The sequence below is a fragment of the Phocoena sinus genome, chromosome 5 (genome assembly GCF_008692025.1).
Source record: "Phocoena sinus isolate mPhoSin1 chromosome 5, mPhoSin1.pri, whole genome shotgun sequence".
In the NCBI taxonomy this organism is placed as follows: Eukaryota; Metazoa; Chordata; class Mammalia; order Artiodactyla; family Phocoenidae; genus Phocoena; species Phocoena sinus.
In genome coordinates, this window is record NC_045767.1 from 116,421,537 (window position 1) to 116,565,715 (window position 144,179).

Here is a 144,179-nt window from a genome sequence, read left to right on the forward strand (position 1 = left end):
CGGCAGGTGGACTCTCAACCACTGCGCCACCAGGGAAGCCCTCTTTTGGTGGATTTTGATAAACTGACCATAAATTCTGTGGAAAGGTAAGGGACCCAGATTAGCCAATATAAATTGAGATACAGGATAAAGAAAAAAAAATTCACACAACATGTATTAATATATTTTGTTTCTTTGAAAAAAAAAAGACTGGGGAATAAAGAAATAGAGATAACATTTGTAGGCAACCCTTTTGAAAAGTTTGGCTGTGCAGAAGAGCAGGAATACAATTTGTCAGTACTTGTTTTGGTACACAGAAACGTTTCAGCTAATGGATCAGCTGCTTCCTGTGAAAATGAGACATAGTTTATGACACAGACAATCAAGCTCAGGGCTTCCCAAACTTGCCTAGTCATTAGAATTGCCTAGGATAGTTGTTAAAACTGCAGATTCCTTTGCCACGTTCTAGACCAACTGAATCAGACTCTCCAAAGGAGGGTCCTGGGAACCTGTATTTTCCCAGTAATAAACTACCCGGGTGATTCTTCTGATTTGTCAAGGTTGTGTAACACCGATCACTTCCTTAAAGAATAATTGTTGTTAGAAAGAAACATGATAAAACACATTTTGTGAAAGATAATACATAACTTTAAAATAATAGTAATCATCTAGAAAAATATATATTTTCCATAGATGAGAATTATTTCCACAGAAGTTTGGAATCTGCTTTAGTTACTAAGAATCTCTTTAGGAGAACACTCTCTAAATGTCTAACTTGCCAAATTAAAAAAAGAAATGTAAAAGTCTTAATTTATAGGAGCAGTTAATATTTAATTCCATTTACTTAGGCTCTCCAATTAGAAGATCATTGGTTTAGCTATGTTTTTCTTTTCTACATTTTTATCAAAGAAGGAGGTATAATACAAATTTTGGTTTGTGGTTCTGTCCGAAAAGGTTTGTGTAGAGAACAAACGTATAGACACCAAGGGGGGGAAAGAAGAAGTCTGTGTGTCTTGAGTTTCAAACTGTTTTTCTTCCTCTCAAGCTGAGCTTCTTTCTTCCTCAGTTGAAGGATAATCTGTCCTCTGGTTTCCAGCCTTCAGAATCAAAACTTTGTCTTTCTTTCTCCCTTTCTCCCTTTTTCCCTTCCTTCCTTCCTCCCTCCCTCTCTCTTTTTCCTTGCTGTTTTTCGTTTTGTTTTGGCCTGGGCTTTCCTTCAGTCACATTATTGCCTCTCAAAGCCCATGGTCTTCCTTGGGGAAAGCAGAGGCGTATCTAATTTGTCACTATCACTTGTGATTTAATGCTTGTGTTACAACTTCTCAGATGGTAAGCACGCGTCAAAGTTTTATTTCAAACTTGCCAGAGGGAGAAGGCTCCTAAGAAAGACAATTCAAAGATTTGCTCTTGGTAGAGACATCTTTTGGGGAAATAAGTGGTTAAGTGATCATTGTTAAATTAGCTTTCTTAAAAAAAAAAAAGCATGTCTACTTAAAGATCATCAGGCTTATTGCAAGATGACTGTAAGCTGAGTGATGTGACTCTAATTTCTCAAAAGGAGTTTGAATCTCATTATCATCTATCAGAAAATTGCTCCAGCATTTTATCACGAATACCAGCTATTTGCCAGAAGGTGCTGTTAACTACATCACACCCCAGAGTTCTGCCTCAGCTCAAGTATGGGGTATTTTTCTTTTTCAGGCCTTTTTTTCCCCCACTGAGAAATTCTTTTAAAAGCACTAGCTTGGTCAAGAAAAGATTCATCTCATTGTGTTTTTATCCTATGTGTATTAATCGAGTTTGTCACTTAGTTACTTATTACATTTTTTACAAATGGTAGAAATTAGACATAGGTTTAATTTGCACCATCAACATCAATATTTGCACTTCCATTGTTAATATTGCATTTAACCACCCCTCTAGGGAATATTTCTGAAATAAGGGTATGTCTTACAACTGAACACATACACACACCTTGTAAAGCCGTTGTTGAACTGATGGTGTGTCTTAAATAAATTTTAAAAATACATGTGACATTATACAACTTGGCACATGTGGCTTTACAGTGTTAGCTTCCTGACAGTAGGCCTTATTTTTGTTTCTTGGTCTGTTAAAAACCCTTTATTATGTGGCATACATGAGAAAGGTGGGGTAATACAGCCTGGTCCCATTCTGTGAGAGGCAGGAAGCTCTCACTGTTTGTTGACTCCAGTGGGAAAGTTGGGGGAAAGGCCTTTTTTTTTTTTTTTTTTTCCGGTACGCGGGCCTCTCACTGTTGTGGCCTCTCCCGTTGCGGAGCGCAGGCTCAGCGGCCATGGCTCACGGGCGCAGCCGCTCCGCGGCATGTGGGGTCTTCCCGGACCGGGGCAGGAACCCGTGTCCCCTGCATCGGCAGGCGGACTCTCAACCACTGCGCCATCAGGGAAGCCCAGAAAGGCTTTTTATCTCCCCTCCCCAGCAAGGGTGGGGAGAAACAGGAGGGGCTGTGTAGTCGCCTCCAGATAGTAGTCCTTTCCCCAAATTGGTGACTTCCATGCTTCCATGTTGCTTGGGAGGCTCTTCTCATTATGGAGTTTTCCTCATCCCTCTCTTAGGTCTTACGTAGTTAATAATTCTGTTCAGTTTTTTTTGGGTGAGGCTGCCTAGGTGTGCTTCTAATCCATGTATGTGCAGTGAGGGAAATTGCCCTCATCAGTCCAGCCTTGTGGTGAAAACATGTGTTATACAAATCAAGTTTGACTTTGCCAAAAGTGATTGCTTGTTGGTAGTGCTTCTAAGCGCTGTTATTCTGCTAACGGAGTCTCTCTTTTCTCCTGTTTGAATTATATTACAACACGTCCCCTTCTGTAATCCCGTTCAACACAGACCAGGCACTGGAGGAGAGCCGTGAAAGTTGATTGAAAACCCTGCAGAGCTACATATTGTACCCACCATAGAGTTTCATGTGGTGCTTGGCACTTACTTGGTACTGGTGCCATTTTGCTGGTGGTGGGTGCTTGTGGCAGTGCTGGCTGGTGAGAGACAGGGCTTCTCAGCATTTCACTACTGCCAGGGATGAATCTTTGACCTCACAATTCTAGGAATGGGAATTTTTCAGTATATTCAGCTGCTCCATTGCTGACTCGTGTTGCCTCAATTCCCCAGATGTAGGTAGATAAGCCAGAACGTGATCTTACTAATTTACGGTCGAGTGTATGCCTGTTGTAGTAACTGGGATGGTCACCATGGTCTCAGGGAGCCCTCCTTCCTAAGTACTGAGGAAAGTGAAAACCTGGACTGTAGCTTGTGTACGTGGAATCAGAACAAGAGCATAGTCAATATGTGGGGTGACGGGGGGGGGGATATTTTATCTAAGCTTCAGGAAATAAAGACAAAATATGACTAGCCTACAACAGAGAGAGTTTCTTTACTGACTGCAGTTGACCAAGGTAATTAGCGTCAATGAGAGAACTGGAAGTAGGAAGTGGATTTAAAGGGGTCTAAAAGGGAGCTTACTTTACAACTGTAAGAAAAATGGTGACATGACAAGTTTTGTTAATGACTGAAATCCAGACATCCAAGACTTTTCCAAGAGCCCAAAGGAGAAGAATGTCAGTTAGCAATAGACTTTAAAAATATCCTGCCTGGGCCTCAGATTTAAATTATGAACAATATTTATTCAAAGAAGTTAATAATGAATGTGACAAGAAACTACCTCCAAAGTGGTAGAAATGTAAGAATTTTTAAAAGTGTTATGACTGAAAAAAACACGACAAATAAAACTTTTTTTTTAAAACAAAAATAGAGACGATTGCAAGTGAAACTGTGCCAAATCTGTGTGAAATACCTACTTAAGCAGGTAGGAACATCAGAGGGCCTGTAATTACTGTCTCTGCATTTCCTGTGGAGTCTATTTTGCAATACTTTGTTTGGAAGTCTTTTACCCCAGTTTGTGGAGAGATGAGGGGAAAGAAGTAAATTGGTATTATAAAAAAAAAAAGGAAAAAAATTTAAATATAAGAATAAGAGACCCGAGTTGCGCAAACACCCAAGTTCATTAACATAAAGAGCTCTGTGCCACAAGAAGATAATGTCTGAGCAGATAAACAACACAGTTGTTTTCTTCTTCTGGCCTGAGTATGAAATCATCCCTGAGTTTAATGAAAGATAGATATTTGGATGAGCTGTATGAGTGCAAACGGAAGAAGGAAAAACAAACTAAGGCACTTAAGGGAAAACAAATCAAAATAGGCATCTCATCTTGGGAAAGAGGAATTATATAAATATACATCAAGAAATTTGGACCTGCTATTGCATTAGCTCTTTTGGATATTAGGGATATTGAGGGCAACTTCTAGTTATCTTTGGTCCCCTGTCTATAAAACAAACAAGAATAAGCATAGATCTTTTCAGTGGGTGCTGGAAAGTAAATGCAGGAGTTTTGGAGAAAGTTCTAAATACTTTAGACAGGAGCTTAGAAGAATATGATGCAATTACATTTATTGAAATAGAATGAGCACTATGGGCATGTTCATTCCGTTCATTACAGTAGTACGAACACTTTTATTTAGTGTTCACTGTAATTTAAAAAATAAATAGACTTTATTATGGTATAGTTTGCATATAATAAAATGTGGCCATTTAAAGTATTGTCCACTGTGTTTTGATAAATGTATGTACTCACCACTGCCACAGCCAAGACACAGAACATTTTCATCACCCCCGAAAGCTACTTCATAGTCTTTTGCAGTTATCAGCACTTAGTATTGTCAGGCTTTTAAATGTTAGTCATTTTAATAGAGATGTAGTGGTATTTCACTGTGGTGCTAATTTGCTTTTACTGATAATTAATAATATTGACCATCTTTTCAAGTGCTTCTTTGCCACTCATGTATTTTCTTTGGTGAATTGTTAGTTAACATATTTATGTTGGGTTGTTAGTTTTCCTCTTATTCAGTTAATGTGAGTTCCATATATATTCTGAGTATGAGTCCTTTATCAGATGAATGTTTTGCAAATAGTTTCCCCTGTATGTGGCTTGCCTTTCTACTTTTCTAAAAGCGTTTTTGAAAAAGCAAAAGTTTTAAATTGCATGAAGTCTAGTTTATCAATTATTTTCTTTTCTAATTTGTATTTTGGGGGACCTATCTAAGAAATCTCTGTCTACTGTAAAGTAACAATGATTTACTCCTATGTTTTCTTCTAGAAGTTTTATATTTTGTGCTATTACATTTAAAGCTATAAACTATTTTCAGTTAATTTCTGTGTGGTATGAGACAAGGGAGGAGGCTGATTTTTGTCCATATGAATATGGATATTTAATTGTTCCAGCACTATTTATGCAAAGGAGTATTTTATGCCCCTTGAATTAGATTTGGATTGCTGTAGAGAATTGCTTGACTATATGTATGTATGTTTCTGGACACTATCTTCTTCCAATGTTGTATATGTCTAGTCTTGCACCAGTACCACAATTTATTGCTTATGATAGCTTTACAGTTTCGCCTGAAATCAGAGAGTGTAGGCCCTCCAAATTTGTCCTTTTGTGGGGCTAGTTTAGGTCTTTGCCTTTTGGTATAAATTTTTAAGTTGGCTTGTCAAAAATGTGTCCTGGAATGATTTGACTGTTACTACACAGAAGCCATTGACAATTTTGTAGAAAATTGACATCTTAACAATATTGGGCCTTCTGATCCATGAATATGGAGTATCTATCCATCTATTTGAGACATTCTTTAATTTTTCTCAGCAGTGTTTTATAGTTTCCAGTATAAAGGTCTTGCATGTATTTTTCAAATTTATATTATTTTATGTTTTTGGATGATATTGTAAATTAAATTGTACTTTCTGATTGTTCTAGTATACTGAAATTAATTTTTCATATTGATTGTTTATTCTTCCATCTGACTAAATATATTTATTAGTTCTAACAGTTTTCTTTTCGATTCCTTAGAATTTTCGACGTAGACTAACTTGTCACCTATGAATAAAGACGGTTTTGCTTGTTTCTTTTAGTCATTATCCCTTCAGCTCATCTACTTTCATCTTATTGCCTGGCTAGGAACTCCAGTACAATGTTGAAAGAAGTGAAAGTGAACATCCTTGATTTACCTCCAAAATTAGAGGGAAAGCATTCAGTTTTTACCATTAAGTGAGATTTTAGCTATAAGTTTTTCATTGATGTCCTTTGTCAGGTTGATGAAGTTTCCTTTAATTCTTAATTTGTTGAAAACTCATCACAAATGCCTGGTGAATTTTTGTCAGATGCTTTCTCTGCATCTATTGAGATGAATCCTGTGGCTTTTCTCTTTTATTATGTTAATGTGGAGAATTACATTGATTGATCTATAAATATTAAATCAACCTTGTGTTTCTAAAATAAAACCCACATGCTCATGCTGTATTATCCTTTTTCTCTATTGCTGGGTTCTTTTTGTTAATATTCTAAAAGAAATTTTATATCTATATTCAAGAGAAACATAGGTCTATAATTTTCTTGTTATTCCTTTGCTTTTGCCATCAAAATAATACTGACCTCATAGTATTAAATGAGTTGGGAAGTGTCCTGGGGATCCCCAAGACCACCTTCAGGCTTGATGACTCACTAGAAGGCTCACAGGACTCAGAAAACTATTATACCCATGATTACAGTTTATTACAGTGAGAGGATACACATTAAATTCAGCAAAGGAAAAGGTACATGGGTTGAAGTTCAGGAGAAACCAAGCTTAAGCTTCCAGGTTCCTCTCTTAGTGGAGTCACGTGATGTCCTTTATTCTTCTCCTAATGATGTGTGACAACATGTATGTTACCAACTAGGGGTGTTCACCTGAGTATTGGTTTGAGACTGCAGAGCTTCAGAGCAAAAACAGGTGTTCATCATAAATCACATTCACATGAACTATCTGATCAAGCTGGTATCATGTGGTCCAAGACTTCAGGCATATAAACACGTTCTTATCAGTCAGAATATCCCAAGGGCTTAGAGATCATATCCCAGGAGGTGGCCAAGGGGCAGTACGAGAGGAAGGACACTCTTGAGAATGTGCAGGTTTTGAAGAACCCAGGCCTGCTGCATTAGCCCTTTCCTGCACAGGATGTGTGTCTGTAGTCTCTATTTTCTGAAAGAATTTGTGTAAGATTGGTCTTATTTCTGATTAGATGTTGACTGTAATTTATCAGTGAGGCCATTTGGACCTCAAATGTTCTTTGTGGAAAGATCTTTAATTAAAAACGCAATTTCCTTAGTTGATGTAAGGTTATTTATGTTGTCTATTTTTTCTTGTGTCTTATTCGTAATTTGTATCTTTCAAGAAATTTGTCCATTTTGTTTAGTTGTTAATTTTTTGACACCACTCTTTTAATGATAGTCCCTTAAGTATGGTAGATTGAAAACAGTTTCCCAAAGATATGTCCATATCCTAATCCCTAGAACACGTAAATGTTACTTTGGAAAAAGGTAAGATGTAACTAAATTAAGGATTTTAGATGAGATCATCTGGGATTATCCAGGTAGGTCCTAAATGCCATACAAGTGTCCTTATATGAGAGAGGCAGATTAGAGAGATACACAGAGGAGACACTGATGTGAGGATGGAGTCAGAATAGGAAGTAATGGAGCCACAGGACAAGGAACACCAAGGAATGCTGACAGCCACCAGAATCTGAAAGAAACAAAGAAGGGATTCTCTCCTAGAGCCTTTGGAGGGGATATGGCCTTGCTGACCCCTTGAGGGTTTGCTCAACCACTTTATACTATGGAAGCAATAAAGAAAGACCATTTATTAGAAATCCTATTCACTATATTTTAATTGCCTCTTTTCATGCCTGCTCCCCTTTATTTCACTATAAGCTCTTGGAATGTGGAAACTGTATCATATTCCATGTTGCACCCTCAGCACCTAGAGCAATACCAGGGGCCAAGCAGGCCCTCCATTAATATTTGTTAACTAAATTAATAAAATTCTAGCAATGAGTCTCACCTGACATCTTCAGAAGACTGGCAGGATCATTATGTTACATATGCCCAGAAGGATGCACGGTTATTAGAATTATGTGAAGAAATTTCAAATATGCAAATAATATGTAAATGAGGAGTCTGTTAGTGATGAAGCCATGGCTCAGTGGTAGGGGAGGTGGGATGCCAATGCAGATGAGGCTGAGCAGGTCAGGAAACAGGTATGATAAAACACCTAGGCAGAGAGATCACTGAGAGGCTCCTCATTAACACATTTAGGAAGCCTACATTTGTGTTCACAGTGAATATAGAAACACTAAAGTGATCTTTGTTTCTCTGGGAACAGAAACATAGGCTAGCAATTACTATTTAAAAAAGCAAATAGACAGCATTTCTGTATTCATGGTTGTCAAAGAGCAGCTTACATATATTAAAATATTTATGCTCTTTTCATTGCTATAACACTGTCAAACCTTATCACTTGTACTGGCTTTGAAAGAGCAATAAAGCAAGAGTGAAATGGCTTTATTTATTTTTGGATACATGCAAAAGATATTTTTATCTTAGTCAAGGACTAATTTAAAAGCATATTATGAAGTAATGAGAAGACTAAAAGTTTCTATTTTTTCAGTTAAATATTAAAAGTGTACTAAAGTTACAGCTTATGGAAATGTAAGAAGAAAATACTTATCTAGGGAAAAGAAAAGAAGAAACTCCACACAAGAAGGATTAGGAATGCTTGCAGCGGGACAAATTTCCATCTTGAATGGGGCTGTCAGATAACATTACTGGTGAATCGGGCAGGACAGAGACTAAATGGAGTCTGGATATATTTCTGTCTAGAGCGGCTGAAGCTACTCAGTACCAGTTCTTTGTTCCTATGGAACCAGAGCCTGTGTTACCAGTTCTTCAATTTGTTTTCCGTTCTGCTCATGGTTTTGGATGTTCTTCAAAAGTTCCACGTAATTCTCTTTTGATCTGTCTCATTTTCCAGTTTGTTCCTGGCCTGGCATCCTTCCTGAGTTTCCCTTCTCTCTTCAGCTGAACCACTTAAAAAAAATTTTCTTTTTATTTTATATTGGACCATAGTTGATTAACAATGTTGTGTTAGTTTCAGGTGTCCAGCAAATTCAGTTATACATACATATGTATCTATTCTTTTTCAAATTCTTTTCCCATTTACGTTATTACAGAATACTGAGCAGAGTTCCCTGTGCTATACAGTAGGTTCTTGTTGGTTATCTATTTTACACATGGTAATTTATATATGTCAATTCCAAACTCCCAATTTATCCCTCCCCTCACCTTTCCCCTTTGGTAACCGTAAGTTTGTTTTCTATGTATGTGAGTCTGTTTCTCTTTTGTAAATAATGAACCACTTTTCTAGTCTTTGAAAGATTCCTTTCTTTCCTCTTTCCTCTCTTTTTCTCTCTCCATTCTTCCTTCCTGCCTTACTTCTCTTCCTTCATTCTTTCTTTTAAAATAATTCTTTCTCAAATAGCTCTATTAAATGGAAAAATCTGCTTCCACAGTCCTTTAACCTTGCCTAGAGATGGACACACACACACACACACACACACACACACACACACACACATACACGAAGCTTGGCATTTTAAGATCTGACGTACATTTATCTTGGGTTTTCAATGAAGTGTTCACAAATGCTTTCCAGCTTTCTGTGGGTTGTTGAATTTTTAAATGCTATCATTCAATATCCGCCTAACTAATCTCTACAGATTTTTCAAGTTTTTTCCCTAAAATTGAATAACTGGGATGGATTTCTCTTTTGTTTTGCTTTCTCTCTTCCACTGGCATGCTCAACTTAATTGGCATCATCACAAACATTTACTGAGGGCTGCACCAAAAGGCACTGTGCAAAGGAATGGGGACCCAAAAAATATGGCATGCCTCTCTATTTGCTTATAATCATGATGGGGGAGATAAGATATCACATGAAAAGATAAATAATGATGGAAGGTCATATATGGTAGGTAACAGAAAAGTAATGTAAACAAGGGCTATAGGAATTCAGGGATAGGAACAATTATTATGGCCTGAGACAGAGAAAAAAGGGTAGAAACAAACACTCATTGAGTGTTTATTATGTCGAGGCATTTCACATGTGCCATTTTCCTTTATTTAATTATTTCAAGAAATGGGAGGTTTATAATGTTACCTCTTTTCAAAAGGATGAAACTAAGTATCAGAGTGGTCAAAATGACATTCCTGAGAACACAGAGATAGTAAATTGCAATCCAGGATTTGAGATGAATAGTCATGATGTGTTTCAGAAGTAAAGAGTCTAGGAGAAGTGGAAGGCTCTTACTAGGTATAGTAGAGAAAAAGGTCTTTAATGATAAAGATGAGATCGGGTAATTCTTTGATGTCAGCTCCTTAGAGTGTACTTAATGCGTTCTAGAAGACTGTTTTAATACAATCAAATATTATATTTTACTTTAGAAGGGTAGCGATAAAATATTCTTAAACAGAATTTTATTTTTAAAATTTTTATTAAATTTTTTTTATTGAAGTATAGTTGTTTTACAATGTTGTGTTAGCTTCTGGTGTACAACAAAGTTATTCAGTTATATATGTTTGATATATATCTATCTATATACATATAAATATTCTTTTTCATATTCTTTTCCATTATGGTTTATTACAAGAGATCGAATATAGTTCCCTCTGTTATACAGTAGCACCTTGTTGTTTATCTATTTTATATATTATAATTTGTATCTGCTAATCCCAAACTCCTAATTTATCCCTCCCCTCTTTTCCCCTTTGGTAACTATAAGTGTGTTTTCTATGTCTGTGAGTCTATTTCTGTTTTGAAAATAAGTTCATTTGTGTCATTTCCTTAGATTCCACATATAAGTGATGTTTTGTGATATTTGTCTTTCTCTGACTTACTTAACTTAGTATGATAATCTCTAGGTCCATCCATGTTGCTGCAAATGGCATTATTTCATTCTTTTTTATGGCTGAGTGATATTCCATTATATATATATGTATACATATATGTACATATATACATATATCTATATATCTATATATTATACCTTCTTTGTCCATTCATCTGTCGATGGATATTTAGGTTGCTTCCATGTGTTGGCTATTGTAAATAGTGCTGCTATGCACATTGGGGTGCGTGTATCCTTTCAAATTAGAATTTTCATCCTTTCCAGATATATGCCCAGGAGTGAGGTTGCTGGATCATATGGTAACTCTATTTTTAGTTTTTTAAGGAACCTCCATACTGTTTTCCATGGTGGCTGCACCAATTTTCATTCCCACCAATAGTGTGGGAAGGTTCCCTTTTCTCCACACCCTCTCCAGCATTTATTATTTGTAGACTTTTTATGATGGCCATGCTGACTGGTGTAAGGTGATACCTCATTGTAGTTTTGATTTGCATTACTCTAATAATTAACGATGTTGGGTGTCAGCCATCTGTATATCTTCTTTGGAGAAATGTCTATTTAGGTCTTTTGCCCGGTTTTTGATTGGGTTTTTTGTTTTTTGGTTATTGAGTCGTATGAACTGTTTGCATATTTTGGAAATTAAGCCCATGTGGTTCACATCGTTTGCAAATATTTTTTCCCAGTCTGTAGGTTGTCTTTTTGTTTGTTTATGGTTCCCTTGGCTGTGTAAAAACTTATGAGTTTGATTAGATCCCATTTGTTTACTTTTACTTTTTTTCCTATTGCCTTGGGAGACTGACCTAAGAAAACATTGCTATGATTTATGTCAGAGATTGTTTTGCCTATGTTCTCTTCTAGGAGTTTTATGGTGTCATCTCTTATATTAAGTCATTTTTAAAATAGAATTTTAGAAAATATCTTTTATGTATCTTCTTGCCTAGCAATTCCTGGTCTAGATATCTATCCTACAGAAATACTGACATAAGTGTGCAAAGATGTATGTAGAAGGTGTTTATTATAGCATTGTTTTTAATAGCAAAAAAAAATGAAATTAATCTATGTGGGAGAGACTGGCTAGATGCTTCTTCCACTTTCTGCTCACAAATTCAAACAAAGTTTCCAGCCTTCTTGGTGGACTACATGACTAGTTCTTGCCAGTAGAACATGAGTAGGAGAAATAAAGCACTTCTATCCATGGCTGTGAAGAGTGTTGTGCCTTCACACTTTCTCTTCCTCCTGTCTGCTGGGTGACCTTGAAGAAGAAAGGAACCTGATTCTTGCAGGACCATGTGAAAGAGAACATCCCTTACTGATCCATTGGACTGTGACCTGAGTTCAGCCATAACCTTTAGTAAGTTAAACTGTTGAAGTTTCAGTGTTGTTTGTTATAGCTCTTAGCCTATCTAATTAATAAAATCTGATATACATCTAGGGGAATGAATTAATAACTTATGGTACTTCCATATTATGGATTGCTATGTGGTCAGTTAAAAGAATTGGGAAGATTTTTGGTACTGTCATAAAAACACCTCCAGGCTATGCTGTTAAGTGTGAAAAGCATTTCACAAAATAGTATGTATAATATCCCACTTATGAATATCTGCCACCCCAAACTCTGTTTGCATGTGCCTGTGCACAAATGCATAGGGAAATGGTTGAAAGGATACTGGGCTTTATCAAGGGGGTCCATCACATTTTTCTCTATGTACTTTATTATTTGAACTTTTAACAATAAAAATGTATGTAGGATTTTTATAAAGAAAAAAGAAAAAGAAGGAATCTGTTCAGACTTTTTTACAGGCTTGGTGTAAGACTCAATTAATGTAATAGTTGTAAAAATTCTTAGGAGATAGTGCTAAATATATATGAGAAGTTTTATTATGACAAACCTCTTCAAATATATATTGTTAAGATGTCTATTTAGATTTCTGAGCAAGTTATAATTTTTTTGTACCATAGGAACGTTTTAGAGTTGCAGGTTGCTAGGCTATCTTAGCTGCTTAATAAGGAATCACTGTGACTACAATTTGAGATGCTTCCTGTCCTCTTATGCTTTTTTCCACATGCATCCTCCTCTTCTATCTAGTTCTTCTGAAGGTAAAATACTGGGAGGAGGGGGAGAGTTCTCTTTCCTTTTAAAGTAGCCTGGAAACATTTTACCAATTAGATAAAAAGATTCATAAATGGGGTGAGGAGCTGCCCACACGGCAGTAATTTTCCCCTCTCTGCTTTGGGAAGAGAGGTCGTAAATAGTGAGGATGTGATACTGTCAAAAGAAGCAGTAGATATAGAAATAAAGCTGATAAGGTTATCTGAAGGCAAGCTGAGGTTGTCTCTTTAATTCGCTTGAAGGGGAATTAATTCAAAGGCATCACTACGTAGACCAGTGCGTAGACAAGTCTTCATGATGAGAAAACAGAAGCAGCACGCTCTGCTTCGGGCTGAGCTGGGTTGGAATGTTGATTTAGCTAACTACATCATGTGCAATTTGGCAGAGTGAAAAGTTTCTCAGATATCTAGGGCGGTGTTTGATGCGTTCAAGGCACTCCATCAGTGTTTTTAAAAACAAGTTTTTAAGAAGTTATTTGAAGGAGCACAACTTTTATGTCATTGTTCTGCTGACCCACTTTCCAGTGACGAGAGTCATTCTACCGTGTAGCTCATTTTACTTGGTAGAAAACCTTTGGATCTGAGAAGAGGAGGAGTAAGGGAGATAGAGGAGAAGTAGAAGGAGGAGAAAATGGAAGAGGGGAACCGGAGGAGGGGGTAGAGGAAGAAGAGGATTGAGTGAAGAGGGACAAGGAGGAGGAAGAGAAATACGATGAGTCACTTTTAGTTACGTGTCTAGATCACAAAAATGTTCTTTTTTTTTCAGTCAATGAACTAATCAGATACAATCCTTCCTCTTTTTAACATAAAATTTTCATGACAGCTTTTACGTCTACAGTAATTTCCACTGACTGAGTAGTTGCTAACTTGTTACCAGAAGTAAACTACAAGTAGTATTATCTTTACTGCTACCTATTTTATTAAAATCTAAATCTTTTTTATTATAGTGGCATTTATATAATCACATAGAAATATCTATGTATCAACTGTTTTCTGCTAGAAAATTTAGAAAAGCTATGGTTTCAATGTATTAGTGTATTGATAAATAGAAATTAGTTAAATTATTAAAAGAGTAAGTTGAAATTTATATTGCTGGAATTGTTGGTGATAGAATATATGGATCATATAGATCACCATGGAACTCCATGGTGAGTGATTTGTAGGTTCCACTGATTAGTTCTCATTGTTTTCTCAATGTCCCAAAATAAACAAAGAACATTTTTGAACATATGTTAATAACAGTTGTGACATTTCTGATTGCTACTTTATGTACTTAGGTTTGTTGATTAAAACTTCAAGAAATTTCTTCATTCTGCTCAACTTGATCTTACAAATGAAGATTACCAGAAGGCGGTTAAAATATGACTGTATAACTTTTAAATTCTTCTTATAGAGAAGAATACACAATTATTCTTCATTAATAGAGTTAGAAATATTAATATTAATCATCCTCACATTTAAAGACAATATAAACAAGGACGATTTAAGGAAGTAAGTCTGTAAGTTCAGTTGGGGACCATTCTTAGCAACCTTTACTATTGGACACCATTTGGTGTGGAACTTAAACTTCTATCTTGGGGTCAAATAATTTCCTTGCTTACAATGCATCTGCTGGAATACAGCTCAATGTCTTTTGGGCAGCTAGTGTATAGTAGAATGAATAGAGAAAGGAAAATCCACTACTACTCTGCCTGTCAATTCTTCCCACTGTAAAATGAGGGTAATAATATCAGCACATAATGTTATTGTGAAGCTCAAATAAGAAAATGTGTGTGAGGACTTCCCTGGTGGTCCAACGGGTAAGACTCTGTGCTCCCAATGCAGGGGGCACAGGTTCGATCCCTGGTCAGGGAACTAGATCTGGCATGCATGCCACAACTAAGAATCTGCATGCCACAACTAAGAATCTGCATGTCGCAACCAAAAACGATCCAGCGTGCTGCAACTAAGACCTGGTGAGGCTGGAAGGAAAGAAGGAAGGAAGGAAGGAAGGAAGAAATAAAATGTGTGTGAAAATATTTTGAAAATAAAGGCATTATTATAAGAATTGCCCAACAGGTATGATGGGAGGTGTTTCTCATGGCCCACTGGCAACTCGGTTCCATTCTTTTTCTTCTAGGATATTCCCTATATTATGAAAATTGGAAGCCTGGAAACTAAATTTCACAGAATCCAAGCTGGAAAGGTTCTGAGTTAGATTCTGTCAAGGAGAAGCACCTGTATGTAATTTGCAAGATTGAGGAGAAGCTTCTGTCCTCTTGCTACTTCAGCAGTAGAAGGAAGATGCGTGCATGCATCATCATATTCTCTCAAGTTCTGCTTTGAATAACACTGCCTGCCAACACCCACGCTCTATCCCCAACCTGTGGCCTCCAACATCACCATATTAGTATAAAGCAGACGAATGAGGTTTATCTATAGTCAAGATTCATGAATATGATTTGATTCCTAGTTCTTCTTTTCTAAGGAAACCTGCCTCCTCCTTTTATACCTAGGGCAATTGACAGTGATGACATTAAATTACAACACTTGTTTTCACATCTGGAAAATTAGGAGATGAACTTCTTTTCTACTCTAAGATAGACAAAGTGACAAGCATTCAAAAATTCTTGTGATGTAGTGGGATTATCATAGATATTTTAAATTTCTTTCCTGTTAATTTCAATGTCTTTGTTATATCTGGGACCATTTCTACTGTTTTTTCCCTCCTGGTTAAAAGTCAAACTTTCCTTTTGCTTTATATATCTAGTAATTTTTTTACTGTATTCTGGACATTGTATTTTTTTTTCAGTATTTGTTTTGTTTTGTTTTTACATCTTTATTGGAGTATAATTGCTTTACAATGGTGTGTTAGTTTCTGCTTTATAACAAAGTGAATCAGTTATACATATACATATGTTCCCATATTTCTTCCCTCTGGCGTCTCCCACCCTCCCTATCCCACCCCTCCAGGCAGTCACAAAGCACCGAGCTGATCTCCCTGTGCTATGCGGCTGCTTCCCACTAGCTATCTACCTTACGTTTGGTAGTGTATATATGTCCATGCCTCTCTCTCGCTTTGTCACAACTTTCGCTTCCCCCTCCCCATATCCTCAAGTCCACTCTCTAGTAGGTCTGTGGCTTTATTCCTGGCTTACCCCTAGGTTCTTAATGACATTTTTTTTTCTTAAATTCCATATATATGTGTTAGCATACGGTACTTGTCTTTCTCTTTCTGACTTACTTCACTCTGTATGACAGACTCTAGGTCTATCCACCTCATTACAAATAGCTCAATTTCATTTCTTTTTATGGCTGACTAATATTCCATCGTATATATGTGCCATGTCTTCTTTATCCATTCATCCGATGATGGACACTTAGGTTGTTTCCATCTCCGGGCTATTGTAAATAGAGCTGCAATGAACATTTTGGTACATGACTCTTTTTGAATTATGGTTTTCTCAGGGTATATGCCCAGTAGTGGGATTGCTGGGTCATATGGTAGTTCTATTTGTAGTTTTTTAAAGAACCTCCATACTATTCTCCACAGTGGCTGTATCAATTTACATTCCCACCAACAGTGCAAGAGGGTTCCCTTTTCTCCACACCCTCTCCAGCATTTATTGTTTGTAGATTTTTTGATGATGGCCATTCTGACTGGTGTGAGATGATATCTCATTGTAGTTTTGATTTGCATTTCTCTAATGATTAATGATGTTGAGCATTCTTTCATGTGTTTGTTGGCAGTCTGTATATCTTCTTTGGAGAAATGTCTATTTAGGTCTTCTACCCATTTTTGAATTGGGTTCTTTGTGTTTTTGTTGCTGCATGAATTGCTTATAAATTTTGGAAATTAATCCTTTGTCAGTTGCTTCATTTGCAAATATTTTCTCCCATTCTGAGGGTTGTCTTTTCATCTTGTTTATGGTTTCCTTTGCTGTGGAAAAGCTTTGAAGTTTCATTAGGTCCCATTTGTTTATTTTTATTTCCATTTCTCTGGGAGGTGGGTCAAAAAGAATCTTGCTGTGATTTATGTCATAGAGTGTTCTGCCTGTGTTTTCCTCTAAGAGTTTGATAGTTTCTGGCCTTACATTTAGGTCTTTAATCCATTTTGAGCTTATTTTTGTGTATGGTGTTAGTGAGTGATCTAATCTCATACTTTTACATATACCTGTCCAGTTTTCCCAGCACCACTTATTGAAGAGGCTGTCCTTTCTCCACTGTACATTCCTGCCTCCTTTGTCAAAGATAAGGTGACCATATGTGCATGGGTTTATCTCTGGGCTTTGTATCCTGTTCCATTGATCTATCTTCCTGTTTTTGTGCCAGTACCATACTGTCTTGATTACTGTAGCTTTGTAGTATAGTCTGAAGTCAGGGAGCCTGATTCCTCCAGCTCCATTTTTCGTTCTCAAGATTGCTTTGGCTATTCGGGGTCTTTTGTGTTTCCATACAAATTGTGAATTTTTTTGTTCTACTTCTGTGAAAAATACCAGTGGTAGTTTGATAGGGATTGCATTGAATCTGTAGATTGCTTTGGGTAGTAGAGTCATTTTCACAATGTTGATTCTTCCCATCCAAGAACATGGTATATCTCTCCATCTATTTGTATCATCTTTAATTTCTTTCATCAGTGTCTTATAATTTTCTGCATACAGGTCTTTTGTCTCCTTAGGTAGGTTTATTCCTAGATATTTTATTCTTTTTGTTGCAATGGTAAATGGGAGTGTTTTCTTGATTTCACTTTCAGATTTTTCATCATTAGTGTATAGGAATGCCAGAGATTTCTGTGCATTAAGTTTGTATCCTGCTACTTTACCAAATTCATTGATTAGCTCTAGTAGTTTTGTGGTAGCATCTTTAGGATTCTCTATGTATAGTATCATGTCATCTGCAAACAGTGACAGCTTTAATTCTGCTTTTCCGATTTGGATTCCCTTTATTTCCTTTTCTTCTCTGATTGCTGTGGCTAAAACTTCCAAAACTATGTTGAATAAGAGTGGTGAGAGTGGGCAACCTTGTCTTGTTCCTGATCTTAGTGGAAATGCTTTCAGTTTTTCACCACTGAGGACGATGTTGGCTGTGGGTTTGTCATATATGGCCTTTATTATGTTGAGGAAAGTTCCCTCTATGCCTACTTTCTGCAGGGTTTTTATCATAAATCGGTGTTGAATTTTGTTGAAACCTTTCTCTGCATCTATTGAGATGACCATATGGTTTTTCTCCTTCAATTTGTTAATATGGTTTATCACATTGATTGTTTTGCGTATATTGAAGAATTCTTGCATTCCTGGAATAAACCCCACTTGATCATGGTGTATGATCCTTTTAATGTGCTGTTGGATTCTGTTTGCTAGTATTTTGTTGAGGATTTTTGCATCTATGTTCATCAGTGATATTGGCCTGTAGTTTTCTTTCTTTGTGACATCCTTGTCTGGTTTTGGTATCAAGGTGATGGTGGCCTCATAGAATGAGTTTGGGAGTGTTCCTCCCTCTGCTATATTTTGGAAGAGTTTGAGAAGGATAGGTGTTAGCTCTTCTCTAAACGTTTGATAGAACTCGCCTGTGAAGCCATCTGGGCCTAGGCTTTTGTTTGTTGGAAGATTTTTAATCACAGTTTCAATTTCAGTGCTTGTGATTGGTCTGTTCATATTTTCTATTTCTTCCTGATTCAGTCTTGGCAGCTTGTGCATTTCTAACAATTTTTCCATTTCTTCCAGGTTGTCCATTTTATTGGCATAGAGTTGCTTGTAGTAATCTCTCATGATCTTTTATATTTCTGCAGTGTCAGTTGTTACTTCTCCATTTTCATTTCTAATTCTAGTGATTTGAGTCTTCTCCCTTTTTTTCTTGATAAGTCTGGCTAATGGCTTATCAATTTTGTTTATTTTCTTAAAGAACCAGCTTTTAATTTTATTGATCTTTGCTATCGTTTCCTTCATTTCTTTTTCATTTATTTCTGATCTGAGTTTTATGATTTCTTTCCTTCTGTTAACTTTGGGTTTTTTTTGTTCTTTCTCTAATTGCTTTAGGTGCAAGGTTAGGTTGTTTATTCGAGAAGTTTCCTGTTTCTTAAGGTAGGATTGTATTGCTATAAACTTCCCTCCTAGAACTGCTTTTGCTGCATCCCATAGATTTTGGGTCGTCGTGTCTCCATTATCATTTGTTTCTAGGTATTTTTTGATTTCTTCAGTGATCACTTCATTATTAAGTAGAGTATTGTTTAGCCTCCACGTGTTTGTAATTTTTACAGATCTCTTCCTGTAATTGATATCTACTCTCATAGTGTTGTGGTCGGAAAAGATACTTGATACGATTTCAATTTTCTTAAATTTACCAAGGCTTGACTTGTGACCCAAGATATGATGTATCCTGGAGAATGTTCCATGAGCACTTGAGAGAAATGTGTATTCTGTTGTTTTTGGATGGAATGTCCTATAAATATCAATTAAGTCCTTCATGTTTAATGTATCATTTAAAGCATGTGTTTCCTTATTTATTTTCATTTTGGATGATCTGTTCATTGGTGAAAGTGGGGTGTTAAAATCCCCTACGATGAATGTGTAAATGTCGATTTCCCCTTGTATGGCTGTTAGTATTTGCCTTATGTATTGAGGTGCTCCTATGTTGGTTGCATAAATATTTACAATTGTTATATCTTCTTCTTGGATCGATCCCTTGATCATTATGTAGTGTCCTTCTTTTTCTCTTCTAATAGTCTTTATTTTAAAGTCTATTTTGTCTGATATGAGGATTGCTACTCCAGCTTACTTTCTTTTCTTTTTTTTTTTTTTTTTTTTGCGGTACGCGGGCCTCTCACTGCTGCAGCATCTCCTGTCATGGAGCACAGGCTGAGGATGCGCAGGCTCAGTTGCCATGGCTCATGGGCCCTACCACTCCACGGCACGTGGGATCCTCCCAGACCAGGGCATGAACCCGTGTTCCCTGCATTGGCAGGCGGACTCTCAACCACTGCGCCACCAGGGAAGCCCTCCAGCTTTCTTTTGGTTTCCAGTTGCATGAAATATCTTTTTCCATCCCTTTACTTTCAGTCTGTATGTTTCTCTAGGTCTGAAGTGGGTCTGTTGTAGACAGCAAATATATGGGTCTTGTTTTTGTATCCATTCAGCCAATCTGTGTCTTTTGGTGGGAGCATTTAGTCCATTTACATTTAAGGTAATTATCGATATGTATGTTCCTATTCCCATTTTCTATATTGTTTTGGGTTCGTTATTATAGGTCGTTTCCTTCTCTTGCATTTCTTATCTAGAGAAGTTCCTTTAGCATTTGTTGTAAAGCTGGTTTGGTGGTGCTGAACTCTCTCAGCTTTTGCTTGTCTGTAAAGGTTTTAATTTCTCCATCAAATCTGAATGAGATCCTTGCTGGGTAGAGTAGTCTTGGTTGCAGGTTTTTCTTCTTCATCACTTTCAGTATGTCCTGCCACTCCCTTCTGGCTTGTAGGGTTTCTGCTGAGAGATCAGCTGTTAACCTTATGGGGATTCCCTTGTGTGTTATTTGTTGTTTTTCCCTTGCTGCTTTTAATATGCTTTCTTTGTATTTAATTTTTGATAGTTTGATTAATATGTGTCTTGGCGTATTTCTCCTTGTATTTATCCTGTATGGGACTCTCTGTGCTTCCTGGATTTGATTAACTATTTCCTTTCCCATATTAGGGAAGTTTTCAACTATAATCTCTTCAAATATTTTCTCAGTCCCTTTCTTTTTTTCTTCTTCTTCTGGAACCCCTATAATTCGAATGTTGGTGCGTTTAATGTTGTCCCAGAGGTCTCTGAGAGTGTCCTCAGTTCTTTTCATTCTTTTTTCTTTATTCTGCTCTGCAGTAGTTATTTCCACTACTTTATCTTCCAGGTCACTTATCCGTTCTTCTGCCTCAGTTATTCTGCTATTGATCCTATCTAGAGTACTTTTAATTTCATTTATTGCGTTGTTCATCGTTGCTTGTTTCATCTTTAGTTCTTGTAGGTCCTTGTTAACTGTTTCTTGCATTTTGTCCATTCTACTTCCAAGATTTCGGATCATCCTTACTATCATTATTCTGAATTCTTTTTCAGGTAGATTGCCTATTTCCTCTTCATTTGTTAGGTCTGGTGGGTTTTTATCTTGCTCCTTCATCTGCTGTGTGTTTTTCTGTCTTCTTATTTTGCTTATCTTACTGTGTTTGGGGTCTCCTGTTTGCAGGCTGCAGGTTCATAGTTCCTGTTGTTTTTGGTGTCTGTCCCCAGTGGCTAAGGTTGTTTCAGTGGGTTGTGTAGGCTTCCTGGTGGAGGGGACTAGTGCCTGTGTTCTGGTGGATGAGGCTGGATCTCGTCTTTCTTATGGGCAGGTGCACATCTGGTGGTGTGTTTTGGGGTGTCTGTGGAGTTATTATGATTTTAGGCAGCCTCTCTGCTAATGTGTGGGGTTGTGTTCATGTCTTGCTAGTTGTTTGGCATAGGATGTCCAGCACTGTAGCTTGCTGGTCGTTGAGTGAAGCTGGGTGCTGGTGTTGAGATGGAGATCTTTGGGAGATTTTCACCGTTTGATATTATGTGGAGCTGGGAGGTCTCTTGTGGACCAGTGTCCTGAAGTTGGCTCTCCTACGTCAGAGGCACAGAACTGACTCCTGGGCTGGAGCACCAAGAGCCTTTCATCCACACGGCCCAGAATAAAAGGCAGAAAAAGTAGAAAGAAAGAATTAGTAGAAAGAAAGAAAGAAAGGAGGGAGGGAGGGAGGAAGGAAGGAAGGAGGGACGGAAAGAAAGAAAGAAAGAAGATAAAGTAAAATAAAGATAAAATATAATAAAGTTATTAAAATAAAAAAATAATTATTAAGAAAACAGAAGAAAAAAAAAACCGGATGGATAGAACCCTAGCACAAATGGTGGAAGCAAAGCTATACAGACAAAATCTCACACAGAAGCATACACATACACACTCACAAAAAGAGGAAAAGGGGAAAAAATCATAAATCTTGCTGTCAAAGTCCACCTCCTCAATTTGGGATGACTCATTGTCTATTCAGGTATTCCACAGATGCAGGGTACATCAAGTTGATTGTGGAACTTTAATCTGCTGCCCCTGAGGCTGCTGGGAGAGATTTCCCTTTCTCCTCTTTGTTCTCCCAGCTCCCAGGGACTCAGCTTTGGATTTGGCCCTGCCTCTGCGTGTAGGTCTGCGGAGGACGTCTGTTCTTTGCTCAGACAGGACAGGGTTAAAGGAGCCGCTGATTCGGCAGCTCTGGCTCACTCAGGCCGGCGGGAGCGAGGGGCACGGAGTGCGGGGCGGGCCTGCGGCGGCAGAGGCCACCATGACGTTGCACCAGCCTAAGGCGCTCCGTGCGTTCTCCCAGGGGAGTTGTCCCTGGCTCCCAGGACCCTGGCAGTGGCGGGCTGCACAGGCTCCCCGGAATGGGGGTATGGATAGTGACCTGTGCTCGCACACAGGCTTCTTGGTGGCGGCAGCAGCAGCCTTAGCGTCTCATGCCTGTCTCTGGTGTCCGAGCTTTTAGCCGCGGCTCACGCCCATCTCTGGAGCTCCTTTACGCAGCGCTCTTAATCCCCTCTCCTCGCGCACCAGGAAACAAAGAGGGAAGAAAAAGTCTCTTGCCTCTTTGGCAGGTCCAGCCTTTTCCCGGACTCCGTCCCGGCTAGACGTGGTGCACCAACCCCCTTCAGGCTGTGTTCACGCCGCCAACCCCAGTCCTCTCCCGGAGCTCCGACCGAAGCCCCAGCCTCAGCTCGCAGCCCCGCCCGCCCTGGCAGGTGAGCAGACAAGCCTCTCAGCCTGGTGAGTGCAGGTCGGCCCTGATCCTCTGTGCGGGAATCTCCCCGCTTTGCCCTCCGCACCCCTGTTGCTGTGCTCTCCTCCGCGGCTCCAAAGCTTCCCCTCTTCGCCATGCGTAGTCTCCGCCCACGAAGGGGCTTCTAGTGTGTGGAGATCTTTCCTCCTTCATGGCTCCTTCTCACTGGTGCAGGTACCGTCCCTATTCTTTTGTCTCTGTTTATTCTTTTGCCCTACCCAGGTACGTGTGGGGTTTCTTGCCTTTTGGGACGTCTGAGGTTTTCTGCCAGTGTTCAGTAGGTGTTCTATAGGAATTGTTCCACGTGTAGATGTATTCCTGGTGTATCTGTGGGGAGGAAGGTGATCTCCGCGTCTTACTCTTCCGCCATCTTCCCGGAAGCCTGTATGCTGGACATTGTTGATGTCATGTTGAGAGTCTAACTTATGTTATCTTTCTTTATAAAGTGTTGATTTTTGTTTCGGTAGGAAATTAATCTACATATGATTCAGTTCGTTTCTTTTGAGGTATTCGTTTTAGCATTCTTTGCAAGGTCCATAATAGCTACTACAGCATGGCTAGATATGCCTTACTCCTAAGTTGTGGCCTTTCTGAGGTCACACAGGGAAACCGTTGAAAGGATGTTGAATACTTAGAGAGTTGTGTAAGATATACAGGTCAGAGTCCCAGCATTGTGTGATCTCTGGATTTCCCACTCAGCTTACAGACTCCCAGCAATTGACTTCTGCCAGGCTTGCAGATACACAGCTAAGGATCTAGACAAAAAGTCAAGAGAACTTGTACATAGATTTATATATTTATTTCTCTACATAGCTCTCTCCTCTCTGGCACTCAGTTGAGCAACTACATACTGTCTCAGCAACCCCTAACTCTAATATTTATTTTCTATACCCAGTAAAGTGGATAATAAGCTCTACTTCCCTGTAAGTCAGTTTGAAAGTGTACCGACAACAAAAGCCAGGGTGAAAGTAGAACTTGCCTTATGTGTTTTCCTCGTGTCTAGGATCACAGATCCATGCTTTCTTTTGTTTAATGTTTGAAAACTTTTACTGCGTATATTTGTCCTGCTTTATTGTTATTGACTGCAGGAGGGTAAATCTGATACCTACTACCTCATTATGGCTGAACTTGCAGAGAATTTTTGGAAGTCAACCATTATTTTCCCTTGTGCCATTCTCAGATGTGAATGTGGTACAAGGAACCTCTGCATCTTGGACTGAGCATGGTGGACTGTGGTCTTCAAGGAAAAATCAAGATGCTATTATCAGAATTGGGGATGAGCTGGGGTGAAGGAAGCAGAGCACTGGTTGCTGGGCAGACAGACTCCAAGGCAGTGTCCAGCCTACACACCTGTGTCCATGTGGATCAGGTGACTTCTAATCTATGACCCTTCAACAGGAAATGGAATGCTTTGTATTCTTTTTTCTCTCTCTTTTTAAAAATCAATCAATCAATTAATTAATTAATTAATTTTTGGCTGCATTGTTGCTGCCTGCAGTCTTTCTCTAGTTGCAGCGAGCGGGCTTCTTATTGCAGTGGCTTCTCTGGTTTCAGAGCACGGGCTTTAGGGGCGTGGACTTCAGTAGTTGTATCATGCGGGCTCAGTAGTTGTGGCTCAAGGGCTTAGCTTCTCCGTGGCATGTGGGATCTTCCCGGACCAGGGGCCGAACCTATGTCCCCTGCATTGACAGGGGGATTCTTAACCACTGTGCCACCAGGGAAGTCCCTCTTTTTTCTCTTAAAGGTGAATTTGTCTACTAAAAGTAATAACATTTGTCACACACAAGTAAAAACATATTAAATTTGATTGGAAACTTTTTTTGTAGTTGGGAGAGTACACTATATAAAAGTTCGTTATATGACATTTTTAGAAGAAAGAAAATTTGTTTTATTAAATAAGTTCATAATTCTATTTTATGGTAGAGAAAAGGAGGAATTAGGAAATACATGAGGAGAGGGAGAAATACATAAAAGGAAACATTGATAGAGATTGGGAAGTTCCTCTCTTAGGGAGAGGGAGTGCAGATTGGTAGAGATAAACTATTCTTATCGCATTTTATATTTTACTTGAACTTCTGAGCTAGGTATTTCAACTATTTTTGCCCTGAAATCTATGGATCAGGATCAGAAAATATGGGATATTTAAGTTGCTATTTCCTCCTTTCTGAATCCATCATAAACATTGCTAATCTATCTTGGCATTGTTCCTCTAAGTGGCCTTAGAATGTTCTAAAGAAGTTACTCTAGGAAGCCATCAATCAGAGTTCACATGCAAATTTACACGTATTTACCATCCGGGTCTTAGAAGTTCATTATTACTGAGACATAGGACTATATATGGTCTGGGATTCCTTGGCAGTACCCAGCGCAGTATTATTACCTTGAAAACTGGATACGTTGGGCCTAAAGTTGGGTCCAGCCCATAACCTGGTACTTCTTCATTCATGAGTTCTAAAATTGTGACATGTATCCTGAGCTACCTTGGAGCAGCTAGACTATTCCTTTCCTCAGTTATGCCAGCAGGCCAATGGGATAGCCAGCATTTTTTGCCTTTTCCCATTCCAACTGAGTAGCATTCAACTGCCTGATTCTGGAAACTGCACAGTAGTCATTGGAATTTCCTGACTTTGAACTAAGTGCATGCTGTTAAAATTGATTAATTTGAAATCAGAAGGAAAAGGATATTACCCAAATTTCTATTTTTTTGGTAAAGATATTGATTAAATTTTGTAGAAGAAGGCTTCATTTGGAATTACAAAAGCAGCCACAGAAGTATGAGGCAGAATACTTTTTAATCAATATTTATTTAGTTGGAAAACAGAAAAAAGTGACGACCAAAGGAAGTCAGAGTTACTTAAATGATAAAAAGAATGAAACTGCAAAACTATTAGATGTACATAATGAGTCTTTGTCTTATTATCTTTCTATCCTTACTTAAATGCTAATTTCAGGCAAAAATTTTCTGCCTCAAGATTTGCACCTTGGGTCATGCATACTCCATTTCCTCTAAATTATACTAATTAGATAACATAACAAAGCTATTAATTTGATTCTTCACTTACATAAAATTCCATTTACTTTAGAAAAATTAATACAGAAAATAGAGCATGCCAGTGTTCTGTTAAAGGAATGTGACGAGCAACAGATTGTATAAGGAACTTCTATCAATATTTGCTGGTTATCTATAAGAACATATTTTTTAAAAAGCAAAAAATTATTTTCTCTAAAATGTTCAATGGATTTTCATTTCTCAGTTGAATTTGGAATTGGAAATTAAAACTATCAAGTAGCTTTCAGGAGTAGAGCCTCTGTCATTTTCAGCAGTGGAAATATTAATACTAGGTATGTAACAAACATAAAAATAGCTAAAGGTTTACACCAATGGTCAAAAAATAAGCTTACACTAATAATAAAGCTGAAAAGACAGATCATCTCCTCGCAGCCTCCTTTTTTTTTTCTCCAACACCTTTATTGGAGTATAATTGCTCTACAATGGTGCATTAGCTTCTGCTGTATAAAAAAGTGAATCAGCTATACGTATACATATATCCCCATATCCCCTCCCTCTTGAGCCTCCCTCCCACCCCTCTAGGTGGTCACAAAGCACCGAGCTGATCTTCCTGTGCTATGCAGCTGCTTTCTACCAGCCATCCATTCTATATTTGGCATATGTATATATGTGTATATATGTCCATACCACTCTCTCACCTTGTCCCAGCCCACCCCTCTCCCTCCCCATGTCCTCAAGTTCACTCTCCACATCTCTGGCAGCCTCCTTTTTTTTATTAAAGCAAGACCTTGACTGAAGTGTGTGTGTATAATAACTTCTATTCAGAAATCAAAGATAACCTATAATATTAGAAAACTGGACCTTGTAATTTTTCCTATGTTGTGTATGTTCTTTTTTTTTTTTTTTTTTTTTTTTTATTAACAGTTTATTTATTTTTGCGGTACGCGGGCCTCTCACCGCTGTGACCCCTCCCGCTGCGGAGCACAGGCCCCGGACGCACAGGCCCAGCGGCCACGGCCCACGGGCCCAGCCGCTCCGCGGCACGCGGGACCCTCCCGGACCGGGGCACGAACCCGCGCCCCCCGCATCGCCAGGCGGACCCCCAACCACTGCGCCACCAGGGAAGCCCTGTGTATGTTCTTGATTCTTTTTTTCTGTAGGTAGGTTCTTTGAGAATCATAACATTGTTTGTGTGATGTTCATAGAAACGTCGCCAATGTCTGGAGAAATGAACAATTATTCCCATGCTGCGCCTTTAGCTTGGGTGATGCATCCATACACCATGTACCCAATACACAGCACAAGTCTGAACTTTTGCTCCTTTTCTGCATCTTGCTCAGTTTTGCACTTATCTGATTCCCGAACTTTTGGCTTTATGCCCTGTTCCTTTTCTTGCACTTGACCTTGGACATGACATGTGATTTGCTTCTTTGTGTGACTCTCAGCAGTCTGCTTGGACATGTTTTATAAAAATTTGCTTCAGGGTCATTTAGCTTCCAATTATTTAATAGCCAAATCACAGAATATCCAACTGAATTACCAGTAAGCCTGACCTTTATCCCGATGGGCCTGAATAAACCCCAGTGAGGTGTAAGCAAAGAGATTGCAGTTTTAGGTTCTGGTGGTTCATTACCCTGGTTCCCGAGGCACAAACTTGATAAAGAAGATGAATGAGGCTCTCCCCTATACCTGTCAACATGAATTTGTGAATAACCATGAAGACATATGTTCTAGGGGCCATTGTCAGATACATACCTAATATGGTCATATGTATAAATCCCTTGGAATATGAGATTGTATAAATATTGTTATAATTTGAGAGGACCTTGTTTGGAAAGAACTGAGAAAATGGAGTGATCTGCAACATCTTATAAGGACTATATTAAAAGGGGCCATATTATAAGGGCAAACAGAGCTACAGGAAAACCTTACATTTTACTTAGTAGATTCGTTATGATGGTGGTACTGTAGTAGTTCCAAAATTATTGTTTATTATAAATTGAGTAAATGAATAAATGTTGATATTGTTAGGAATCAGAGTTCTCACTGTAGAAGAAGGGTGATAAAATTATGGATTAGAGGCTATAAAGGAAGATCCCTATGGTATTACTTTGGAATGGATATACCAGAAATACATATATTCATTCAGAAGAAGTGATTTCATTTAGAAGAAGCCCTGTTCAAAATGTGTATCTGGGGCTTCCCTGGTGGCGCAGTGGTTGGGGGTCCGCCTGCCGATGCAGGGGACGCGGGTTCGTGCCCCGGTCCGGGAAGATCCCACATGCCGTGGAGCGGCTGGGCCCGTGAGCCATGGCCGCTGGGCCTGCGCGCCCGGAGCCTGTGCTCCGCGGCGGAAGAGGCCACGGCAGTGAGAGGCCCGCGTACCGCAAAAAAAAAAAAAAAAAAAATGTATATCTGAACTTAATCTATATATGTTTGAAGTAGTAACTAAACACTCCTAGAGTGGTGAGAAGGATTAGATAAGAGGAGAAAGGCATTACTTGTTAGTGCTTTACTGTGAATAAATTGTATAAGCTTTTATTGATACCTAGTTAATAAACTCTACGTCAGTTGTTCGTAACAGGTGATAGTGAATTCTTTAATTTTTCCATCAATAGCAAAAAATTTTTTTTGTTAACAGTTACTGTGAATATTATATGTCAGATGTAAAATCGATTGAGTGGGTTTCTTGAGACCCTCTAGAACGGGTTAAAAGCTATTATGCAAATAAGAAGTTAAAAGCATATTTTAAGACCAAATACTACCTGATAAAGATAGTGAGTTTACTGTGATGTGTGAGAATTTTCCCTCTTGAGTATCTAAGCAAGTGTGGTCAGGGTACAAAATAGTCCCCTCAAATGACAACTGAATAGTGAGATAACTAATTGAAGATGGTTAAAGATCCATGTGACATTATATGACAGTTATAATTAGAAAGTAAATCTGTTGTGAGAGTAATAAACAAATAAAACATATTTATCCAAGAGGTTTGTTATTTATACTTGGAAATAATCAGCATATAATGGAAATACAATAGAACAGAAGGCATCTCATTAGTGGATTTAAGAGACCATGTCTTGGTCAATAAAGTATATAAAGATACAGGAGACAAAGGGAAGAACTCTAGAGTTGACATTCCTGTGATCATAGAATTTAGGTGAGTCAAAAAAACATTTGGGATTCTTCCAAGTGGAGCAAAGTAAACTGTCTAAAACTAAACTGTGCTGACATCACTGCCCTGCCACCTGGTGGTGGGAAGCCTCCATCTCCACCCCGTTTATCAACCCGTAATAAATAAAGCAACATGCAAGTACAGAAAAATGTAGCTAAAGGCAGAGCAACATATGGTCTTCAGAGCTTCACACGGAAGGAGAAGAGATCGCTGGGGAGCTTGGAAAGGTTTTAAACGGAGGATAAAGAGTGAGTACTTTGGGGAAGGAAAAGTTCAGGTAGTACATAAGAGGCTGACTGAGTCTGCCAAGAGTATCCTGGGTATGGTGTCTGTCATCTTTCTTGCTGGTGTGGTCGGCCAGAATGTTCACCTGCCTATTACCAGGAAGGAAATCCTAGGGAGTAGAGATGCCAGCTATAGGAGTGATTGTGTTATTGCTGAGATGTTAGAATTGAGTAGAGTCTTTTAATCTTTTTAAATCACTGAACTGCCAAAACTTCTGATTCTAAAGTGCTACAAACTAAAAATTTTGAGAACCATTGCTGAATGGGCTTCAAAGATTTGTGACCAATTTTCTTCCCAGTTGACTTGTGGATATATCTCATTTGGATTGTAACTCTGCATGGGGAATTTCATAAATTCAGTTATGGTGTGCTAGAGGCAGAGCAAGTGAAATTCTAAGGAGGAAGAGGTCTGAGACTTTAGTGGGGTCAGAGTCCTGGTTTTCCAATCCAAGGGAGATTTAGCTGAGAAGCAAAGGAGAAGTGAGTGGCACTCCTTGTCCAATGATTCCCACAGAGGTCTCCTAATCTGTGACTGTAGACCAAAGAATGTATTCTGGTATCAAACTTAGAGAAGTAGGCAATCATGGTGGGTGAAATATGAGGACTACAACAATGTGACTGAATTAGAGTTTGTTCCTGGAGTGTTTCCAGAGCTGAGTAGATACTTGTAGTCATTTCATATTAGGTTTCTGTAACTGCATGTGGTGGTATGTCCTTCATGGTAGAAATACCAATAGGAGGGAGAGTCATTTTTAAAACGTGTGAAATCCAGTGGCATCCAGGGTTGGAGGAGCTCTGAAGTCTGGCTTGTTGGGTAAGTTGGTGTCAAATAAAACAAAGAGAAAGCTGTGAAGTAGAAGGAGGCGTGGAAATGAATAGAGGATTAGGATTTAGAAAGGAAGATGCTTAAATAATCTTACCTAAATGTGCTGGGCAAAAAAAAAATGTCTGAGTAGGATCTTTTATGAATTGTATAGCTGTGAAAATCTTAATGAGAGTTATGATCACACTTACAGATTATTTGGGCAAAAATATTTTTTGCCTTAATTACCTAAATCATTGAGGAATTGTCTAATGATCCCAATTAGCTATTTAAGGTACCTCAGGCCACCAGATAATGTAATCCTCTATTATATTTTGTATCAGTGAGCTAAGGAGAGATCTTTAGTAGAAAGATTTTCCCATTTCCAGTCCTTAAATCTGTTGGTGAAATTGGTCCAGCCTGTATAATTTCTGATAATTGAAAATAAAGACATTGTAGCGCACATCCCTTATTCACTATTTGCTAAAGAATTGGCTTTTGTTTTCTTTTAAAACATTTTGGAATATATCCAAGTTCTCCTTCCTTTCTTCTTTTAACTAAAGGAACCTTAACCAGTTGTTCTAAACTTGCATAAATTTGAAAACTATTTTGCATTGAGTAGGAGAGTGCCTCTCTTTCTGTGTTTTCTAAGAACACAAAGTTTGATGGGAATAGAATTGAAATGTAATGACTATGAATTTCAAATATCATTACAATGTCAAACGATTGGTACTTGTAAAATATGGCTATTAGTCCTATGTTCCAGAAAACTGAATCACTCTATCAATATCTTGATTTCAGAGATGATAGCATTTCCGTCTTCCTTAAAGGGGGTCATTAAAATTAATAAATAATGCCAATGAAATCCTTGACAAAAGTCAGAAACTAGCATTACACAGAAATCAAGATATTATTTATTTAAAAATTGATTACTTATTGTTTATCTTCATATTTTAATTATGAGGTGATAGCAATATAATATTTTAAAATTTAAAATACATCACTTTGACATATCCCTCAATCATTGTCTATGTTTTTTTCCTTTTTTTTGAGAAATTTCTTACTTTCTGGAAGTACGAGGTACTACATGCTTATTTTGTATATTTCCTGTACCATCTCATTCCTCTAAGGAGCCCTGATTCCCTTTACTGGGGAATAGTATTAAAACTAAGAACTAAGAGCACTAGACATGCTCTTTGGTGTGGGGCTGATGTTATTTCTTGGCTCTCTCAGCTGGCCAAGCAAGGAAATATATGGGTGTGTATTAACCTGGGCATATAGGCATGTCTATAAATACCCACAAATTTATATACAAATATGGAATTATGGAAATGTCAAGAAATATAACTCTTTCTATATGTAGCCATCTGTGTCATGTTAAACTAACATCAGTTCATACTTATGTCTCCAACCCTGGTTCTTTACCGTTTGGATCCTTCTAGCCCCCTCCCCTTGCTTACGTGTAAGCTTCTACTTTAACAATGAGAAATCTGGCTTCCACCATCTGCTATCTCTTTCCTTAATTGCTTAATTTTAGTATTCATGTGTAGCAGTATCAGAATTGTTAATCTGTAACAGCATTATCGACTAGAGTACTGTGCTTATGTAGATTTATTCTGGCTTTTACTTTATAGCCTCCACTTGTTTCCAGAGTTACTTAGGTCAACACCTTTTCTTCCCCAACCTCTTAAGTGAGGTTGTTTCATGCATTTTTATTGCTGTTAGGTTGTTTTGTCACATTCTGCATTCCATTGTGGGATTCTTCCAACCTTCTAAATGATTTTTTTTAAATTTGCACTTAAATGTCCATTGACAGATCAATGGATAAAGAATGTGGCACATAGATACAGTGGAATATTACTCAGGCAAAAAACGAAATGAAATTGAGTTATTTGTAGTGAGGTGGATGGACCTAGAGTCTGTCATACAGAGTGAAGTAAGTCAGAAAGAGAAAAACAAATACCGTATGCTAACAGATGTATATGGAATCTAAAAATAAAAAATGGTTCTGAAGAACCTAGGGGCAGGACAGGAATAAAGACACAGACGTAGAGAATGGACTTGAGGACACGGGGAGGGGGAAGGGTAAGATGGGACGAAGTGAGAGAGTAGCATTGACATATATACACTACCAAATGTAAAATAGATAGCTAGTGCGAAGCAGCTGCATAGCACAGGGAGATGAGCTTGGTGCTTTGCGACCACCTGGAGGGGTGGGATAAGAAGGGTGGGAGGGAGACGCAAGAGGGAGGGGATATGGGGATATATGTATATGTATAGCTGATTCACTTTGTTATGCAGCAGAAACTAACACACCATTGTAAAGCAGTTATACACCAATAAAGTTGTTAAAGAAAACTTTGCACTTTTTAAGTTTCACTCTCTGTGCTGTAAGCTTCTATGGGTTTTGATAAATGTATAGTATCATGTATTCACCACTACAATATCATACAACATAGTTTCAATGCCCTAAAAAATCTCCTGTACTTCACCTATTTAACACATCTGTGTCCCCAAACACAAAGCAACCACTGATTTTTTTTTTATCATTTCTGTAGTTTTACCTTTTCCAGAACATCATACAATTTTTCATTGTTTATTTTTTTCAGATTGGCTTCTTTCACTTAGCAATATATATTTACAATTCATCCATTTCTTTTTATCACTGAGTAACATCCTATTATTTGTATGTACCACAGTTGTTTATCCACACCTGTTGAAGGAGAAGTTAGTTGTTTCTGGCTTTTGACAATTAAGAGTAAAGCTGCTATAAACATTTGCATGCAGGCTTTTTTTTCCCCCCCAAGATTTTTCTTTATCTTTGATTTTCTGTACTTTGAAATTGATATGCCTCCATATGGTCCTTTGGCGTTTATTCTGCTAGCTGATCACTGAGCTTCCTGGATCTGTGATTTGGTGTCTGACATCACTTTGGGGAAATTCTCAGTCATTATTTCAAATATTTCTTCTGTTCCCTTCTCTCCTCTCCTTCTGGTTTTCTCATATATGTATGTTATACATTTTATAGTTGTCCCACAGTCCTTGGATAATCTGTCCTTTTTTTGAAGTCTTTATAGGTTTTGCTTTTCAATTTTGAAGGTTTATATTGAGAATTCCTCAAACTCAGATTCTTTCCTCAGGGACTTCCCTGGTGGCACAGTGGTTAAGAATCCACCTGCCAGTGCAGGGGACATGGGTTTGAGCCCTGGTCCGGGAAGATCCCACATGCCGTGGAGCAACTAAGCCTGTGCACCACAACTACTGAGCCTGTACTCTATAGCCCACAAGCCACAATGACTGGGTCCACTCACTGCAACTACTGAAGTCCACACGCCTAGAGCCCGTGCTCTGCAACAAGAGAAGCCACCACAATGAGAAGCCCATGCACCACAATGAAGAGTAGCCCCCACTCGCCGCAACTAGAGTAAGCCCGCGTGCAGCAATGAAGACGCGTGCAGCAATGAAGACCCATCGCAGCCAAAAATAAATTAATTAATTAATTAAAAAAGCCAAAAAAATGTATTCTTTCCTCAGCCATGAACAGTCTACTAATAAGCTCATCAAAGGCATTAGTCATTTCTGCCACACTGTTTTGACCTCTGGCGTTTCTCTTTGGTTACGTCTCAGGATTTCCACCTCTCTGCTTACACTGTCCATCCGTTTTTCCTTGCTGTCTACCCTATCCATCAGAGTCCTTAGCATATTAATCATAGTTCTTTCAAAATGCTGACCTGATAATTCCTACATCCCTGCCGTGTCTGGTTCTGATGCTTCCTGTGTCTTCAAATTGTGTTTTTTTTGTTTTTGTTTTTGTTTTTGCAGTACGCAGGCCTCTCACTGTTGTGGCCTCTCCCGTTGCAGAGCACAGGCTCCGGACGTGCAGGCTCAGGGGCCATGGCTCACGGGCCTAGCCGCTCTGCGGCATGTGGGATCTTCCCGGACCGGGGCACTAACCCGTGTCCCCTGCATCGGCAGGCGGACTCTCAGCCACTGCGCCACCAGGGAAGCCCCCAAATTGTGTTTTTTGCCATTTAGTATGCCTTGTAATTTTTTTCTTTGATAGCCAGACATGAACAAGGAACTGCTGTACATAGGCCTTTAGTAATGTTGTGGGGGGAGGGGCAGGGAGAAGCGTTCCATAGCCCTGTGATTAAACCTGAGTGTCTTAGCTCTGGACTGTGGACTTCACAAATGTTTCTCGGTTTTTCTCTTACCTTGGGTGGATGAGGATGGCTCCAGTGGGCTAGAGTTGAGTATTTCCCTTCTCCCTCTTGGAAGGCTACAGCTGACTCAGCTGACTGGAGTTGAGTATTTCTCAGGTAACTCTCAGGTGCATTAGGTTCTGATAATAGCCCAGGCAATTAGGCTCAGGTTAATTCGTTTCCCTTGAGGGCAGGCCTTAAGAACGGAGTGCTCTGGTGTATTTCGAAGTGGTTCCCTTTCCCCTCCTGGTGCTGGAAGCAGGAGGGGATTTTTCTCTGATATTTACTGTGAGAATCTGATTGAACTGAAGGTAAAACTCACAAAAGTGTAGGACTTCCCCCTATGACTGGTTCCCCCCAGAGTTTTTAATTGTCAGAGTTTTCTACACTGAGCCTCCAGCAATTCACCAATTACGGTGTAGGTCTTCTAGTACAGCACTGGTGCTCTTGGCCGTTTCTGCTGTGAGTCTCTGCTCAGGTAAGCCATGACTCCTTGTATTCTCCTGCCTGACTCTCCAGTTTTGGGAACACAGAGGTGTACTCTGTGTTTTCCCCTCTCTTATGAATTCTAGAAGAGTTGTTGATTTTTCCTTCTGTTCAGATTTTTACTTGTTAGGATGGAGTGGTGACTTCCAAGCTCCTTACACAAAGAACCAGAAACCTGAAGTCTGCAGGTTTTTTGGTGAATATAAGTTTTCAGATAAGTTGGGTAAATACCTAGGAGCGTGACTGTTGGATTTTATGGTAAGAGTATATTTACCTTTGTAAGAAATTGCCAGACTCTTCCAAAGTGGCTGAACCATTTTGCAATCCCACCAGCAATGAATGAAATGAGAGTTGTTTTGCATCCATGTCAGCAATTCGTATTGTTTAATTTTTGGATTTTAGCTATTCTATGGTTTGTGTAATGGTATCTCTTTGTTGTTTTAATTTGCAATTTCTTAATGACAGATGATTTCGTGAACATTTTCGTTTGTTTATTTGCCATTTGTATGTTGTCTTTGGTGAGGTGTCCAAGCATTTTGCCCATTACATTTTTTTATTGCTGAGTTTTAAAATTTCTTTCTATATTTTGGATACAAGACCTTTATTAGACATGTGTTTTTCAAATAGTTTATCCTAGCCTGTAGCTTGACTTTCTATTCCCATTAAAGTTTCTTTCTCAGGATAGAAAACTTTACTTTTTTTTTTTTTTTTTTTTTTTTGCGGTACGCGGGCCTCTCACTGCTGTGGCCTCTCCCGCCGCGGAGCACAGACTCCGGACGCGCAGGCCCAGCGGCCATGGCCCACAGGCCCAGCCGCTCCACGGCATGTGGGATCCTCCCGGAGCGGGGCACGAACTTGCGTCCCCTGCACCGGCAGGCGGACCCCCAACCACTGCACCACCAGGGAAGCCCCGAAAACTTTACTTTTAATAAAATCCAACTTGTCAAGTTTTTCTTTCATGGAATGTGCTTTTGTTATTGTATCTTAAAAACTTATCACAAAATTCAAGGTCACATATTTTCCCTTACTTTAATTCATAGTGATACATTTCAGCATCTTCTTGTTTGCAAACTTTCTTTATAACCGTTGCAATTCAGTAAAAGCGCCAAAATCTGAAGATTTTTAGCCTGTTAATTATTTAATCTCTAATTATTGATTTCTAAGTCACTCTGAGCAAGATGCAATTTAAATGTAAAGGACTTTCTAACAAAAATTTTCATGTTTTTTCAAGACGCTAATTTGTTTTACAATTTTTTTTTCAAAGGCTTAAATATTTGAAGAGAGGTAGTAAAGAAAAATTTTATACTACCATTTGGAAGCTCTTTTTCCTTTTTTCTGTTATTGTAGTTTCACATTAGTTTTGTTGCAAAACTTTGTAGTCCGTTGTAGTCTATATATAAAATATTTGTAAATTTTTAAGACCTCTGTTTTTTTAACTGGTGGACTATCATGACATATTTGAATTTGGTTATGAATTATGTGTGCAGCACAATTAGTTCTAACTATATTTATCGTATTTTTTCAATTTAGTAAGAACATTGTTCTTACCATGATGATGTGCTCCATCAAAATGTATATATATCATTACTGGAAAAACAAATCCTTTTTTTTCACAATAACATTCATAATAATGTCAGATGTTTCACCTTAAATAGAATGAATTTTTTAAAGTTTCACTTTGATTCCATAAATTGTATGAAAAAAATCAAACATTATTAGAATTAACTTTTTCTATTTGAAGCATCTGATGACATAGATATGAAACTGGCATAATTAATAATTTGTTATTTGCTAATGCAGCCAACAAATTAACACCTATCACTTCACTTTTTATTTACATACAAGAAAATATGGAATAGAAAATTAGCTACATTAATATAAAAGCCGTGTCATTTGATCTAAATGAAAAGTCATGTTCACAGAATGATAAGTAATCGTACCTCTGTAGCTGCATTTTCTATTGTCATCTCTGGACACAGAGATGTTAAAATAAATACCTAAAGTAAGATAGATGCTGGAATTTCTTCAGATTTCTGACTACTGGTTTTTATTATAGCTACTGGTGTCTCTCCAATCCTCATGGCATGGTAGATAGTAAATATTTTAAATAAGGTATATATTTATCATCACCTTTTTGAGAGACAGAAATTTAGTACATGACTTTTCATTAAATAAATAAATACAGTTTTGAGGTCATAGCTGCTGAGAGCGTGTGTAAAATAAGTGTTGCCAAATAAGCTAAATAGTTGTATACTTACATCATATAATAAATGGCTAAGCCACTGTAGCAATAGTATTCAGGCTATTCTCTATATACTCTACAGAAGAAGTGCTCTGCTATTTCTTGCATATATTTCATGTGTACATAGCTGGTAAGTTCCCATGTTTCACACTGATCTATTCCTCTGACCCTGACTGGTGGTCTGATGGTCTCATGCATCTTACGGACCAGGACATGGACCATGCACGACTAGCAGTTATACCAAATGACACACAGGATAGCAGCACAGAATATTTTTTCTGATGCCTACCTGAGACTTGAAAGAGATGGTTGTCCTAATCATTTGCATCGAAAGACAGTCTATTTCATAAGCAAGAGCTGTCTGGAAGAGTGGTGTTTTCTGAGTCTGGGAATGCTCAGTGAAGAAAGGCAGGTTATCTCTGATTGTCCTTCGGATTTAACTACACATTAAGGTGAGAACTCCATTTAGTGCACATGAGTCTTGTAGTAGTATTAGTTAAAACCACGGCAGAAGTGGAAAGGTCAAAGTGGAGGTCTGGTAAATGCAGGCATCTTATTTTAATGCAACGGTTACAAATAAAACTTCGTTAAAAGTGAATAATCAAGAAAAAAATTGTTAAATTGGACAGGATGCTGTGGAAAAAAGCCCCATAAACTAGGACTATCATGGGCAAACCAGAATATATGGTCAGCTTACTTATAATCCCAGAATCTCCAAAACATCCTTGTATCATTTGCCCACGTCCTTCATTTTCCAATTTCCTATCCTTGGGGCAATTACTTTACATTTCTCAACTTCTTGGGCATTTATTTCTATATTTTTAAATATGTGCAAACTGTTCTCTTGATTCTTAACTTTTAAAACATTATCGCTTGACCTCCTGTTACAGTAGATGAGGATTTTTCTCTCTTTTTTATCCTTTTCCTACTCCCCAGTATAAAATCACAATATTTGGTTAAATCCATTTTTGCTGTTTTCATTGTGTGTGTTATGTGTGTGTGTGTGTGTGTGTGTGTGTGTATTCACTGCTGAAGTCAACTATTATAACATGAAAACAGTTCGTTGTTAGACTTCCATCTGAAGTTGATAATTGCCTTATTTTTTTCCCATTTACTTAGTTTTCTTTAAAGTAAAAGCTGTCTTTCTATACTCTAACAGTTCTGTAAAATATTTATGAATATAACATTCTAACTAGTCAAACTTCTAAAATCTGCCAGTAACTTCACCATCATCTTTTACTTACTTTTTGCTAAAAGCATCCTTTCTGGAACCTTCCATATTCTGTTCCATGGTGGTGTGTGGTGTAGGCTACCTGCATGGCTCTCATCTTGGGACTTCCTTTTGACAAGTTCATACAAATTCCTTTCATCTCTTTCCTCTGTTGGATCCTTGTACTGGAATCCATATCTTGTTTTTGCCTATTTACTTAATTTTATTGTAATATATCCTTCAGTAGCTTCTTATAGAAAGGTACCTGGGAAGTTAAATTTTTCAGAGACTTCATTTTTCCTGTTAATTGTGCTCCATTGCTCCATTTTATTAGCATCCCATTTTCTATTTGGAAATCCAGTGCCATTCATATTTCTGAGTTGGTGGAAATTAATAATAAGAAACATTTTAATTGCTATTGAACGTATACATGGTGATATGTGTGTACTCTAGGTATTGCCTTGTACTGTTATTAATGAAAAAAAGAACTATTTTTTGGTGTTCTTATATACAGTCGTATTCTTTTCAAGTGGCTCAATGGTTTGTAAAATGCTATCTTTACAAGTAGGTTTTTGATCAAAGTACCCTGGAATATACCCAATATACTACAATGATCAAATTAGATTTCATTTCATGATGATTGTACGTAACATTTTGTAGAAAGAATTAATGATTGCATTGCCTGTTTGTATCTTGAGTTTATTTAGAATCTTTTGCAAATAGAACATACACACCAGTAATGATCACCAAGGTATACAATGTGTCTTTTTATAATTATAAGATCTCTCAGTTCAAAACAAAAGTAAAATCATTAGAGATGACAAGATACTAATAAAATCTGACACAAAGAGTGAACTTTATTTAAATCATAAAACAATGAAAAACCAGTTGCACTGACATAAAGATTCATAGGTGAAATATAACAGAAAGAAATGAACACTTTTTTTCTTCACATCACATCAAGATGGCAGAGGTAGGGACTCCATGTGATTTCAAGTTACTAGTATTAGAGCCAGTATTGTTTCAATACTTTATTGTTTCAAATAAAGAAAGCTTGCAATGTGAAGCCCAGTTAGAGCACAGTTCCCCAAAACCTGACCTGGAAAATATTATGTCCCCAAAGAACTGCTTGTGGTAAATTTAACCTCAATGACATTACAAAAATATCTGAATACTGATTAATATCTTGTTTGTTAAGTTAACTTACTCTCAACAAAAATGGACATCGGTCTTAAATATTTAAAAAATAAAAATGTAGGTGTTCTGCTGAAAGTTTTGAAATGGTGTCATCATTTTAAGTGCAGTGATTGGTTTCATAGAGCAAGTGGCATAGAAATTTCTGTGTCTTAGTAAATATCTCATATAGACTCCTAGATAATGAAATACAAAATAATGGATAGAAAATAATGGCTTAACTACATGTACATTTATAGTGAGCAGATTAAGCATTCCTGTATGCATATTAATTTAACAGGAATTACGAGAAAATTACAGTTAACAATAATGACTCCTGCTTCTTGAAGTAGCAAAGGACTTAGAATCTGAAGCCTGAGAAAGATATTTGAATTATTTTTTTTAATTTAGCAAAGGCAAGTAATATTACATTATTAAGTATAGGGGAATAAAGTCATTTCATTCCATAAATGAATGTTTACACGACTATCTGAGTCTCACTGCCGACTGCTACTTCTAGGAAGTACTGGATAGGTTTTCAAAGAAATGGTTTTAGTCTGCCATGACAACCCCTAACTAATGTGGACACATAGGATATTTCTTTCCCACTTGCTCTTCCACAGTAATCCTTTCAATATATTATACTTTATAATATTGCTGGTTGCAACACTTACTTTTCTGATAGTTAATGAATTTTTGATGCTTTCTTGTTTATAAACATAATGCCACTGTTAAAACTCTAATTTTTTATTTGTTATAAGAAATATCAGGTGACCAAGAAATATTAAGTTCCTTTTATCCAAATTTGTCAAAGTGATTTCAGTACTTTTGTGCTTGGACTGGAAAGTATATAAACTTTATTGAGTCTATGGCTTTTTGCATTCTGGTGACCAGTTCTCCACTCATTTATCCAAATGGGAACAAACAGACAACTTATTGGAGAACATTCTGCCCCATTTTTGTTTTTGCATTTGTTTCTTCAGCTAAGAATATCCCAGTACCTCATTTTCTTTCCTTTATTGCTCTTTTGCATGGGCTGATTGTTTCAGTGGTTTCTGCCACAGTAACAGTCAGATCTTTTCCCGTTCACTGTGCTAGATGATTGTCCCATTTAGCACTTATTTGCTATCTTGATTTCTTGTTTCTGGACTAATTATTCTACTTTACAAGGGGCACTGGCAATAGAACAGACCGTTAATCTAAACATTTACTATGAGTTCTATTATCTTCTCTTTCTATTTCACGAACAACAAATACAACATTTACTTAACAGCAACAAAATCTCAAAGTTGTCAAATCACATGGTGTATTTTCATGCTTGGAACATTTTGAACTATCTCAATATTAAATAATTCGTGGGATTGCTTGCCTCACTGAGTGACCTTGGAGCATTCATACCCACCCCCGCCCCCGCTGCAACACACACACACACACACACACACACACACACACACACGCACGCTAATTCAACCTACACAGTTATAGAGAGAAAAGCCACGTTAATACAACAGGACTGGCCTCTTGGTCATACCTGTGCACCACGCTGGTCCAATCAGAACCTCTCTGAAATTAAGCTATTAAGTTTAGGTCTTACTCTGACTCGTCTTTTGAATTTTCAACACTAGATTTTTTTTTTTTTTGTGGCTGCGTTGAATCTTTGTTGCTGCGTGTGGGCTTCCTCTAGTTGTGAGCAGGGGCTACTCTTCGTTGCGGTGCGCAGGCTTCTCATTGCGGTGGCTTCTTTTGTTGCGGAGCACGGGCTCTAGGCGCATGGGATTCAGTAGTTGTGGCTTGTGGACTCTAGAGCGTAGGCTCAGTAGTTGTGGCTCGCGGGCTCTAGAGCGCAGGCTCAGTAGTTGTGGCACATGGGTTTAGTTGCTCCGCAGCATGTGAGATCTTCCAGGACCAGGGCTCGAACCCGTGTCCCCTGAATTGGTAGATTCTTAACCACTGTGTCACCAGGGAAATCCTTTTTTTTTTTTTTAATTGGCCATGTTTTCTGCCAAAAGGCAGAGAATGCTTGACTTGCCAAGATTAAAAAGAAGGCTGGAGCTGATTTTAACAAATAGCAGTGGTGAAAGAGGGAGAAAATCACGAAGGAATTTAAACTCTTGGTTGCCAGCTGCATCTGTCTTTGAGATACCCTTATGGTCTTATGATAAAGTCCCCTTTTAAAAATTTATGCTGCCCTGGTTTGGGTTTTTTTACTTGTTAACAAAAGCATTCTAAGAAATATATTTCTCAAGACCCAAGATATTTTACCTTTAGATTGTCTATACTTCTCTGTGTTATTGCAAAACAAAACACAATATAAAAACAAAACATAAAAACACGATCTCTCACTTCTATCAGGTAATAAAGGAAAGGTTTCTGGGCTATGGTCCTTCTTAGATGATATCAAACAGCCCCAAACCCTTGGGATTTCATAACTGAGTGTCATCTCGGTGATGATATATCAGTGTTTTCCTGCAATATCAAAGATAATTTTACTTTATTCTGTAACAAACACTTTACATATTTTATTTATGCCTCAAAGACCGTATTCATATATTGGATCGTATTTTCCTTTTGGTTTTCTTTATATTTTGGCTATCTTTTCTCAGGGGAAAAAAGTTAGCTTTATTGCTTTTGGATGTGTGTGTGTGTGCATGTGTGTGTGTGTGTCTGCACATATACACATATGTATGTATAGAAGTATATATAGGTGTATTATCTATAACACATATATACTCACATACATAAAGTTGTGTGTGTGTGTGTATATATATATAAAACTTGATCTTTGTTAAAGCATTTATTTAATTTGCCCCATTTACTCTCGTAAAGATTAGTCAAAGAAAGTTTTAACCCACATTAAAAAGTGCATATAAATGAAAGCAAAAACATTTCATTTTACTGTGAATCTTCATTTTCTTCATAGGTCACAGAAATTTAAGCAGCCATACTAACTACTTTCCTTCTTTCTTTAGAAAATTCTAATAGAAACAGTTATGTAAAAATACTTTTCAGAGGTTTCCAGGGACTGCAGCCTTCTTAATTTGTAGTTAAACGTAAGTTTCAGGGTGATATCAGCAAGATGGCAGAATAGGAAGACCCAGACCCTGTCAACAGAGACATCCACTCAACCATACATGGACCACTTCCCTTTTAAAGAAATTCAGAACCAGTTAAGAGGCATCTGCTCCCCAGGGGAGCAGTGAAACCAGCCAGCATCAAAATCAGTAGGAAAATTTATGGCACCCACTCTGCCTGGCTGGATCTGGAGAAAACTCCCAGCTCTTGGCTTCTCTCTGGGGAGGGAAAGAGGAAAATGAAATATATATCCAACTGTTCAGACTTTTTTTGGAGGCGGGGTCAGCCTGAAGGACTGGTTTCTGTCATACCTGAAGCTAAGTACTGACAGGAAATGGTGCCAGGTCCAGGGCAGCTGAGAATTAGGTGATGATTTGGACTAGTCCTTCCCTCTAGCTCAGTGCAGATTAGACCCCCTATGCCTGGCTTCTCCCTGGGGAGGGAAAGAGTTGGAGCATGTGTCCAATGTTCAGTGTTTTTTAAAATTAATTTTTATTGGAGTCTAGTTGCTTTAAAATGTTGTGTTCATTTCTACTGTACAGCAAAATGAATCAGCTGTACACATACATATATGCCCTCTTTCTTGGATTTCCTTCCCATTTAGGTCACCACAGTGCCTTAAGTAGAGTGCCCTGTGCTATACAGTAGGTTCTCATTAGTTGTCTATTTTTTTTTTTTTCTTTGCCGGTACGCGGGCCTCTCACTGTTGTGGCCTCTCCCGTTGTGGAGCAGAGGCTCCGGACGCACAGGCTCAGTGGCCATAGCTCACGGGCCCAGCCGCTCCACAGCATGTGGGATCTTCCTGGACCGGGGCGTGAACCCGTGTCCCCTGCATCGGCAGGCGGACTCTCAACCACTGCGCCACCAGGGAAGCCCTAGTTGTCTATTTTATACATAGTATCAATAGTGTATATGTGACAACAATGTTCAGTTTTGGGGGGGAGAAAGGAGTTCTCTCTTTCTTTACCTATAATTTTTCTTAGATTTTAAAATCATCTCTTTATTTTTCACTTCATGCTTTTTTTTTTTATTGTGGCAAAAGAACATTAGGAGCACAACATGAGATCTACCCTCTTAACAGACTTTCACATATACAGTAAGAGTAATGTTAACTATAAGCATAGTGTAGAGGACATCTCTAGAACTTATTCATCTTGCATAACTGAAATTTTACACCCATTGAACAGCAACTCCCCATAAGGCATGCTTGTCGAAGATCATTTGACTGTAAATGCCTCTATTCTTCTTTCTCAAGATTGTTTTGGAGACTTCCCTGGTTGTCCAGTGGTAAAGAATCTGCCTACCAATGCAGGGGACCACGGGTTCAATCTCTGGTTGGGGAACTAAGATCCCTACATGCCTTGGGGCAACTAAGCCTGTGCACCACAACTACAGAGCCCACACGCCCTGGAGCCCATATGCCACAACTAGATAGAGAAAAACCCACAGGCCACAACTAGAGAGAAGCTTGCGTGCTGCAACAAAGAGCCCATGCCACACAACAAAGACCACGCACTGCAATGGAAGATCCCACATGCCGCAACAAAGATCCCACGCACTGCAACTAAGATCTGATGCAGCCAAATAAGTAAATAAATAGAAAGAGAATACTTCAAAAAAAAATAAAAAGATTGTTTTGGCTATTCAGAGTTCTTTGTGGTTCCATATGAACTTTTTTTTTTTTCCTTTTCTATTTCTGCAGGAAATGCCATTGAGATTTTGATAAGGATTGTACTGACTCTGTAGATTGCTTTGGGTACTGTGGACATTTAAAAATATTAAATCTTACAATCCATGAACACAAGATGTCTTTCCATGTATTTTTGTTTTCTTCAATTTCTTTCAGCAATGTTTTGCAGTTTTCAGTGTGCAAATCTTTCATTTCCTTGGTTAACATTATAATTATTTTATTATTTTTCATACTATTGTAAATGGGATTATTTTATTAATTTCTTTTACAGACTGTTTGTTGTTAGTATATAGAAACATAGCTAGGTTTTGTATATTGACATTTGTGTCCTACAACTTTACTGAATTCGTTTATCATTTCTAACAGTCTTTTGGTGGAGTCTGAGGTTTTCTAAATATAAGATCATGTCATCTGCAGACAGAGACAGTTTTACTTCTTCCTTTCCTATTTGGATGCCTTTTATTTCTTTTTCTTGCCTTATTGCTCTGGCTAGAACTTCCAGTACTATATTGAATAGGAGTGGTGAGTGAGAATGAGCATCTTTACCTCGTTCCTTATCTTAGAGGAAAAGCTTTCAAGCTTTCACCACTGAGTATGATATTAACTGAGGGCTTGTCATGTATAGCCTTTATTATGTTGAGATATATTCCTTCTATAACCAAGCCTTTTACCTCTATTCTCTGCACCTTTCAACCATCTAGAATATGCTGGGTCCTGGCAGTACTCAGTGACAGGCAAGACAGAAGTCAGTCCCTTGGGCAGCCCCCAGAAAAGGGGGGATGTTGGCTGCACAGTCGAACTCTTTCCTTTTCCCGGGGAGAAGCTGGGATTTGGGGGTTTTCACCCATTTGCTCAAGGCTAAGTTACATGAGTGTGTGCATGCTATTCTAAACTGCTGCTGTTCTCAGGAGCTCCCAACCTGTGAACCTTTCAGTGCTCAGATTCAGGCAAGGCAGAAACAAGTTCCTCAGGCTGTCTCCAGAAATATCAGAACTTTGGGTGTATGGTCCAGTCCTTTCTTTCCTTCCCCAGGCTGGACTTGGAAGCTGCGGGTTTCCTCCTGATTGTGTGATGCTATGTCAGGGGGAGGGCTTATGGTGACAGGGCATCTCAAATTTTCCTACTGGCTTCAATAAGGCTATTTCACACTTGCTAGGAGCTTCTCATTTGGTTTTTGGATTTCTCATAGAGAATTGGGCCATGTGTTGTTGTTGAGAATCGTTGTGTCCCTGGCAGGAAGGAGAGTAGGGGCTTCTTATTCTGTCATCTTCTTGACATCATTCCTCTTTGCCTTAATTTTAAAAACATTGATTAATTTGTTCTGCATATTGGGAGTCTAAACTCTGGAGATTCTGAAGTTAAGTTTCATTATACAGACTGCCATGGGTGCTTTGTTCTTGTAATTCTGATTTTCTTTCTTTCTTTCTTTGTTTTCAGAATAATGATTTGTTTCTTCATCTTCAAGCAGTGACCAGTTAGTTCCTTTTCCTTTTGTTTTATAAAGCACTGAGGATTGGAAGATGTTTCAAACTGTTATAGTTAATATTCCTATTGATGCTCAATTTATTCCATGTGTGAACAGTGGTACCCTTTCAAGTTGGCCCTTGAATCCTTATGATACAACCCTAGTAGTAGTCTTTGATAATTTCTTGTCTTACGGATAAGATGTTTCAAACTCATCCTGTACATTTCTTCCCTAGCCGTGGGATCAGCCATTTCTTCAAAGATCTCTATTCTTTTTGGTGGGTAATTGTACTTAAAAATTAGTATGTTGGTGTTATTCCTTAGAATTTTAAATCTTTGATATAACATTCTCTCTTTTTCTTATTCTCATAGTTAAACTGTTCTGGTATCTATTGCTGTGAAACAACCCACCCTAAAGCTTAGTGGCTTAAAGCCACAATTTGTTGTTATCTCTCAAAATTTTGTGGGTTGACTCGACTCATCTGGGCACTTATTTCTTAGGGAGTCTCATGAGGTTGCAGTTAGATGGTGCTCCAGCTGGAATCATTGGAGGCTTGCATGGGAATAGATGTACAAGATGGCCTCTTCACTCATATATGTCTGGCACCTCAGCTGGGAAGGCTGGAGAAGCTTGGGACCGGCCTGCTATCTATCTCTTTCTTCATGTAGTCTCTCTACGATGCTAGATCGAGCTTCCTCATAGCATGTGGATCTCAGAATTGTCAAGCATTTTGCTGTGGTGGCTGGCTTGCACCAAAATAAGTGTTCTAAAGCCCAAGGGAGAAACGGCAGGTTTTTTTCTGATCTAACCGCAGAAATCACACAGAATCACTTCCACCACAGCCTACTGATTACAATAGCCACCTATATTCAATGTAGAAGGACATTAGACTTGTCTAAAATGGATTCGTATGGTACAGAATGGCCGTACTTGGACATTATCTTCTAGGTATACCATCTCCGTTAATAGCATCATTTAAAAGCGTGCAGTGGTATTATATCAAATGTTTATTTTATTTACCTAGCTATTCCTATTCTAGTATGCGCAAGGCACTATTCTAGGAGCTGAAGATACAGTTGCCAAAAAAGGTACACACACACACACACACACACACACACTCACAAACGTATTGACTGGTCTCAGTTTATATTTATGACCACCAACAATAAATTCAATATGGGGCAGAACTAGAGAAGGACATACGTACCGGGAGGCCTGGTTCATTGTGGGACTATATGTGTAGACTAGCTACCACATATACCAATAACATCACCCAGACACTGAGAATTATACAGTAGCGTTATATCAAATGGTCATTTTATTTACTCCTTTATTTTAGAATCAAACTTCCACATCGCCTCTCCTCACTATTATTTTAGCAAAAGCTGATTAATACAACTTTTACAAGGTCAGTCGAGTTTCTGTGTTGAGAATTGACTGGAGGAGGGCAAAGACAAAAGCAGGGAGACTGTTAAAAAAACTGATTGCAAAGATCCAGGAAGAAGATGATAGTGGTTTGGACATGGACTTCTATGAGATTCTGACAATCTCCATTCCTCCCCTTTGAAGACATCTCTGTCAGGTCCCATGGCTTCCTAGTCATTCACAGATACAAGAACAAGTTCATTTTTGAAATATACCATTCAGTCTAACTGTATCACAAAGTCAAAGCTCTTTCCCCTCTGACCACTGCCTTGAGCCCAATCCCAGGCATGGCCTGTGGCTGGAGACTAGTGGTGAGAGCCAAGGCAAGGTCTGATTTCATGCTGCCTCCTGTTTTCCCCTCTCCTTTTCCCCTTTCTGCTGCTCTTGGCTCCCACAGGGTTGGGATGGGATGTAGGGGGATTAGACGAGGTAGCAAAAGTCTTAATGATTTAACTGTTATTGTCATTGATGTCTTTGTGGACTCAAGGATGCAGGGATTAGTCCTTTGGGACACTGTAGGGACTTCTTTGCCACTCTACCAGCACACCCGAAGTCCTCAGGTTGCCCTCTTGCAGGACATTTTTAAGACCACAGTACCTACTGTAAATGGTGCAAGTGAAGGCTCTCCTTTGCTGTTCTCTCTCCTTGTCCCACTCTTACCATCTGCTCACGTTAGCTAAAGGGGATATGTGTCTGGATCCCCCAAGAGCTGCCTTTCTTTAACCCACCCAGCACTGGCTGTACCAGGGTCTGTATATTCCACAGAGGTGAGGATGCCAATTTCCTCTTCTTCCAGGCACTCCTGAGCTCTATGACTGGTTCTCTTGGAGACTCTCAACTAGATCGAATTGGGGGAATAGTGGGGGAAAACCACAATACTCTTCTCTCTAGGCTGACAGCTCACATCTCAAGATAATTCTCTAGTACAACAACTTTCTTTAGCATTGCTTTCCCTTTAAATCTGCTTGAGGTGGATATATGGGGGTGAAGGAATCACATCTGATTTTGATTTCTTTTAATAAGCCCCAGAGTGGATATTTGGCAGCTCCTTGGTGTTCTCTTTAAAGTGAAGTTTCTTTGAACATTTATCCAATATTCTCAGACCATAGAAAAGTCTAATTCAAAACCTTATTTAAGTTTTCTGTTTCTTGATTTAATTTTTAAAAACAATAATTTTCTTATAAAATCATATATCTTCTGGGGTTTTTTTTTTCATAGTCATGTTCCATAATTATTCAGTAAATTTAATATATTTTGGTTTCAGCTCTTCACAATTGGCCCCTAAGAGCCATGATATAAGAATCTTGAATTTTGCTGGAATAAGAATGAGGACTGAGCCAGGCTGGGTCTGAGTGCAGCACTGATATCTCTGTGTGGCTTTGTTGTTCTCTGCTTGTCAACAGTAACTCTGTAAGTGATGAAATGTGTGCTTCTTTGTGTAAAATGGCTATTAGGTGAGAGAAAACTTTAGCACAGGTGGAAAAGCCTGCTAAGTTGCTGGGTAAGTATGTGTTAGGAATCGCATGACTTTTTATTGAGGTGCAATGTAGAGGAAAGCCAAACAAATTTTAATTGATCACATATACACTCAACTAGAGATTTTAGTTCCTAATCTCCCTGTAGCTAAGTGAGGCCACGTCACTAAGTTTTGCTCAGTTGGATGTATGCAAATTTATGTGTGCAAATGCCAGATTAATTTTGTGTAAGGAAATGACTTGCTTTCCATATCTTCTGTTTCCCATTTTCCATTGCCTAGAACACGCACACAGTTGTCCTCGCCAGCTTTAACTATGTACGTGAGGACAACACTCTAGGAGATGGCAGAAGAAGATAGAAGGGATCTGGGTCTGCATATGACATAATAGACTGTTTTCCTGCCTACCAGGGGCTGCATTTCCCATCTGTACTCTTATAAGACAGAGAAGTAAACTGCAGTCTTATGTGAGCCACTGCATTTTGGAAGTCTTTTGTTCTAGTTTCTTAACCTCTTCCCTAACAAATACATCATATTTTCAGGTTTTTGTATTTTAAATTGCTTGACTTAGTCCTTTTATATTTCTAGTTTCTCATGCTTACTTTAAAATTTTTCTCTTAATACAATGAAGACACTTTTGTGTTTAATTTTTCAAGTAGATATAGATGGACAGTATATTCCTTAAACCATTTCATCATGTTATCTTGTCTGGGTATAAAATAATTGCCACATCATTTTTCTCCCCAAATTCTGAAGACAGTTCTAGTTTTCTGGGTTCAATGGGGAGACAGGCCTGACTGTTTTTGATTCTTCAAAAGTAATCTATTTCTGCCTGAGTTTTTAAAAAAATCTTATTTTGGAATTTAAAATTTTGTTTAGTTTATATTTAGCCTGTTTTAGATCAATTTTGCCTGGAATTTGACCTATCAATGTCAAACTTTTTGACTTTTTGACCTATCAGTGTCTATGCTTTTTTATGTTTCGACTTCAGGATATTACTATTTTTTCCTTCTAATAAATCTTGACAATTACTTCTGTTCCATTTCCCAGTGGTGGTGACTATTTAAATGTTGAATTTTCTTTCACTGTAGCTGTCATTTTCTTAGAGAATTTCTCTAGGTTGTTACTGCTTAGATTTTATGCAGTCTTAATTCTGTACTTTACATGTTCCAGTGCATATTTTAATTATTTCATATTGTGCTGTCTTGAGGGCTTCTTTGCATTTTAATTTTTCTCTGCCAGCTCCATATTCATTTGGTCATATCTCATTTCACTGAGTCCATGATTTCTTGTATTTCATTGAGATTAAATAAAGAAACAATATAAACTTTCCTTTTATTTCTTGGATGAATATTATTTAGAGGTAGACATCTGTATATACTTCTAAGGTAATAGCTAAAGTTCTTTCTTATAGATCACAGAGGGTTTTTATTTTAAAGCTCCCCTGTTTCCCATTTCTTTCTGATTTTTTTAAACTTGAATGAGGAATTACTTCTCTGGGCCTAGTATTTGTCAAGTAATGTGATAGTTTCATTCCCTTTGAGTTTATATATTATCCATACCTTTATTGCTAGAATTCCCCATCAGCTCTTAAGCTGACAACCAACGTCATGAACATAACCTCCAGCAAGTTTCTGGTGTAGAGCAGACGTTCACTTAGGATGGCTTTGTTTGAGAGACCGAGAAATTTCTTCTGCTCTTAGTTTTTGATTCTGAAATTGTGAGGAAGTAAATTTACTTTGGGAATTAAAAAATATTTTGAATTTGGTTAATTTGTTATAGATAATACATGATGGGTATAATCTCTGGAGGACATTCTTCACTCTGCTCTAACTGAAGCCTTCATTTATCACCAAAGAGAAAACACCACCCTCCATCTTTCACTAAGGGTTTGGCACGAGACATTGATGCTTCCTGAATGGATATAGAGAGAGGTAAAGAAAAGCATGCTGGGAGATCTGCAGTGTTAAGTAAACTGGTATGTGAGGACCTTTTCCAACCATTCCTGTAAAACTGAATAGCTGTTTCAGAGGTCTTGTCAATGATTATTTTACAATCTATGAAGCTATAATTAGGGGTAAACCATTAATCAATAATTGATTTTTTACATGTTTCTTTTGCTCTTACAACTCTCATCACTTCTTTTTCATTTATGGGAAGATAAGGAAATGTGTGTCAGTTTCCATTAGTCAGCATCATCATGACCTAAATGTAATATTTCACCTCAGTGTTGTTTGAAGCCTCTTTATGCTTTGGGGAGAAAAGTTCTTATTTTTGAGCTAAACAAAACATGAATAGATGTAAACTTCAAGCTCAAAATTGTGCAGAACTGTCGTTGGCCTTCCCAAAGGTGCATAATTGCCTGTGGGAAAGATTTGTTTTGTATGAAAATCTTCTGAATGTTCATGAACATTTATAGAAGTCAATTTTGCATCTCACTCTGGGCAGTGGGACTGTTTTTTAAGTCTCCCCAGAAGTAAGTAATGTGTGGAAATGGTCACTTAGAGAGTCTTTATAGAAATAGTCCTACAAAGGCAAAATTACACTAGAAGCTTATGACAAATACAAACATTTCTAGCAAGCGACTTAATCATAATGCATATCCACTCTCTTCCTCAAACTTTTAAATGCTTCTCTCACAAAAGCACTTATAGGCTTTGCAGAACCTCTTACAGGCTTTGAAGAAGATTCCCAGGAATTGAGAGGGTCTGTTCACCTGGCTTTGAATGCCTCCTAACCATATTCTTCATCTAATAAGATTAATCCATTTAACATTTTTCAAATGTGAATTACCTTCTGTTTTTTTTTTTTTTTTGCAATACGCGGGCCTCTCACTGCTGTGGCCTCTCCCATTGCGGAACACAGGCTCCTGACGCGCAGGCTCAGCGGCCATGGCTCATGGGCCCAGCCGCTCTGCGGCGTGTGGGATCCTCCCAGACCGGGGCACGAACCCGCGTCCCCTGCATCGGCAGGCGGACACTCAACCACTGTGCCACCAGGGAAGCCCTACCTTCTGTTTTTAGGCCCTGGACTGTCACATTGTGGCACTGGCTTTTATTCTAGCAGAACTTCCCTCATTGATCTGCTTCTAGTTCTCTCTTCCCTATCTTGATCTTTTGTACTCTCATAGGTCCTTGTTCTTGATGCAATGACTTGTTCTAATCTTTGGCACCTGTGTTCTCTCCAATCCTTATTTTGATCTCTAGTTCCAAGTTGGTTATCAATTTCTGGCCTTTTCGAGTACCTGACCTCTAAATTTTGTCCAAGCTGTACCTTTGGTTATCTGAATTTGGTTCCACTCTTAACTCTGTGGTCTCAACTGTGGAAAGTCTTGGAATAAAAAACCACTGGCAAATTCTTATTTAATATGTGTGTGTGTGTGATTATAACACAGTTTAACAAAATGTAGATATTACAAAACATCCTAAACCGTGTCCAAAAAATAACTATTCAAATTAAAAAAAAAAACCCAAATGCAGATGTACTTTTCCATCATGCCCTCCTTTTTCTGACTTCCCCAAACTCTAAATTCTTTAAAAACATCCGCATTGCAGAAATAGAAGACTCTGCATTTCCAGCTGCTTGGGTTGCCTCAGGATCTAAAGTTAGACCACATGGTCATGCATCTCCTTCCTCAAGTTAGGGGTTATTTAAGAATATTTCATCCTTGTTATATTACACACCCCACTGCCTGAGAAGTAATAAAACTACCAAATAAAAAATATCATCAGGTAGAGGAAAAGGGGCTAGGAAGGAAGAGGATTGGAAGGTATTATATTTATTATTGGGAAACTGATGTATTAAAGAAATTCAATTCTTACTTTGATAAACTTATTTCCCCCCTTTTTAAGATAAGGGCATTATCTCAGCTTAGATGGTCTCTGGTGACTTGAGGACAGGATTCTTTTTAGCTAACTTACTAGTAATTACTATCCTCATAACATTTTTTTACTCCCGTGAAAAATACATAAAAATCATTTTGTCCTTGCGTGTTTCTTTTTTGGAATGTTGATAATATATTCTAGGGAGAAAATGAGTCATGAAGGTGCAGGGGCATGACATTTAATAACTGATGACCTTCATCTTCAATAGTCAGCACTTATTATAAATATATAAGGGAAAAAGTGGAGTAGAAAACCTTAACCCAGGGAAGAGAAAGAGTGACTACTAGCTACTAGGTAACTATCACTGTGATTTTAATTTAAATAAATCTTAACATATTTATAGGAGAATTTCTAAGTATTTTGTGTTAAATAAAATTCAGAATCTTCCTTTCTTTGTGTGAATTTAAACACTTCTAATTTTGTTCTAAGTATTTTTCTGTATTTTGTTTTAAATAAAATTCAGAATCTTCCTTTCTTTGTGTGAATTTAAATACTTCTAATTTTGGCAGAAATTAGAAGTCTCATGGTCTCATGCTTGAAACTCCTTGGTGTTAATATGTTGATAAGTTAGCTACTTTCTGTTGGATCAGCTGTTAGCTATTTACATTACAATTTATCATTTTTTTGCCATAGGATGTTTTTCATTTGGCTTTTGCTTAGTTTGTCCTTTTACTTTTCAATACTCCCTGTTGTCTCAGTTATCATGATTTTACTCATTTTAGTTGATTTATCATTGATCTCACAACTTTTTTTTCTGTCATTCATTATTAATGTAGTGCCAGAGACGTACCATGTGCTATATAAGATTGTTGAATATGAATAAGATGGGTCACTGCTCGGGGTGGAGCTTTCTCAGTTAGGATACGATGTTTCCGCAGTACCTGTGATACCAAAATCGCTATGACGTTCCTAAGCGCGATTGTGATGAAGCCGCCATCCCCACCTCACGCCGCGGTGACAAGCACATTGAGGCTAGTATTAGCTTTTTATCATTTGTAGAGATGTGGATGGATCTAGAGACTGTCATACAGAGTGAAGTGAGTCAGAAAGAGAAAAACAAATATCGTATATTAACACATATATGTGGAACCTAGAAAAATGGTACAGATGAACCAGTTTGCAGTGCAGTAATTGAGACACAGATGTAGAGAACAAATGTATGGACACCAAGGGGGGAAAGTGGTGGGGGGGGGGGTGGGGGGATGGGATGAATCGGGAGATTGGGATTGACATGTATACACTGAGGTGTAAAAAATGGATGACTAATAAGAACCTGCTGTATAAAAAATAAATAAAATTCAAAAAAAAAAAAGAATAGGGCTTCCCTGGTGGTGCAGTGGTTAAGAAGCTGCCTGCCAATTCAGGGGACCCGGGTTCGAGTCCTGGTCCGGGAAAGGTCCCACATGCTGAGCAGCAACTAAGCCCGTGGGCCACAACTACCGAGCCTGCGCTCTAGAGCTTGCGCGCCACAACTACTGAGCATGTTGCCTAGAGCCTGTGCTCCGCAAGAAGGGAAGCCACCGCAATGAGAAGCCCGTGCACTGCAACTAAGAGTAGCCCCCTCTCGCCGCAACTAGAGAAAGCCCGCGTGCAGCAACGAAGACCAAACGCAGCCAAAAATAATAAATAAATTAAATAAATAAACTTATTAAAAAAGAATAAATAAAATAAAAAGGCTAAAAAAAAGTGATGTACCTTCTAATCCCTTCCAATTATATGTCAGTATGCATTGATAAACATAGGAAAATATATTTATAATCTCATATATTTCCTCACCAATTAATAGGGTAGTCGAAAGAAAAATCATTATAGCGCAAAAGCCCTGGGGCAGCTAGCAGGGGAACATAAATATTTGATCTGCAGAAAAGCTTCCAAGCTTGCTTCTATGTACAGTAAAATGTTTTACTGAGCAAAGTAAGGATTAAGAAACATAAAATGAGATCGAATACATATTAAGATTCTAAAGATGTTCTTCAGCATACAACAGGATCAGACACAACCTAAATGATCTAAATTTATATTGCCATTTATAATTTGTTTGAAAAAATTAACTCAGTGTTTAGTTCCAGAATTGAATTAAGGTATCTATACATGGCTGCAGTCTAAGTAGTCTCCTGAGAGAGCAAATAAAGTCACAAAATAAACCCACGCTTTTAAACATATAGCCAAGCTGTCGCCAAGCACTTTGGCTACAGTATTCACCTTCCTTAAGCAGCTGAAGCCCTTGTGATTTTAAATCCAAGATTAAAAAATAATGTTTTGGAACTCTTCCTACTGTGTGAAATTTCTTGATTCTCTCTCATTATCTTTGCCCAGTAACCCCACAGAGTTTTTTTTTACTGTGTCCTTGGGTGTGTGGAAAGAGGAAACCATTAAATAAAGGTGTAATCATTGTCTAGTAATGGAGGCTGGTCCGGCAACTAGCTCAGTTCAGAAAGATCATCACATTAGCTTACTAACAAACGATTTTTTTTAAATCTGTCCTCAACATAATGGTTTTATGTTTAATGTATCCAACTCATAGTCTCATTCAGGGCTGTGAATACAACATGGGTGTTTGTGGAGCCTGCATTAAACTCTGGTTTAATCAGAGTTTAACGGAAGGTCTTGCAGTTTTCTCTGCATTTTAACTCACTGTTGCAATGCTACCACTGCAGACCTGCTGGTACCTTTTCAGTATAGGGAGGGGGATGTTCCAGAGGTCTCTCCCCACAGTGTTAAGTCTATCTGTGGTCACATTACTATTCTCATTAGTGGGGCTACATTGATCAATAAGAAAGTTTTAAAGCAATAATAACCTCAAAAGAGATGAGGTCATGAACTCGATGTCCGTGTTTCTGGCAGGCTCTTTAATCTTAGCTCCTATGCAATTCTGGCCACACTTCCTCTGTGGAGAACAGCTTTCTACGCCAAAGGACATTAGTAAGGGTGGCGTTTGTCTGTTCACCTAAATGTAATGCTGTACCCTTCCCCCAAGGCATGGTGTACCCACTTGCCTTGCATCTACATTACTAAGAAATCCACTCAATGAAAAAGATATGCTCCAAGTTTACGTATTTATTAAAAAGGAAATCCATGCACTGGATTCAAAATTCAGAAGGTCCCAGAGGGTTTATTTTGAAAAGCAAATTTTTGTCTCATCCTGTTTCCTGATCATCTAGTTCCTCTTTCTAGAGGTGTGTATATTCTTTAACGATACTATATACATATACATAAACACGTGCTACCATCCTATACATATAATTCTATACTTTGAGTGGCATATATTCTATCATATGCATGCAGTATGATTTATTTAGTCATCCTTCTATTAATAAACATTTAAGTTTGCCAATCTTTTGCTATTATAAACAGTGCTGGAATGTGTATCTTTTAAATATATCATTTAGCACAGTGTGTTTAACATTTCTATAGAACAAACTTCCAGTTGGGCAAGAGAATAATTAATAATTTGCAATTTTGTATACATATTGCAAAATCCTTCTCCATAGTTGTTGAAGTAATTTACACTCACACACATTGTATGTGAGAGTGCTTGTTCTACCACATCTTTCCTGACCCTGTATGTTAACAGTTTTTTTAATCTTTACTAACTTTTTGGTGAAAAATGAAATCTAATTATAGTATGTATTTATGTTTCACTTAGTAGAAGTGAGGTTGAGCATTTTCACATATGTTTAAGACTCGTTTCTATTTCTTTTTCTGTTCTAGTTTTTTACTGTCTGTTCACAGCCTTTGTCCAGTTTTCCATTAAGTTATTGGTCATTTGCTGTTGGAGTTTAGGATCTCTCTCTCTCTCTCTTACACATATACTATAAAAGAAATTAATATTTTGTTTGTAATATGAATAACAACAAATACTTTTGCATCTTTATTTGTCTTTAACTGTTTTGGGAGGACACAGGGAGCTTTGTTTTCAGGATAATTAAATTTATCAATCTGTATTTTCATGGCTTCTAAATTTTGTGTTCTATTTAGAAAGTCTTTTCCCACTCAGAGACTATGAGAGTAACATTGTGCATCCCACTGCACATATGTCTGTAATCATCTGTAAGTAAGCCACCTGTTACTTTAGATGACATGAGTGAATTTCTGTTTCTTGTGACCTAAAAAAGAATAACTTAAACTTGCGAGACAGTCAGTAGAACAGAAAGAGAAATTTAAAGGTGCGTTGAACCATGATTTCCAGCAATGATACAGTCAGCAGGCCGGTCAACCTAGTGTGCAGGACTCAGAGAAGTAGCAATGCTTTTTTGAGCAAAGGTTTGAACACAGACACTGAAGCTGAGACAGAGTCTCAAATAGTAATAGCTCAGAAGCAGGGACTTATTTGTGGGAAAATAGATCTGGGAAACATTAAGGAAACATATATTTTTTTTAATTTATTTTTTATTGAAGTATAGTTGATTTACAGTATCCTGTTAGTTTCAGGTATACAGCACAGTGATTCACATATATATTCTTTTTCAGATTCTTTTCCCTTGTAGGTTATTGCAAAATATTGAGTATAGTCCCCTGTGCTATACAGTAGGTTCTTGTTGTCTATTTTATATATAGTAGTGTGTATATGTTAATCCCAAGCTCCTAATTTATCCCTCCCCCACCCTTCCCCCTTTGGTAACCATAGTTTGTTTTCTGTGTCTGTGAGTCTCTTTCTATTTTGTAAATAAGTACATTTAGGTTCCACATATAAGCAGTATCATAGATTTGTCTTTGTTTGGCTTACTTCACTTAGTATGATAATCTCTAGGTCCATCCATGTTGCTGCAAATGACATTATTTCATTCTATTTTTTTTGCTGAGTAATATTCCATTGTATATATATATATATATATAGCACATCTTCTTTATCCATTCATCTGTTGATGGACATTTAGGTTGCTTCCATGTCTTGGCTATTGTAAATAGTGCTGCAATGAACACTGGGGACATGTATCTTTTCAAATTATAGTTTTCCCCAGATATATGCCCAGGAGTGGGATTGCAGGATCATATGGTAGCTCTATTTTTAATTTTTTAAGGAATCTCCATACTGTTCTCCATAGTAGTTGTACCAATTTACATTCCTATCAGCAGTGTAGGAGGGTTACTTTTTCTCCACACCCTCTCCAGCATTTATATTTTGTAGACTTTTTCATGATGGCCATTCTAATTGGAGTGAGGTGATACTTCCTTATAATTTTGACTTGCATTTCTCTAATCATTAGCGATGTTGAACATCTTTTCATGTCCTTGTTGGCCATCTATATGTCTTACTTGGAGTAATGTCTGTTTAGATCTTTTGTTTGGGTTGTTTGTTTTTTGGTATTGAGTTGTATGAGCTGCTTGTATATTTTGGAAATTAATCCCTTGTTGGTTGCATTGTTTTCTCCAATTCTGTAGGTTGTCTTCTTGTTTTGTTTATGGTGTCCTTTGCTGTGCAAAAGCTTTTAAGTTTAATTAGGTCCCATTTGTTTATTTCCATTACTCTAGGAAATGGATCAGAAAAGATAAGCAAACATATTTAGAGTGTGGACAACAGCAACTCAGACACATTTAAGTTTAAAGTCTCTTTCCATCACATACTCCTGATTCATGTATCCAATAAATAATACATGTAATTTCTATGTACATTAGTTTTTTAGGCATCAGAAAGTGTAAAGAATTAAATGCAGTTGTCCTAGACGTTTTGAAACTTGCAAGTTCATGTGAGAATTGATGAATCAAGAAAATACGTATGTGTAAAACCAAGAAAGTATTTGTGAGGATATGTATCAACTAAATCATTGAAAATTGTGTTTATAAATATGTAGAGGTCAGTGAGTTTTTAAAAGTGGAAAGTAGATTAAAGAGTAAAAATCACTCTTTTTACAAAAACATTTATCATAGTTGAAAGTTTAGGAAACAGATAAGCAAAAAAAGAGAAAAACTTAACAGTACACCTGAGAGATCCGCTTTGAGCATGTAGCGTTCCTTTCCTTTCTCTGACTCAAATTATACATTATACATATTGTTTGGTAACCTTTTTTCACTTAACAATAGACTAGGGACATCTGTCAGTGCATGTTCATCTAAAACATTTGTGGTGTTCTACCATAGAGCTATACTGTACTTAACATTTGATATAGCTATACCAAGCTATACCATTTTCATATTGTTGGAATTTTGAATGGCTTCTAAATGTTCAAGATGATTAACAATGGTGCTAAATGTTTGTGTGCATCTTTATTTTGTTCAGATACATTGAATAACTAGAATTGATGAATCAAGAGCACCTTTTTAAAAAGGGCCTTTGATATTTACTTATTCATTCATTCCCCATGCAGAAATATTATTCCAATTTATACTCCCACCATGGCCTCACCAATGCTAGATATCGTGATTTATAAAAATCTACGTTAATTTGATGTCCCCAAATAGTGATTCACTTTAATGTTAATTTTCCAAATTGCTAGTGAGACTAAACATCTTTTCACAAATATCTTTGCCTTATATATTTCTAGGGGCATCTTTTTAAGGGAGACAGTTCTTGAGTAAAGTGTTAGAGGAAAAATTGTAATTATTTTGGGATCACTAAATGATTAAAGTTGTTTATCACATCAGTAAATATGTTAAAGCCAGTTCTGATTTGCAATTTTTAGTCACATCACTTTTCTTCACTGGATAATCCCTATATGTTGCAATGTAATGGAAAATACAAGAATAACAAGAAGAAATTTAGTTCTAGAAAATTTCAGTCAGAATTATATTTACAGGACATTGGTGACAAAAATAAAGCAGATTGGGTTTCAAATTTTAATCATTTTCACCATCTCCTTCCCCAACAATATCTCATAGAGATAGACAGCATGTAGTACAATTCTGATCGTTGGCAGGTGGGGTGTGCTCCAGACCTACACACCCATGGACTTCCAGCATGGAAAGAAAGCCCCTTGCTCTTACTCTGCTTGATAGCCTGAAAGAAAATTCAGGGAGAAAGGAGATTGTGCTGGATCCCCGTATTTATATCTTAAGAGTGAAAACACATCCCTGTTGAGTTTGGGATTATTCATTTTAGGTGAAAATTTTAGGGAGTCCATTTTGGTTTCAGATGTTTCTGAGAGACTGAATCAAAATACTCCTGGTCACCCCAGTCCATAGGACTAAAGGGACAATAAATTGAGCCAGGTTAGAAGGTAGTAAATGGGGAACTGAAGTCACCTGTGTCTGCCTGGAAAATGACCTGAGAAAGAACTCTTATCTCCTTTATGTCTTTCATATTAAGGGTTGCTATGGACTGAATTATGTCCCCGCTACCTTTATATGTTGAAGCCTTAATCCCCAATGTTGTGGTATTTGGAGATGGGGCCTTTGGGAAGTAATTAGGGTTAGATGAGGTCATGAGGGTGGGGCCCTCATGATGGAATTAGTACCCTTATAAGAAGAGACACCAGAGAGCTTGTCCTCTCTTTCTTTCTTCCTGTGACTTCTCTGCAATCTAGGAAGAGAACTCTTCACCAGAACCTGACCATGCTGGCACTCTGATCTCAGACTTCCTGCCTGCAGAAGAACTGTGAGAAAATAATTTTTTTTGTTTAAGCCACTCAGGTCTATGGTATTTTGTTATGACAACCCTACTAGACTAAAACAAGGGTTGACTTCCTGGGTTCTACTCTGGAATGGACCCCCCTCATCTCCTGATACAAGTTCACAATTCACCCTGTTAAAGCTGAAGTCTAAACTGGCCTCTCAGTGAGCAGTAGGTAACCACTGCTTATTAAAGACAGTAATGAGATAACAGAATGCTTCTGAATATATTTCAGTTGCTCTTTTGATAGTGCAATTAACAGCTCAAATCCTGAAAAGTTTAATAATTATAGGAGTTTTAAGGTTTAGAGCTTTCAAATTTAGTTAAGTTAGAGGTTCAAAAATGCGGGCATACTGTGGTCCAAAAACCATTGAACAAAAATGGGGGAAGACAATGGAATATAAAATAAATAAGAAATACCCATATTTCTCATATTTGAGAATAGATTTTTTTTAAAGTAAAAGTACTCTTGGACCCTTAATGTTGGCTTAAATTATTAGGAGTATATTTCTTAGCTGAGTATATGTATATTTAAATTTTATCAAAATGAAAATCTAAAAGTTTAAGTTTCTCTTGGAAATTCATTAGATTCATTGGAGTACAATCATTTATCCTCTGGTGTCTGTGGACTCCCATTTGAGAAATAGTGATATAAAATATAATAGAATGCTTGGATAAACTTGTAACAAGTGATATTTGACATAGCAAAATTTTTAAAAAATTATCTTTCTCTACGAAAAATGAGTTAGAACTAAGTTCACTGTCCATCGTGCTACTCTCACCTCATCAAATGTGCTACCTTAGAAAAAAAATTTTTTTTTAACTTTTTTATTGGAGTATAATTGCTTTACAATGGTGTGTTAGTTCCTGCTTTATAACAAAGTGAATCAGCTATGCATATACATATATTCCCATATCTCCTCTCTCTCCCACCCCTCTAGGTGGTCACAAAGCACCCAGCTGATCTCCCTGTGCTATGTAGCTGCTTCCCACTAGCTAGCTATTTTACATTTGATAGTATATATATGTACATGCCACTCTCTCACTTTGTCCCAGCTTCCCCTTCCCCGTGTCCTCAAGTCCAGTCTCTATGTCTGTGTCTTTATTCCTGTCCTGCCCCTAGGTTCTTCATAACCATTTTTTTTTTTAGATTCCATATATATGTGTTAGCATATGGTATTTGTTTTTCTCTTTCTGACTTACTTCACTCTGTATGACAGAATCTAGGTCCATCCACCTCACTACAAATAACTCAGTTTCATTTCTTTTTATGGCTGAGTAATATTCCATTGTATATATGTGCCATATCTTCTTTATCCATTCATCTGTCGATGTACACTTAGGTTGCTTCCATGTCCTGTCTATTGTAAATAGTGCTGCAATGGACATTGTGGTACATGACCCTTTCTGAATTATGGTTTTCTCAGGGTATATGCCCAGGAGTGGGATTGCTGGGTCGTATGGTAGTTCTCTTTTTAGTTTTTTAAGGAACCTCCATACTATTCTCCATAGTGGCTGTATCAATTTACATTCCCACCAACAGTGCAAGAGGGTTCCCTTTTCTCCACACCCTCTCCAGCATTTATTGTTTGTAGATATTTTGATGATGGCCATTCCTTAGAAAGTTTTTTTTTTTTTTTAAACATCTTTATTGGGGTATAATTGCTTTACAATGGTGTGTTAGTTTCTGCTTTATAACAAAGTGAATCAGCTATACATACACACATGTTCCCATATGTCTTCCCTCTTGCGTCTCCCTCCCTCCCACTCTCCCCATCCCACCCTTCCAGGCTGTCACAAAGCACCGAGCTAATATCCCTGTGCCTTGCGGCTGCTTCCCCCCAGCTATCTACCTTACTACGTTTGTTAGTGTGTACATGTCCATGACTCTCTCTCGCCCTGTCAAAACTCACCCCTCCCCCTCCCCATACCCTCAAGTCCGTTCTCCAGTAGGTCTGCGTCTTTATTCCTATCTTACCCCTAGGTTCTTCATGACATTTTTTTCCCTTAAATTCCATATATATGTGTTAGCATACGGTATTTGTCTTTTTCTTTCTGACTTACTTCACTCTGTATGACAGACTCTAGGTCTATCCATCTCATTACAAATAGCTCAATTTCATTTCTTTTTAAGGCTGAGTAATATTCCATTGTGTATATGTGCCACATCTTCTTTATCCATTCATCCGATGATGGGCGCTTAGGTTGTTTCCATGTCCTGGCTATTGTAAATAGAGCTGCAATGAACATTTTGGTACATGACTCTTTTTGAATTTTGGTTTTCTCAGGGTATATGCCAAGTAGTGGGATTGCTGGGTCATATGGTAATTCTATTTGTAGTTTTTTAAGGAACCTCCATACTGTTCTCCACAGTGGCTGAACCAATTCACATTCCCACCAGCAGTGCAAGAGTGTCCCCTTTTCTCCACACCCTCTCCAGCATTTATTGTTTCTAGATTTTTTGATGATGGCCATTCTGACTGGTGTGAGATGATATCTCATTGTAGTTTTGATTTGCATTTCTCTAATGATTAATGATGTTGAGCATTCTTTCATGTGTTTGTTGGCATTCTGTATATCTTCTTTGGAGAAATGTCTATTTAGGTCTTCTGCCCATTTTTGGATGGGGTTGTTTGTTTTTTTGTTATTGAGCTGCATGAGCTGCTTGTAAATTTTGGAGATTAATCCTTTGTCAGTTGCTTCATTTGCAAATGTTTTCTCCCATTCTGAGGGTTGTCTTTTGGTCTTGGTTATGGTTTCCTTTGCTGTGCAAAAGCTTTGAAGTTTCATTAGGTCCCATTTGTTTATTTTTGTTTTTATTTCCATTACTCTAGGAGGTGGGTCAGAAAGGATCTTGCTGTGATTTATGTCATAGAGTGTTCTTCCTATGTTTTCTTCTAAGAGTTTGATAGTTTCTGGCCTTACATTTAGGTCTTTAATCCATTTTGAGCTTATTTTTGTGTATGGTGTTAGGGAGTGATCTAATCTCATACTTTTACATGTACCTGTCCAGTTTTCCCAGCACCATTTATTGAAGAGGCTGTCCTTTCTCCACTGTACATTCCTGCCTCCTTTATCAAAGATAAGGTGTCCATATGTGCGTGGGTTTATCTCTGGGCTTTCTATCCTGTTCCACTGATCTATCTTTCTGTTTTTGTGCCAGTACCATACTGTCTTGATTACTGTTGCTTTGTCATATAGTCTAAAGTCAGGGAGCATTATTCCTCCAGCTCCTTTTTTCGTTCTCAAGATTGCTTTGGCTATTAGGGGTCTTTTGTGTTTCCATACAAATTGTGAAATTTTTTGTTCTAGTTCTGTGAAAAATGCCAGTGGTAGTTTGATAGGGATTGCATTGAATCTGTAGATTGCTTTGGGTAGTAGAGTCATTTTCACAATGTTGATTCTTCCCATCCAAGAACATGGTATATCTCTCCATCTATTTGTATCATCTTTAATTTCTTTCATCAGTGTCTTATAATTTTCTGCATACAGGTCTTTTGTATCCTTAGGTAGGTTTATTCCTAGATATTTTATTCTTTTTGTTGCAATGGTAAATGGGAGTGTTTTCTTGATTTCACTTTCAGATTTTTCATCATTAGTATATAGGAATGCCAGAGATTTCTGTGCATTAATTTTGTATCCTGCTACTTTACCAAATTCATTGATTAGCTCTAGTAGTTTTCTGGTAGCATCTTTAGGATTCTCTATGTATAGTATCATGTCATCTGCAAACAGTGAGAGCTTTACTTCTTCTTTTCCGATTTGGATTCCTTTTATTTCCTTTTCTTCTCTGATTGCTGTGGCTAAAACTTCCAAAACTATGTTGAATAAGAGTGGTGAGAGTGGGCAACCTTGTCTTGTTCCTGATCTTAGTGGAAATGCTTTCAGTTTTTCACCATTGAGGATGATGTTTGCTGTGGGCTTGTCATATATGGCTTTTATTATGTTTAGGAAAGTTCCCTCTATGCCTACTTTCTGGAGGGTTTTTATCATAAATGCGTGTTGAATTTTGTCGAAAGCTTTCTCTGCATCTATTGAGATGATCATATGGTTTTTCTCCTTCAATTTGTTAATATGGTTTATCACATTGATAGATTTGCGTATATTGAAGAATCCTTGCATTCCTGGAATAAACCCCACTTGATCATGGTGTATGATCCTTTTAATGTGCTTTTGGATTCTGTTTGCTAGTATTTTGTTGAGGATTTTTGCATCTATGTTCATCAGTGATATTGGCCTGTAGTTTTCTTTCTTTGTGACATCCTTGTCTGGTTTTGGTATCAAGGTGATGGTGGCTTCGTAGAAGGAATTTGGGAGTGTTCCTCCCTCTGCTATATTTTGGAAGAGTTTGAGAAGGATAGGTGTTAGCTCTTCTCTAAACGTTTGATAGAATTCACCTGTGAAGCCATCTGGTCCTGGGCTTTTGTTTGTTGGAAGGTTTTTAATCACAGTTTCAATTTCAGTGCTTGTGATTGGTCTGTTCATATTTTCTATTTCTTCCTGATTCAGTCTTGGCAGGTTGTGCATTTCTAAGAATTTGTCCATTTCTTCCAGATTGTCCATTTTATTGGCATAGAGTTGCTTGTAGTAATCTCTCATGATTTTTTTTATTTCTGCAGTGTCAGTTGTTACTTCTCCTTTTTCATTTCTAATTCTATTGATTTGAGTCTTCTCCCTTTTTTTCTTGATGAGTCTGGCTAGTGGTTTATCTATTTTGTTTATCTTCTCAAAGAACCAGCTTTTAGTTTTATTGATCTTTGCTATTGTTTCCTTCATTTCTTTTTCATTTATTTCTGATCTGATTTTTATGATTTCTTTCCTTCTGCTAGCTTTGGGGTTTTTTTGTTCTTCTTTCTCTAATTGCTTGAGGTGCAAGGTTAGGTTGTTTATTCGAGATGTTTCCTGCTTCTTAAGGTGGGCTTGTATTGCTATAAACTTCCTCCTTAGAACTGCTTTTGCTGCATCCCATAGGTTTTGGGTCGTTGTGTCTCCATTGTCATTTGTTTCTAGGTATTTTTTTATTTCCTCTTTGATTTCTTCAGTGATCACTTCATTATTAAGTAGTGTATTGTTTAGCCTCCATGTGTTTGTATTTTTTACAGATCTTTTCCTGTAATTGATATCTAGTCTCATGGCGTTGTGGTCGGAAAAGATACTTGATACAATTTCAGTTTTCTTAAATTTACCAAGGCTTGATTTGTGACCCAAGATATGATCTATCCTGGAGAATGTTCCATGAGCACTTGAGAAAAATGTGTATTCTGTTGTTTTTGGATGGAGTGTCCTATAAATATCAATTAAGTCCATCTTGTTTAATGTATCATTTAAAGCTTGTGTTTCCTTATTTATTTTCATTTTGGATGATCTGTCCATGGGTGAAAGTGGGGTGTTAAAGTCCCCTACTATGAATGTGTTACTGTTGATCTCCCCTTTTATGGTTGTTAGTATTTGCCTTATGTATTGAGGTGCTCCTATGTTGGGTGCATAAATATTTACAATTGTTATATCTTCTTCTTGGATCGATCCCTTGATCATTATGTAGTGTCCTTCTTTGTCCCTTTTAATAGTCCTTATTTTAAAGTCTATTTTGTCTGATATGAGAATTGCTACTCCAGCTTTCTTTTGGTTTCCATTTGCATGGAATATCTTTTTCCATCCCCTTACTTTCAGTCTGTATGTGTCTCTAGTTCTGAAGTGGGTCTCTTGTAGACAGCATATATAAGGGTCTTGTTTTTGTATCCATTCAGCCAATCTGTGTCTTTTGGTGGGAGCATTTAGTCCATTTACATTTAAGGTAATTATCGATATGTATGTTCCTATTTCCATTTTATATATTGTTTTGGGTTCGCTACTATAGGTCATTTCCTTCTCTTGTGTTTCGTGTCTAGAGAAGTTCCTTTAGCATTTGTTGTAAAGCTGGTTTGGTGGTGCTGAACTCTCTCAGCTTTTGCTTGTCTGTAAAGGTTTTAATTTCTCCATCAAATGTGAATGAGATCCTTGCTGGGTAGAGTAGTCTTGGTTGCAGGCTATTCTCCTTCATCACTTTCAGTATGTCCTGCCACTCCCTTCTGGCTTGTAGGGTTTCTGCTGAGAGATCAGCTGTTAACCTTATGGGGATTCCCTTGTGTGTTATTTGTTGTTTTTCCCTTGCTGCTTTTAATATGCTTTCTTTGTATTTAATTTTTGACAGTTTGATTAATATGTGTCTTGGCGTGTTTCTCCTTGTATTTATCCTGTATGGGACCCTCTGTGCTTCCTGGACTTGATTAACTATTTCCTTTCCCATATTAGGGAAGTTTTCAACTATAATCTCTTCAAATATTTTCTCAGTCCCTTTCTTTCTTTCTTCTTCTTCTGGAACCCCTATAATTCGAATGTTGGTGCGTTTCATGTTGTCCCAGAGGTCTCTGAGACTGTCCTCAGTTCTTTTCATTCTTTTTTCTTTATTCTGCTCTGCAGTAGTTATTTCTACTACTTTATCTTCCAGGTCACTTATCCGTTCTTCTGCCTCAGTTATTCTGCTATTGATCCTATCTAGAGTGATTTTAATTTCATTTATTGCATTGTTCATCGTTGATTGTTTCATCTTTAGTTCTTGTAGGTCCTTGTTAACTGTTTCTTGCATTTTGTCCATTCTACTTCCAAGATTTCGGACCATCCTTACTATCATTATTCTGAATTCTTTTTCAGGTAGATTGCCTATTTCCTCTTCATTTGTTAGGTCTGGTGGGTTTTTATCTTGCTCCTTCATCTGCTGTGTGTTTTTCTGTCTTCTCATTTTGCTTATCTTACTGTGTTTGGGGTCTCCTTTTTGCAGGCTGCACTTTCGTAGTTCCCGTTGTTTTTGATGTCTGTCTCCAGTGGCTAAGGTTGTTTCAGTGGGTTGTGTAGGCTTCCTGGTGGAGGGGACTAGTGCCTGTGTTGTGCTGGATGAGGCTGGATCTTGTCTCTCTAGTGGGCAGGTTCACGTCTGGTGGTGTGTTTTGGGGTGTCTGTGGCCTTACTATGATTTTAGGCAGCCTCTCTGCTAATGGGTGGGGTTGTGTTCCTGTTTTGCTAGTTGTTTGGCATAGGTTGTCCAGCACTGTGGCTTGCTGGTCGTTGAGTGAAGCTGGGTGCTGGTGTTAAGATGGAGGTCTCTGGGATATTTCCACCGTTTAATATTATGTGGAGCTGGGAGGTCTCTTGTTGACCAGTGTCCTGAAGTTGGCTCTCCTACCTCAGAGGCAGAGCCCTGACTCCTGGCTGGAGCACCAAGAGCCTTTCATCCACACAGCTCAGAATAAAAGGGAGAAAAAGTAGGGAGAATTAGTAGAAGTATGAGTAAAGAAAGAAGGAAAGGAGGAAAGGAAGGAAGGAAGAAAGAAGCAAAGAAGGAAAGAAAGGAGGGAGGGAGGGAGGGAGGGAGGAAGGAAGGAAGGAGGGAAAGAAGGAAAAAAGACAGAAAGAAAGATGATACAGTAAAAATAAAATAAAGTATAATATAGTTATTGAATTAAAAAATATTTAGAAAAAAAAAGGGACGGATAGAACCTTAGGACAAATGTTGGAAGCAAAGCTATACAGAGAAAATCTTACACAGAAGCATACACATACACCTTCACAAAAAGAGGTAAAGGGGGAAAAATCATAAATCCTGCTCCCTGAGACCACCTCCTCAATTTGGGGTGATTCGTTGTCTAAAGGAGGGAAGGAAGGAAGGAAAGAAAGAACGAAGGTAAAGTATAATAAAGTTATTACAATTAAACTTAATTATTAAGAAAAAGAATTTTTAAAAAAAAGTCATGGACGGATAGAGCCCTAGGACAAATGGTGGAAGCAAGAGTATACAGACAAGATCTCACACAGAAGCATACACGTACACATTCACAAAAAGAGGAAAAGGGAAAAAAATCATAGATCTCGCTCCTAAATTCCACCTCTTCAATTTGGGATCATTCCTTGTCTATTCAGGTATTCCACAGATGCAGGGTATATCAAGTTGATTGTGGAGCTTTAATCCGCTGCTTCTGTGGCTGCTGGGAGAGATTTCCCTTTCTCTTCTTTGTTCTCACAGCTCACAGGAGCTCAGCTTTGGATTTGGCCCTGCCTCTGCGTGTAGGTCGCTGGAGGGCGTCTGTTTTTTCGCTCAGACAGGACGGGGTTAAAGGAGCCGCTGATTCGGGGCCTCCGGCTCACTCAGGCCGGGGGTTGGGGGATGGGGGTAGGAGGGGCACTACGTGAGGGGCGGGCCTGCGGCTGCAGAGGCAGCATGACGTTGCGGCAGAGGCCGGCGTGATGTTGCACCAGCCTGAGACCCGCCGTGCGTACTCCCGGGGAAGTTGTCCCTGGATCCCGGGAACCTGGCAGTGGCGGGCTGCACAGGCTCCGCGGAAGAGGGGTGTGGAGAGTGACCTGTGCTCGCACACAGGCCCTTGGTGGCGGCAGCAGCAGCCTTAGCGTCTCCCGCCCGTCTCTGGGGTCCGCGGTTTTAGCCGCGGCTCGCGCCCGTCTCTGGGGTTTGCGCTTTCAGCCGCGGCTCGCGCCCGTCTCGGGGGGCTCGCGCCCTCAGCCGCGGCTCGCGCCCGTCTCTGGGGTTCGCGCTTTTAGCCGCGGCTCGCGCCCGTCTCTGGAGTTCCTTTAAGCAGCGCTCTTAAACCCCTCTCCTCGCGCACCAGGAAACAAAGAGGGAAGAAAAAGTCTCTTGCCTCTTCGGCCGGTGCAGGCTTTTCCCCGAACTCCCTCCCGGCTAGTCGTGGTGCACTAACCCCTTCAGGCTATGTTCAAGCCGCCAACCCCAGTCCTCTCCCTGAGCTCCGTCCAAAACCAAAACCCGAGCCTCAGCTCGCAGCCCCGCCCGCCCCGGCGGGTGAGCAGACAAGCCTCTCGGGTTGGTGAGTGCCGGTCGGCACCGATCGTCTGTGCAGGAATCTCCCCGCTTTGCCCTCCGCACCCGTCGCTGTGCACTACTCCGCGGTCCCGAAACTCCCCCCTCTGCCTCCCGCAGTCTCCGCCCGCGGAGGGGCTTCCTAGTGTGTGGAAACTTTTCCTCCTTCACAGCTCCCTCCCACTGGTGCAGGTGCCGTCCTTATTCTTTTGTCTCTGTTTTTTCTTTTGCCCTACCCAGTTACGTGGGGAGTTTCTTGCCTTTTGGGAGGTCTGAGGTCTTCTGCCAGCCTTCAGTAGGAGTTCTGTAGGAGTTGTTCCACGTGTGGATGTATTTCTGGTGTATCCGTGGGGAGGAAGGCGATCTCCGCGTCTTACTCTTCCGCCATCTTCAAGGTCCCCCCTCCCCTGCCATCCCTTAGAAAGTTTTTGATATTTCTTTTCTCCTTTCTCTCCGCCCTCCTTCTCCTTTCATCTTTCTTCCCTCCCTCCTGCTTTCTCCTCTGCTTTCTCTCCTTCTCTCCCTTCTACCTCATTTTCTTCCCTCCTTCCTCTCACATACTATGTGCCTAAAGGAGCTTTCATATTAGTGGAGTGAGTTTGACAATAAACCAGTGAACAAGCAAATAGTAAGGTGTCAGATGGTGATAATCAATGAAGGAATATAAAGCAGGGTAAAGGAGAATAGAGAGTGCTGGGGTTGTTATCTTATAATTATGTACTTTATATAGGATGGTCTGGGAGTGTCTTGGATAAGGTGACATTAGACCAGAGGTACAACTAAAGAGAGTGAGCACTATAGATATCTGGAAGAAGAGTATTCCAAGTGTAAGTTTAGTTGGGAGAGTACTTGGCATCTTTAAAGAACAGCAAGGATTACAGCATGGCTGGAGCTGAGTGAGCAAGAGGGAGAGTGGTAAGAATGAGGTCTAAGAGGGAGCGGGGTCATATCACATAGGGCCCTGTAGGCTGTTATAGGGAATTTGGCTTTTAGTCTAAATGAGATGCCAACCTTTTAGAGAGTTTTAAGCAGAGAAGTGATTGTCTCCATGGGTCCCTCACATTTCTGCATACCTTCAAATGTATTAACAGATAATTTGCTCTGAACTGTCTTTTTAAGGATGTTTGCATAGCAACCAGCCTTGGAAGATAGAGTTGTTTCCTTTCTTGTAAAGTTTTGTTTATATTGCAGAATAATGTAGAGATATCACTCTCTGGAGAGGAAGATAGGCAGGTTTAAAGGAGACAGGTATATAACATCAGAGCCTCCAGACTCCTATAACCCAACCCACTGCATATACTGGCAATAACTGGTCCTCCTCATAACATCCTGTGAGAACTGGGGCTTATACAACAATGTTGCATTAACTAGTGTTATTACTGTAGGTAATGAATTGTCTTTTGTCTCTGATCCAGTATTCTTGTGTCTTCTGCCAGTATCTACGAAACTGTAGCAGGCTACTTTATTAGCTTGCTAGTAGGTAAGAACTCAAAAACTTTCATAGTTCCTGTCCTGGCTGTGATATGATCTGACTTACATTTGAAAGCACAGTTCTGGCCCCTGTGTGGAAAATGGAGTGTAGGAGACCAACAGTAGAAGCAGGGAGACTGGTAGTAGGTTCTTGCAATAATCTTGGAGAGAAGTAATGGTGGGTTGGACCAGGGGGTAGAAGTAGTGATGTATTGATAAATAAAATGTTAAACAATAGTATTTGGTAAGGAATTGGATGAAGAGTGTGAGAGAAAGCAAAATGCCAGGGATGAGTCCAAAGTTCTTGGTCAGAGAAACAGGAAGAATAGATGGGAAGCACTGCAGAAATCTTGAGGTAGAGATGGAAGGGAACTAAAAAATTTATTTTGGTTGTTATGTTTATTTCATTAAAATTTTTTTATTTCCCCCACCTTTATTGAGATATAATTGACATATAACATCATATAAGTTTAAGGTATAAATGTGATGATTTGATATAGGTAATATTGTGAAATGATTACCACAATTAGGTTAGTTAACACATCTGTCACCTCACATGACTATAGTTATTTTTGTGTGTATGATGAGAATACTTAAGATCTACACTCATAGCAACTTTAAAGTATATAATACAGTTAACTAACTAGAGTCACCATACTGTATATTAGATCGCCAGAACTTATCTTTTGGCTAGAAGTTTGTGCCCTTTGACAGTCATCTCCCCATTTTGACAACCTCCCAGTCCTTGGCAACCACCATTCTCCTCTCTGTTTCTATGAGTTCCCATAGAACTCCCATTGTCTTTGTTTCTATGAGTTCTTTTTTTTTTCTCTTTGATGCCACATACAAATGAGAGCATAGGGTATTTGTCTTTCTTTGTCTGACTTATTTCACTTAGCATAATACCCTCTAGATACATCCATTTTGTTGCAAATGGCAAGATTTCTTTTTTTTTATGGCTAATATTCCATTGTATATCTCTATATACCACAACTTCTTCATCCATTCATCTGTTGATGGACACAAGTTGTTTCCATATCTTGGCTATTGTGAATAATGCTGCAATAAGTATGGGAGTGCAGACATCTTTTCAAGATAGTGATTTCCTTTCCTTCGGGTATGTACTGAGAAGTGGAATTGCTGGATCATATGGTGGTTCTATTTTAATTTTTTGAGGAGCTTCCATACTGTTTCCTATAGTGGCTGCACCAATTTACATTCCCAGCAACAGTACACAAATGTTCCCTTTTTCCACGTCCTCACCAATACTTATCACTCATCTTTTTGATAAAAGCCATTCTAACAGATGTGAGGTAATACCTCATTGTGCTTTTGATTTGCATTTTCCTGATGATTCATCATGTTGCGTATCTTTTCAGGTACCTGTTGGTTATCTGTATGTCCTCTTTGGAAAAATGTCTATTAAGGTCCTTTGTCCATTTTTAAATTGGATTATTAGAGGTTCTTTTTTTCTTTTTTGCTATTGTGTTGTATAAGTTCCTTATATATTTTGGATATCAACTCCTTTTTGCTATATGGTTTGCAAATATATTCTTCCATTCTATAGGTTTCTTCTTTATTTTGTCAGTTGTTTCTTCTGCTGTACAGCAGCTTTTCCGTTCGCTGTAGTCCACCTGTGGATTTTTGATGCTTATGCTTTTGATGTCATATTGAAAAACTGTTGCCAAGACTAATGTCAAGGAGCTTTTTTGCTATGTTTTAGTCCAGGAGTTTTATAGTTTCAGGTCTTACATTTTATGTCTGTAATCTATTTCAAGTTAATTTTTGTGAGTGGTATTAGATAGGGGTCCAATTTAAGTGGTGAAAGCAAAAGACAGTGTGAACTAGATTAAAGAAAGAATGAAATTCAGGACAGAGAATTAAGTTTCTGAACAGTCTGGAGTAGAGAAAGGGGGAAATAACTGAAGAAGAGTATGGAGGCAAGTTTTTTGTTTTTTGTTTTTTGTTTTTTTGCGGTACGCGGGCCTCTCACTGCTGTGGCCTCTCCCGTTGCGGAGCACAGGCTCCGGACGCGCAGGCTCAGTGGCCATGGCTCATGGGCCCAGCCACTCCGCGGCATGTGGGATCTTCCCAGACCGGGACACGAACCCGTGTCCCCGGCATCGGCAGGCGGACCCTCAACCACTGCGCCACCAGGGAAGCCCTGGAGGCAGTTTTTTGAAGATGTTATGTTTGTATGCCAGTGGTGAAGTGAAGAAAAATGATCATGGAAAAGAGGGAGGAGGGATAGATGTTGGAGTGATGTCTTTGAGCAGGTAAGAGGAGATTGGCCCTAGAGACAAGAGGAGGGGTTGGAGAAGAGCATGGGTTTTTCATTTCTAGCATCAAGAAAAAGATGACGTAAAAGCAGATATGATGATAAGAGCTTGAAAATTTTCTCTTGTCATATCATCTGCCTTTTCAGAGAAATAGAAATAAGATCATCAGCTGAGGGGAGATGGTATTGGGGATTTGAGGACAGAGAGAAGGCATGGAATAATTACCTAAGTGTGTAGAAGAGTGAATGGACCAGGAAGACAGATTGCTGGGCAAGGGTCCTCTTTAGGTTAGCGATTATGAAATAGAAGGGAGAAGGATAAGCATGGTTGTGTCTTTTTCTTCAGCTCTATTCAGATGTCCAGGTGCAAGGGTGAGGAGGGTGGGGCTTAATAAGCACTGGGATTTAGCTAGGTGAGTATCATGGAAAGGGTGGGGTAGGGAGTTGGGAGTGAAAGGGAGTGATTTTAATTATGAACAACCTTATTTAAATTGTGTAGGTAGTGTATATATGTCCATGCCACTCTCTCACTTTGTCACAGCTTACCCTTCCCCCTCCCCATATCCTCAAGTCCATGCTCTAGTAGGTCTGTGTCTTTATTCCCATCTTACCCCTAGGTTCTTCATGACTATTTTTTTTCTTAGATTCCATATATACGTGTTAGCATACGGTATTTGTCTTTCTCTTTCTGACTTACTTCACTCTGTATGACAGACTCTAGGTCCATACACCTCACTACAGATAACTCAATTTTGTTTCTTTTTATGGCTGAGTAATATTCCATTGTGTATATGTGCCACATCTTCTTTATCCATTCATCTGTTGATGGACACATCAAATAGCTAGCTAGTGGGAAGCAGCCGCATAGCACAGGGAGATCAGCTCAGTGCTTTGTGACCACCTAGAGGGGTGGGAGGGAGGGAGATGCAAGAGGGAAGAGATATGGGAACATATGTATATGTATAACTGATTCACTTTGTTATAAAGTGGAAACTAACACACCATTGTAAAGCAATTATACTCCAATAAAGATGTTAAGAAAAGAGAAATGTAAAAAAAAAAATGTGTAGGTAGGGAAGGGAGAACATCATGGAGATGAGGGACAACGAAAAGGCTTATTGGGATCAACGGATTATAAGCAAAGGATTGATGGAATGTTTACTTGACGGCAGGAGAATAAAAGATCAGAGGTTTTGGTTGAAGTGTTTATGGAAGGAAAGCAGATCTAAGTGCAGGTCCGTTTCATCTAATTCACTTTGAATTTTGTGTGTTGGTCTTTTTACATACATTACCCAATCTGGGTACTCACTTGCCACATGTTTGAATTTTTTTTATCGCCTTCTCTGTTCTGTAAACTAACCTACTTACAGGAAGAAACATCTTTCTAAGAGTCATTTTGATCTTGCTGTTCAAATCCTTAGAAGTCTATAATAACTCCAGGCCATTTTAAAATCAAAAGTTGATGTTCTTAAAGGTAATATCCCCATAACATCTTACTGTGGCCCTTTCTACTCCATTATTATTTTTTTTTCATTTTGCCCATATGAACACAGCATATTTCCCAGCAGTTCTTTAAGTAAAAAAGGAAGTTTTCTCCCTTTATCTCCCACTGATTTCATTGTCTCATGAAAAAGGAGAAGCTTAGGTCTAAAGTTTCTCTTTTGGTGTTCTATGGCTCTTTATAGTACCTTTTCACCACCTCTCCAGAGTAATTGCACCACAATCCCAGACCTTGATCTCTAAATTTTGTTTTATTTCCTCCTGTGATATCTTATAGGCTCAAAGCATAGAGAGTTGGGTTGTTTTTTATCCAAATGTATGGTAAGATTCAAAAACAGTCTTAAAACACAGAGTGGGCCTTGTCCTTCCTGGCCCCTCTGGCAGTCCATGCCTATGTGATTCTTTTTGATGTGTTATCAAGGAATTCCAGATGGAACCCTAACACTGTTTTTTTTTTTTGCTTTCACCACTGTACCTTGCTCCAGGCTTAGTTTTCTAATTGAGTTTCTTTCCTTTTAAAGGGACATGTATTCGGGCCTTAGGCTATTATTTTTTCTCTACTGCTTGGTTATTCTGAGTGATTAGTTCTCATTCTCATTTGACTGACCTCTTCTGTAGAACTTTGGGACTAATGGCGCTCGGGTAATTTTTTATGTAATAGATCTTAAAGTGCTTTTTTTTTCTTCTAACATCTTTATTGGGGTATAATTGCTTTACAATGGTGTGTTAGTTTCTGCTTTATAACAAAGTGAATCAGTTATACATATGTTCCCATATCTCTTCCCTCTGGCGTCTCCCTCCCTCCCACCCTCCCTATCCCACCCCTCCAGGCAGTCACAAAGCACCGAGGTGATCTCCCTGTGCTATGCGGCTGCTTCCCACTAGCTATCTACCTTACATTTGGTAGTGTATATATGTCCATGCCTCTCTCTCGCTTTGTCACAGCTCACCCTTTCCCCTCCCCATATCCTCAAATCTATTCTCTAGTAGGTCTGTGGCTTTATTCCTGTCTTACCCCTAGGTTCTTCATGACATTTTTTTTTCTTAAATTCCATATATATGTGTTAGCATACGGTATTTGTCTTTCTCTTTCTGACTTACTTCACTCTGTATGACAGACTCTAGGTCGATCCACCTCATTACAAATAGCTCAATTTCATTTCTTTTTATGGCTGAGTAATATTCCATCGGATATATGTGCCACATCTTCTTTATCCATTCATCCGATGATGGACACTTAGGTTGTTTCCATCTCTGGGCTATTGTAAATAGAGCTGTAATGAACATTTTGGTACATGACTCTTTTTGAATTATGGTTTTCTCAGGGTATATGCCCAGTAGTGGGATTGCTGGGTCATATGGTAGTTCTATTTGTCGTTTTTTAAGGAACCTCCATACTGTTCTCCATAGTGGCTGTACCAATTCACATTCCCACCAGCAGTGCAAGAGCGTTCCCTTTTCTCCACACCCTCTCCAGCATTTATTGTTTCTAGATTCTTAAAGTGCTTTTTTCTCATGTCTGTTCCCCATCATATTTTCAGGGCTTTCAGATAAACCGTACTCTGTTTACAATGACAATTTAAGAACTGATATTTTTTTCTTGATGTTTCTGGAGAGAGATTCAGGCTCAACAAAGCTAAGTTCTGGTAGAAAATGGTACTTTTGATTTTTAAATGATCCTTACGAGGTCTAATAGAGGAAGTACCTATTAGTCATGGGACTTAGCTCCTTATTTCTTTTTGGTGGGTGTTATTAGTTTTCTAGGACTGCCATAAAAAAGCACCACAAACTAGGTGGCCTAAAACAACAGAAATTTAATCCCCCATGGTTCTGTAGGCTGGAAGTTCAAAATCAAGGTGTTAGCAGGGCCTGCTTCCTCTGAAGCCCATAAGGGATGATTCTTTCTTGTTTCCCCCAGCTTCTGAGAGCCCCAGACATTCCGTGGCTTGAGGCAGCATAACTCCAAACTCTGCCTCTGTCTTCATATGTCTTCCTTCTGTGTCTGTGTCTGTGTCCAAATTTCCCTCTTTTTAGGGGGCACAAGTCATATTGATTAGGGTCCACCCTAATCCGTTTCACAACCCAGCTTAACTAAGTACATCTGCAAAGACCTGATTTCCAAACAAGGTCACATTCTGAGGTTCTGGGTGGACATGAAGTTTTGGCAGACATCATTCATGCCAGTACAGTGGATGTAGAATAAATCTGTGAAAATTGCATTATGATCATTCCTTTGGAAGATGAGTGTTTCAGAATGGTGCTGTACAATTTGGTATCCCTTCCACCACCACCAGCATTTATTCCTTTTATAAGCAGAGTTGATACTAAGGAGTGGAAATGACTGGAAATGACTCATTTCAGTCATTCAAGATGCTTTTCACCAAATGTTAGAAGAATGAATGCTTTGAGGAGAAAAGTGGATTTGAGAAAATATTATAAAGGTGGAAACAGTAAAAATTATGCCTTTTACTGGATAAATTCACTTTACCTGTGAAAGAAAAAATAAACTGTGAAATCTTTAATTTTACCCATTTCACTGCCCCTCAGTAGTTGATTTAACCTACTGCTTTACTAAAAAGCCAGCTTAAAGGAGCCCTGTCACAGGCAGTGTTGCCTCAATGTCTTCATTTCTTCACCATCCCACCCGCCTTTTTTCTCACTTCCCTCCATGAGGAAAGTGCATCTCTCTTCCTGGCAGAGCCTCATCCTTGCACCTGGGCTCTTGATCTAACCTCTTTTGCTTCCTCTGAGATTTCATTCCTTTGATTTTTCTTTCTCCTTTGTCAATTTAATCTTTCTCTCTACCGGTTCTTTCCCACTTGTTGATAAACATGTTTCAGTCTCCATCTCCTGATAAGCTCCATTTTTTTTTTTTTTTTTGCTCTGACACTCAAATCAATACTGTTTTTCTCAGATCGCAATTCTTTTTTTTCTTCCTTTTTTTTTTTTTTTTTTTGCGGTACACAGGCCTCTCACTGTTGTGGCCTCTCCCGTTGCGGAGCGCAGGCTCAGCAGCCATGGCTCACGGGCCCAGCCGCTCCGCGGCATGTGGGATCTTCCCGGACAGGGGCATGAACCCGCGTCCCCTGCATCGGCAGGCGGACTCTCAACCACTGCGCCACCAGGAAAGCCCCTAAATTCTTTTTTGTCCTCTAAGAAGCCTTTGACATGTTGACCATCCTCTCTTAGAGTTTTCTTTTTCCCCACCTCTCATTTCTTCTTACCTCACTGTTATTTCCTCCTCTGTCTCCTTCACTGGCCCCCTTCTCTCCTACAGTGTCTTAGAATGGAGGTATTTCCCAAGGTTTTCCCATTAAAACTTTTTCTTTTTTTTTTTTTGTTGATGATTTCATCAGCTCTTACATCTTCCATATATATATATATATATAATGCATACACACACACACACACACACACACACACACACACACACAGAAGCCTTTCAAACCTATACCCTTTGCTCTCAGTTTTTCATAATGTCAGGAGAAAAAGCAGCGGCAGTAGCAACAAGAATATTAGCTACCATTTAGTGAGTGCCTACCGTGTGCTATCTACAGTGCTATGGTGCCAGGTGCTCTTTCTTTCCTTTCTAAAAAAAAATTATCTTATTTAATTCTCCAAACAAGTCTATGAGGGATGTTTTTATTCCTATTTTTCAGACAAAAAATTTGGAGACATTAAACTATTTTCTTGAAAAGGCACATAGTAAGTTATGGAACAGAGAAAGCAAACGTTCTCTGCACAAACTCTATCAACATCTCAATAAGCCCAGGGAACATCCTTGCCTCCTTTTCCTTGTTGTTGTTAATAACAATACCTAACTCCTTATTTTGTTAATTTCAGGGCTGAGATTCTAAACCTGAGCGTTATCCCCCCATTCCCTTTTTCATAGGACTCTTCACATCACATAATTTCTTGCCAAGTTCTTCACAGTGTCTTGAGTCCAGCCCCTCTTTTCCAGGTTCAGTGTTGCCACACTAATTCAAGCCTTTGTCTCGTCTTTACAAATATATATATATTACACGTATATTCTCACAGCTCCCCTTGGCATCCTGTGCTCCACACTGCTACATGGTGAGTAGCCCTCCTGAAGCCCAGCTAGAGAGTGTCATCCACCTTCTCATAGTTCTTCAAAATTTCCATTGCTTGCTGAATTAGGTACAAACTCCTCACACTAGAAGTGCTATATAAAAGATTAGAGTTTTGTTTTGATGATCAGCTGAGAAAGTACACAAAGCCCTTATAGAGCAATGTTTGTGTATGGAAAGAGCCATAAAAATACCTATTTTATAATAATTCACTGCTCTTCACAATGTGGTTCTAAACTTACTCTTGTAGCTTACGTGTTCCGAAGCCCCTCAACCTTACCCTCCATTCTAATAGGACACGTGAACATGTATCCACTTTTCTGCTGTAGTGCTTTTATTCATACTGTTATTCTTTCTTAACATTATTTATCTCTGCTTTGGAGATCCTTTCAATTTTAGGTCCTCTCAAAGGCCATTTTCCTGAGGATTTTCCTGACTTGAGATTTCCTGGTGCAAGTTGATAGAATTGTTTCTTCCTATAACCCCATGGCACCTTGTTTATAACTCTCAGGTGACAAGCAACATAGACTGTGTGGTAATGTAATTGTCTGGGTACTTGGCTCATCTTTTCTGGATTATAAAGTCTCCGAGGGCAGAACTTGCATCTAATTAATTGTGCATCTTTATAAAGTCTGACATAGTAATTTGTCCAACACTTGCCCTCAGTATAGGTTTGAATTTAATTTATATTATCTTTCTCTAAATTTATTAAGATAATACTAGGCTGCTACGACAAAAAGACTCCCAAGTGCTCTAGCTCGAGTGAGATAGAAGTTAATTGCCTCGAGGAGAGGCATGGGCTCCAGGAGAGGTAGAGCACCCTGCTCCCTCCATGAGTTGACCTAGGGACCCAGTTTCCTCTGTCTTTTTGTTCCATTTCCTTGGTTGCCACCTCATTGGCATGGTAGAAGCTAGCTTACCTGCCTCATGTTCTCAATACAGCTTGTGGGGTGCGGAGGAGGAAGTGGAAGGCAAGCAGTTTTCCTATAAGGAAGCACCACGTAAGTGATACAATAGATTCCATTGACATTCCAGTGAGAAGAGGTTAGTTACATGCTCACACCGAGCTGCAAGGGACATGAGGACATGTAGCCTCTAGATGAGTGGAGAGTCACGTCCCCACATACTCAGGAAGTTTCTATGTCCGAAAGAGAACTCGGAGAAGGAAAGTTTCGGGGATAATTAGCTGTCTTTGCCACACCTCCTCATGAAATCATTTGCTACGTTATATTTTGATTTTATTCTCTCTGTATCTTCTTATAACAAGATCACTTAGATTAAATCATTCTGAGTAACCAAGTAGTTTAGCTAGCTGAGTAAGTATCTATTATGGCACTAAAATTTTTTATTTGACTTTTTCTGAGCAGAAATCTTTTGTATTACAGCTTCAAGGAAATTACTGAGCCTATTTTAATCATTTCTTAAATACTCAGGGTTATCTTTATAAACATTAACTATTTTACTGAGCTGAAATAGAGGTCCTCGGACGTGATGGTTCAGGCTGCTCTTCGTAAACACTCACTGCTTTATTGTGATGTGCTGCCCTTGGATACTCACCAGGCTTTTACTCCCATACTCAATGTCCCCAATTCTTAACGTCTATTTTTAAGCAATAACCCCACCCCTTCCCTTTGCTACTAGACTTTAAGTTGATAATGCTTGATGGTGTCAGTGCAAATGCCCTCAGAAGCCCTGTCTCTCTTCTTTCTGGCTGTTTATAATAGTTTATGGGCTTAGACATCAAACAAAAACTATGCCTGGCACAGTTCTAGGTGTTTTATATATTTTAATTAATTTCATCCTGTAACAACTGTGTAAAAAATAAATGTTTTCCTCATCTTATCGGTGATCCAACAGAGCACTGAGTTGAAGTAACTTAAGGTCACAGAGTTAATAAACAGCAGAACCAGGATTCAGCTCAGACTGTCTGACTCCAGCGTCTGTGCTCTTAATAATTACACAGTGCTGCCTTCAGGCTTCTTCAAATTCTATTCAAACTAAGAAGAAATAGATTCTGAAAGCGGGTGAGAGGTACTCCTGTAAAAATAGCATTTTTGGTCATTAGGACATTCTCTCCTTGCTCTATTACACGCAGATGGAATTGAAAGGTAGACGAGTTCCAAAAAGGTGAGGTAATATGGCAGCTGTAGTTTGGGCAGTTGTGTCAGAAAGCAGTGAGAGAGCTTATTCCATACCGTGCAAAGTAAGTCAGTTATAAAGCAGGGATTCAGAGGTGAAATCAAGTGTTTCTTCCCTTCTACATTGACATCACTGTAGTTAGAAGCCCATTGGTTCTCTTTTTCAAATTGACCAAATAGTTTGCTGGCTCTTGATCTGTAATCCATGTGAGACTGCTGTTTCACATACTGACCCTTCATGGCACCAGGATGTCAGAGGGAAAGTTTCAAAGGAAGGAAAAAAAAAAGTCTAGAGAATGTCACCAGTGTTTTCCTTTGGTGCTTTAATATAAAAGTTAGTTTCCAAACATGACCGACTTAAAGAAAAAAAGATCCTCTCTTGGTCAAGGAAAAAAGTGTTTATCTTATGCGGAAAATTGGTACTTTGGAAGGAAATGTACATTTGAAAAATGCAATGTGAAGTATCTGGACAGTGTTTTTAACGTAAAGTATAAGTGTCAGAGAGCATCTTAGAGTGAGGAGGAGATACTAGCTGGGAACAATGCCAATAACCAAGAATATTAGTGAAGTGAAAAAATGTTCTATAAATACTGATGGTAGAGTAGGCACTATTTAAGATTGTTATAACCTCTACAAGATTTGATATTTTCTAATGACTTTGAGGCTTTTCTAATTTATTTTGATGACTAACAGTTTTTGGAGTGTTCCTTGGTTGTTTACTCATTTTTCTGCTTCAAAAACCACTGAGAGCATTTTCTTTTATAGCAGAGGTGACTTGACTGTCACTGATTGAAAAGTAAGAAGTCTCTTCTCTTAGATACGGCTGTGAATGGTTTTATTATGACAGCAGCATGTTTCAGAGGCCTGCAATTTGGTTTATTACAAAACAAGTATGATAGTAGAATTTTCTACCATTTTGCACTCCTGTACCTCATTAGCCTGTCAAAACGAGTACATTCATTTTTTATATAACAATACATATATTTACAAGTTATAAAGCTCAGACTGCAGCGTATAAAGAAAATAAATTAGCCTATACAGCACCAAAACGAGTATGAAGGGTGTAGTGGTCCCATGGTAAGAAATTTTATATATTTTAACCTGATATTGGCAGACATAAATATTTCTACCTCAAACCATCAGACATTCCCATTTGCTTCTTCTACTCCCCATCTCACTCAGCTATAAGAACACAGGAATAGACTGATAAACACTGAACCCCTTGAAAAGTAAAAAAAAAGAAAAAAAAAAAAGGAGTATATTGACCATGTTGGCCTACTGCCCAAGTGCCTGTTAGTTTATACAGATTTCCTTCAATTCAAGCAATAGGGGCCAGTGCCTATTTTCAAGGCTGTGCTAGCTTCAGGTATTTAAACCTCTTTAGGGATTATACCACTATGCTAGATGGGTATAGGAAGAATTAGTTGCCCAAGATCAAAGGTGAATTTCTTGAGTTCCTATTAGGATTTTAACCTGGTTTATTTAGCCTTGTCTCTGAATTTGGAATAGAGCAATGTCCTGTACTATCTTGAGCATTTAGTTTTATAACTTTGGTTTGATCTTTTGGATAGAATCATTTTCCATGTGATCTGATTCTTCGTATCAGATTCCCTGGAAGAGGCTGAGGTCACACTCCGGCTGCCACTTTCCTTTATGGCGAGTCGAATTACTTTCACTGTAACGTGTGACTGTGAATGTAACCCCAGATCCGCTTGTTGCCCTGTCCTCTTGTTGCAGGAAGGGAAACCCCTTCCAGAGTGGGCTCTTGTCTAACACTTGGAAATGAAGTGTCCGAGGAGACACATGTGCAGCCAAAGCAAAAGACTTAATTGGAAAGGGGTTCCCAGGGCGGAGAGCAGTGGGGTAAGGGCAACCAGGAGGACTGCTCTGCCACGTGACTCACAGTCTCAGGTTTTATGGTGATGGGGTGAGTTTCTGGGTTGTCTCTGGTCAGTCATCTCACTTGGCCCGTGTTTGGTCTGACTCAGGGTCCTTCCTGGTGGTGCATGCATCTCTCGGCCAAGATGGATTCCAGCGTGAAGGATTCTGGGAGGTTGGGAGGACGTATTATGGGCTGGCATCTCCTCCCTTATTTTGGCTCCTCCCGAATTCTCCCAGTTAGTTTTCAGTGGCAGCACCATGTTCCTTATCCAGACCTCATGTTGTGAGACAGTTCATGCAAGTGGTTATCATCCCGCCTGGCCAAGATGGGCAGTTTTGGTCAACAGTTCCCTAACGCTCTGGCTTTTGTGTCCATGAGTTTTGTCTCATTTTTATCCCATGTAAACGTAGATTCTAAATTCCATCATTTCACTGCATTGCAAGAATGAAAATATCCACTCACGCCAAGATTTTAATGCATCTCCTAGAACTGATCGAAGATTTGAAAGTCATGGTGGTGAGTGCACTGTCCTGGTTCTGTTTGTCTCATTTTTTCTCTCTGTGTCTCACTCTTATTTTGCCTTGGAATTCTCCAGACTCTGTCTTTTTTTATTATGTAGAGTATTCCATATTCCCTCCAAGCTTTCATTGATTGATAAGTAGGCCCTGAGGGGCTTAACTTTTACTCCAAAAACCTTTCATAAGTCTTTCCAGCATGAAAGAGCTGTCTGCCACAAAAGAATTACAGCCTCAGCTGTCAGCTGTTATAAACTTTATCCTATTATGAGTAATAGCTCAGTCATTTTATTAATTGCTTTCCTCCTTACATCTCTCTCTTCTCCTTTCATTATTCCTTTCTTCTCTTTCTCCCTCCTTTCCTTTCTTCTCTCCTTTTTTCTTTCTTACCTTGTACACCTGATATGTACTCGCTACTCTTCTAGGCACTGAGATAAGGAGGATGAATACAACAGGTCCCTACTTTCAAGAAGCATCACTTAGAAAGGGGAGACAAAAAACAAAACAAAACAAAACAAACTCACAATGTGAGTGGGAGGTTGAGAGGGAGGCGGAGGAACTTAAGGTCATTTCATTGTTGCTAATTTAGAGGATTGGTTCGATAAGAATGTCATTAATAGAAAATACAAGAAAGGGAGGTTTTAGGCAGAAATGGTAAGTTTGGTTTTCAACATGATGAAGTTTTATGAACCCGCAAGATACCTGAGGAGAGGAAAATTCAGTGGAATTTAGGAAAGAGCTTAAAGTGGGAATATAATTTTAAGAGTCACCAGCATGTGTGGGTGAGATTACGCAGGAAGGAGAAAGAGAATAAAAAGAAAAAGGGGTCAAAAAAGATGTAGTTTTAAATAACATCCACATTTTAGAGCCGTCAGAAGCAGAGCCACAAAAAGGAAAAGCAAAAGAACACAGTAAAAGTAAAAAATTATGTGAAGACTAACGCTGTCCATTTCCAAACTCTTGCCTTCTTTTTATGACCTTGAAACCTTGGAGACCATGGATACCAAAAGTGACTATCAAGGTAAGAGAAGAATAGAGTTGTACTTTAGGAAGGAGAGGAGACTCTTCATGAGGGAGGGAGCAACTGACAGTGTACAATGTCTCAGAAGAATAAGTTCACTAAAGACTGAAGACAGGCCACTGAGTGAGTCCTCTATCATCTTGAACCTATCGCTGTGGATCATTCCATCTTATTCTGTTTCAATGAAGCTGGAGGGCAGATGGTCACCATCTTTCTCACTTTTCTTGTCTACTGTTTTTTTCACTGTTTTCCATTAAGTTCCATTCTTTTAAGTATTATTTTGTGAGCCTTCTCAGAAGTGTATTCTAGTCTTTTTAATTTCTCTAAAGTCCTTATTGAATCTTTACCTTGAGTCACACTAAATTGAGTTAGTGCTTCATTTGATTATGCTTTTATTAATTCACTCCTAGACAGCACTTGTTTATTTAGAAGTGTGTTGAATTCCTGATCACATTCAACCTGTATTGCCTGGTAATTTCTGGATTTCTTTTGTTTACGTTTTTGCATAGACAAAAGTTCGTAGACATTAGTATGCCATAATAGCAGCTGGTTTCAGAGGATGTGGTTATAGGAAGCCTGAGTATTTTGTTTGTTTGTTTTGTTCTTTTGACTGGTGTGGATGGATACAGTCTGAGTAAACATAATGGAAAAGACAAGACAGAGACTATTATTAAAAAGGTTTTTCAGTTAACAGAATTCACACTGAAGATTCCTATAAGCATGGACAATGGTCAGCAGAGTTTTTTCAAATTGACAGTAATAAATGCCTTCCCAGGCCTGTAGGGACAAAAGAAGCTGAACACATTAGATGCTTAAAGACAGCAGAAAGTTGTCTTAAGTCATACATTTCTTTGGATTTGACATCTCACAAAAAAAGTGATTTTATTCTGCTATTTCCTATAAATATGTGATTGGTTTTATGATCATTTTATGTTATTTTATTACTTTTATAAGGTCCTTGCAGTAAATTTCAGTGTATTTTTTACAAGGAGAACAAAAAGGTAAAATTGCAGTGGGGCTGAAATCATTGTTTCTTTTTATACCTAAACATTTGTAAATATGAGTTAAAACTTTGTGATCACAAGGGCAGCGAGTCTAAAGATCTATTTAGAAAGTATATTTCCAGTCAGAGTTGGATGCTAGGGTTCCTATGACCAAGACTTGAGTTCAACTCTTAAACTAGTCATCAGAGATGGGAAAGCAGCTGCTGGAGGTCCTGGCCAGGAAGTCTGTCTGCAGGCTCATCCATCCTAACAAGATTCATTAATCACAAGGTTCACTGATCCAGAGGGGTTTCTCTAATCAGACTTGGTGGGAGCTGAGATTCTCCTGGATGTTGCTAGTTAAAAATGAAATATATCAAAGAAAAGCAGTGTAACAAACACCTACCTTTTTGTAGCAATAGCTACAATCTATGTTAATCATTTATTCATTCAACAAGTATTTACTGATGGCGTACAATGTGCCAGGCAGTGTTTTTGGGGTTAGTGGTACATCAGTGAATAAAACAGAAAACAAGCTCCCACATAAAGTTTATATTTTGATGGGTGGAAACAAAAAATAAATCAACAATTATTTAATATGTTATGAGGTGATAAGTGCTATGGAGAAAAATAATGTATGTGGTGGGTGAAATATTAAAGGGATGGCCTCATTATGGAGAGAGCATTTGAGCAAACATTTGAAAAACATAAGGGAATACTAAACCATATGGAAATCTGAAGTAAGACTGTCACAGGCAGAGAGACATGTGCTTATAGGAACAACTTGGAGACCAATGAGGCCGAAGTGAGGTGAACGGAATACAGATAGTAGATGAGAGCAGAAAGGCAGTGGAGGTCCAGGTCCTACAGGTGTCTTGTCCGCTGTTATAAGGATTTTGGAGTTTACCCTCAGTGAGCTATTTATTCTGTCAGAGGAGTGACATGATTGGACATGTCCAAATGGATCACTCTGTCTCTTGGTTGGGAATAAATTGAAGGGGGGCAAGCATGTAAGTGGGGATATAATTTGAGCATGAGTAGAACCTTCTCTGTGACTGGAAGGTAGAAGAATTTTGAGTGTAGTACAAATAGAGTGGGCCAATAGGGAAACTACAATTGAAAAGATAACTGAGCATTTCTTTGTGAAAGGCTATGGTGTGTTTGTGTCTGCCTTGGTTGTTGGTGGTGTTGCTGAGTCCGTAAGCTTTTTGTATGCTTATGGTGACTAAATCTGCAACTGCGAATTATCTCTGCCCCTTGAAATTCTGTTCTTTGCAGTTCTGTCTGTGCTTCAAAAGTACTTCTTGCATCAGTTATACATGGTGGCTTATCTCAGTGAATATTTGCCCAACTGTCTCTGAAAAATATTATAACTCTACACAAGGACAAAAGCTTCCCCAAAACAAATAATAATGAACCTGGGAAGGTATTATGTCAGGGGCTCCTCCAGGAGTAATGGACTGGACAATCTCAGGAGTGTAATATTTAGAAGAGTCTGAGGCAATACAAATTAACTATGTGTTTAAAATAGTAAATATTTTATGTCTAAGACAAATTGGATTTTAAAAGTCATCAAGACTGTGGAATTGAAGCAAATAATAAGGTAGTTTATTCTTTGCTACGAGATTCTAAGAAGAATATAAACAGACATAAATATAGTCTGTCTACTATAAATAGTAGACAGAAAAATTACTCATCAGAGTTAGCTATTCCTGAATAGTGGTGTATGAATAATTAAAATAATCAAATCAATAGGAACGAAAGCTTAAAGTAATTATATATGTATTAATTTAATTTCCCACAAGTTTAGGAGTTCCAAAATAGAATTTTATTTTTCTACAGCTGAAATTAATTTCCATCCTATCCCATTCTGCCTAGTGGCACAAATTTAACCATTGTCACTTTAGTCAATTCAGTAATTTCTCAATCCATTCAAGATTTTCACCTTTCAGTTATCCCTGAGAGAGTATATGTATATTCTGAGGGGCTTTCTCCAGCACCCAGCACCAGAGGGGCAGGACATCCATTCCTCAGCCATTGATTGTCCTTGTCGGCATCCGTTACCACCTTCCAGTGGCTGTTGGCTGGCGGCCACCCTCAGGTCACAGAGGCCACTTGTAGTTCCTGGAGGCTGCCTGCAAGTTCATTGTCTTGTGGGCTTCGTCACGTGGCTGCTGACTTCATCAGGCCCCCAAGGACAGTCCCTCTATTAAAGGATTTCACCTGATTAAGTCAAATCCATATAAGATAATCCCTCTTTTGATAATAACTTTAAATCAAATTATTTGAGACTTTAATCACATTGGAATACCTTGCACTTTGGCCATATTCTATCAGTTAGAAGCAACTCACAGGTCCCATCCACCCTCAAAGGGGATGACATGGGAGCTACCCTAGGGTCTGTCCAACAGTCTGGAAGACTTTCTTAATGTTATCTTCTAGAAGTTTTACTATTTTACACTTCATATTTAATTTCACATTCTACTTGGAATTGAATTTTATGTGAGGTGAGTGTTAAGATTTATTATTATTTTATGTGGATAAATAAATGACCCAGTATCATTTATTTGTCATACATCAAATGAATATGTTTGCTTATTTTTCTAGACTCTTTGTTTCTGTTCATTGACCTATTTATCACTACTGCGCCCAAACCATACTTTTTATTAATACTTCAGTTTATAATGTCTTGATATCTGAGTAAGTGTAAATCCTCCAAATTTGTTCCTTATTTGATTTAGCTATTCTTTGTTTTTTGTATTCCCATATAAATCATAGAATGAGCTTGTCAGTTTCTACCAAAATCTCTAGTGGGATTTTTATTGGTATGTCATTAAATTTATGAATCAATCTGGAAGGAATTAATAAATTTAAAAATTGAGCCTTTCAATTAATGGAATCTCTGTCTCTCTCACTCTGTCTTCTAAAAATTATCTTAGTACCGTTTTATAGATTTCTGTATAGAGTATTGCATGTCTTTCATTAGGTTTATTTCTCTAGGAAGGGAACCAGTAGTTCTCTATATGGTTGGAGCTTTTCATTAACAGCAGAAGAGCAAGCATTTAAAAAAAAATATTTATTTATTTATTTTAGCTGCACTGGGTCTTAGTTACAGCCTGCAGGATCTTTTAGTTGCAGTGGAATGTGGGATGTAGTTCCCTGGACCAGGGGTCGAACCCGGGCCCCCTGCATTGGGAACACGGAGTCTTACCCACTGGACCATCAGGGAAGTCCCAGATCAAGCATTTTTGAACCAAGAGGCAGGACTGAGAAAAGACATAGCTTCCCTAAATTCCTCAATCAGAGATTTAAAATATAATTTCATTAATAAAAATTCTGAACGATCAGAGAAGTAGAGACCCCAATATTCAAATATATGGAGAAACTCAATTCCAAAACCAAATCTAACAGCAATTACACTGACAACAAGAGAATTAACCTGTTTTTTAAAAGTCTATACCAGGGGTTGACAAACTTTTTTTTTTTGTAAAGGGCCAGATAGTAAATATTTTAGGCTTTATTGGCCATAAAGGACATTTTCTTAAAAGTACTCAACTCTGCCTTCATGGCATGAAAACGGTCATAGACATGGCTATGTTCCAATAAAACTTTACTTACAAAACAGGTGTTGGCTGGATTTTGCCCAAGGGCTATATTTTGCTAGCCTCCTGTTCTAGGGCATTGGTTAGAAATTATTGAAATATACATGTAGCTCATTTAATTATGGATATGGAATGGTTAAATGGCAAGCCTCTGAGTCATTGCAACAAGGAAGGATGTTTAATGTAAGTTAAGAAGTATGAAAACATCTATATCTCTGCCCAAAGGGGCAAGCTGCTTCCTGACCTCATGGCATTTGCAGACTAGTCTACAGGAGAAAGAAATCCCAGAAAGAACAGAGGATAATTTCTTGACCATATTGCACTAAGGATTTTAAATGACTCCTTAATGAGGAGGGAAAGGAAAATCAGATCCCTAATGTATATTCATATTCATATGTAAATTTATGTGTATGCGTATATTTGTACTTGCATTAATATACAAAAAATTATCTTACATATTACACATACTTTTATTTCATTTATGTAAACACATGGAGAGCTAATTCTTCTCTTTGAATGTAACTCTAGAATATATTTATTATATTTAATTTGACTTATTTGTGAGTTTAAACACTATTCATCAGCATAAATGATTTGAATTATGGGAATTTTGCTGCACATTTTTTTGGTGTGCAGTGTTTTAGTATAATTACATCCAGAAGATACAAAGTTCTGAACTTGAAAGTTATTGATCTGAAGCTTTTAAACATAAGGAGGACAACTTTATTAATCATTTAAAACATTATAGATGTTTTAATAACCGATCATAAAAGAGGATTAATAGGAATGGGGGAAGGACTCCCCAAGCCCAGATACAGCTGAGGTAAATAAAATGTGAATCCAAATATCTGGAGAACAGGTTAGGATGAATAGGTAGGCTATTTTTCCCCAAGAGTTTATAAAAATTTTCTGCTGCCATTTAGTCTAAGGAAACACATGGTGCAATCTATCTATGGTCTAGATTTATTTGGTTAACTAAGGAATCAGGGGCACAATTTATAATTTCTATTTTTGGAACTAAGTATTTTAAATTTAGCAACATCCTTGACATGTTGATAAGCATTTTGCACAGCATGAGCTGTTAACAGCCATCATGGAAAAAAGAGATTTGGGAACAAATCAATGTGGGTTGCACTGGATAATCTCTCTCTATGTTACAGATTCACCACCTGCATGAACATATGTTAAGGGCTTCAAGAAGTCTGGAAGTTACGAAACATGTTTGTGCTTAGCCTAGATTTCTCCCAAACTTTTTGGATGATGAAGCAGTTTGTTTCCCCTATAAAACACTTAAATTCTGAAGTACGAGTATTTTAAGGCAAAAACTTTGGGAAACAACTATTTTAATCCATAATTTATTTCCCTATTGTTTTTTGGAACCACTTCTCGTTGTTTCTGACATTTCTAATCGAAATAGTTGTATTTATTTCTGTCATTTCGTATAGACTTCTAGAGTTGGCTAACTTGAGGATAACTTAGGGAGAGAATTTAATTTTCCTTTGCATGTTGATTCTTGCTTAGTTTGAGATATTAGAAGCAACATTATATTCTGTCTTTTTATGAGAAGTTTTGTTTTTCATCTTTATTGGAGTATAATTGCTTTACAATGGTGTGTTAGTTTCTGCTTTATAACAAAGTGAATCAGTTATACATATACATATGTTCCCATATCTCTTCCCTCTTGTGTCTCGCTCCCTCCCACCCTCCCTATCCCACCCCTCTAGGTGGTCACAAGGCACCAAGCTGATCTATGAGAAGTTTTAAGAAGCATGTTGACAGAGAAATTTACCAATCCAGTAAAAATACATTGATTATTAGTGGCTTAGTTAAGTACTATGCAGTACTTTTCACTTTTGTTTAAAATTTACACAAATAATCCATGAAACTATACTTATTATTTAAAAAATGAAACAATGCAGGTATTTTAGAGTAAAACATAAAAATTTCAAACTCATAAAGATTATTTTTGTAAACATTTCGGGTTCTTTGGGGGCCTTTTAAAAACGCATTTTATTTATTTATTTTTTAACATCTTTATTGGAGTATAATTGCTCTACAATGGTGTGTTAGTTTCTCCTTTATAACAAAGTGAATCAGCCATACATATACATATATCCCCATATCTTCTCCCTCTTGCGTCTCCCTCCCACCCTCCCTATCCCTTCCCTCTAGGTGGTCACAAAGCACCGAGCTGATCTCCCTGAGCTACGTGGCTGCTTCCCACTAGCTATCTGTTTTACATTTGGTAGTGTATATATGTCAATGCTACACTCTCACTTCGTCCCAGCTTACCCTTCCCCTCCTGTGTCCTCAGGTTCATTCTCTACATCTGTGTCTTTATTCTTATCCTGCCCCTAGGTTCTTCAGAACCATTTTTTTTTTAAGATTCCATATATATGTGTTGGCGTACGGTATTTGTTTTTCTCTTTCTAACTTACTTCACTCTATGACAGTCTCTAGGTCCATCTTCCTTACTACAAATAACTCAGTTTCATTTCTTTTTATGGCTGAGTAATATTCCATTGTATATATGTGCCACATCTTTTTTATCTATTCATCTGTCAGTAGACACTTAGGTTGCTTCCATGTCCTGGCTATTGTAAATAGTGCTGCAATGAACATTGTGGTACATGACTCTTTTTGAATTATGATTTTCTCAGGGTATATGCCCAGTAGTGGGATCACTGGGTCGTATGGTAGTTCTATTTTTAGTTTTTTAAGGAACCTCCATACTGTTCTGCATAGTGGCTGTATCAATTTACATTCCAACCAGCAGTGCAAGAGGGTTCCCTTTTCTCCACACCCTCTCCAGCATTTATTGTTTGTAGATTTTTTGATGATGGCTATTCTGACCCGTGTGAGGTGATATTTCAATGTAGTTTTGACTTGCATTTCTCTAATGATTAGTGATGTTGAACATCCTTTCATGTGTTTTTTGGCAATCTGTATATCTTCTTTGCAGAAATGTCTATTTAAGTCTTCTGCCCATATTTGGATTGAGTTGTTTGTTTTTTTTTTGATATTGAGCTACATGAACTGATTGTAAATTTTGGAGATTAATCCTTTGTCAGTTGCTTCGTTTGCAAATATTTCCTCACAATCTGAGGGTTGTCTTTCCGTCCTCTTTATGGTTTCCTTTGCTGTGTAAAAGCTTTGAAGTTTCATTAGGTCCCATTTTTTAATTTTTGTTTTTATTTCCATTTCTCTAGGAGGTGGGTCAAAAAGGATCTTGCTGTGATTTATGTCATAGAGTGTTCTGCCTATGTTTTCCTCTAAGACTTTTATAGTGTCTGGCCTTACATTTAGGTCTTTAATCCATTTTGAGCTTATTTTTATGTATGGTGTTAGGGAGTGTTCTAATTTCATGCTTTTACATGTAGCTGTCCAGTTTTCCCAGCACCACTTATTGAAGAGGCTGTCTTTTTTCCAATGTTTATTCTTGCCTCCTTTATCAAAGATAAGGTGACCATATGTGCATGGGTTTATCTCTGGGCTTTGTATCCTGTTCCATTGATCTGTATTTCTGTTTTTGTGCCAGTACCATACTGTCTTGATTATTGTAGCTTTGTAGTATAGTCCGAAGTCCAGGAGCCTGATTCCTCCAGCTCCATTTTTCTTTCTCAAGATTGCTTTAGCTATTCGGGGTCTTTTCTGTTTCCATACAAATTGTGAAATTTTTTGTTCTAGTTCTGTGAAAAATGCCATTGATAGTTTGATAGGGATTGAATTTAATCTGTTGATTGTTTTGGGTAGTATAATCATTTTCACAATGTTGATTCTTCCAATCCAAGAACATGGTATATCTCTCCATCTGTTTGTATCATCTCTAATTTTTTTCATCAGTGTCTTATAGTTTTCAGCATACAGGTCTTTTGTCTCCTTAGGTAGGGTTATACCCAGGTATTTGATTCTTTTTGTTGCAGTGGTAAGTGGGAGTGTTTCCTTAATTTCTCTTTCAGATTATTCCTCATTAGTGTATAGGAATGCAAGAGATTTCTGTGCATTAATTTTGTATCCTGCTACTTTACCAAATTTATTGATTAGCTCTAGTAGTTTTCTGGTAGCATCTTTAGGATTCTCTATGTATAGTATCATGTCATCTGCCAAAAGTGACAGCTTTACTTGTTCTCTTCCGATATGAATTGCTTTTATTTCTTTTTCTTCTTTGATGGCTCTGGATAAAACTTCCAAAACTATGTTGAATAATAGTGGTGAGAGTGGGCAACCTTGTCTTGTTCCTGATCTTAGAGGAAATGGTTTCAGTTTTTCACCATTGAGACCGATATTGGCTGTGGGTTTGTCATATATGGCCTTTATTATGTTGAGATAAGTTCCCTCTATGCCTACTTTCTGGAGGCTTTTTATAATAAATGGGTGTTGAATTTTGTCGAAAGCTTTTTCTGCATCTATTGAGATGATCATGTGGTTTTTATTCTTCAGTTTGTTAATATGGTGTATCACGTTGATTGATTTGCATATATTGAGGAATCCTTGCATTCCTGGGATAAACCCCAGTTGATCATGGTGTATGATCCTTTTAATGTGCTGTTGGATTCTGTTTGCTAGTATTTTGTTGAGGATTTTTGCATCTATGTTCATCAGGGATATTGGCCTGTAGTTTTCTTTCTTTGTGACATCTTTGTCTGGTTTTGGTATCAGGGTGATGGTGCCCTCAGAGAATGAGTTTGGGAGTGTTCCTCCCTCTGCTATATTTTGGAAGAGTTTGAGAAGGATAGGTGTTAGCTCTTCTCTAAATGTTTGATAGAATTCGCCTTGTGAAGCCGTCTGGTCCTGGGCTTTTGTTTGTTGGAAAATTTTTAATCACAGTCTCAATTTCAGTGCTTGTGATTGCTCTGTTTATATTATCTATTTCTTCCTGGTTCAGTCCCGGAACGTTGTGCTTTTCTAAGAATTTGTCCATTTCTTCCAGGTTGTCCATTTTATTGCCAGGTTGTCCATTTTATTGCCATTTTATTGCTTGTAGTAATCTCTCATGATCCTTTGTATTTCTTCAGGGTCAGTTGTTACTTCTCCTTCTTCATTTCCAGTTGTATTGATTTGAGTCTTCTCCTTTTTTTTCTTGATGTGTCAGGCTAATGGTTTATCAATTTTGTTTTTTGCACAAAGAAGCAGCCTTTAGTTTTATTGATCTTTGCTATTGTTTCCTTAATTTCTTTTTCTTTTATTTCTGATCTGATTTTTATGATTTCTTTCCTTCAGCTAACTTTGGGGTTTTTTGTTCTTCTTTCTCTACTTGCTTTAGGTGTAAGGTAGGTTGTTTATTTGAGATGTTTCTTGTTTCTTGAGGTAGGATTGTATTGCTGTAAACTTTCCTCTTAGAACTGCTTTTGCTGCATCCCATAGGTTTTGGGTTGTTGTGTTTTCATTGTCATTTGTTTCTAGGTATTTTTTGATTTCCTCAATCATCTCTTGGTTATTTAGTAGTGTATTGATTAGCCTCCAAGTGTTTGTATTTTTTACAAATTTTTTCCTGTAATTGATATCTAGTCTCATAGTGGTGTGTTTGGAAAAGATACCTGATATGATTTCAGTTTTCTTAAATTTACCAAGGCTTGATTTGTGACCCAAGATATGGTCTCTCCTGGAGAATGTTCCATGAGCGCTTGAGAAGAAAGTGTATTCTGTTGTTTTTGGATGGAATGTCCTATAAATATCAATTAAGTCCATCTTTTAAAATATATCATTTAAAGCTTGTGTTTCCTTATTTATTTTCATTTTGGATGATCTGTCCATTGGTGAAATTGAGGTGTTAAAGCCCCCACTATGATTGTGTTACTGTCGATGTCCCCTTTTATGGCTGTTAGCATTTGCCTTATGTATTGAGGTGCTCCTATGTTGGGTGCATAAATATTTACAATTGTTATATCTTCTTCTTGGATTTATCCCTTGATCATTATGTAGTGTCCTTCTTAATGTCTTGTAATAGTCTTTATTTTAAAGTCTATTTTGTCTAATATAAGAATCACTACTCCGGCTTTCTTTTGATTTTCATTTGCATGGAATCTTTTTCCATCCCCTCACTTTCAATCTGTGTGTGTTCCTAGGTCTGAAGTGTGTCTTTTTGAGGCAGCATATATACAGGTCTTGGTTTTGTATCCATTCAGACTGTCTATGTTTTGGTTGGAGCATTTAATCCATTTACATTTAAGGTAATTATTGATATGTATGTTCCTATTACCATTTTCTTAATTGTTTTGGGTTTGTTATTGTAGGTCTTTTCCTTCTCTTGTGTTTCCTCCCTAGAAGAATTCCTTTAGCATTTGTTGTAAAGCTGGTTTGGTGGTGTTTGGGGTCTCCTTTTCGTAGGTTGCAGGTTCATAGTTCCTGTTGGTTTTGGTGCCTGCCCCCAGTGGGTAAGGTTGGTTCTACTTACTCCTGTCTCCAAGATCTCATCCACCTTCACGTCTTCAACTTTCATCTCTTAGTGGGTGACTCACAAACCTTTATCTTCCACCTTAAGATCGGCATACATAAATCCCATCTGAACTGTCCCATAAAGGGTATTAGATCAACTCACAATTCATTTGGGAAAAAATAAATGGAGATCCTATCTTCACAACATACAAAATGCAATTCTAGTTGAGTTAAAGAGACAAACATTAAAAAAAATATTTTTAAGTATCGAGTAGTCATAAAGTTTGGATATATATATAATATATACTTATTTATAATGTAATATAAATATATACTTACAAATTGAACTTCTTTGATGATGTCTTCTGAGATATGCTAAAGGTACAGACTTATTCAGTGAAAATCAGAGACGCATGTGCAGCGACTTATGGAAATTTCACGTTAATGTATCAAGTTTGCCAACACTAATAAGGAACAACATGTTGAACATATCATGAATATTGCTGAACATATTTACTGCAACACAATATCAATAAGGCATTTATTATGCATATTTCCTTAGGCTTCCAGAACCTCTGGTCATCCTGTTTAAGGAGAAACTTTATGATTATTTTGTTTAAAATTATGGGTTAAGGGAGGCCTTTCTACACATGCAATAAACCTCAAAAGCCAAAAAGGAAATATTTTAAAATGCGTTTTTAGAGACCTTCAAGATGCTGGAGGAGTAAGATGTGGAGATCATCTTCCTCCCCACAGATACATCAGAAATACATCTACATGTGGAACTACTCCTACAGGACACCTACTGAAAGCTGGCAGAAGACCTCAGACTTCCCAAAAGGCAAGAAACTCCCCACGTACCTGGGTATGGCAAAAGAAAAAGAAAAAAACAGAGACAAAAGAATAGGGATGGGACCTGCACCAGTGGGAGGGAGCTGTGAAGGCGGCAAGGTTTCCACACACTAGGAAGGCCCTTCGCGGGTGGAGACTGCGGGGGGGGTGGAGGGGGGAAGCTTTGGAGCCGCGGAGGAGAGCGCAGCCACGGGTGCGGGGGGCAAAGCAGAGAGATTCCCGCACAGAGGATCAGTGCCGACCAGCACTCACCGGCTCGAGAGGCTTGTCTGCTCCCCAGCCGGGGTGGGCGGGGGGGTGGGGGGTGGGGGGCTGGGAGCTGAGGCTCGGGCTTCCCTCGGAGCGCAGGGAGAGGACTGGGGTTGGCGGCGTGAACACAGCCTGCAGGGGCTAGTGCACCACGGCTAGCCAGGAGGGAGTCCGGGAAAAAGTCTGGACCTGCCTAAGAAGCAAGAGACCATTGTTTTGGGGTGTGCGAGGAGAGGGAATTCAGAGCGCAGCTTAAAGGAGCTCCAGAGACTGGCGCGAGCCGCGGCGATCAGTGCGGACCCCAGAGACAGGCATGAGATGCTAAGGCTGCTGCTGCCGCCACCAAGAAGCCTGTGTGCGCGCACAGGTCACTATCCACACCCCGCTTCCGGGGAGCCTGTGCAGCCCGCCACTGCCAGAGTCCCGGGATCCAGGGTCAACTCCTCCGGGAGAACGCACGGCGCGCTGGCCTCTGCCGCCGCAGGCCCGCCCCGCATCCCTAACCCTCCCTCCCCCTGGCCTGAGTGAGCCAGAGCCCCCGAATCAGCTGCTCTTTTAACCCCGTCCCATCTGAGCGAAGAACAGATGCCCTCAGGCGACTTACACGCAGAGGCGGGACCAAATCCAAAGCTGAACCCCGGGAGCTGTGAGAACAAAGAAGAGAAAGGGAAATCTCTCCCAGCAGCCTCAGGAGCAGTGGATTAAAGCTCCACAATCAACTTGATGTACCCTGCATCTGTGGAATACCTGAATAGACAACGAATCATCCCAAATTAAGGAGGTGGACTTTGGGAGCAACTGTAGACTTGGGGTTTGCTTTCTGCAAATAATTTGTTTCTGGTTTTGTGTTTATCTTAGTTTAGTATTTAGAGTTTATTATCATTGGTAGATTTGTGTATTGATTTGGTTGCTCTCTTTTATATCTATCTATCTATATATTTTTTCCTTTTTATCTTTTTGTGAGTATGTGTATGCTTCTTTGTATGAGTATCTCTGTATAGCTTTCCTTTTAACATCCCGAACTTTAGGACACGTGCTTCTTTAGAGAGAGGAAGCAAAGGAGTTAACCAAGAGGTAGTGGAAGGACCCAGAGTGGTGCCATGGAAGTTAGGGATTAGGGAAGTTTCAAGATAAGGAGAGGGTGGTACTAACCAGTGGGGAAGCAAGAGTCTGTTGTGAATTGGGTGGAACAGAACATTTGATACATTTGTGTAGTTAATTGAGTTCTGTGGTACAACTGGCTTTTGGATTATTTTGGATTATCTCCAGTTTATTCCATTGTTTCCATCCATGGACGTGGATGATTGTGAGTTAACTGTAAACATGGTCTGTTTGGGGGTAGTAAAGTGAAGTTTTCTAAACATCTATATATATATTTTTTGTGTGTGTGTGTGTGTGTGTGTGCGGCACGTGGGCCTCTCACTGTTGTGGCCTCTCCCGTTGCGGAGCACAGGCTCCGGACGCGCAGTCTCAGCGGCCATGGCTCACAGGCCTAGCCGCTCCGCGGCATGTGGGATCCTCCCGGACTGGGGCATGAACCCGTGTCCCCTGCATCGGCAGGCGGACTCAACCACTGCGCCACCAGGGAAGCCTTCTAAACATATTTTAAAATATCGTTTTATGAAAATTTTATTTGTATGGTACATTTGAAAGATATTTACAATAAAAACTCAGAACATACAATGATATAATGTATGCAAAAGAACTTTTGACCTAAACAAACCATGAAAATAAAAGATGTGGTTTGTATGTGTAGAATGTGGTGGCTGTTCCTCCTCCATTTGGTGGAAATGTGGAGTGTACTGGGCCAAGCCTCTTTGCATCCCCATGTTTGTCTGTAGCCACAGTAATGCTGTAGAAGACAATTTAGGCCTCCTAATTCTTTGTTTTTATAAGCTAGTCATTTCTAATGCCTATGTGTGGCTCACTTTTCCCCGTTTCCCTCTTCAAAAAGAGGTGGAGAGAGGTAGGGAATTTGTTCCACTTAGTTTGGATATACTGTTTGATCAGCCTGTGACCGTGCCATAAGGATGATAATCGCTATGTAAATGCATAGCTACACAGTGTCCCACTAGCCTTTCCCAGCTGCCCTGGAAAGCAGCCAGTCTGCAAGCCCAGAAGCCGTGGGCATCGCTCTGCTCGGCTGCGCCCTGGCTGAGGATGGATGGTGGCCGGATCTGGAGCAGTTGCTCTACAGCAAGACTCGTGGGAAGGAACCTCCATCCAGACACTCACTGAGAAGACCATCGGACTTGTTGGTGTGACACCAAGGGAGCTGCCATCAGCGATGAATGAGGGGTACAGACATGGCACACGGCAGTGTGACAGAGGGGGATCATTTTGATTCAAGGTATTGAGCAGCCTGTGAAGCTAGGAATATCTGCAAACAGCGACAGGCCCTACATTGGTGCCTGGAGTCAGAAGGCAGGGCTTGACCAGCTAAGCTTCTCTGTTTAGAGCAATTTGCAGGGTATTTTTTTTAAAGCTATATCCATAGATATGGAAAGCAACATTGCCAGCATCATTATCATCATCTATGAAGGAAGAAGATACACATCCATAAATCATACTAATGAACGCCAGCTAGTGGTGATGTGCTGAACACTGTATTCCATAAAAGCCTCAAAGTCATTTTCTATCTGCTTATCCTGATTTATTTTCTTCACAGCCTTATTTTTGCCAGATATTTTATTATATATTTATTTATTTATAGATCATTTCCGTCTTAGCCTCTACTATATAGAAGTTACAGGGGGGTATGACCTTTGAATGGTCTTGTTTCCTGCTGTCTCCCCAGAGTCAAGAACAGTGCCTGTACATAGTGAACCCTCAAGATATATGTTTGCTGTAAAAAATGTAAAAATTCAGTCTAGTATATTTCTAGTGATTTCCCATAATATTGACAAGGCTCAAAACATCAATTTAGAATAAGAAATGTGCTCCTTAAGTGAACAGTAATTTTCTTCAAACTGATTCCTAAAATCAGTTTGAAGGAATAGCTGAGTTTTCCAGTATTGAAGGAATAGCTGAGTTTTCCAGTATTCAAATGTGTAATGCCATATTTCTGATGGGTTTATCAGTCAACATTAACAATTTAGCTAGTAAACTCATTGTTTTGTGCTCATGCTGCAAAATAACAGGTTTTGACCAAGTTTCTCTCCTCCCCTTTCCATCCCTCCCATCTTGCCCTGGAGAGGATGTTGTCACTGCACAAATGTTACCTGCAACTCACTGTCAATACATTGATAGGAGGAATCAAATGATCTACTTCCTTTTATAGACTGGGTGTGTCTGTGTGCAAAAGGAGGTGGAAAAATATGAGTTTCCTAGGTAGAGAAAACAGAATGTTTGCAGTTACTTTAGGTGGAAATGGTTTGGGCTGTTGGTTTGGAGTTGTTCCTAAACCAGCCTGGGCAGCAGCCTCATCTGAGAGCATTAATAAATAACAAACAACTCAAAAACAAATAAACACCGAGAGCAAACAAACAGGCTGCAAGTCCCCATTCTGGAGGTACATCTGTGGAAATACTGAACTCCATATTGAAAACAAGACAACTCGTCAGGTGATTCTCATGTACATAAAGTATTAGGAACCATGTAAGGCTGGGAATCGAATTTCAGATAGAAAGTTGGAGCAGATCAGCCTTTCTCAAGTATCGCCCGAGCATTATTTGGTCAAGGCTTTTTTCACGGGGAATTCTATTTCAGTTGTGCAGGGTTGGGACCTATAATCTTTTTCCAGTTTTTAATTTAAATTTTAATAAGATTCCGGGTGGTTCTTGTATCATATGGTAGCTCTACTTTTAATTTTTTGAGGAAACTTCATCCTGTTTTCTGTAGAGGCTGTACCAGTTTATATTCCCAGTCCTAGGTTTCCCTTTTCGCCACATCCTCGACATCACTTATTATTTGTTGTCTTTTTGATGATAGCATGTGTGAAGTGATATTTCATGGTTTTGATTTGCATGTCGCTGACGATTAGTGATGTTGAGCATCTTTCCATATGCCTGTTGGCCATCAGTATGCCTTACTTGGAAAAGTGCCAAAGGGTACTCGGCTCATTTTATAATCAGGTATATATCCAAAGAAAATGAAAACACTAATTTGAAAAGATATATTCACCCCAATGTTCATAGTGGCATTATTTACAGTAGCCAAGATATAGAAACCACCTGAATATATTCAGGAGAATATACATCAACAGGTGAATGAAGATGTGTGTATATTTATATACATCTCTCTATATAATATAATATTACTCGGACATAAAAAAGAATGGAATATTGCCATTTACAACAACATGGATGGACCTGGAGGGTATCATGCTAAGTGAAATAAGTCAGACAGAGAAAGACAAATACTGTATGTTTTCACTTATATGTTGAATCTAAAAAATAAAACAAGTGAACAAATATAACAAAACGGAAACAGACTCAGAGATACAGAGAACAAGCTAGCGGTTACCAGTGGGGAGAGGGGTGAAGGGAGAGGCAAGATAGGTAAAAGGGATTAGAGGAACAAACTACTAGGTATAAAATAAATAAGATACAGGATGTAATATATAGCACAGGGAATATAGCCAATATTTTACTACTTTATGTGAAGTATAATCTGTAAAAATATCAAATCGCTGTTGTACACCTGAAACTAATATTGTAAGTCAACTATACATCAATTTAAAAAAGATCCCAGCTGATTTTTATTTTCAGCCACATTTGGGAATCATTATCTAGAAGACATTGAGGCATGGTCCAGTCCTCAGATTCTATGGTTATTCAAATAATTTAATTCTCTACTTATCTGATGTAGATTCATTCTTTTTTTTTTTTTTTTTTTATAAGCAACTTGAGCTCAGGGCTTGGCATAGGTGGTTATTTATTTATTTATTTATTTAATTTTTTTTTTTTTTTAAACATCTTTATTGGGGTATAATTGCTCTACAATGGTGTGTTAGTTTCTGCTTTATAGCAAAGTGAATCAGCTATACATATACATATGTTCCCATATGTCTTCCCTCTTGCATCTCCCTCCCTCCCACTCTCCCCATCCCACACTTCCAGGCTGTCACATAGCACCGAGCTAATATCCCTGTGCCTTGCGGCTGCTTCCCCCCAGCTATCTACCTTACTACGTTTGTTAGTGTGTATATGTCCATGACTCTCTCTCGCCCTGTCAAAACTCACCCTTCCCCCTCCCCATATCCTCAAGTCCGTTCTCCAGTAGGTCTGCGTCTTTATTCCTATCTTACCCCTAGGTTCTTCATGACATTTTTTTCACTTAAATTCCATATATATGTGTTAGCATACGGTATTTGTCTTTTTCTTTCTGACTTACTTCACTCTGTATGACAGACTCTAGGTCTATCCATCTCATTACAAATAGCTCAATTTCATTTCTTTTTAAGGCTGAGTAATATTCCATTGTGTATATGTGCCACATCTTCTTTATCCATTCATCCGATGATGGGCGCTTAGGTTGTTTCCATGTCCTGGCTATTGTAAATAGAGCTGCAATGAACATTTTGGTACATGACTCTTTTTGAATTTTGGTTTTCTCAGGGTATATGCCAAGTAGTGGGATTGCTGGGTCATATGGTAATTCTATTTGTAGTTTTTTAAGGAACCTCCATACTGTTCTCCACAGTGGCTGAACCAATTCACATTCCCACCAGCAGTGCAAGAGTGTCCCCTTTTCTCCACACCCTCTCCAGCATTTATTGTTTCTAGATTTTTTGATGATGGCCATTCTGACTGGTGTGAGATGATATCTCATTGTAGTTTTGATTTGCATTTCTCTAATGATTAATGATGTTGAGCATTCTTTCATGTGTTTGTTGGCATTCTGTATATCTTCTTTGGAGAAATGTCTATTTAGGTCTTCTGCCCATTTTTGGATGGGGTTGTTTGTTTTTTTGTTATTGAGCTGCATGAGCTGCTTGTAAATTTTGGAGATTAATCCTTTGTCAGTTGCTTCATTTGCAAATGTTTTCTCCCATTCTGAGGGTTGTCTTTTGGTCTTGGTTATGGTTTCCTTTGCTGTGCAAAAGCTTTGAAGTTTCATTAGGTCCCATTTGTTTATTTTTGTTTTTATTTCCATTACTCTAGGAGGTGGGTCAGAAAGGATCTTGCTGTGATTTATGTCATAGAGTGTTCTTCCTATGTTTTCTTCTAAGAGTTTGATAGTTTCTGGCCTTACATTTAGGTCTTTAATCCATTTTGAGCTTATTTTTGTGTATGGTGTTAGGGAGTGATCTAATCTCATACTTTTACATGTACCTGTCCAGTTTTCCCAGCACCATTTATTGAAGAGGCTGTCCTTTCTCCACTGTACATTCCTGCCTCCTTTATCAAAGATAAGGTGTCCATATGTGCGTGGGTTTATCTCTGGGCTTTCTATCCTGTTCCACTGATCTATCTTTCTGTTTTTGTGCCAGTACCATACTGTCTTGATTACTGTTGCTTTGTCATATAGTCTAAAGTCAGGGAGCCTTATTCCTCCAGCTCCTTTTTTCGTTCTCAAGATTGCTTTGGCTATTCGGGGTCTTTTGTGTTTCCATACAAATTGTGAAATTTTTTGTTCTAGTTCTGTGAAAAATGCCAGTGGTAGTTTGATAGGGATTGCATTGAATCTGTAGATTGCTTTGGGTAGTAGAGTCATTTTCACAATGTTGATTCTTCCCATCCAAGAACATGGTATATCTCTCCATCTATTTGTATCATCTTTAATTTCTTTCATCAGTGTCTTATAATTTTCTGCATACAGGTCTTTTGTATCCTTAGGTAGGTTTATTCCTAGATATTTTATTCTTTTTGTTGCAATGGTAAATGGGAGTGTTTTCTTGATTTCACTTTCAGATTTTTCATCATTAGTATATAGGAATGCCAGAGATTTCTGTGCATTAATTTTGTATCCTGCTACTTTACCAAATTCATTGATTAGCTCTAGTAGTTTTCTGGTAGCATCTTTAGGATTCTCTATGTATAGTATCATGTCATCTGCAGACAGTGACAGCTTTACTTCTTCTTTTCCGATTTGGATTCCTTTTATTTCCTTTTCTTCTCTGATTGCTGTGGCTAAAACTTCCAAAACTATGTTGAATAAGAGTGGTGAGAGTGGGCAACCTTGTCTTGTTCCTGATCTTAGTGGAAATGCTTTCAGTTTTTCACCATTGAGGATGATGTTTGCTGTGGGCTTGTCATATATGGCTTTTATTATGTTTAGGAAAGTTCCCTCTATGCCTACTTTCTGGAGGGTTTTTATCATAAATGGGTGTTGAATTTTGTCGAAAGCTTTCTCTGCATCTATTGAGATGACCATATGGTTTTTCTCCTTCAATTTGTTAATATGGTTTATCACATTGATAGATTTGCGTATATTGAAGAATCCTTGCATTCCTGGAATAAACCCCACTTGATCATGGTGTATGATCCTTTTAATGTGCTTTTGGATTCTGTTTGCTAGTATTTTGTTGAGGATTTTTGCATCTATGTTCATCAGTGATATTGGCCTGTAGTTTTCTTTCTTTGTGACATCCTTGTCTGGTTTTGGTATCAAGGTGATGGTGGCTTCGTAGAAGGAATTTGGGAGTGTTCCTCCCTCTGCTATATTTTGGAAGAGTTTGAGAAGGATAGGTGTTAGCTCTTCTCTAAACGTTTGATAGAATTCACCTGTGAAGCCATCTGGTCCTGGGCTTTTGTTTGTTGGAAGGTTTTTAATCACAGTTTCAATTTCAGTGCTTGTGATTGGTCTGTTCATATTTTCTATTTCTTCCTGATTCAGTCTTGGCAGGTTGTGCATTTCTAAGAATTTGTCCATTTCTTCCAGATTGTCCATTTTATTGGCATAGAGTTGCTTGTAGTAATCTCTCATGATTTTTTTATTTCTGCAGTGTCAGTTGTTACTTCTCCTTTTTCATTTCTAATTCTATTGATTTGAGTCTTCTCCCTTTTTTTCTTGATGAGTCTGGCTAGTGGTTTATCTATTTTGTTTATCTTCTCAAAGAACCAGCTTTTAGTTTTATTGATCTTTGCTATTGTTTCCTTCATTTCTTTTTCATTTATTTCTGATCTGATTTTTATGATTTCTTTCCTTCTGCTAGCTTTGGGGTTTTTTTGTTCTTCTTTCTCTAATTGCTTGAGGTGCAAGGTTAGGCTGTTTATTCGAGATGTTTCCTGCTTCTTAAGGTGGGCTTGTATTGCTATAAACTTCCCCCTTAGAACTGCTTTTGCTGCATCCCATAGGTTTTGGGTCGTTGTGTCTCCATTGTCATTTGTTTCTAGGTATTTTTTTATTTCCTCTTTGATTTCTTCAGTGATCACTTCATTATTAAGTAGTGTATTGTTTAGCCTCCATGTGTTTGTATTTTTTACAGATCTTTTCCTGTAATTGATATCTAGTCTCATGGCGTTGTGGTCGGAAAAGATACTTGATACAATTTCAGTTTTCTTAAATTTACCAAGGCTTGATTTGTGACCCAAGATATGATCTATCCTGGAGAATGTTCCATGAGCACTTGAGAAAAATGTGTATTCTGTTGTTTTTGGATGGAGTGTCCTATAAATATCAATTAAGTCCATCTTGTTTAATGTATCATTTAAAGCTTGTGTTTCCTTATTTATTTTCATTTTGGATGATCTGTCCATGGGTGAAAGTGGGGTGTTAAAGTCCCCTACTATGAATGTGTTACTGTTGATCTCCCCTTTTATGGTTGTTAGTATTTGCCTTATGTATTGAGGTGCTCCTATGTTGGGTGCATAAATATTTACAATTGTTATATCTTCTTCTTGGATCGATCCCTTGATCATTATGTAGTGTCCTTCTTTGTCCCTTTTAATAGTCCTTATTTTAAAGTCTATTTTGTCTGATATGAGAATTGCTACTCCAGCTTTCTTTTGGTTTCCATTTGCATGGAATATCTTTTTCCATCCCCTTACTTTCAGTCTGTATGTGTCTCTAGTTCTGAAGTGGGTCTCTTGTAGACAGCATATATAAGGGTCTTGTTTTTGTATCCATTCAGCCAATCTGTGTCTTTTGGTGGGAGCATTTAGTCCATTTACATTTAAGGTAATTATCGATATGTATGTTCCTATTTCCATTTTATATATTGTTTTGGGTTCGCTACTATAGGTCATTTCCTTCTCTTGTGTTTCGTGTCTAGAGAAGTTCCTTTAGCATTTGTTGTAAAGCTGGTTTGGTGGTGCTGAACTCTCTCAGCTTTTGCTTGTCTGTAAAAGTTTTAATTTCTCCATCAAATGTGAATGAGATCCTTGCTGGGTAGAGTAGTCTTGGTTGCAGGCTATTCTCCTTCATCACTTTCAGTATGTCCTGCCACTCCCTTCTGGCTTGTAGGGTTTCTGCTGAGAGATCAGCTGTTAACCTTATGGGGATTCCCTTGTGTGTTATTTGTTGTTTTTCCCTTGCTGCTTTTAATATGCTTTCTTTGTATTTAATTTTTGACAGTTTGATTAATATGTGTCTTGGCGTGTTTCTCCTTGTATTTATCCTGTATGGGACCCTCTGTGCTTCCTGGACTTGATTAACTATTTCCTTTCCCATATTAGGGAAGTTTTCAACTATAATCTCTTCAAATATTTTCTCAGTCCCTTTCTTTCTTTCTTCTTCTTCTGGAACCCCTATAATTCGAATGTTGGTGCGTTTCATGTTGTCCCAGAGGTCTCTGAGAGTGTCCTCAGTTCTTTTCATTCTTTTTTCTTTATTCTGCTCTGCAGTAGTTATTTCTACTACTTTATCTTCCAGGTCACTTATCCGTTCTTCTGCCTCAGTTATTCTGCTATTGATCCTATCTAGAGTGATTTTAATTTCATTTATTGCATTGTTCATCGTTGATTGTTTCATCTTTAGTTCTTGTAGGTCCTTGTTAACTGTTTCTTGCATTTTGTCCATTCTACTTCCAAGATTTCGGACCATCCTTACTATCATTATTCTGAATTCTTTTTCAGGTAGATTGCCTATTTCCTCTTCATTTGTTAGGTCTGGTGGGTTTTTATCTTGCTCCTTCATCTGCTGTGTGTTTTTCTGTCTTCTCATTTTGCTTATCTTACTGTGTTTGGGGTCTCCTTTTTGCAGGCTGCACTTTCGTAGTTCCCGTTGTTTTTGATGTCTGTCTCCAGTGGCTAAGGTTGTTTCAGTGGGTTGTGTAGGCTTCCTGGTGGAGGGGACTAGTGCCTGTGTTGTGCTGGATGAGGCTGGATCTTGTCTCTCTAGTGGGCAGGTTCACGTCTGGTGGTGTGTTTTGGGGTGTCTGTGGCCTTATTATGATTTTAGGCAGCCTCTCTGCTAATGGGTGGGGTTGTGTTCCTGTTTTGCTAGTTGTTTGGCATAGGTTGTCCAGCACTGTGGCTTGCTGGTCGTTGAGTGAAGCTGGGTGCTGGTGTTAAGATGGAGGTCTCTGGGATATTTCCACCGTTTAATATTATGTGGAGCTGGGAGGTCTCTTGTTGACCAGTGTCCTGAAGTTGGCTCTCCTACCTCAGAGGCAGAGCCCTGACTCCTGGCTGGAGCACCAAGAGCCTTTCATCCACACAGCTCAGAATAAAAGGGAGAAAAAGTAGGGAGAATTAGTAGAAGTATGAGTAAAGAAAGAAGGAAAGGAGGAAAGGAAGGAAGGAAGAAAGAAGCAAAGAAGGAAAGAAAGGAGGGAGGGAGGGAGGGAGGGAGGAAGGAAGGAAGGAGGGAAAGAAGGAAAAAAGACAGAAAGAAAGATGATACAGTAAAAAGAAAATAAAGTATAATATAGTTATTGAATTAAAAAATATTTAGAAAAAAAAAAAAAAGGGACGGATAGAACCTTAGGACAAATGTTGGAAGCAAAGCTATACAGAGAAAATCTTACACAGAAGCATACACATACACCTTCACAAAAAGAGGTAAAGGGGGAAAAATCATAAATCCTGCTCCCTGAGACCACCTCCTCAATTTGGGGTGATTCGTTGTCTAAAGGAGGGAAGGAAGGAAGGAAAGAAAGAACGAAGGTAAAGTATAATAAAGTTATTACAATTAAACTTAATTATTAAGAAAAAGAATTTTTAAAAAAAAGTCATGGACGGATAGAGCCCTAGGACAAATGGTGGAAGCAAGAGTATACAGACAAGATCTCACACAGAAGCATACACGTACACATTCACAAAAAGAGGAAAAGGGAAAAAAATCATAGATCTCGCTCCTAAATTCCACCTCTTCAACTTGGGATCATTCCTTGTCTATTCAGGTATTCCACAGATGCAGGGTATATCAAGTTGATTGTGGAGCTTTAATCCGCTGCTTCTGTGGCTGCTGGGAGAGATTTCCCTTTCTCTTCTTTGTTCTCACAGCTCACAGGAGCTCAGCTTTGGATTTGGCCCTGCCTCTGCGTGTAGGTCGCTGGAGGGCGTCTGTTTTTTCGCTCAGACAGGACGGGGTTAAAGGAGCCGCTGATTCGGGGCCTCCGGCTCACTCAGGCCGGGGGTTGGGGGATGGGGGAAGGAGGGGCACTGCGTGCGGGGCGGGCCTGAGGCGGCAGAGGCAGCGTGACGTTGCGGCAGAGGCCGGCGTGATGTTGCACCAGCCTGAGGCCCGCCGTGCGTTGTCCCGGGGAAGTTGTCCCTGGATCCCGGGAACCTGGCAGTGGCGGGCTGCACAGGCTCCGCGGAAGAGGGGTGTGGAGAGTGACGTGTGCTCGCACACAGGCCCCTTGGTGGCGGCAGCAGCAGCCTTAGCGTCTCCCGCCCGGCTCTTGGGTCCGCGGTTTTAGCCGCGGCTCGCGCCCGTCTCTGGGGTTTGCGCTTTCAGCCGCGGCTCGCGCCCGTCTCGGGGGCTCGCGACCTCAGCCGCGGCTCGCGCCCGTCTCTGGGGTTCGCGCTTTTAGCCGCGGCTCGCGCCCGTCTCTGGAGTTCCTTTAAGCAGCGCTCTTAAACCCCTCTCCTCGCGCACCAGGAAACAAAGAGGGAAGAAAAAGTCTCTTGCCTCTTCGGCCGGTGCAGGCTTTTCCCCGAACTCCCTCCCGGCTAGTCGTGGTGCACTAACCCCTTCAGGCTATGTTCAAGCCGCCAACCCCAGTCCTCTCCCTGAGCTCCGTCCAAAACCAAAACCCGAGCCTCAGCTCGCAGCCCCGCCCGCCCCGGCGGGTGAGCAGACAAGCCTCTCGGGTTGGTGAGTGCCGGTCGGCACCGATCGTCTGTGCAGGAATCTCCCCGCTTTGCCCTCCGCACCCGTCGCTGTGCACTACTCCGCGGTCCCGAAACTCCCCCCTCCGCCTCCCGCAGTCTCCGCCCGTGGAGGGGCTTCCTAGTGTGTGGAAACTTTTCCTCCTTCACAGCTCCCTCCCACTGGTGCAGGTGCCGTCCTTATTCTTTTGTCTCTGTTTTTTCTTTTGCCCTACCCAGTTACGTGGGGAGTTTCTTGCCTTTTGGGAGGTCTGAGGTCTTCTGCCAGCCTTCAGTAGGAGTTCTGTAGGAGTTGTTCCACGTGTGGATGTATTTCTGGTGTATCCGTGGGGAGGAAGGCGATCTCCGCGTCTTACTCTTCCGCCATCTTCAAGGTCCCCCCCGATTCATTCTTTAAATGATTTTTTGGGGGGAGTTTAGGAGCCCTATAACTGAAATCATAGACAGTGGTTTATAAATTGGACGGTTTTTGCCTGGCTTAAGAACGCATGAACAAATAAAGAGGCCTCATTTCATGCAAATTTCCCCTTGGAATGACATGCCCTCTGGATCACTGGGCCCAGTAACGCTTTTCATTTGTTTGTGAGCACGCTTGATGGGCCTGCAAAGGTTAAACTCAACAGCTAGAAAAATGATGACAGTAACAAAGTTTAAATAACAAAAAAGCATGGTGCATGAAAACCAATCTTCAAACCCTATAAAACTCCCAGTGCCAATTCCTCATTATAGTTTTAACTACATAATGATTATACAACTTGAACTCTTCTGCAAGTTGAAAAACGAATAGGCAGGACTTAGGGTGGTATTGCCCAACAATGGTTCTGCTTTGAATTTTCTTTTTGTTTATTTCTTTTATTGCTATATATTTCAAGTGGATTAAATAGAGAATTTTAATTAAGAAAACAATGTTGGGGGCCCTATTTGCTTCTCAGATGCTGTACGCTATGATCTAGTAACTACTTTAATGAGTTGTAGTGCTGCAAGTTGCTTCTAGTTCCTTTACATCCTTAACTCCATCATCATATATTTCTGCCAGACTTACACAATGAATTCTGTTTTCCCCAAATGCATAATTTTTAACAAAGAGCTTAGTGAAAGAATTTCTTCCTATTCTACTTTTTAAAAGTGACTAATTTAAGGTATAAGCTATTCTTAACCCCAAGTAGGATTGAACTAATTTTTTCCCTAGCGATCTTACGCAGCTATTCACATGGCAGAAGTCTTTGGATAATTATTTTATCTTAATTTTAGGTCTCCAGATACTGCAGAGAATAATTACAGAAATTTAGAATTTTATCATTTGAAAGAACATTCAAGATAGTTTATGCTAATACTCTCAATTTTCAGATGTGAGGACGGAGACTCGAAAGGACTGAATGACTTGCTCACAGCCACTTAATTCAAAGAAAGCCAGCGCTTGCACCTGGGCATTCAGAAGCCAGATTCTACGTTCTTTCCAACCCATACATTGACTTCAAGTGCCCTTATCCTAACAAGACCAGTCAAATAGCTTAAAAGAATAATGCAGACCATGCCTGATAGCAAGAGTGAGAAGCTCCATAAGACTCCTAGCAGAACTTTAGCCACTGATTACAGCTCAGCATTGCTCAGGGTGGACCCTCAATGTTCATCCCAGTCTGGAAGAGGCAGTGCTCAACACGGAAAGACCTAAGGTTCTTCTTAGGAACTCATGAAATGGAAACATCCCCTGTTTGGTCTTGGCTATAAAGAAACAGCCGTTTCCTCAGAGGGTTTGGAAAACTCCATGGGGACTATTGAGATAAGTCACTGTGACCTCTCGAGTAGATCAAGGTGGACGAGTCCCTGGAAAAAGGTTGAAGGTGTCAGCATGGACCAGGTGATTGTGGAAGGGAAGGGGAAGGGCTAGCTGTGCCCGTGCCTCCTAAACAAGGTTTGACAGAGGACGCCACTCTCCACATCCTGGTCCCAAACCAAGGCCAGAAGAAGGTCAGTGAAGAATGTCCCCAGAGAGACGCAAGGACTGAGAGACTTCTGTCTGCCTGGATCTGTATGCATTCTGCATGCGGTGTCAGGAAGAAATGCTCCCCTATACACTCTGGGCTGCTTTGCCTGTGATATACCATTCTGGGGGGCCCTGCCCTGAGTGCACATGAGCTTTGGATAGAAGACTATGTTCCTATATTTTAGGAAAAGTCTACTGGAGAAGGACAGCCATCTTTGCAAGGGACTGCAGAGATTTTACTGGGAAGGTGAACCATGGAGTAGAGGGCGAGTATGATCCTTCCTAATTCTGGGACTGCGAAGGTTGGGCCTGGATTCCGCAGCCTGGACACACAAGGTGTCCCTGCTACATGCAGACAGTGAGAAATCCTGAAAGAGATTCTATAAACAAGATGGTTTTGAGGACCCTAGGCGGAACCACATCAGGAAGTAAGTTATACATTAATCTTTGGATTGGGCTCTTGGTCATCTCCATACTCTCTGTGGAGCCTTGTGAAAACTTACAGCTTGACTGAGCTGTGCTGTGGAGGAGTGGAAATTCTCATCCGCTAAGTGTAAGAGGTTGGTTGTGACAATAGCCGACCACAGTGGTGGCTTGTGGGGCCCAGCAGAGTGGCCTCCGAGGAGGCTCACTGACCAGGTGCCACAGAACCCACTCCTAAGTGAGCACAGATGTTTGAGGGATAATAGGGGCGGAAGTCACGTGCATTAGTACTATTGCTATTAGCACCTGCTGACCTGCTCTGCTGGTACATCCTAGGCCAAGCACCACCCACTATGCTAATCTATGCTAATTGCACAACAACTGTCACCACAGCACAGGCCAACACAGCTTCTCTCTTAGCCACCCATGCGTGTCGGGCATGCAGGCCCACGCCCTGCCCACTCTGTCTTTTAAACACCATAAGGATCCTTCTCAGTCATCCCACGAGATGTCCTTGTCCCTGTTTCCTCGGCCATTTTCATTTCCTTATGGCACCATTTTCTCTTGGTGCTCCCCATAAAGCTCTGAATACTTCTCATCAGTCTGTTTCATGGACTCCCTGCCTCCCTCCAGTTCCAGTCTTTCAAATGTTGGTGGCTCAGGGTTCTGTCCTCCTCCTAGCTCTCTTGTCCTGTCAGGTGATCTCAGTCAGTTACTGCCAGGATGCCCACACATCCCAGTTTTCTGTCTCCTCCCAGCTCTTCTTCTTGCTCTGAGATGTATTGAGAGTTTTCTAAAAAAGATATCTGAGATGTGGTCTTTTTCCTTACAGATAGTTTAACTTATTTGCTATAAATGGCATATTTTATTTTATTTATTTTTTTTTTTGCGGTACGTGGGCCTCTCACTGTTGTGGCCTCTCCCGTTGCGGAGCACAGGCTCCGGACGCGCAGGCTCAGCGGCCATGGCTCACGGTCCCAGCCGCTCTGCGGCATGTGGGATCTTCCCGGGCCGGGGCACGAACCCGTGCCCCCTGCATCGGCAGACGGACTCTCAACCACTGCGCCACCAGGGAAGCCCAAATGGCATACTTTAAAAGGAAACAAATATTGTCCTTAGGTCTGTGTTTAACTATTCAAACTATTTTATAGATTTTTAGTTGAATTTAGAACATGCTAATAAAAATTTTGTAGTCTATTTAGGTCATAATTATATGTTAGATATTTAATATATATATTTAATTTTTATTGGTAATAAAAATCATACTGAAGTAAGGATTAATATAGAAATATTCATAGCATCTTAGTACTTATAGTTAATAGAATTATTCTTTGAAATTACCTTGTCTCAAAAATTAAAGCATAAAATGAATTTATAGATACTCTGTTTTTAAAGCACTTTTTTTTTTTTAAATTACTGGGCTGCTGTTCTTTTTTTTTTTAATTTATTTATTTTATTTTTGACTGCGTTGCGTTTTTGTTGCTCCTTGCGGGCTTTCTCTAGTTGCGGTGAGCGGGGGCTACTTTTCATTGCGGTGTGTGGGCTTCTCGTTGTGGTGGCTTCTATTGTTGCAGAGCACAGGGTCTAGGTGCGCGGGCTTCAGTAGTTGTGGCACGAGGGCTCCAGAGCGCAGGCTCAGTAGTTGTGGTGCACGGGCTCAGTTGCTCCGCGGCATGTGGGATCTTCCCAGACCAGGGCTCGAACCCGTGTCCCCTGTATTGGCAGGCGGATTCTTAACCACTGCACCACCAGGGAAGCCCTAAAGCACTTTTATACTAGAAAAAAGTTAGCCTTTTACATGGGCACAAACGTTGCTTATGAAGAAAATTAATACTTCCTACATAGATAGCTGTTAAATATAGTCACCAATGGAAAATGGAGAACTGCATTTTCCTTAGTTTCTAGATACATCCAGAGAAATTTTTTTTAATATAGAAATGAGTTTATGCCCCTCAGAATTTTCTGACAATAGTTAACTCCTCTGAAGCTAGACCTCAGAGAAAAGTTAACTCTGGAATTACTTAGATAATTCAGGAAAATCTTTCATTTCCGTACTAAGTATTTAGTTTAAACAATCTAAGTTTGGGTTTCACTTTTTTTCAAAGGTTATGATCTTAAATTTTTTTTTTTTAAGTTACCTGTGGATGACGTGGACATAGAAAATAAGTCCAGGGCAGGGCCCAGGACATAAGACAACCATTCTGGCTGTCTCCTGAAACTGTAAAATGACACATAATGAAACATTCAAATCACAAGCTATAGTGTCTCTAGAAGTTACGATAAATAAGACAAACACTAAGCATAGTGCATATATGCAGAACACACTGTTCTGGGTTCTCAGAATCAGTGAGGCAAGTCTGTTTTGGCTCCTGGTGTCCACTTAAACACATTGATGGCCTTGTAAACAGATTGTGATGTGGCCAGAGCCATCTGCAGACCTGCCTGGAGTCCACCGCAAGTGAGGAACCAGAGCAGGTCCCTCGAGCCATCCACACATCCACAGCTGAGCTGTGCGCCTGCAGTTCAGGTTCAAGGGATATCTATCTGCACATGCGGATCCATTTTTCAGTTACCCCCATGGGAAAAAGAGTTCAGAGATACTTGGCTGGCTCAGCTGCTTGGGGCAGCTGTGAGCTCAGCGAGAACTGCAGTCTCAGAGCACGTGCATTTATTGCTGAGAAGAACCAGGACTTACAATGAAAGTAAGTGGAATTTGATTGGTTGGTTTGTTCACGGAAGCCATGTCCTCATTGGCTGGCAGGGCTGCTGGTTTGCCAAGGCTAGAAAGGAAAGGTAAAGGAAGAAGCAACCCTAGAAGAGGCAGTGGATGCTCCATAGACTCGAGCTAAGATGCCACGGAGCAGAGAGAAGAAATATTTCCCAAGCAGAGTTGTGAAGTGGTTATGAGCTGGGTATATTAAGCTATACTGCCTGGTTTCAAATCCCAGCTCTCATGACCTTAGGGAAGTTATTTACTCTCTCTTTGCCTAAATTCCCCCATCTATGAAATGGGAATAACAGTCTTCATCTCGGATGGTTGTTGTGAGATTATATGAGTTAATATAGATGAGGCACTTAGAACAGCATGAAACACTCAGTTAAAGCGCTCAGTGAGTTTGAGCCTTTATTAGTCACTGTGATGAATGTTCTTACATAGTGCCTGAATGGGTATGTATCAGTGCCTTCCCCTGACCCCCAGCTACGTAGCACACAAGCCATGGGCACAGAGTTTGGGGACCTGCAATAGTCCTTGAGTGCATCTCTTTATTTGAGGAACTGCCGGACTAAGAGCAGATCACCTTCTAGAGAATGTGAAACTATTGGAGCCTTTAGTGCAAAGCTGCATAAATCTTGCACACTTTGGTAACATTTTAGGGCATTTTTGTGGGAAATGCGTGCCTACGTGTGCACACACACAGTGAGCTCTTACTACGTGACACATGTTCCGTTAAGCTCTTTACGTATATAGTTTCACCTACCCCTCACAACAGTTCTGTGAGGCAAGCCTAATTATTATCTTTATTTCAAAGATGAAAAATCTGAGGTTTGGGTCAGTTACAGTTACCTAGGATCCAACAGCTGATAAATAGTATAGCCAGAGTCTGGACCCATGTATTCCTGACTCCAAAACCAACACTTCTTTTTTTTTTCAATTAATTTTTCTTGGAGTATATTTGCATTACAATGTTGTGTTAGTTTCTACTGTATAGCAAAGTGAATCAGTCATGCGTATATATATATCCCCTTTTTTTTAGATTTCCTTCCCTTTAGGTCACCACAGAGCACTGAGTAGATCTCCCTGTGTTATATAGTAGCTTCTCATTAGTTATCTGTTTTAAACATAGTAGTGTATATATGTCAATCCCAATCTCCCAATTCATCCCACCCCCCTTCCTCCCTTGGTATCCATAAGTTTGTTCTCTATATCTGTGACTCTATGTCTGCTTTGCAAATAAATTCATCTCCACCATTTTTATGGATTCCACATATAAGTGATATTATACAATATTTGTTTTTCTCTTTCTGACTTACTTCACTCTGTATGACAATCTCTAGGTCCTTCCACGTCTCTGCAAGTGACACTATTTTGTTCCTTTTTATGGCTGAGTAATATTCCATTGTCTATATGTACCATATCTTCTTTATCCATTCCTCTGTAAATGGACATTTAGGTTGCTTCCATGTCCTGGCTATTGTAAATAGTGCTGCAATGAACATCAGGGTGCATGCATCCTTTCGAATTATGGTTTTGTCTGGATATATGCCTAGGAGAGCTCTATGGTAGCTCTATTTTTAGTTTTTTAAGGAACCTCCATACTGTTCTCCATAGTGGCTGTACCAATTTACATTCCCACCAACAGTGTAGGGGGGTCCCCTTTTCTCCACATCCTTTCCAGCATTTATTGTTTGTAGAGTTTTTGATGATGGCCATTCTGACTGGTGTGAGGTGATACCTGATTGCAGTTTTGATTTGCATTTCTCTAATAATTAGTGATGTTGAGCATCTTTTTATGTGTTTGCAATACCAACATGTCTTAACCGTTCTATGGGAAGGTGTACAGGACAGTGGTCAAAGGAAGGCCAGGGTGGTGAGCACACGGCCTGTCATGCTCTGGGGAGATTACCACATTTTCTGGAATATGTGAGCTGAAAAATTTTAAGCTATATTCTTCATGTTACAGGGACAAAATTTAACAGTCACAACAAATCAGTGTGTACAAACAATAGGGCTTTCTTTCCTGTATCTGAGATCAACTGCTCCTTGGCCCTCATTGCTGCTCATGGTAGGGAAAGGCACACTCCTTGCATCTGCCATGTAAATCCCACCCGATACCTTCTGTTTTATACCAGTGAATATTCACTTGATTCAAAGTTCATTTCAGTATTCACTTGATTCAGAGATCAAACTTCCTCAAAAGGTTGCTTCCATCTTGTCAAAAGTATTCTCCCCCTTCTGCTTCCCAAGATGGGAAGCTTAGGTATCCTCGGGGCAGGGAGACAGCAGACTGATTCCTCTGATGAATGTGTCTGATAGGGTACTGAGGGGCTCTTCCTCTTAGCATCATCAGGGTCATTACTCTTTTCTTGCTGTCTGAGACACCTCCTTTGTCCTCTTGATGTGACCCACCCTCTGAGGCATGGTCAGGGGTGCTCCTTAACCCCATGACATTTGCCCTGGACATCTGCTCTCAGGTTGATTTATTTTTCAGAGGGACCACCCTCCACCCACTCCCCCTGCAGCAGCTGTGCCAGTCAGCATCCGCAAGTGATTTTCCGTCTTCCTCAGGGGTGTAGAAAGTCATCCTCTACTCATCACTAGGAATATGGAGGCTTTGCAGGAAATTTCCCTCAGCCATTTCTACGCTTTGGCTTTTGAGTCATGTTGGGAGTATACCTCGAAGAAACTGGTTTCTCTGAGAGGCTTGCACAGCAGGGGAAGCAAAGATGCCTCCTGCTCTGAGATGCCCCACAACTTGTCTGCTTGTTTCAGTCCCCCTCCCTTCATCTGAGGGCTTCCTCTGCAGAGGTGGGTTTGGTGCCACTGGTAGGGGAGGGCAGGAAGCCCTTTTGGATTTATTTACTCTGCATTCCTCTCTCTTCTCTTCCTTTTCCTCAAAGAGAGGTTTAGCAGTTGAGTGGGAATTTTCTTTAGTACGTATCTTGACTGTTCTGTGTGATGATCTGCTATGTAGAAAATCTTCCACATTTCGTTTGCTCAAGTTTGAAGAGGTTTTGGAAATTAAGGGGTATGCATGTATGGAGAGGGGGCGGTTCTCTTGCTCAAGGAAACCAGGCTTTCAAGACTATTTCTCACTATGGTCTTTTCAAATCTGATTTAACACTCAAATCTGAGCAATTCCTTTTCCATAGGTATTATGGGCTCTTCCCCTCAGGCAATGAAAGGCCTTGGTTCAATGCCTGAGAGAGCCATAGGGAATTAAAAATTACATTATTTTCAAAATATTATAGCGATTACATATATATGTAGTTTAATGTTACTTTTTGTGAGGATATCCCTTTTGTGATCCACAAGTTTCATACAATTTTTATTTAACTGTGCCAGTGTGATTTCAGTTATAGTTAATTTTTTTTCTTTAACATCTTTATTGGAGTATAATTGCTTTACAATGTGGTGTTAATTTCTGCTGTATAGGAAGTGAGTCAGCTATACGTATACATATATCCCCATATCCCCTCCCTCTCACATCTCCCTCCCACCCTCCCTATCCCATCCCATTACAAGGTCACAGAGCACCGAGCTGATCTCCTTGTGCCATTCGGCTGCTTCCCACTAGCTATCTATTTTACATTTGGTAGTGTGTATATGTCCATGCCACTCTCTCACTTCGTGCCAGCTTACCCTTCCCCCTCCCTGTGTCCTCAGGTCCATTCTCTACATTTGCGTCTTTACTGCTGTCCTGCCCCTAAGTTCTTCAGAACCTTTTCTTTTTTAAGATTCCATATATATGTTAGCATACGGTTTTTGCTTTTCTCGTTCCAACTTACCTCACTCTGTATGACAGACTCTAGGTCCATCCACCTCACTACAAGTAACTCAATTTCATTTCTTTTTATGGCTGAGTAACATTGCATTGTATATATGTGTCACATCTTCTTTATCCATTCATCTGTCAATGAACACTTAGGTTGCTTCCATGTCCTGGCTATTGTAAATAGTGCTGCAGTGAACATTGTGGTACATGACTCTTTTGGGGGTTTTTTTGTTTTTGCATCTTTATTGGAGTACAATTGCTTTACAATGGTGTGTTAGTTTCTGCTTTAAAACAAAGTGAGTCAGTTATACATATACATATGTTCCCATATTTCTTCCCTCTTGCGTCTCCCTCCCTCCCACCCTCCCTATCTCACCCCTCTAGGTGGTCACAAAGCACTGAGCTGATCTCCCTGTGCTATGCGGCTGCTTCCCACTAGCTATCTATTTTATGTTTGGTAGTGTATATATGTCCATGCCACTCTCTCACTTTGTCACAGCTTACCCTTCCCCCTCCCCATATCCTCAAGTCTATTCTCTAGTAGGTCTGTGTCTTTATTCCCATCTCACCCCTAGGTTCTTCATGACATTTTTTTTTTTTTAGATTCCATATATATGTGCTAGCATACGGTATTTGTCTTTCTTTCTGATTTACTTCACTCTGTATGACAGACTTTAGGTCCATCCACCTCACTACAAATAACTCAATTTCGTTTCTTTTTATGGCTGAGTAATATTCCATTGTATATATGTGCCACATCTTCTTCATCCATTCATCGATGGTGGACACTTAGGTTGCTTCCATCTCCTGGCTATTGTAAATAGAGCTGCAATGAACATTTTGGTACATGACTCCTTTTGAATTATGGTTTTCTCAGGGTATATGCTCAGTAGTGGGACTGCTGGGTCATATGGTAGTTCTATTTGTAGTTTTTTAAGGAACCTCCATACTGTTCTCCACAGTGGCTGTACCAGTTCACATTCCCACCAGCAGTGCAAGAGGGTTCCCTTTTCTCCACACCCTCTCCAGCATTAATTGTTTCTAGATTTTTTGATGATGGCAATTCTGACTGGTGTGAGATGATATCTCATTGTAGTTTTGGTTTGCATTTCTCTAATGATTAATGATATTGAGCATTCTTTCATGTGTTTGTTGGCAATCTGTATATCTTCTTTGGAGAAATGTCTATTTAGGTGTTCTGCCCATTTTTGGATTGGGTTGTTTGTTTTTTTGTTATTGAGCTGCATGAGCTGCTTGTAAATTTTGGAGATTAATCCTTTGTCAGTTGCTTCATTTGCAGATATTTTCTCCCATTCTGAAGGTTGTATTTTGGTCTTGTTTATGGTTTCCTTTGCTGTGCAAAAGCTTTTTAAGTTTTGTTAGGTCCCATTTGTTTAATTTTGTTTTTATTTCCATTTCTCTAGGAGGTGGGTCAAAAAGGATCTTGCTGTGATTTATGTCATAGAGTGTTCTGCCTGTGTGTTTTCCTCTAAGAGTTTTATAGTGTCTGACCTTACATTTAGGTCTTTAATCCATTTTGAGCTTTTTTTTTTTTTTTTTTTTTGCAGTACGCGGGCCTCTCACTGTTGTGGCCCCTCCCGTTGCAGAGCACAGGCTCCGGACGCGCAGGCCCAGTGGCCACGGCTCACGGGCCCAGCTGCTCCGCAGCATGTGGGATCCTCCCGGACCAGGGCACAACCCACGTCCCCTGCATCGGCAGGTGGACTCTCAACCACTGTGCCACCAGGGAAGCCCTGAGCTTATTTTTGTGTATGGTGTTAGGGAGTGTTCTAATCTCATACTTTTACATGTAGCAGTCCAGTTTTCCCATCACCACTTATTGAAGAGGCTGTCCTTTCTCCACTCTACATTCCTGCCTCCTTTATCAAAGATAAGGTGACCATATGTGTGTGGGTTTATCTGTGGGCTTTCTATCCTGTTCCATTGATCTATATTTCTGTTTTTGTGCCAGTACCATACTGTCTTGATTACTGTAGCTTTGTAGTATAGTCTGAAGTCAGGGAGCCTGATTCCTCCAGCTCCATTTTTTGTTCTCAAGATTGCTTTGGCTATTCGGGGTCTTTTGTGTTTCCATACAAATTGTGAAATGTTTTGTTGTAGTTCTGTGAAAAATGCCATTGGTAATTTGATAGGGATTGCATTGAATCTGTAGATTCCTTTGGGTAGTAGAGTCATTTTCACGATGTTGATTCTTCCAATCCTAGAACATGGTATATCTCTCCATCTATTTGTATCATCTTTAATTTCTTTCATCAGTGTATTATAATTTTCTGCATACAGGTTGTTTGTCTCTTTAGGTAGGTTTATTCCTAGATATTTTATTCTTTTTGTTGCAATGGTAAATGGGGGTGTTTTCTTAATTTCACTCTCAGATTTTTCATCATTAGTGTATAGGAATGCCAGAGATTTCTGGAACTTGAATTCTCTTGTAATTCGTAGGTAATATTGCATCAAATCTTTGTGAAATGGATGGCAGTAAACATGATTTTTCCTTTGAAATCACCTGTAGATCATTTGATAATTCACAGAGGCATTTTGAAGAACACACTTTGAGAAACTTTGGATTAGAACAGTTGTTTCCATACCCTTTTAACCATACACCTTTTACAGTAAAATCGTGACTATATATAAATGTTTACCTATTAATGATAAATTATATATGTTTCCTTCTAAAATTTTATGTACATTTAAAACACATACAAAATTCCAAAGTAACAAAAGATAAAATAAAAACAAAGTAAATTATGTTTTAAAAATACTTTATATTAATGACACAGAAGTGTACTTTGAAATATTTATCCTTACGTATAGTATTTTACTAGACTCTGTCTTGTTAAATATACTTTGTTATTTTTGAAAACCATGGTCAACACTTTGTGATACATTGATTCAAAGGATTGGCTCTAATTTCAGTTTATCTTGATACTTGGTTTTAATGGATTGTTCTAACTTTATAGAAATGATTCCTCATAAAGATATACAGATCCTAAAGGAGGAAGCACATCTTTGGCTATATTTTAAATTTTTGATAAAATTTTTTCCACATCTACTGGGCAATTACACAAATGTTGTATAAGAAAAACTGCTTTCTTAAATCACAGCAAGATCCTTTTTGACCCACCTCTTAGAGAAATGGAAATAAAAACAAAAATAAACAAATGGGACCTAATGAAAGTTAAAAATTTTTGTGCAGCAAGGGAAATGATAAAGACAAAAAGACAACCCTCAGAATGGGAGAAAATATTTGCAAACGAAGCAACTGACAAAGGTTTAATTTCCAAAATATATAAGCATCTCATGCAGCTCAATATGAAAAAAACAAACAACCTAATCTAAAAATGGGCAGAAGATCTAAACAGACGTTTCTCCAAAGAAGATATATAGATTGCCAACAAACACATGAAAAGATGATCAACATCACTAATCATTAGAGAAATACAAATCATAACTACAATGAGGTATCACCTCACACTGGTCAGAATGGCCATCATCAAAAAATCTACAAACAGTACATGTTGGAGAGGGTGTGGATAAAAGGGAACCCTCTTGCACTGTTGGTGGGAATGTAAATTGATACAGCCACTATGGAGAACAGTATGGAGGTTCCTTAAAAAACTACAAATAGAACTACCATATGACCCAGTAATCCCACTACTGGGCATATACCCTGAGAAAACCATAATTCAAAAAGAGTCATGTACCACAATGTTCATTGCAGTACTATTTACAATATTCAGGACATGGAATCAACCTAAGTTTCCATCGACAGATGAATGGATAAAGAAGATGTGGCTCATATATACAATGGAATGTTACCCAGCCATAAAAAGAAATGGAATTGAGTTACTTGTAGTGAGGTGGATGGACCTAGAGTCTGTCATACAGAGTGAAGTAAGTCAGAAAGAGAAAAACAAGTACCGTATGCTAACACATATACATGGAATCTAAAAAAAAAAAAAAGGTTTTTATGAACATAGGGGAAGGACAGGAATAAAGATGTAGATGTAAAGAATGGACTTGAGGACACGGGGCGGGGTAAGGGTAAGCTGGGATGAAGTGAGAGAGTAACACTGACATATATACGCTACCAAATGTGAAATAGATAGCTAGTGGGAAGCAGCTGCATAGCACAGGGAGATCAGCTGGGTGCTTTGTGACCACCTAGAGGGATGGGATAGGGAGGATGGAAGGGAGATGCAAGAGATAGGAGATATGGGGATATATGTATATGTATAGCTGATTAACTTTGTTATACAGCAGAAACTAACACAACATTGTAAAGCAATTATACTCCAATAAAGATGTTAAAAAAGAAACCTGCTTTTTTGATATTTATTTGTACTTTCTATAATAGTCTTACCTTTAATCTATAACTTCTTTGCAGGAGTCTTTTTAAGACACGTTATTTTGTGAAATTAGCTTGTTAGAATTATATAATCTGTGAGTTCATTTAACTAGCCACTCATGAGTGGCAATGTATAGTGATACCTCTGAATACATTGAAAGTATGAGTGAAAGCACCATGGACATTCCCTCAGTGCTTATCTGAGGAGGTCATGCAATACAGAATCTGTGTCAAGCCACATGTTAACTATCAGGGAAACTTAGCTTTTCTCCTTTTTCTTTTTAAAATAAACAGAGCAGTGATTCTAATATTTTCTTCCCACACTACGATGTATCATTTTGCACACTTCTTGGAATGTCTGCGCACTCATTTTGGAGACCACTTCCTCTGTCTGTATACTGCTGCATCATGGGATCCATTTAGGCCTGGGAAGTAGCTGTTCTTAACAGCTAATTCATAAGCAAATTGTTGGAGAGAAAAGTTATTATCAGTTGCTTATCTTCCCTTATTTTCATTAATAGAAACTAAAATGACTTTTTGCTGGACATGTGGTCCATCTGGCTAGAAACTGCATGTTCTACCCATCTTGCAACAATGTGTGGCCACAAGAATATGGTCTGGCCATTGGTGTGTGAGTGGGAGTCCTGTGCAACATCCAGGTCATGGACTTATAAAGGAGGCCTCTTTGCACTACACTTCTTCGTTCCCCTTCCCACTGAATTACAAATGGCATCACCAGAGCATCTAATCTGGAGTCAGTGATGGAAATTACTTGTTGAAGATAGCAGAGCCATCCTGTCATGTAAAAGATAAATAGACTTCTGTTTTATTTGAGCCATCGTATTTTGTGTTTTCTTGTTAAAGCAGCTTGGCATGTTCCATCCATCATTTGTTTGGCTGGAAGAAGCATTTCCAAGGGACATTTGCTGGTAGATTTCTCACTAGCACCTAGAACCAAATACAGGTAAATTTTGACTCACGTGTTCTATCCTGACCTCAGATGACAGAATCAGAACAAACGGACAGACTATGTTTAGATGATTTCAAAGTAAGATAGTAATAGCTGCTAGCGTTTATCAAGCACTTAACTAGTGTTAGGAATTTTCAAAATATCCTCTTATTTTTGATCCTCAAACAACTTTATGAATTTGGAATTTTTATCCCCATTTACAGATAAAATATGTTTGTCCAGAGGGTTTGAAGCCTACACAATTACTAAGGGACAAGTTCTAAGAATCCGAAGTCCCTGGTGTCTCTCCATTGTGACTCTGTCTTTCTAGATCTATTTTTTTAATTATTAAAGTATAGTTGATTTACAATTGTGTTAATTCCAAGTGTACAGCAAAGTGATTCAGTTATACATATTATTTTTCATATTCTTTTCCATTATGGTTTATTACATGATATTGAATATAGTTCCTTGTGTTGTACAGTAGGACCTTGTTGTTTATCTGTTGTATATATAATAGTTTGAATCTGCTAATCCTAAACTCCTAATTTATCCCTCTTCCACTCCCCTCCCCCTTGGCAACCACAAGTCTGTTCTTTATGTCTGTGAGTCTGTTTCTGTTTCATAGATAAAGTTATTTGTGTCATAATTTAGATTTCACATATAAGTGATATCATATGGTATTTGTCTTTCTCTGTCTGACTTACTTCACTTAGTATGATAATCTCTAGGTTCATCCATGGTGTTACAAATGGCATTATTTCATTCTTTTTTATGGCTGAGTAGTTACATCTATTTTTAAAATAAAAAAAAGTATAGCTTGATGAGTGGAGGGATAAAGATTTGTCAAATTTTTTAACAAAGGAAATTTCTGACTTTTTAAGACACTGAAGCTATTTATGATTGTAAATCTACCCCACAAAGAAACAGAAAGCCAGATTAGTTTGACATCCAGGCCATTTATTCCACCAAGATGTTTGGCCTGAAAACTTGGTCAACATGATCTGCTATTGAGATCATCATCACAAATAAATATGTCAAGAGAAGTAACACACAAAAAACCTTTGATTTATGTCAACTGCATTAATTTTCACAGAGTTGGATAATTAAAAGGACCTACAAGATTTTCCATGGTATATTCACTTAAGCTTAAATCAAGGTGAAGGATGTGGTATAGCAGGAGGACAAAAAAGCACAACTCTCAGAGAGGTATAAGACTTTCTGGCCAGCTCCCAGGTTCCGTTCTTAGTCACAAAAGACAAGTTGCCTTGATATCAGGGAAATCAGAGTCCCATGTGAGGAGATGTCTTTTATACCCTTCTGGCCATGTCCCTCAAACCAGGCTTTATGACAAGCCTCAGTAATGGAAACCAAGAGAACCCACAGAAACCAAGTGCAAACCATCGATCTGTATGTTTCTTTTAACATATTTTTTTCCAAAGATTTATTATTTTTTATTTATTTCTTTGGCTGTGTCAGATCTTAGCTGCAACACACAGGATCTTCGCTGAGGCACGTGGGATCTTTTCGTTGAGGCGTGCGGGCTGTTCGTTGCAGCGTGCAGGCTTCCCTCTAGTCGTGGCATGCGGGTTTTCTCTTCTCTAGTTGTGGTTGTGGTGCACAGGCTCCAGGGCGCATGGGCTCTGTAGTTTGCGGCACACAGGCTCTAGTTGAGGCCTGCAAGCTCAGCACTTGGGGTGCAGGGGCTTAGTTGCCCCGTGGCACTGGGATCTTAGTTACCCGACCAGGGATGGAACTCGAATCCCCTGCATTGCAAGGCCGATTCTTTACCACTGCGCCATGAGGGACGTCTCCAGTTGCTCATTTTATTAACACATTGCGGGCAACGTCCCTACACAAACATAAATTTATTTTTTACCTTTTAAAATGTATAAAGAGGCCTTCATTCCAGAGGTATTTGATCAAACCAGAAATCCTTGACATACTATTAGTCACCCTTCAAATCTAGTCAGTCACTAAGAATTGCCAATTGTCTATTGTAATTGTCTATTGTAATTATTCTCTTTTTTTTTAAAAACCTGTTGGTCATTTTATTTATTTTTTTAACATCTTTATTGGAGTATAATTACTTTAAAATGTTGTGTTAGTTTCTGCTGTATAATAAAGTGAATCAGCTATATGTATACATATATCCCCATATCTCCTCCCTCTTGCGTCTCCCTCCCACCCTCCCTATCCCACCCCTCTAGGTGGTCACAAAGCACCTAGCTGATCTCCCTGTGCTATGCGCTGCTTCCCACTAGATATCTGTTTTACATTTGGTAGTATATGTATGTCCATGCCACTCTCTCTTTCACTTCATCCCAGCTTACCGTTTCCCCTTTCATGTCTTCAAGTCCATTCTCTAGCTCTGCGTCTTTATTCCTGTCCTGGCCCTAGGTTCATAAAAACCTTTCCTTTTTCTTTAGATTCCATATATATGTGTTGCGTATGGTATTTGTTTTTCTCTTTCTCACTTACTTCATGCTGTATGACAGTCTCTAGGTCCATCCACCTCACTACAAATAACTCATTTCGTTTCTTTTTATGGCTGAGTAATATTCCATTGTATATATGTGCCACAGCTTTATCTATTCATCTGTCGATGGACACCTAGATTGCTTCCATGTACTGGCTATTATAAATAGAGTTGCAGTGAACACTGTGATACATGACTCCTTTTGAATTATGGTTTTCTCAGGGTATATGCCCAGTAGTGGGATTGCTGGGTCATATGGCAGTTCTATTTTTAGTTTTTTAAGGAACCTCCAAACTGTTCTGCATAGTGGCTGTATCAGTTTTTTTTCATGTAATTGATATCTAGTTTCATAGTGTTGTGGTCGGAAAACATACTTGATACAATTTCAATTTTAAATTTACTAAGGCTTGATTTGTGACCCAAGATATGATCTATCCTGGAGAATATTCCATGAGCACTTGAGAAAGGTGTATTCTGTTGTTTTTGGATGGAATGTCCTATAAATATCAGTTAAGTCCATCTTGTTTAATGTGTCATTTAAAGCTTGTGTTTCCGTATTTATTTTCATTTTGGATGATCTGTCCATTGGTGAAAGTGAGGTGTTAAATTTCCCTACTATGATTGTGTTACTGTCGATGTCCCCTTTTATGGCTGTTAGCATTTGCCTTATGTATTGAAGTGCTCCTATGTTGGTTGCATAAATATTTACAATTGTTATATGTTCTTCTTGGATCGATCCCTTGATCATTATGTAGTGTCCTTCTTTGTGTCTTGTAATAGTCTTTATTTTAAAGTCTATTTTGTCTGATATGAGAATCGCTACTCCAGCTTTCTTTTGATTTTCATTTGCATGGAATATCTTTTTCCATCCCCTCACTTTCAGTCTGTATGTGTCCCTCCATCGGTATTGGGTCTCTTGTAGACAGCATATATACGGGTCTTGTTTTTATTTCCATTCAGCCAGTCTGTGTCTTTTGGTTGGAGCATTTAATCCATTTACATTTAAGGTAATTATCGATATGTATGTTCCTATTATCATTTTCTTAATTGTTTTGTGTTGTTATTGTAGGACTTTTCCTTCTCTTGTGTTTCCTGCCTAGAGAAATTCATTTAGCATTTGTTGTAAAACTGGTTTGCTGGTACTGAGTATCCTTAGCTTTTCTTTTCTGTAAAGGTTTTAATTTCTCCATTGAATCTGAATGAGATCCTTGCTGAGTAGAGTAATCTTGGTTGTAGGTTTTTCCCTTTCATCAGTTTAAATATGTCCTGCCACTCCCTTCTGGCTTGTAGAGTTCTGCTGTAAGGTCAGCTGTTAAGCATATTGGGATTCCCTTGTATGTTATTTGTTGTTTTTCCCTTGCTGCTTTTAATATTTTTTCTTTGTATTTAATTTTTGATAGTTTGATTAATATGTGTCTTGGCCTGTTTCTCCTTGGATTTATCCTGTGTGGGACTCTCTGCACTTCCTGGACTTGATTGACTATTTCCTATCCCACATTAGGGAAGTTTTCAGCTATAATCTCTTCAAATAGTTTCTCAGACCCTTTCTTTTTCTCTTCTTCTTCTGGGACCCCTATAATTGGAATGTTGGTGTGTTTAATGTTGTCCCATAGGTCTCTGAGACTGTCCTTAATTCTTTTCATTCTTTTTTCTTTATTCTGCTCTGTGATAGTTATTTCCACTATTTTATCTTCCAGGTCACTTATCCGTTCTTCTGGCTCAGTTATTCTGCTATTGATTCCTTCTAGAGAATTCTTAATTCATTTATTGTGTTGTTCATCATCGTTTGTTTGCTCTTTAGTTCTTCTAGATCCTTGTTAAACATTTCTTGTATTTTCTCCATTCTATTTCCAAGAGTTTTAGTCATCTTTACTGTCATTACTTTGAATTCTTTTTCAGGTAGACTGCCTCTTTCCTCTTCATTTGTTTGGTCTGGTGGGTTTTTACCTTGCTCCTTCATCTGATGCATATTTCTCTTTCTTCCCATTTTGCTTAACTTACTGTGTTTTGGGTCTCCATCTCCCAGGCTGCAGGTTCATAGTTCCTGTCGTTTTTGGTGTCTGCCCCCAGTGTCTAAGGTTGGTCAGTGGATTTTGTAGTCTTCCTGGTAGAGGGGACTGTTGACTGTATTCTGGTGGGTGGGGCTAGATCTTGCCTTTCTGGTGGGCAGGGCTGCATCTGGTGGTGTGTTTTGGGGTGTCTGTGAACTTAGTATGATTTTAGGCAGCCTGTCTGCTACTGGGTGGGGTTGTGTTCCTGTCTTGCTAGTTGTTTAGCATGGGGTGTCCAGCACTGGAGCTTGCTGTCCGTTGGGTGGAGCTGGTCTTAGGGTTGCGATGGTTATATCTGGGAAATCTCAGGCCGAGTGATATTATGTGGGGCTGGGAGGTCTCTGGTGGTCCAGTGTCCTGAACTTGGCTCTCCCACCTCAGAGGCTCAGGCCTGACAGCAGGCTAGAGCACCAAGACCCTGTCAGCCACACAGCTCAGAATTGGGAGAAAAAAAGAAAGAAAGAAAAAAATTTTTTAATAAATAAAATAATTAGAATAAAAATTTTTTTAAGTTATTAAAATAAAAAAGGTAATAAAAAAAGAAGAGAGGAACCAAAACAATAAACAAATCCACCAGTTATAACAAGCGTTAAAAACTATACTAAGATAAACATAAAAGTCAGAGACAAGTCAGTGGCAGACAACAAACCCCAAGTCTACAGTGGCTCCCAAAGTCCGTCGCCTCAATTTTGGGTTGATTCGTTGTCTATTCAGGTATTCCACAAATGCAGGGTACATCAAGTTGATTGTGGGCATTTAATCTGCAGCTCCTGCCGCTGCTCGGAGTAATTTCCCTTTCTCTTCTTTGTTCACGCAGCTCCTCAGGTTCAGCTTTGCTTTTGGCCCTGCCTCTGCGTGTAGGTTGCCCACAGGCTTCTGTTCCCACCCAGAGGGTACGGGGTTAAAGCAGCGGCTGATTAGGGAGCTCTGGCTCACTCAGGCCGGGGGGTGGGGGGGCGGTAGGGAGGGGCACGGAGTGCAGGGAGAGCCTGCGGCGGCAGAGGCCAGCGTGACGTTGTAACAGCCTGTGGCGCGCTGTGTCTTCTCCTGGAGAAATTGTCCCTGGATCATGGGACCCTGGCAGTGGCGGGCTGCAGAGGTTCCCGTGTGTGTGTGTGTGTGGGACTGTGGATAGTGACCTGACCTGTGCTTGCACACAGGCTTCTTGGTGGCGGCAGCAGCAGCCTTAGCATCTCATGCCCGTCTCTGGGGTCCATGCTGATAGCTGCTGCTCCTGCCTGTCTCTGGAGCTCATTTAGGTGGTGTCCTGCCTTCTGTGGGCAGACAGGGAAGGAATCCCCTCTTCTCACGCACCCAGAAACGATGGTCTCTTGCCTCTTCAGCAGATCCAGACTCCCTGCCGACCAGCTGTGGTGCACTAGCCACTTCAGGCTGTGTTCACGCCGCCAACCCCAGTCCTCTCTCTGCGATCCGACCTCTGAAGCCCGAGCCTCAGCTCCCAGCCCCCGCCCGCCCCGGCGGGTGAGCAGACAAGCCTCTCGGCCTGGCGAGTGCCGTTCGGCACCGATCCTCTGTGCGGGAATCTCTCCGCTTTGCCCTCTGCACCACTGTTGCTGCGCTCTCCTCCATGGCTCCGAAGCTTCCGCCCACACCACCCCCTGTCTCCACCAGTGAAGGGGCTTCCTAGTGTGTGGAAACCTTTCCTCCTTCACAGCTTCCTCCCACTGGTGCAGATTCCATCCCTATCCTTTTGCCTCTGGTTTTTCTTTTTTCTTTTGCCCTTTGCAGGTCCATGGGGAGTTTCTTGCCTTTTGGGAAGTCTGATGTCTTCTGCCGGCATTCAGTAGGTATTCTGTAGGAGTTGTTCCACATGTAGATGTATTTCTGATGTATTTGTGGGGAGGAAGGTGTTCTCCACGTCTTACTCTAACTTTTAAAAATAATTAATTAAATTATTTTTGGCTGTGTTTGGTCTTCGTTGCTGCATGTGGGCTTTCTCTAGTTGCCGCGAGCAGGGGCTACTCTTGGTTGCGGTGCGCAGGTTTCTCATTGTGGTGGCTTTTCTTGTTGTGGAGCGTGGGCTCTAGGCACACAGCCTTCAGTAGTTGTGGCACACGGGCTCAGTGGTTGTGGCTTGCAGGCTGTAGAGCACAGGCTCTATAGTTGTGGTGCAAGGGCTTAGTTGCTCCACGGCATGTGGGGTCTTCCCAGACCAGGGCTCGAACCCGGGTCCCCTGCATTGGCAGGCGGATTTTTAACCACTGCACCACCTGGGAAGTCCCTGTATGTTTTTTATAACCAGTGCTGATAAGCTGGCACTAGTTGCCCCTGGTGTGTCTTGGACCCTAGCTCAGTACTATATTCATCACTAATCTGTACATTTCATTCACGTTTGACCATGACTCAGAGCGTGTCTGGAGATAATAAATATAGGGTTGCAACAGATCGGCTGAGAGTAGCCCTGTTCTTATACCATCCACACCTGACCCTTGGTTGAGCTTTCCTAACTACAAATTGGTCATCATCATTCTTTCTGCCTTTTATGATATTTATAGAACAGAAAAAGCAGAAAGATAAACACCAAACTACTAATCATTTGTAACATTCAGTGAGGTGTAGGTATTGCTTTAAGAAAAACATGCCGGCTTTTCAAATACTCCAGCACAAAATTGTTCATAATCACATACCAGCTTGACAACTCTTTCTTTTTTCCACTACCAAAAAACGATCATGAGAAGAATATGGTGATTGGAGAAGCAGAAAGAAGGTCTGGGTTAGGGATGCACAGAAAAATTCATGTGTGACTATCCTAGTAGATGCGTGGAGCATGGTGTCATGAAGTCTGAAAGAAGCAGTAGGTGGGAAACCAAAATTTGTTTGGCACAAGGGAGATGAGGACGCAGTTGGGGGAAGAACTCAACCATGGGACCATAGTTCAGGAGCATTGCTCATATTCCCGGGACCATTGCCAAGCAAGGCAAAACCTCAGAAATATCAGGCAATATCGATTCACTAATTTGAATTCAATTACAAGAAGGGCGTGGTGCTTAGAGCTCAACAAGGACACCAGAGAAGCCACTGGTTCATTCATTTACTTGTTCTTTAATTTTCCCTCTTTCAGTACATATTTATAGGGCACACACTATGTGGCAGAAATTAGGGCAGAATACACACAGGGTTAAGCAAGACAGAAAAATTCCCTGTTTTCGAACTTTATATTCTAATGAATGGCTAAGGAAAGTTTACCTTGATTTTAGGCTAATGATCTAATATAGAAATGCTGTAGTAGTTCCCAAATAGGAATTATACTGATTCCAGAGACTAGGGTAGGAAGACATTGAAAGGAAAGGGCTTAGCATCCTTAGGTTTGGGCTTTAGAGAGATGTGCCAGCAGAAAGTCAAGCAGATTATTTCACTGCCTACATCTTCACAATGGAAGGCTAAGAAATTACATAGTTTGTGTTGAAAATCTAAATCCATGCAGAAAATTAAATCTCCCAAGTCTTCTTTTATTGTCATGATAGAATTTTATCTTGATGTTCAACATTCCACTTGACTCTATTATAGATCTAGAGTAAAATGAAGCACAGACAGAAAATGTATCATATTTTGCTCCATCGATGGTTGTTTTTAACAGATGTTTAACAAAGGCTCTGCTCAAGCATTGAAGATCTGTTATGACAGTCAAACCTTCATATCGTCCTTTTGCCTCATCACTCACTATGATAAGTACTTACTTTAAACTTAAAGATTAAAAGATTCAAACTGAAAGATAAATGTCTTCTATCAACTACTGAAATATAGCTTTCATGTTATCTCGCTTCCTGGAGCTTTGATAAGCTGACTTATTTATTCCACTTAATCTTATTTTTAATAATGAAATAGTGAGCAACCGTAATTTGCCCATAATAGTGAGCAGATTATATAGCAGATGCCAAGGTTAATTATTGGACAGTTGGCTCTACCAATGAATGGGGCATATTGTAATTAGATTACATAAAGAAAAACGTGAGTTTGCACTCTTCAGATGTGTAAAGTCATATCAGAAATGCATATGGCTACAAATACACAATGAGGAATAGAAAACTCTACCTCCAGATTCCTTAGCTGGGCTTGGCATGCACCAGTTGTTTCTTAGGGAGAAAGCCTAGTTAGCATGTCTCAGTGCTGGATTGAGGCTACATTTAGGTGTGGACTCTCATTCCAAGGAGATTAGCATCCAGACAGTGAACAAGAGCCTACAATACAAAGCTCTTGTACAAATACAAATACAGCTTTACTATAGAGAATACGAAGAAGTCTGGATTTGGAATCAAATGAAACTGGCTTACTTGTGTAGCCTTAGTTACATTGTACACATCTTCTGGACCTCAGTTTCTATAAAGTGGAAAAGTTGGATTCAATGATCTTTAAAATTTTCCCTAACTCTACATTTTGCAACTTGTTTTTATGATTATTCTTTAATATTTTTTTTACCACTTTTATAAATTGTGATTATAATATAGTGTAATTGCAACGAAGATGGGAGATTAACAAATGTAAATGGTAAGAAGTAAATGCTGCGAAAACACATTAGAGAAAATAGCTATACCTTGTTAACTAAAAGTTAGCTGAGATGAATTGATCAGTTTTGTTCAGCCCAGACCTCAGAGCACATGTGCAGTGATGTTGAATCATGGCTCTGTAGCATTCATCTCTTACATTTCCAAATCATTGTTCAAAATCACAGTTCTGTGGCATTCATATCTTACATTTAAGCAAAATACATTTTTGCCTATTATATGTGCTGTTATATTTATCTCCATAATAACTAACTGCCTACTGGGCCTTCAATAAACAACCTGGACCCCTACAAACCACATTTTGAGGACTTTTACTCCAAGGAACTTAGACACTTTTCTCTTTGAGACTAAGGAAACTAGATCCAGGTAATTAGCCAAGTTCCTGCCCCGAGATCACACAGCTAATTAATTGCAACTGGCAAGAGCTCCAGCCTGCTCAACCCTCCGACTGCTGTGGCACTGGCCTCTGACTGCACCGTGTATTCACAGCCCCTGCACTGATTACTGGCAATCTGCCTGGATGGCAGGCGGTTCTCAAACATTGGTGAGCTTTAGCAGAAACCAGAAGGCCTGTTAACACACAGGTTCCTGGGCCCCACCCCAGAGTTCCTGATTCGATACTTCTGTGGTAGGGCTAAGGATGTGCATTTCTAACAAGTTCCTAGATGATGTCACTGCTGGTAGAAGGCTATGGCCCTTGGAGAACCCCAAGTGTCTCACTCTTCTCTGATAGTTCTGTAGGCATACAGATCACTTAGGGATCTTGTTAAAATGCAGATTCTGCCTTTCTAATGAATTCATATATAGTGCCAGGGCTGCTTGGACCAGCCGTGCTTTGAGGAAAACTTCAAAACATGTTCAGCTACCAAGTAAACATCTGGGATGAAAAACAAGGAACATGCAGGTTGGGCCAGAAAAATATAGAATTCTTCAAATGTAGAATCACTTCCATGCAACTTGTTTTTATTACTTTTAACTTTTATTTAATTAAATTAATTAATTTATTTATGGCTGCGTTGGGTCTTCGTTGCTGTGCACAGGCAAGCGGGGGCTGTCTTTGTTGCGGTGAACTGACTTCTCACTGCAGTGGCTTCTCTTGTTTTTGAGCACAGGCTCTAGGCGCGTGGGCTTCAGTAGTTGTGGCGCACAGGCTTAGTTGCTCTGCGGCATGTGGGATCTTCCTGGACCGGGCCTCGAACCCGTGTCTCCTGCATTGGCAAGTGGATTCTTAACCACTGAGCCAACCAGGGAAGCCCCAGTTCAGTATTTTAAAACAATACAATCTAACTATGTATAAATCACCTTCCTCATGCTGTGAGCCTCTTGAATAATGAGACAATGTGAACAGCATCATCTCAGGAGTACTTCTTAAGGGATCACCACTCAGTCACGATTTAAATAATGGTTATCTTGGGTAACCAGAGAATCTGATTTTGAAAGTTATTGAGTGTATCTCTTTAGAAAACAAAAGAAAACAAACAGAACAAAAACACACAAAAAAAAAACCCCATTGAAACTATGTATTTGGTGGTCTAAGATATCCAAGTTAAATCATTTCCACCATAAATTTCAATTAAAAAATGATTGTTGAATAGAGAAATGTTTAAGAAATATTTTTCCTGGCAAATGAAAGTTTCAAATACTTTTTTTTGTTTGTTTTTGTTTTTTGCGGTACCCGGGCCTCTCACTGTTGTGGCCTCTCCCGTTGCGGAGCACAGGCTCCGGACGCACAGGCTCAGCGACCATGGCTCACGGGCCCAGTCGCTCCGCGGCATGTGGGATCTTCCCGGACCGGGGCACAAACCCGTGTCCCCTGCCTCGGCAGGCAGACTCTCAACCACTGCGCCACCAGGGAAGCCTCAAATACTTTTTTAAGAACATTTTAATAAATATATTTTTACTTGAACTGTCACAGACAATACCATATAAAGTTCTAAGAAGACAAATCATATGATTATCTCCATAAATGATGAAAGCCTTTGACAAATCTCAACCCCCATTCTAGATAAAAACATAAAGCATAAAAAATAGGAATTAATGTATACTTACTTAACATGAATTTATGTATAATTATATATTAATTTATCTGATATATAAATTATGTACATATATAATTTTATATCTATCTACCTATCTCTATATTTCTTAGTCCTAAAGCCAGTATTTTACCTAATGGTGATACACTAGAGGCATTTCCACTAAAAATATGAAGAAAAGAATGTTATTATTTAACACCATACTGGACATATTAGCCAATGCAGTTAGACAAGAGAGATCTATTAATGGCAGAAAAATTAGAACATAAGTAAAACTATTTTATTTCTATTTGCACATTATGTGGCAACACCTGAAAATTCTACAGAATCAATGATAAATTCAGTGTTTATAATGATGATCGATGATAACTCAATAAAATAATTTGTATATGAAGAAAGATATAAAATGAGCATACAGAAATCAATAATCTTCCCATACATAAATTATAGCCAGGATAAGATGTAATGGTTGAGATACCCCAGTAACAATAAAAGAAGATAAAAATGGTTAAGATAAACCTTACAAGAATATGTAAAATTTATATGAAAAACACTCTAAAACATTTGAAAGACACAGCATTTGACTAGGATAAATGAAAGACATTTCTTGTTTTGGGGTAGGATTACTTAGCATCATAAATATGTTATTTCTCCTTAAGTTAATTTATTACTTTAATGAAATTCCAATAAAAACCCAACCAACCAGCTTTTATTCTGAAATGAGACAAGTTAATACTAAAAGTTCATGTGCAAAAACAAACAGAAGAGTTAAGAAAATACTGAAATAGAAAAGTTACAGAAGGTGTGGTACTAGCCCTCCAGATGTTAAAATATGTAAAAAAAAACCCTCTGTAATTAAAACAGAAAATTAATAAATAGCCCAGCAGAATCAAATGGAAAGTTCAGATAGACCCAAATACACAGGAAACATAGGAGATGACAAAAGTGTCATCTCATATCTGGAGATGACACTGGAACAAAGATGGACTTTTTAATAAATGCTGATGGGACAATAGTATAGACAGCTGGGAGAAGGTAAAGTTTGTTCCATGTGTCACACCAGGAACAGCTCCAAATGGATGGGAGATCTAAGTGTAAAAAATGAACCATATAAGTACGAGTGGGTGACTTCCTCTATATTCTGAGAACAGGTAAAGGCTTTCTGACTATGGCTCAAAATCTAGATGCAATAGAGAAAGGATTGATAAATTCAGTTACATAAAAGTAGGTAACTTTGGCCTGGTAAAAAATACACCATTAAGTAAAAACAAAAAGTGATAACTAGGAAGATAATAGTAACACATTTAGAAAAAGAACTAATATCTCTGATACATAAAGAACTTTTAAAAATATAGAGAAATACTTTACGTTCACTAGGATGGCTATAATAAAAAAGACAATAACAAGTGTTGGTGAGATTGTAGAGAAACTGGAATCTTAACATTTTGGTGTGAATATAAAATGGCATAGTGCTTTGGAAAATAGTCTGGCAGTTCTTCAAAATGTTCAATGTAGACTTACATATGATCCAGCAATTCTACTCCTAGTTATATATCCAAGAGCACTGAAAACATGTCCACCCCAAAACTTGTCACTAATGTTCATAGTAGCATTATTCAAGATAGCCAAAAAAGTGGAAACAGCCCAAATTTTCATCAACTGACAAATGAAAAAAACAAAATGTGATCTATTCAAACAATGGAATATTATTTGACAATAAAAAGGAATGAACTTCTAATACATGCTACACCATTGGTATTTGGTGGTGGTGGTGAAATCCTCTTTGCTACTGCCTCTGCTGGCCATTTGGTATACCAGTTGGCTGTACATGTGCCATTGCCTCTAAGACACACGAAGAAGCTTTGGGAAGAGAAATTCTTTGTGCTGGTAGCTCAGGGCAAGGGCAGAGAATCTGCTGGGTGAATAGAGATCACTGGCTGCATCAGGCAGGGATCTAGAACTCAAAGAGAAGCCTGAATCCCCAGCTCTTTTGCATCATGATTTGATATTTGCTCTCCTTCAGCAGATCTGGGTCAGCAGCTACATTCCCGCCGCCTCCCCACTCCCACACCTGCTTCCCGCAAAGGTGGCATGTCTGTCTGGCTCCTGGTTCAGCGGGGCCTCTTCTGCCATCCTGAGCTGTTGGATCGGGGTCAGGGATGCTCACCTAGTCTTCTCACATTCCAAGCTCCAAGCAAGGGTCATTGGCTTGTTTCCTCTTGGTTTGCCACTTACTTTTGGAGAGCTCCTTAGGGTGCCTGAGATCTGCATGGAAATATGTTCCCTCTTAATATCCTTTCTTGGCTTGGTCTTAAATTTGGTGGCTATTTTCAATAGATTCTGGGTTGAGGCTGTGGTCTTTTCTAGTATCAGTATCCTTTTTTCCTTCTTTCTGTTTTTAATCTTTGTTGTTGTCTCTAGGTATCAGTGAGTGGAACGGTGGGAGAAATACCTTTTATACTTCTTGCCCCCTCCTCCACCAAGTTGGTCTTTAGGTGACTGACTGTCCATTTTGTACAAAGTCTAGGGCAGCCTACTACCTTTTCTTCTTCTGGATTCATCTTTTTCCTGTTTCTCTATCTCTTTCTGTCTTTAACATATATACATATGCTCAAACATATACACTCACTCCATTTAAGATCAGAATAGAAAATAAGTTTGTTATTTAGTATAAGGTAAGTAGTATGTACTTGTAGGTTAGCAGTGAAGAACTCTGTGATTTGGTGGTGAAACAGAATTAGAGGAAATAAGTAGCACAAAAAATTTTTGCTGAGATTTGACTTAAGTAATGCTTTTTGAACTCTATCAGCTGAAGCAGGCTTTTTCCCTTTCTTTAAATCTCTGTTCCAGCTGATTACTTTGAAACTCTGATGTTGTCTAAATAAGGAAGAGATTCTGGGAGCCTATATAAATGGACTCACAATATCCTTTGAAGGACAATGAACTGTGATTATTAAAAGGTATTTCTAAAAGAGGATCGATCCATTTCCATTTGATTGCTCTGATACTGCCATTCAGAAAATATAGATAAAAAGAAGATATCATAGATCTTTGCTGAATAGTTTTGTCTTTTGGTCTTTTTTATGTGAGATGAATTTTAGAAAAGTACTTTAAATACTGAAATCATAGGATGCTTTCCAGAATAGACCATATTTCATCCTAATCATTTGGAGGGTTATGGGCCATTGGAAAGGCTTTGGTGTTTAATCTGTGTGAAATAAGGAATACCTGTAGGGTTTTGAGGAGTGACATGATATGACCTAACAAGGTCACTATGGTCGCTGGGTAGAGAAAAGATAACAAGTATAAAAACTGTAAGATCAATTAGAACGCTACTGAAATAATTCAGGTGTGAAATAATGCTGACTTGGACCAGGGTGGTGGATGTAAAAGCGGTAAGAAGTAGTACAATTGGGAATATATTTTGAGGTAAGATTTGCTGATGGACAAGATGTGAAGTGTAGGAAAAGATGGGAGGTAAGGATGAGAACAAAATTTTTGTCCTGAGCAACTGCAAGAGTGGATTTGCAATGATCTGAGATGGGGAGGCTTTAGGAGGAGCTGGTCAGGTGGAAAATAACAAGAACTCACTTCTGGACATATTTTGCTGAGATGTTTATTAGACATCCAAGTAGAAAGGTTGAAAAGCCAGTGGGACATAAGGATCTAGATTTCAATGGAGAGGTTTGGACTGAAAATATATTTCTGGTGCCTTCAGCTTATAGATGTCATTTAAAGCCATGAGTTTGAATGAGATCACAGCCAGGGAGTGATTGTGTAAGGAAAGAGAAGAAATCCTTGGGCACACCCTCTTTCAGAGTTTGAGAGGTAGGGAGGAACCATTTAATGAGATGGATCAAGGCAAAAGGAAAACTAGGGGAATGTGAGATCCTGCTTCAAGAAGGAAAGAGGGATCAACTGTGTCAAGTCCTACTGATGGGTCAAGTTAAGACCGGCACTGGATATTGAGTATTAGAGTTGGCAATGTAGAGGTCCTTGGAGATTAGAGAAGAGCTCTTTATAATGAATGTGTATGTTTTCATTCAGTTAGCATCTTTTCTTCCATAAGTATCCAAGTATCACCAAAACACTGTGTCTTATTTGGTCACCAGAATACCTATCATTTAGCATAATAAGCTCTTGTAAATATTTGTTGAATGAGTGATTTCACTAAAGATGGCCACATTTTAATCTTTTTCTGCGACCTACTTCTGAGCTCCTATGTCATATATTAAACAATCGGGGGGAGGGGGACTTTCCTGGTGGCGCAGTGGTTAAGAATCTGCCTGTCAATGCAGGGGACATGGGTTTGATCCCTGGTCCCGGAAGATCCCACATGAGTCAGAGTAACTAAGCCCGTGCACCACAGCTACTGAGCCCACATGCCACAACTACTGAAGCCTGCGTGCCTTGAGTCCGTACTCCTCAACAAGAGAAGCCACAGCAATGAGAAGCCCGTGCACTGCAAAGAAGAGTAGGCCCCGCTCACCGCAATTAGAGAAAGCCCGCACACAGCAATGAAGACCCAACGCAGCCAAAAATAAATAAATAAAACAAATAAATTTATTAAAAAAACAAACAAAACAAAACGAGAAACATTCAGGGGGAATTCTTTCCTTGGATTTACCACAGATTTACCCTAGACTTATGTGAATATGGACCAAACTCTGAGCTTGGCCTTGGAACTGCAAAAATAAATTAGATGCAATCAGTCTCCTAAAGTTGTCCGTCAGAGCTGGGGAGGCAGACAAATGAATGGACAATGAAAATGCCCTTGGTTTAATATAGTGATAACAGTGAAGGAACTCTGTGAAGAGGCAGAAGGTGTGCCAGGCGAGCGGGGGGTGCGGCCAGCGGGAGTGTCGGGAGGTGATGATGTCTCAGAGGCCACATCTTTGAGCCTGGTTAGTGGGCATCATGCAGGTGAGGACGTGTAGGAAAGACAAACCCCAGAGCAGTCCGTGTTAGGTGTGTGGGTGAAAGGAGCCATATTCTGTAAATAAACACATGTTCCTTTCTTTGGTTTGAACGCATCCTCCCACTCCTGTATTTCCCATTCCCTCCAGCTGTAGTCTAGGTTTTTTATTCTTGGTCTGTTTTGCTTCGTTTCCTCTGTTCTCTCTGTTTTGCCTCCGTATTCGTGGCTGACCTCTCTTCCCAGCATGGAGCTTTCTTCGATTTCCTCCACAGAAACTCATTTCTTTGATTTAACCTTGAGTTGAATCTAATTAACTTCCTCCTTGTGCAGCCCTGACGACCACTGCCCAGACTTTCATGCCTTCTCTTCCTTTCAGAGGAGCCCAAGACTTGTACCATTCCTCTTTCCTCCTCCACAACTTCGTCACAGCCTTATTCTCCAGCAGAGTCCAACTACCTGAAGTTTCCTAAATCTGCCATCCTGTTTAAAGCCTCTGAACATCTCCTATGCCCACCTTGAGTCTCCTTCCCAGCACACCCTCCCCTCCTCTGGTGACTTAAACTTACACTTATTTTGCAAGATAATTTATACATTGCTTTGACTGTAATGTATAATCAAGATAGGCCAAGGTAGGCTACAGTAACAAACATCATCAAAATCTTTGTGACTTATGACAAAAGTTTATTTCTTATGCTTGCAAGATTCTGCATGTGTCTGGGAGATGATCTTGGGATGATGTCTTTTTTGTGGAGGTTCAGCTTCCCCCGGGTCTTTCCATCTTGTAGCAACTCCACATCAACAAGTGCTTCTGTGACCACTGGGAAAGGTAAAGACAGGATGGAGAATTGTGAACTGCCTCTTAAATGCTCCTGGGAGTGACACATGTCATTTCTGATCACATTTCAATTACATGTGTCCATGCATATATTCAAAGAGAAAAGTGCCCTAAGGGAAGGAGAACCAGAAATCTTAGTGATTATCGGTAACTTTTACCTGTGGGACATATTAGTAAATGGTATTTGTGGAGACACTAGAGGAAAGTTTGCTACTCTCACTATGTCATTAAGTTATTTACTGAGAAAATTACATAATTTACCCCTGCCTTTGTTTCCTCAGCTATAAGGATAATCAGATCACCTATCATAAAAAGGTCATGATGAGAGTAAAAGTGCTTAGAACAGTACCTAGAACTTAGCAGAAGTTATCAAAAATTATTATTGATTTGTACTATGAACTCTTCCTTGAGCTGTCTGCCTCATCCCATCTTGCAGAGTGAAACATTTTCTCCTTTGCGTTTTTACTCTTCCTTGTGTGCAATCATAGATGGTTGCCTTCATCTCATAATTTATTACTTTTAGATGAGGCTGTGAGTTCCTTAAAAGTAGGATTTTTGTCTGCTCCACACTGTGCTCTAGGATCTAGCACCATAGAGGAGGTTCTTAATATGTTTCACATGCTTGAATGAGTAAGTGAACAAAGGACTCAGTTTGTGGTTTCAAAGCTCTGCGCTGGGGATTGATAATGTTTGGGCTTACAAGTACCTCCTACCTTTTTTTTTCTAAAGTCCTACTCTGTGATGATATTCTTGCTCCTAAACTGCTTGTACATAATCTATTGACAGAATGGAAGCATTCTTGACCTGGATATTGCCATGCTTACAGATATGTTTTCTTCCTCAAGTACTCAACTACTTTGCCCCCTGGTGTGGTTCACAGACTAGCAGCCTCGGTGTCACCTGGGAGCTTGTTAAATATAGAATGCCAGACCCCACCCCCGGACTACCAAATCAGAATTTGCATTTTAACAAGATTCCAGGTGATTTGTATGCCCATTAACATTTGAGAAGCACTTTTAAAGCACTTACTCAAGGTACCGGAACAAGCTTCTGGGCCCCCCATGCATATGGTTGAGAAAGGGGACTGAGAGAATGCACCTACCCTAAAGTTGTTTTGGGTCGACTTTGTTCATTCTGACTTATTACTGAAGAAAAGAACTTGTTTCTAAATGATCCAATATTAGCAGACTGTGTTTAGTACTGGGGAAATGATAGATTTAGAAATGCTTTGTGGCTGAGTAGTATTTCATTGTATATATATATACCACATCTTCTTTATGAGTTCATCTGTTTATGGACACTTAGGTTGCTTCCATACCCTGGCAATTGGAAATAATACTGCTATGAACACTGGGGTGCGTGTATCTTATCAAATTAGTGTTTTTGTTTTTTATGGATATATACAAAATTAAATTAAATTAAAAAAAAGAAATGCGCTGTTCAGGAAGTTGAGGGGTTTGTCAGTCAATTATTATTTAGTGTCAATTGATTTATTCTTTGTCACTGAACATACAAAGCATATCTGAGAGATTTCTGGATTTTTGAAGTTATGGAAGAAACAGGTGCTTTTGCCAGATGGTTTCATGACATGTAAAGTTGAGCTGTTTCTTTGTAAATTAGCTGATCTCAACTGTGTAGAAGACTTTCTATAGGTTCTGTGCTAGTTGAGAAAGAGATCAGGCAGGTGGGCTCCCTATATGTCCATAAACTGGGCAATCATTGCTTTCCTAGTTGAAGACCTTAAAAACATTTTTAAAAAGTAATCAAAAGTGTATTTCCTGATGTAAGCATGTGAGCAGTTTGGAGTGATGCTTGATGTATGCCATGATTCAAGGCAGACAAAGGGCATGCCACACTTGGTTCACACGTGAGTGAGGAACAATTGGGAAGCTGATAGAATCTAGTCAAGGAGTGATTGGTGCTGCTTCAAAGTTTTTATTTCAGGAACCGTCCAATGACGAATTTTACTGTTTTGTGACCTGTTGAGTCTCCATGTAGAAGGAAATCTTCTATCATCACTCATAATATCATTCAGCACAGTCAACATTAGTGCAGGGTTATATGGGGAAAATTTTCTTGCTATGTGAAAAATAGCCAGAGTATTTCCCACAACTTCAGGATGCATTTGATTAAAGGAGCTAGTGCAGGATACTGATATGATTGCATATAAATGTGGTCCATAGTTTTTTGGTTTTTTTTTTCCCCGAAGATGTCCACACTCTCATCTCTGGAACCTGTGAATATGTTATGTAAATGGCAAGAGGTACTTTGTAGGTTACAGACTTTACTTATTTATTTTTTGCAGTAGGTCTCAACAGTGGGCTTAAAGTATTCAGTAAATCATGATGTAAACAGATATGCTGTCATCCAGGCTTTATTGTTCCATTAATAAAGCACAGGCAGAGTAGATTTAGCATAACTCTTAAGGGCCCTAGGATTTTGAGAATGGTCAACGAGCATTGGCTTCAACTTAAAGTCACCAGCTGCATTAGCCTCTAACAAGAGAGTCAGCTTGTCCTTTGAAGTTCTGAAGCCAGGCATTGACTTCTCCTCTCTAGCTATGAAAGTCCTAGATGGTATCTTCTTCCAATAGAAGGCTGTTTTGTCTACATTGAAAATCTGTTGTTTAGTGTAGCCACCCTTACTAATTATCTTAGCTAGATCTTCCGGATAACTTGCTGCAGCTTCTATATCAGCACTTGCTGCTTCAGTTTGCACTTTTATGTTATGGAGATGGCTTCTTTCTTTAAACCTCATGAACCAGCTTCTGCCAGCTTCAGACTTTTCTTCTGCATCTTCCTCACCTCTCTCAGCCTTCACAGAATTAAAAAGAGTTAGGGTTTTGCTCTGGATGAGGCTTTGGCTTAGGGAATGTTGTGGATGGTTTGATCTTCTATCCAGACCACTGAAACTTTCTCCATATCAGCAATAAGGCTGTTTCACTTTCTTATCATTCATGTGTCCATTGGAGGAGCACTTTTACTTTCCTTCAAGAACTTTTCCTTTGCATTCACAACTTGGCTAACTGTTTGACACAAGAGGCCTAGCTTTCAGCCTACCTCAACTTTTTTTTTTTTTTTTGCAGTACGCAGGCCTCTCACTGTTGTGGCCTCTCCCGTTGTGGAGCACAGGCTCCGGACGCACAGGCTCAGCGGCTGTGGCTCACGGGCCCAGCCGCTCCACGGCATGTGGGATCGTCCTGGACCGGGGCACGAACCCTTGTCCCCTGCATCGGCAGGCGGACTCTCAACCACTGCGCCACCAGGGAAGCCCTTATCTCAACTTTTGACATGCCTTCCTCACTAAGCTTAATCATTTCTAGCTTTTGTTTTGAAGTGAGAAATTTGTGACTCTTCTTTTCAATTGAACCGTTGGGGCCATTTGGTTAATGGCCTAACTTCAGTGTTATTGTGTCTCAGGGAATAGGGAGGCCCAAGGAGAGAGAGAGAGAGAGATGGGGAAATGGTCCTTCAGTGGAGCAGTCAGAACACATACAACACTTATTAAGTTCACCATCTTACATGGGCATGGCTTGTGGTGCCCCAAAACAATGACAGTAGAGGCAGACCTTGGAGATATTGTGGGTTTGGTTCCAGATCATGGCAATAAAGTGAATGTTACAATAAAATGAGTCACACAAAGTTTTGGGGTTCACAGTGCATATAAAAGTTATATTTATGCTATAGTGTAGTATATTAACTGTGCGATAGCATTATGCCTAAAAAAGTACCTTCCTTAATTAAAAAATACAAAACAAATAATTATAATGGTAATATCAAAGGTCATTGATCACAGATCACTGCAACAAATATAATAATAATGAAAACGTTTTAAAATATTGCAAGAATTGCCATAATGTGACACAGAAACATGAAGTGAGCAAATACTGTTGGAAAAATGGCAACCAATAGACTTGTTTGATGCAGATTTCCACAAACCTTCAATTTGTCAAAAAAAAAACCACCCCACAATATCTGTGAAGAGCAATAAAGCAAAGTGCAATGAAATGATGTATGCCCATCTTTTGTAATGTTATCATCTACAATATATGGAAGACATCTTTATGCTATGAGAAAGATTAGGAAGCAACAAGAAAATGACTGAATTGAGATTACTTCTGCCGTAGCATTTCATATCCGTGTGTTTACCGGAAGTATTTTCTCACTGTTTTCTCAATGACATGGTACTAAATATATACGATTTTACAAAATAAAATATATCATGCTCACATATGGTCCTTCATGTACATTGCCATAACCCTATAGTTGCCAGTCTATCACTGTGCCTCAAAAATAAGGTTTGCTTTTTCTCATCTTTGCTGTTATGTGAACAACACAGCACTCTGGTAACTTAAAAAACTGACAGATAAATGAAACTTTAAAAGCACTTATCTGTTTAATAACTAAATGTCAATGATTAGTAAGTGAAAAGATCCTGAATAGCCAAACAATTAAAAAAATTAAATTGAAGGAAGTTTATTCCTAATTTGAAAATTTACTATAAAGATACAGATATCAAGATAATGTGGTACTGGCATAAGAACAGACTGTAGAAAAATGGAACAGAATTAAGAGTCTCAAAATAAACCCTTCTGTTTGTGGTTAAACTGATATTCCACAGAGGTGCTAAGGCAGTTCATTGGGGAAGAGGATAATCTTTTCAACACATTATGCTGGCACAATTGGATATACATGAAAAAGATGGAATTAGACCCTTACCTCACACCATACACAAAAATTTACTCAAAATGGATCAGGGTCATAAATGTAAGAGCTGAAAAAAATCTTTTAGAAGAAAATATAGGAGAAAATCTTGATAACTTGGGTTAGGCAAAGGTTTCTTGGGTATGATACCACAAGCATGATCCATGAAAGTAAAGAATAATAAATTGGACCTCATCAAGTTCCAAAACTTTTGTATTTCAAAAGACACCATTATTATAATGAGAAGACAAGCCAGAGGTGGGGAGAAAATGTTTATAAATCAATATATCTGATAAAGGATGTATATTCAGAAAATACAAATAATTCTTATACTTCAATAATAATTTTACAAAACAGCCCAACTAAAAATAGACAAAATATTTGGATAGACATTCCACCAAAGAAGATATCTGAATGGCCAACAGCACATGAAAAGATTCTTAACATCATTAATCAGTAGAGAAATGCAAATTAAAACCATAGTGAGTACCATTTCATACCCACTAGAATGGCTATAATCAAAAAGACAAAAAAAAAAAAAAAGACAACAAGTGTTGTCAAGGATGTGG